Below are 131,000 nucleotides of genomic sequence, written 5' to 3' on the forward strand. Positions count from 1 at the left end.
GTCCAAGATGACCAGTCATGTACACGGTGCGTCAGCTGAATTGGCTATAAGGAATAGGGGCTCTTCAGGACTCTTTCTACAAACAGGCAGTCAGACATCGTCTTTATTTCTTTTTTTAGAGAAGTTGTTGGTTTTTCAGAAAAATCATGTATAAAATACAGGGCTCCTATATACCACCATATTATTAACACCTTGCATCAGTGTGGTAATGTGTTACAATTGATTACAGCACATTTCTATAATTGTACAATTAACCAGAGTCCTTAGGGTTCACTATTTTGTGTTGTATCATCCTATGGATTTAAAAGAAAAAAATTATTCTAGTAACATACATACAACCTAAAATTCCCCCTTTAACCACATTCAAATATATAATTCAGTGCTGTTTATTACTTTCACAACGTTGTGCCGCCATCACTACCAGTCAGTACCAAAACGTTTCCATCATCCCTAATAGAAACTGTGTGCAATTTAAGAATTAACTCCTTATTCTCTACCACTATCCCATTTCCCGGTAATCTATTTTCTAGCTTCTGATTCTAGAGTTTGATTACTCTAATAATTTCTTATCAGTGAGATCACTCAAGACTTGTCCTTTTGTGTCTAGCTTATTTCATGCAACTTGATGTCTTCAAGGTCCATCCATGTTGTCAGATAAATCAGAACATTCTTTTAATGGATGAATAATATTCCATTGCATGTATATACACATTTTGTTTATCCATTCATCAGTTGATGGGCACTTGGGTTTCTTCCATCTTTTGGCAATTGTGAATAATGCCACTATGACCACTGGTGTGCAGATATGTGTGCAAGTCCCTGCCTTCAATTCTTTTGGATATATAACTAGAAGTGGGATTGCCAGATTATATGAGTAATTCCATATTCAATTTTCTGAGGAACTGCCAAACTGTCTTCCATAGTGGCTGCATCATTTTACATTCCCACAAGCAGTGAATGAGTGTTCCTTTTTCTCCACATCCTCTCCAACATTTGTAATTTATTTATTTTTAATAGTAGCCATTCTACGGTGTGTGAGATAATATCTCGTGTTTTTGATTTGCATTTCTGTAATGGCTAATGATGATGAGCATATTTCCATGTGCTTATTGGTAGTTTGTATATCTTCTTTGGAGAGATGTCTATTTGTCTTTTGCGCCCCCCCCCCTTTTTTTTTTTGCATGGGCAGGTACCAGGAATCAAACCCGGGTCTCTGGTATGGCAGGCGAGAACTCTGCCTGCTGAGCCACCATGGCCTGTCCTTTTGCCCATTTTTTAATTGGGTTATTAGTCTTTCTGTTGTTGAGTTGTAAGATTTCTTTATGTATTCTGGATATTAAACCTTTAATGGATAAGTAGTTTCCAAATATTTTCTCCCATTGTGTAGGTTGTCATTTTACTTTTATGATAAAGTCCTTGATGCATATTTTTAATTTTTAGGAGATCCAATTTATCTATTGTTTTCTTTTGTCATTGGGTCTTTGGGCATAAGGTCTAAGAAAACATTTCCCAACACAAGGTCCTGAAGTTTGGTTATCTATGTTTTCTTCCAGGAGTGTTATAGTTCTGGTTCTTATATTTAGGGCTTTGATCCAGTTTGAGTTGATTTTTGTATATGGTTTGAGGTAAAGGTCCACTTTCATTCTTTGCCTATGGAGAGTCTGTTTTCCCAGTACCATGAGCTGAAGGGACTATTCTTCCCTAATGTAGGGGTCTTTGCCTCCTTGTTAAAAAATCAGTTGTTACATACCCCAGAAAAGCCATGTACTTTCAATCCTAATCTAATCTTGTGGGGGCAGACCTATCATTTGGGTAGGACCTTTATTTTTAACTAGGTTGTTTCCATGGAGATGTGACCCACCCAATTGTGGGGGGACATTTTTGATTAGATAGATGGGTGACCCCACTCATTCCAGGTGGGTCTTAATTAGTAATGTAGTCCTTAAAAGAGCTCACAGAGAGAGAGCACAGAGCTGATATGGAGAGCAGACACGTAGACATGGATGTTTGGAGATGGAGAAGGAAACTGCCCCAGGAGACACTAGGTGGCCTACAGGAGTGAGAGAGCTGTCTGAAACCAGAAGCCTCGAGAGGACAGCAGATGTCACCATGTGCCTTTCCATGAGACTGGAAACACCTGGCTTTTCTTGAGTGATGCATCTTCTTGTTGATGCCTTAACTTGGACATATTCATAACCTTAGAACTATAACTCGTAACTCAATAAATTCCCTTTGTAAAAGCCAATCCATTTCTCGCATATTGCATTCCAGCAGCATTAGCAAACCAAAACATCTCTCATAAAAATTTTTTACTTTAAATTTATTTTATCTGACACTACTATAGCTACCCCAGCTGTCTTTTGGATACTACTTGCATGGTATATTTTTTCCCATTCTTTCATGTTCAACCTCCTTTTATCTTTGAATTTAGCTCTGTAGATTCTAAAGTAGGTAAACCTTCGCCACAAATTGCCCAACTCAATTACTCTGCTTTTCCGTCTCAAACTATTTTGCCTGGAGGGCAAATTCTGGGAAGGAAAACACACTAGAGAGGGGTTTCCCTTTGCCAGCTGAAACAAGACCAGGGACTCAAGGCCATCCTCTGGGGAAGAAATGAGGGAGGGGCCAGGAAAGGCACCAGGAGCTTGCTCCATGACTCCCCAAAACTGCACTTTCTTTTCTCTGCACGTGCTCAGCAAATACAGTACTTCATCTATCCACTGAAGCTGTAACAGAGCATACCAACTTCAAGTTTTCCTCTGCCCTTTTTGTCCAATGAGGGTTGGAACAATGGATACCCTCAAAGCCAGTACCCCGGTGATGTGAAGTAGGTAATAAAGAGCAATGATCAGTACTCAGGCCACATATCTCTGGATCTTAGTTTTTATGTCTCACCTTGGCACCAGCTTGCTGTACTCATACCTATTGCTTCCTGCCTTGAGATTGGGGGATGGGTGATGGTTGTCCCCACGCTCAGAGTGCAAATCACTGGTATTTACTGTAAATTACCAGCCTCTCTCCTGCTCTTCCCTAGATGTTGCATTGGTCTACTGGACTCCAGAGTTTCAAAATAGGTGATCCAGACAGTTCTTGTGTGTTTAATAGTTGTTCTGATGGAGGGATTGATTCCTGGAGCATCCTACTTTGTCATCTTCCCACAATTTCTACCATGGGCAGTCAGATTTCTTACCTGGGGGCTTGAAGTTCCAAGAGAGATAAAATGGAAGCTGTAAGTTCTCTTAAGGGGCAGATTGAAACTGGCATAGCATCACTTAGCCTACATTCTATTGGTCAAAGCAAGTCAAAAGACCAACTCAGACTTAAGAAAGGGATACACACGGTGATAAATATACAACTATGTGAAAAAAAAAAAAAGAAAGGGATACAGACTTCATATTTTAATGAGGAGGACTGACATTTGCAGTAGTAGGCCACTGTAATATTTCAGATGAGAAATGATAGTAACTTGGGCTAAGGTGGTAACAGAATAGGAGAAGTGGCTGGATTCTGACTATATTTTGAAAGTAGACATGATTATACACATGCAGGATGCTCAATGAACTACAAACAGGAGAAATCCAAATCAACACATACAGCATACCACGTAATAATCAAACTCTTGAATGCCGAAGATAAAGAGAGGATTCTGAAAGCTGTAAGAGAGGAGCAATGTCACATATAAGGGAGCCTTAATAAGATTAAGTGATGATTTCTCATCGGAAACTGTGGAGAGAAGAAAGCAAGTGAGATGACATTTAAAGTGCTGAAAGCAAAGAAATTGCCAACCCAAATTTTTCTTTTTGGCAAAACAGCCTCCCAAAAATGAGGAGGGATTAAGACATTCCTAGAGAAACAAAAACTTAGGGACATCATCACCACTAGACTGACCCCACACGAACTGCTAAAAGGAATTCTACAGGTTGAAAGGAAAGGACTTTAGACAATTGACTGAAGCTATCTGAAGATCTCTGGTAAAGGTATGACACGGGTAAATATAAATACCAGTATACTTTTTTTTTATTTGTAACCTCTGCAAGATCTTACTTTCAGTTCCTACAGGATCTAAAAGGCAAATGCATAAAATGTAAGGATAAATCAATGGTTTTGAACTCATAATGTATAAATGTAATTTGTGACAAGAAAACATAAAGGTGGGGGACAGTGTGGTATCGGAACATAACTGATACATGCTATTAACATTTTTAAATTGGTGTCAAAGAAAACAAGATTGTTATAGATCTAGGATATTAAATTTAAGCCCATGGTAATCACAAAGAAAATATCAGAAAACAGGCAAACTCATATAGACAGAAGGTATAGTACAGGTTACCAGGGATGGGGGCAGATGCAATGAGGAGTTAACGCAAAACAAGTATAGGGTTTCTGCTTGGGGTGAATAGAAAGTACTAGTGAAAAAAGGGTGAAGTTACTGCAACATTGTGAAGGTGATTAATTTCACTGAATTAACCCCATTGGGATGGGAAGATTTATTTTGTATATGTTTCCACAATTAAAAAAAAAAGAAAGAGAAACTGAAGAGATAATGACAATTAAATGCAATACATGGGGTGGGTCATGGTGGCTCAGCGGGCAGGAGTGCTCGCCTGCCATGCTGGAGGACCCGGGTTCGATTCCTGATGCCTGCCTGCGTAAAAAAAATAAATAAATAATAAATGCAATACATGATACTGGATGGGATTTAAGAATGGTGGAGAAAAGCCTCAAAAGGACATTACTGGAAAATAAGAAAAAATTGGAATATAAACTGTGTTACATCAAAGTTAAATTTCTTGTACTTGATAACTGAACTTAAGGTGATTACATATGTGAATATTCTTGTTTATGGGAAATGTACATGGAAGTATCCATGTGTTCAAGGACTCTGATGTGTGCAACCTGCTTTCATATGTTCAGAAAATAGATGGCTGGATAGACAGATGGGTAGCTGAAGGATAGAATAATATGGGAAAGGTGGCAAAGTGCTAAAATTGGGGGATTTGGGTATGTGGGGGGTGGAGTGGAGGTATGTTGGGGCTCTCTGTATGGGGTTTGTATTATTTTTGCAATTATCCTATACGTCTGAAATTATTTCAATTTAAAAAGCTAATATATGTGTACGTGTGTTTTGCCAAATACCAAAACTATGTGTATGCAACTGAATCAATAAAACAACATAGTCAGGGTAGGAACGCTGTCTGCAGGTTGCCACAGAGATTGAAAGGTGTTTCCTGACAAAAGAGTTGCTGTAGTTGGGAAGCCTGGGGTGACTGCACATGCAAATTCATGCTGGGAAAGCGCTCTGGGGATTCACCTCCACAAGTACTTTGAGAAGTCATTACAGGTTATGAAACTTTGTGTTCTCAACATTACATTTATGGGAAGCAGTGAAAAGAAGTTCAGTATCATAGCTGCAATTGAGTAGGCTAGGGGAGTGGTGGCCAGAGAAAGAAAAGAAATACGGTTGTTGTTCTAAGGTTTAGGAAAATTGAGGCCTTGGGAGCTGCTATTCCAGTGGAGTTAGGGAAAAATTCCTGTTTCTAGGATATGTTAAAATAACCATTGACTCGAAAAATGTTCATAATTTATTGGTTTCTTTGGATCTCGAAAGGGTCACATTAAAATGACTACATTTCTATCATTTTGTGTCTGTGCATGTTGTAAAGTCAGTGGTAGACTGAGCGTACCATTGCCCACAATATGGAGATCAAACAGAGAAAAGTTAATAAAATATACTTGTGATTTCCCTACCAGGCCTAAACTATCCAATCTACCAAAGCTCTGCCTGACCTTATAACTACAGGGTGCTGAATTGCCACCTAGTGGAAATCTAATACTAATCCAGGTTACCAATCTTGATGATGTGAACCTCGTTGTTCAACAAATATACATGGCAGTTTATTAAGGGTCTGTGCCAAGAAGGCATGCGGGTGGGGAGAAGCGACACATAGTTTAATAAGGTACCTGCCCGCAATAAAAGGCTCACAATTTAGTGACGCACACCTACCATTATCATTATTAACCTCCCCTTTTTAAAAAAAGCGATGGTGGGAGAACACTAAAGCAGCTAATATTTAATTGAGCATTTGCTATATGAAAGACACTCTTCCGTGTGTTTTAAGAATTAACTCGTTTTAATCTTCAAACAATCTACACGGTGGGTACTATTTCGTCCCTACTTGCAGAGCGGGAAGAGAAAGTGAAAAGCAGGGGCAGAAGGAAGAACAGAAAGGCGGGTTTACCTTTGTCAGACAGAATACCAGTAACACCAACCGCTTACTAATTTGCATATTCCCAAGGCATAAAGCTCCTGGAGTCACGGCCAGAAATGAAAAGTCAAAAAAAATCTTAAGTTCGTTAGGTTCCGCAGATCCGGATAAGACCTTCCTTACGCTTAGAAGACCACAACGAACTCCTCCCCACAACCGGGTAGCGGGGCACTCAGCGAAGGCCCCTCCTGAGGAACCCCAACCCCACATTGCACCGCGCGGGAAGGGGCGGGGCACTACGCTGAGGGAAAATTAGGGTAGTTCTAAACGTGCCTTAAGAAAAAGTTACGCACTTTTCTCGCTGCTCACACGTCCACACAGATATCACTTCCAGGAGGATATACTGGTTTTATTTTTTTTTTTAACAGCGCAGGCTACGAGGTGTGTAGACTCGCTTCTGGCTTCAGGCACAGCAGAGGGCAGGCACGAAGGCGCGAAGGTACGAGGTCCTTCGGGCCCTGGCGGGGGCGGAGCCAGCGGGGCGGGGCGGAAGGGACGCAGGTCGGAAGTGTGTAAGGGCGAAGAAACGGGTCTGGGTCGGTGCCGGCGTGCGTTTCCGGCTAGCGCGGCGACATCGTCCTGGCTGCAGGCAGTTCCTCGCGAAGGAATCTTATTTCGGTGATTGGTTTGCCGCCAACGGCCGGCAACTTGAGTACTCAGCTGTCTCCAAGGCCGTTAGTCTCCGTTCATCTTACCGTAGGCTGAGACGACATGAGCAACAAAGAAGGTGGTGTCCTTAACAGCATTTGGGTGTTATTTTTTCAAAAGTGGGAGGACCTCCAGCTTTTTTTGTCGGATTTTCGACTTCTCATCCTTGAGGGCTGACCTCTTCCCTTGCAGGCTAGGGATGGGGTTGGCGACTGTGGTTCTTTCCTCGGCCTGATTGGCCTTACTTACGCCCCTCGTTTTCATAAATCCTCGCCCTTTTATTTTACCCCAGTTCAGTAACTGATGAAGGCTGAACGAGGCGATGCTGAGGACAGTGGGGGCAGGGCTTCTTATTCTCTGTCAGTGTATGGAGAAAGCCTCCTGGGCGAGGTCCCTGCGAGATTTGGAAGGAAAGGGGTTGCCCTTTTCTGTTTTGTCAACTCTCGGTAATGGAAGAGTCCTAGCCAACTCTTTTTTTTGTTCCCTATTTAAGGATCAGGAGGGTTCAGGAAAAGGAAGCATGAGAATTTCCCTCATAACCAAAGGAGAGAAGGGAAGGATGTTAATTCGTCTTCACCTGTGATGTTGGCCTTCAAATGTAAGTTTTCTGTAATCTGAGTTGACGTAGCAAGGAGAACAGAGAGGTTGTAACAGAATTTTTTCATCCTTGTCATGCACCGGAAAAACAGTCCCTAAGAAGCCAAGATGTGCAAACGCGAACCTTTTAATTTTCCGTGAGATTTTGCGATAGTGTTAGGTCTGCCCTGAATCTGCATTCAAAAGATCTTCACCTATTTTTCCATTACGATTGCACAGGTAAACACTCGTCAATCGACATTAGATGTGCCACATAGTTTAACTTTTTTTGTGCATCTGATAGGATTTTCTCATCTACTGTATACTGCCATATAACCATGGATCAGTTTATTTTACTTATTTATTTATTTATTTTGCATGGGCAGGCACCGGAAATCGAACCCGGGTCTCTTGCAGAGCAGGCGAGAGCTCTGCCACTCTTGCCACCATTGCCCACCTGGATTTATTTTTTAATGTGTTCTTTATTTTGTTTCCTCAGACTTTTTGAAGACAGGTACAGTATCTTTGTTTTGCCTGTACACAGAGTGGGAACTCATATTTATTAGTAAATCTCCTATGTTTACAGTCTCCTTTATCTCACTATTTAACTTGGCCAAGTTTTTTCCAATTTCAAAACAAAACAAACAAAATCCTCCTTCCTCTTGTCTGCCTCTGTCCATTACCCTAGAATTCAGGAATCAGAGAGGAACTTAGCTGGTTGGTTCAAGTTTGCAGCCATCTGAAGACTTATTTGGGGTTGGAGGATTCAGGGCTATTTGTAAGTTAAGCCTTCTGTCAACAGCCAACTCGCTTTTCCTACCTATGAGGACCCGTGTGCAGGGGTTCCCTATAGTGAATAATTCTAGAAGGAGAGCAAGGAGGAAACCATGATCTCCTTTACTTCCTAAGTTCGGAGGTCACACACAGTCACTTTTGCTACACTCTTTTGAAGAGATGAGTCGCTAAGTACAGCACATATCTAAGGGGAAGGGAATTAGGCTCTACTTTTTGAAGGCAGGAATATAAAATTATTTGTGGACATATTTTAAAACCACCACAGCACCAAGTTATATTTAGAAACATACAACAAATAGGTGTAATTGAATAGAGAGTGTATTTGTGGGTATATATTCCTGAAAGACTACAGTGGGTCATGTATCCCCACCTTTACACTCACACACCCTATACAGAACTGCGTGTTTCTGAATGTATCTTGCTGTTTTATACTTCGGCCTGCCTTTGCACACACAGTTCTTTCAACTTGGAATTCTTATAACTTTGTGCCCCCAGTACTTATTTGGAGTTCGGGGGAACTACAGTTTTCTTCAAGACCTATCTCAAGTAGCTTCTTCCCTTTGAAGCTTTTTTGATTTTTCTCTCAAGCAAATCAAGGACTTTGCTAGTAGCCAAAAAATATAGTTATGTCACAACTGGTTTCAGAGCCTCATAGAGATGCCTAGCTACATATTCTAAGAAATGATTGCAAACAATTTAGTAAGGACAAGATTGTTATCACAAAATTACCACATAAAGCTACTTAAAAAATTACTTTCAATGTCCTCCCTTGGTAACATTTTTTTTTAATACCTTACCACATACAATATAAATTATCTCCAAAACCAGAAATTGTAATTTTTTTTTTAAGTTTATAACTCCTAATTATATCAGCTTTCTGAATTTTTGAGTCCTATTGTTTCAAATACCCTTAAACCACTAAACTCTCTTAATAACTACTTTCAGAAGCATTTCACTCCAGATGACTTAGCAAGGTGTCTGGCCTGTAGAGAGCAACCAATTGATGTATTCTGCACAAATAAAAAAATTAGAAGTTGAATAAAATATTAACCAAATTAGTAGCTGACAAAGCCCTAACTATATCTTTTTGTTGTTGTTAACGAAGATAATATTTAGGTTAGGATTTTACCTATTTCATTTCAAGATAATCATCATGTATGCATGACTGCTATGAATTAAATACTATGAATACAAAAGTTAAATAAAACACAGTTCCTATGCTCAGGGAGCTCAGTCTAGTATGGGATACAATGATGTGATTAATAAATAAAATTTGACACTATAATGTATGTAAAAGTTTCAGGAAAGCAGGAACCACATTTTTATTTTCCACTACTAACACATGGTAGAACATAGTAGAAGCTCAATAAATAATTCTGCAGATTATTTTTCTTACAGGTGAGCTAATGCGTCTGCAGGCTCCCAGTGGTACTGTTTCATTAAATGTTATATACACACACATATACATGTGCATAATTAAAGACAATAGTTTTGTGTCCAGAAAAGGTAAATAATTTTCTTTCAGTTAAATGTATTTAATGCATCCTTTTGTTATAAGTATACTCATAGCAATCCAGATGGAGTCTTTTACATAATAGAATAAAGTAATTGTTTTGTTCTTTAAGAATTTTAGTAGGAAAAATATGTTGAGGATGACCATCAGGTTGTGGTTGTGATGTAGGTTTTTGACTGTTTTAAAAACTTAAAACACTGTTTTTGTGTTTGGTAGTCACAAATTAGGCTCTCTGTAAATAAAGCGAGTTAGGATAAAAATCTTTCATTCCCCATACTTGAGACTAAAACAAATTGAGCGTAATAGTTGGAAGTTAAGTTAGCTAAAAGGCAAGGACATGAGCAATTATATCTAATATATACAAATAGAAACAAGTATTCCATTCAGTAGTTTCTTGAGCATTAGGTAGGTAGACTTCTGAGTAGGAAAAACAGTAATTGAGGAATTATGATGGTGACATTTAAGGAAAAGAAAGTTTGTAATGCTTTAGTTTGATAGGCTTCAAGTATAGAATATGTATACTTACTGTCATAATAATGTATTCTCAGCATTTCAGCAGGAACTGGATGCAAGGCATGACAGATATGAGAGACTTGTGAAACTTAGTCGGGATATAACTGTTGAAAGTAAAAGGACAATTTTCCTTCTCCATAGGATTACAAGGTAGGTAAATATCTTTAGAATTTGTAACAGTTTGATATGGTTTATATTTTACTTTGTATACTCTGTATCTCAGTGGACATTATCAGCTGTTAGAATATTCTGTGACTTATTCTCTGTACATTGAGATCAGAGTAAGTTATCAGCAGGTACATTTAAGATTAGCCAGAGAAAATAGGAGGGAAAAATCTTTATGTTCAGAGTAGCATAAATTGAGCAAAATAGGTGAAAGTTACCTAAAGGGCAAGGAGATGAGATTTATATCTAATAAATACAAATAGAAATAAGTATTCCATTCAGTAGTTTCTTGAGCATTAAGTAAAACAAGGTCAGGAGGTAGACTTCTGACTAGGAAAAACAGTAACTGTTCGCAATCAAAGTGGTGACATTTAAGGAGAAGAATGTTTGTAATGGCTTGGTTTGATAGGCTTTGATATGTATACTTATGGTCATAATGTGTTCTTTTATGATCACTCATTAAGATAAAGCTATTGTTTGTGAGAATACATTAAGTTTTTGATGACTTATTAAATTTTATTACATTAATGCTTGGATGAAAAGTGTTAAAATTTTGTTATTAGATAAATGGTTAAAATTTGTATAACCTGTCTTCCCTTTTATTTTTCAACTCAGGGTAATCAAAATTGATCTTATCTTCATATTGCTAAATCTAGTGCACAACCTTTTACATTTTTGCATTATCTGATACTGTTGAATACTTACTTCTTCTTTGAAAGTTCCTATTCCTTCAGACTTCTTCAACTTTACTATCTTATTTTTCTATGCAGCCTCTGTATTTAATAGATTTTATGGTTGCAGGTAAAAGAAACCAGCTTAAACTAGCCTAAGAAATAAAGGAAAATGCATTATGGAGATTGAGGAATATTTTACAAACCCAAGGTTAGGAAGATAGCTGGCTGTCACCAGGTTTCATATTTGTTTCTCTGCTTCATGTTCCATTTGACCAGCTTCCGTTACTTTTTTGGTTCACATAGGGGTAGAAAGTACCCACTTTATAACTCCCAAGCTTAGGTGTTGCAGATCCACTTCCCAAAAAGAAATTCAGATGCCTCCAGAAGAGTAACCATGTTTGGCTTTACACTCTGTTTCCTGTAAAGTATTTAAACGAAACCAAATATAATTTATCTTGTTATTGTTAAAAAATGTTTCTGAAGTATTGCATTCACTAACTTAGATATTCTCTAATACTTTCACTTTTATTCTATTAGGTGGAAGTAAACTTGCCATAAATTTATTGGCATTACTTTTGGCTTGTTTTTCTTAACTGAGTCTCAATTAGTTTGTATAGTCGAGATTGTATTATGGAAATAACACAGTTCTGATTAATTATGAACACTTTTGTAAGTACAGGTTGTAGTTTTGAATCAATTGTGATCAATATCAGCAGTTTAAAGAAAAAAGTAATACAAATGAAATGAGAATTTAGTATTTTAGAGCCACAGTATTGTATAAAGTCATCAATATTTTCCCACCAAAAATAACAACAAATAAGCAAAAGATAGTAGACTTAGAAAATTATACTCTTTAGAAAACTAATAAAGGACAGAAAAGTGAAACTTCTAAACGAAAGAAGTCAGTCAGCCACAATGCCTGAAGATACCTGCTATCATTGAGCAGATTTTGTATTTTTTAAACATTTTTTATTATGAAATACAACATATATACAAAAAAGTAACACATTTCAAAGTACACTGTAACAAGTGATTATAGAACATATTTCAGTTTTGTATGATTTACAGTTTGACAATTCACAATTTCAGGTTTTTCCTTTTAGCTGCTTCAAGACCCTGGAGACTAAAAGAATATTGATATAATGATTCAGGACTTACATTTGTTAAATCTTATCTTCTATGTTGTAACTCCTCCTTCTCCTTTGATCCTTTTCCCAGGCTTTAGGAGTATTTGGGCTGTGCCCATTTTAAGTTTTTCATGTTGAAAAGGGGTGTCGATAATATAGGATGGGGGTGGGGCGTATGTTCTGGAGAGGCTGGCCCCTCTGCATTTCAGGACTTATTTAGTCTAGGGGCCCATCTGGAGGTTGAAGTTTCTGGAAAATTACCCTAGTGCATGGAACCTTTGAAGAATCTTATGTAACACCCTAGGTGTTCTATAGGATTGTAGGAATGGTTTTGGTTGGGGTTTGGCAAGCTGTGATAGGTAGCATTGTTTAACTGAAGAGATTTCTTATTTTATCCACCACTTTTTTTATTCATAGTTGTGTTCATAAATACATGGAAATTTGATTCATAAACTCAGAAAAACAGTAAAGTTCAGAAAAATTAGACTCCAGAAAATTAAATATATTTACTTTATGAAAGAAATCAGTCAGTCACAGTGTAAAGGTAACTACTATTAATGAGCAGATTTCATATTTTAACTAAAAATTCATTTTCTTTAAAAGATAGAGATACTGTTCTTATCCAGTGGACTTTGTAGTTTATGTCTTTCAAAGAATTGTTTGTTTCATCTTATTTCTTAGGTTTATTGGCAGAGAGCTATTCCTAATTTTCATTTATTATTCTTTTAATGTCTGTAGGAGCTGGGGATGTCCCCTCTCTTATTCCTGATATTGTTAACCTTTGTCTTCTCTCTTTTCCTGATCTATCTAGCTAGAGGTATATCCATTTTATTGATCTCAGAGAACGTTTGGTTTCATTGATATTCTCTGTTGTTTTTGGTTTATTTTTTGCATTGATTTATGTTCTTATTTTTTATTATTTCCTTTTTTTCTGCTTATTTGGGCTTATCCATTTTTCTTTTTCTGGCTTATTAAGTTGGAAGATGAGATAAAAAAAAGTGAAGGTCAGTTCTTCTTTTATAATGTAGGTGTTAAGTGCGTTAAATTTCCCTGTAAGTCTCTTTCTGCTTTAACTGCATCCCACAAATTTCTTTTTATTGTCTGTAGCATGGATTACTGAATATTTTAAGTCCGCTGTTGAGAACTACTGCTCAGAAAAAAAAAAGATTTCTTTCAAAATATTACTACGCATTGACAATATACCTGGTCATCCAAGAACTCTGACATACTGTTATGCATACTTAATAGATTATGGTATAGTATAAATATATATATATATACAGTTTTCTAAAACTTTATATAAAATTAGAATAACTTTTTTTTTGGCATGGGCAGGAACCAGAAATCGAACCCAGGTCTCCAGCCATGGCAGGCGAGAACTCTGCCTGCTGAGCCACCGTGGCCCGTCCCAGAATAACTTTTCATAGTGGTTGCAGCAATTTGAGCCACACATACTATTACTATATATTTTTTTATTTTTAAATTTTTTGTGTGTGCAAAAAGTAATGTATATACAAAAAACCCAATAAATTTCAAAGAACACTGCAACACATAGTTATAGAACACATTTCAGAGTTTGTTATGGGTTACAGTTCCACAATTTTAGTTTTTTCCTTCTGCCTGCTCCAAGATACTGGAAACTAAAAAAAAGTCAATATTTTGATTCAGCACTCATACACATTTGTTAAACCTTACCTTCTCTGTATAACCCCACCATCTCCTTTGATATTTCTCCCAATCTTTAGGGTTATTTGGTCTATGTCCATTCTAACTTTTTCATGTTGGAAGGGGCTGTTGATGAGATGGTATAGGGGAATGGAACTAGTTGATGTTCTGGAGAGGTTGGTCCCTCTGTGTTTCAGGACTTATCTGGCCTAGGAACCTATCAGTAGGTTGTAGGTTTCTGAAAGTAATCATAGTATATGGAACCTTTGTAGAATCTCAGATAAAGCGCTAGGTGTTCTCTTTGGTTGGCAGGAATGGTTTTGACTGGGGTTTGGTAAACCATGATAAATAACAACATCTAGGTGAAGCTTGAGTAGACTTCAGGATCATCTCTTGACTCTATTTGAACTCTCTCAGCCATTGATATCCTATTTGTTTCAAATTATTTTCCCAGTTTTGGTCAGGAAGACATTGTCGATCCCACAGTGACAGGGCCAGGCTCATCCCTGGGAGTCATAACCCGTGTTCCCAGGGAGACTTTCACCTCTGAATGTCATGTCCCACATAGTAGGGAGGGTAATTATTTCACTTGTGCAGTGTTGGGCTTAAAGAGAGAGAGGCCACAGCTGGACAACAAAAGAGGTTTTCTGAAAGTAACTCTTAGGCATAACTAGGTAGGCTTAGCTTCTCTGCTTCATAAATAAGCCTCACAAGGGTAAGCCTCAAAAATAAGGGCTTACCCTATTGTCCCTAATGTTTGAGACAGTGTATCAGGGGTTTCCCTGGTGGCAAAGTTTAATAGTTCCATATTTTTTCTACCATTCCTTAAGGGACATTGCCAGTACTTTTTAATTATGTGCTCAACATACTCAGAGATGTATCTGAGTACTGCATTAAACTATACAGAAATAAGCCCTCATTTCCATTCTGGGCTCCCTGTGTTTGGGTTGTTTAAATGAACTATCCAGACTTGTTGAGTTACATTATGTGGTACAGAAAATTTAGGTTTTGGATAAAATAAACTTCTCTTCCTTTGGTCTCATAGAGTAGATGAAGTTCTAAAATACTGACAATTTTTTTTTATGCTTGTATCTTATTTACCTTAGTCCCGACCCGATTAACTTCATTCTTATCTCTAATTGAAGCCTATCTCTAGATTCCCATGCCCATTTATTGAGAAGACTATTTTGTCCCAGTTAAGTAGATTTGGGGGCCTTGTCAAAGATCAGTTGACCATAGATTTGGTAGTCTGTTTCCACACTCTCGGTTTGATTCTACTGGTCAGTACTTCTGTCCTTGTGCCAGTATCATGCTGTTTTGACTATTGTGGCTATAAATTAAGCTTTAAAATCAGGAATGTTAATCTTTCCACTTTATTCTTCTTTTTAAGAATATTTTTAGGTATTTGAGTCTCTTTCCCTTCCAGATGAATTTGATAACCAGCTTTTCCAAGTCTTCAAAGTACATTGTTGGAATTTTGATTGTATTGCACTAAAATCTGTAGATCAATTTGGATAGAATTGACCTTTTAACTACATTTAATGTTCCTATCCACGAGTAAGGAATGTCTTTCTACCATTCAGATCATCTTTGATTTCTTTTAGCAATGTTATGTAGTTTTCTGTGCACAGGTCCTTTACATCCCTAGTTAAGTTTATTCCTAAATGCTAGATGCTTTTAGTTGTTGTTTTGAATGAAATTTTTCCTTAATTGTCTCCTCAGGTCATTGCTTATATAGAAACATTACTGATTTTTGCACATTAATCTTATATCCCGCCATGCTGAATTTCCTTATTAGCTCAAGAAGCTTTGTCCTAGATTTCTCAGGATTTTCCAAATATTGTATCTACAAATAATGTCATCTGCAAATAATGAAAGTTTTGCATCTTCCTTTCTGATTTGGAGGCTTTTTACATCTTCTCCTGCCTGACTGATCTGGTTAGAACTTCTAGTAAAATGTAGAATAATAGATAATAGTGGTGATAGAGATATCTTTGTCTCATTTCTGATCTCAGAGGGAAGGCTTTCAGTTGCTCACCATTGAGTATGATGCTGGCTATGGGTTTTTCATATATGCTGTTCGTTCATCATATTAAGGAGGTTACCTTTGTTTCCTACCCTATGAAGTGTTTTTATCAGAAAATGATGTTGAATTTTGTCAAGTGCTTCTTAGCATCAATCGAGATGATCGTGTGAATTTTCCCTTTCAATTCGTTAATGTGCTGTATTACACTGATTACTTTTCTTGTGTTGAACTACCCTTGCATTCCTGGTATAAACCCCACTTGGTTGTGGTGTATAATTCTTTTAATGTATCGTTGAATTCGATTTGTTAGTATTTTTTTTTGTATTTATTTTATTTTATTTTTTTAACTTTTTTATTAATTAAAAAAATTAACAAACAAAACATTAAGAGATCATTCCATTCTACATATACAATCGGTAATTCTTAATATCATCACATAGTTGCATATTCATCATTTCTTAGAACATTTGCATCAATTTAGAAAAAGAAATAAAAAGACAACAGAAAAAGAAATAAAACGATAACAGAGAAAAAAAAGATTATACATACCATACCCCTTACCCCTTGCTTTCATTTACCACTAGCATTTCAAACTAAATTTAGATTTGTTAGTATTTTGTTGAGCATTTTTGCATCTATGTTCATTAGCGAGATTAGCCTGTAGCTTTCCTTTCTTATAGCATTACAGAAGTCATATGGAAGTCATTGTTCTTCTGTTTGCTTTGGGCTTAGTTTGCTGTTCTTTCTCTAGTTTCTCCAGGTGAGCAGTTAAGTCTTCGATTTTTTCACTTTCTTGTTTATTAGCAAGACATTATAGACATTTAGGGCAATAGATTTCCCTCTCAGCACTGCCTTTGCTATATCCCATACATTTTGATATGTCATATTCTCAGTTTCTACATCCCCTAAGTTCCGATAGGTTGTATTCTCATCTCCATTCATCTCCAGATAGTTGCTGATTTCTCTTACAATTTCTTCTTTGACTCACTGGTTGTTTGAGTATGTTATTTAACCTCCATGTATTTGTGAAAGTTCTGGATCTTTGGTGGTTGTTGATTTCCATCTTTATTCCATTGTGATCAGAAGAAATGCTTTGAATAGTTTCCGTCTTTTAAAATTTGTAAAGACTGTTTTGTGCCCCAGCATATGATCTATCCTGGAAAATGTTCCATGAACACTAAAGAAGGATATATATCTTGGTGTTTTGGGGTGTAACAATCTATATAATGTCTTTAGGTTGAATTCATTTATCAAATTGTTTAAGTTCTAATTTTCTGGTTGATTCTCTTTCTGGAAGGGTGTGTGGGGCAAGGATGCGTGAGTTCTGGCGGGGTGGGGCGCAGGTACTTGGTGTGATGGGTGGTAGGGTGTGGTGGGGGAGGGAATGTGGAGTGTGGTTCATGGGGGGTGGCGTGCGTGAGTGCTGCACATTCAAGTAACACTGTTTGGGTTTCTTTCTCATCCCCGCTGGCCTGTCCATGCGCTCCTGAGGGCTCTGGTCCTCTGTTTGGAATGGGGCACATTAGATTCTTTGCACTAGCTGGATGATGTCTGGTTCTCTGCGTCTCAATTCCTGAGCTTTTTCAATCAGGACCTTCCTGTGTAGTGTAGAAGACCCTTCCAAATCATGTGAACCCTGGAATCACTTTCCCAGTCATTTTTCTGTCACTTCTCTAGCTGTTCATTTGAACAGGGGTGATCTTGGTCTATCCTATTCACCTATCTTTCTGGAACTCCTACAAATTTCGGTCTGTATTTTTTCATTTTATTCAGTTCCAAATGCTTTCTAATTTTTGTATTTATTTCCTCTTTGACTCATGGTTTAATTAGCAGTATGCTATTTTGTTTGCAAACATTGAGGAATTTTTCAGACTTTTAAAAAAATTTATTTATTTTTATGATACATAACCACATGCAAACACAAATATTCTTATATCATTCTGTTCTTGTTATATAATCAATAACTCACACTATCATCACATAGTTGTATATTCATCATCATGAATATACATGATCATTTCTTAGAATATATGCATTAATTCAGAAAAAGCAATAAAAAGAAAACAGAAAAAAATTCATACATACCATACCCCTTCACAGATCACCAGCATTTCAATCTATTAAATTTATTTTAACATTTGTTTCCCCTATTATTTATTTATTTTTAATCCCTGTGTTTTACTTGTCTGTTGATAAGGTAGACAAAGGGAGCATCAGAGGACACAAGGCTCTCACAACCACACAGTCACACTGTGACAGCCAAATCATCACACAGTTATCATCAAGAAACATGGCTACTGGAGCACAGCTCCACATTTTCAGGCAGTTCCCTCCAGCCTCTCCATTACACCTTAACTAAACAGGTGATATCTATTTAATGCGTAAGAATAACCTCCAGGATAACGTCTCGACTCTGGAATCTCTCAGCTGTTGACATTTAGTCTCATTTTACTCTTCCCCCTTTTGGTTGAGAAGAATTTCTCAGTTCCTTGATCTGAGTTCCAGCTCATTCTAGGATTTCTGTCCCACATTGTCAGGAAGGTCCACACCCCTGGGAGTCATGTCCCACGTAGAGAGGGGGTGGATAGTGAGTTTGCTTGCTGTGTCAGTTGAGACGAGAGAGGTCACATCTGAGCAACAGAAGAGGTTAAAAGAACATGTTTTTAAATTTATTGAGACTTGTTTTTCTGTTCAGAATATGATTTATCTGGGTAAGTGTTCTGTGTACACTTGAAAAGAAAATGCATTCTGCTCTTGTTGGGTATAATGTTCTACAAATGTCAAATTGTTGTTAACAGTGTTGTTCAGGTATTCTTTATCTTTACTGATTTTCTGTATATTTGCTCTAACAGTTAGTGTGAGAGAGGTGCTGAAATCTTTGACTATGATAATTGTGGTTTGTCTATTTCTCCTTGCAATTCTCAGTTTTTACTTCATGTATTAATTTATTTGGTGTATTAACTTTTAGAGCTATTATGTTTACTTGTTGAAGTGATTCTTTATCATACTGATTTTATCCCTGGAAATATTCTTTGCTCTCAGGTACATTTGATGTTAATTAGCCACTCGAGTTTTCTTTTGATTATTGTAAGATATGTTTTTTCTGTCCTTTTGTTTTTAATCTGTTTGTGTCTGTATTTAAAGTATATTTCTTGTCCTTTTTGCTTTTTTATCTAGTATGACAATCTGCCTTTAAATGGGGGATGTTTAGATCACTTACATTTAGTGTGGTTATTGATATGGTTGGATTTAAATCCACCGTCCATTTTCCTCTTATTCTGCTTTATTTTGTAACAATATTTTTTTACAGTTCCATTTTATCTTATTTGTGGGTATTAGCTATACCTTTGTTTTTGTAGTGGTTGTTTTATGGATACTGTATCTTTTATCACAGGTAATCATTTAAAAATGGTAGGCACTCCTTGTTTTTCCCAATACTGTGTTAACTGAAACTTGTGCATATCAGAACCATGTCTTTGCACTGTTCTGTAAAACAGTTTACACATTAAAGTCACAGATTATGTATGCTCAAGTTTCAATTAATACGATACAGTACAAAATTAGAACTGCTTATATATCACTGTATTTATTAAGACCCTTCTGTTAGTATACTTCCTTTTCCATTTCCCCTCTCCTGGCCTGAGCTTTGTGCTGCTATTGTAATATATATTGCTTCTAGATTTGTTATGAACGACATGAAAATTGTTAATTTTGCTTTAAACAGTATGATTTTAAAAATGAGAAAAAATATCTTATGTTTACATAGGTGTTTAGCATTTTGATGTTCTTTATTCCTTTGTGTAGGTCCAGATTTCCATCTACTATCATTTTCTTTTTACTTAAAGAACTTCTAATGTATAGTTGTAGTATTTTTAGTGGTTTGCTGGTGGTGAATCTTTCAGCCTTTATATATCTGGTGCCCTTTTTAAAAATTTTTTTATTGCCTTTGCTTTTTTCCTTTGCCTGGGCAGGCTGCCAGGAATCGAACCCAGGTCTCCGGCATGGCAGGCAGGAATTCTGCCACTGAGCCACAGTTGCACTGCCCTGCCTTTGTTTTTATTTTTTTTTTTACTGTTTTTTGCATGGCAGACACCAGGAATCGAATCCGGGTCTCCATGACGGCAGTTGAGAACTGTTCTAGTTTGCTAGCTGCCAGAATGCAACACACCAGAGACGGATTGGCTTTTAATAAAAGGGGATTTATTTTGTTAGTTCTTCAGAGGAAAAGCAGCTAACTTTCCACTGAGGCTCTTTCTTACGTGAAAGGCACAGGATGGTCTCTGCTGGTCTTCTCTCCAGACCCCTGGGTTCCAACAACTTTCCCCAGGGTGACTTCTTTCTGCATCTCCAAAGGCCTGGGCTGAGCTGCAAGTGCTGAGATGAGGAATGCTGAGCTGCTTAGCTGTGCTACATTGTGCTCTCTCATTTAAGCACCAGCCAATTAAGTCAAACTCACTCATTGCAGCAGACCCGCCTCCTAGCCAACTGCAGATGTAATTAGCGACAGATGAGGTTCACATACCATTGGCTCATGTCCACAGCAACAAAACTAGGTATGCTCACCTGGCCAAGTTGACAACTGAATCTAACTAACACAAGAACTCTGCCTGCTGTGCCACTTTAACTTCCCCACCCCCCACCCCGCGCGCCTTTGTTTTTAAACGATGTTTTCACTGTGTATAAAATTTTAAGTTGGCAGTTATTTCTTTTGGTATTTTAAAGATATTTTGCTGTTTTCTGGCTTGCATTGTTTCCACAGAGAAGTCTACTGTCTTCTTTGTGTATAGAGTGGTTTTTTGCCCCCTTGGCTGACTTTTTAAAAATGTTTTTTCTTTTATTGTAAAATATAGCATATATACAACATAAAGAAAGAAAAAAACAGTAATTTTCAACAAGTAGTTACAGAAAAGATTCCAGAGTTTGTCATGGGCTACCTATCCACCATCTCAGATTTCCCTTCTAGCTGCCCCAAAACGAAACAATAGAGGCTAAGATGACATATTAATATACTGATTCAGCAGTCCTACTGTTTGTTAAAATCCTGTTTACTCTGCTGTGTCTCCTACTCTTTTGATCCTTCTCCCAATCTATACCCCTCTGACTATTTTTAAGATTTTCTCCTTATCTCTGGTTTCAAAGAGCTTGTTTATGAAGAGCTTTGGTGTAGTTTTTTTGTGATTCTTGCGCTTGTGATTTGTTGAACTTCTTGAATCTGCAGGTTCATAATATTCACCACCGGGGCGGGCCACGGTGGCTCAGCAGGCAATGCTCTCCTGCCATGCCAGAGGACCCGGGTTCGATTCCCGGTGCCTGCCCATGTTAAAAAAAAAAAAAAAGACACAATGTTCACCAAATTTTGCGTATTCTCAGACATTATTTCTTGTTTTCTGTCCCCTCTTTTCTCTTTTGTAGATTCCAACTACATGTATATTAAGCTCCTTGAAGTTCTTCCAGAGCTCACTCATGCTTTTAAAAATTATTGTTATTTATTATTATATTATTATAAAAATTATTATGTTATAAATCATTTTGTTTCTCTGTTTCATTTTGGATAGTTTTTATACCTATGTCACTAATTGTTTCTTTTACATTGTCTAATGTGCTATTCATTCCACTGTATTTTTTAAACATTTTTTTACTGTGAAATATAACAGATGCAAAAAAGCAATAAATTTCAAAATATATTTGAACAAGTAGTTATAGAACAGATTTCAAAGTTTGGTATGGGTTACAGTTTCAGGTTTTTCCTATTAGCTGGTCCAAAACACTGGAGACTAAAAAGAAATATCAATAAAATTATTCAGTAGTCATACTAATTTGTTATATGCTAACTTCTCTGCTGTATCTACTCCTCCTTTGATCTGCTTTCCAATTTTAGGGATGTTTGGATTACACCCATTCTAACTTTTTTTATGTTGCAAAGGGGTGTCTACTATATAGGATAGGGGTATATAACTGGTTAATGTTCTTGAAGAGAATGGCACCTCTGGGTTTCAGGACTTATCTAGCCTAGGAATCATCTGAAGGTTTTAGGTGTCTAAAAAGTAAACTTAATGTGTGCAGCTTTTGTAGGATCTAAGATAGAACCCTGGGTATTATTTAGGGTTTACAGGAATGGTTTAGGTTGGGGGTTGGCAAACGATCGTAAATAGCAATATCTTGCTGAAGCCTCCAGAATAGCCTCTCGACTATTTGAGCTCTCTTAGCCACGGAGGCCTTATTTTGTTACATTTCTTTTCCCCCTTTTGATCAGGAAGTCATTGTTGATCCCGTGGTTCCAGGGCCAGATTCATCCCTGGGAGTCATGTCCCACATTGCCAGGGAAACTCAAACTCTTGGACATCATGTCCTATGGGGGAGAGTAATGATTTTACTTGCAGAGTTGGGCTTAGAGATAAAGAGGCCACATCTGAGCAACAAGAGGTTCTCTGGAAGTAACTATTAGGTATAATTACAGGTAGGCTAAGCTTCTCTGCTGCACAAATAAGTATCATAAGAGCAAGCCTCAAGATCAAGGGCATGGCCTATTAGCTTGAGAGTCCCTAGTGTTTGAAAGTATTTGAAACTTTCCCAGGTGGGAAAGTTTAATAGTTCCGTATTTTTTTCCCAGTCCCTAAAGGGACTTTGCCAATACTTTTTAATTACCTGCTCAATATACTCTTGGTATGTACCTTAAGCTATACAGAATTAACAAGCCCTCATTCCCATTCTAGGCTCCATGCATTTCGATTGTTAAAATGAACTATCCAGACAGGTTGAGTTAGATTGTGTGCTACAGAAAATTTAGGTTTTGTACAAAGTAAAGCCTTCTTCCTTTGGTCTCATGCAGTGGTGAAGTTCTAAAATACAGACACTGTCATTCTTTACCCTGTATTCTGATTTACCTTATTCTCAACCAAATCGCTTTGTTCTTACCTCTTAATTGAAGTCTGATATTGTTTTGCATTTCTTTAACAGTTTTATATGTAGGAACACTGACTTTCAGAACTACAGAACTCCAAGTCTGAGTCTTAGGTGTCATACAGGTACCCAAAGTTCCAGGGAAATATCAGGCTATACACATATAGCACAGCATTGCAGAATCTACAAATAACACTTAAAGTTCAGAAATAAATGTAACTGCTATAATAGCTTACAATCACAGCCTGGATCTTCTTGTAAGTATTTTCTACAAGAGACCATACAATGTTTGTCCTTTTGTTTCTGGCTTATGTTGCACAACATAGTTTCCTCACGGCTCATTCATCTTGTTGCATGCTTATGATTTCGTTCCTTTCTATAGCTGCATGATTTTCCATCATATATACACACCACACTTCACCTTTCTTCTTCACAGTCATTGTACCCTTTGCCACCTCCATCCATTGGGAATCATGGATAATGTCCAAAATAAACCATCTGTGTCTCACAGTATCTTCACTTAGTTTTACAATGATTATCACTCTTCATTTTAGACTATTTTATTTGCTCCAAAGAGAAAAGTAACAAATATACCCTCACGAAAGAGAAAATCTCAAACTTCTCTTAACTCCTCTCTCTCCCCGCAAATTATTAACCCCTAGTATTGCTATGGTACTGGTGATGTCTTCCTGTTAAATATAGACCATAGCATGCAATGGTACTTTTCCCCTTATAACCTTCTATTATTGACTCTTTGTACAAGGTTCATACCTTTGAAGTAGTTCATACAAAAACTTATTTATATTTGTACTGTTAATTGATGAGATACATGGCTCTATACAACCTTTTAAAATCATATTGACCTTCAGTATGGAAATATTACTTAATAAACCCATTACTGAACTACCATCACTTTCATTCATTCCCATACATTTAAATTCAGCCTCATTAGGTCACCATTCACCTATCTCTAGCTTCTGTGTAACTCTAGGTTCCCTATATTCTACATTATAAGGCTTTACCAGGTTCATATGAGAGAAATCATTCAGTGTCTATCCTTTTGTGTCTGGCTTATTTCACTCAGCATTATGTCCTCAAGGTTTATCCGTGTTGTCATATGCATCAGGACCTCGTTGCATCTTACTGCTGCATAATATTCCATCATATGTATATACCACTCGTTTTTTTTTTATGAGAAAGAGCTTCCACTTTTTATTTATTTAAATATATTGATAAGGATCCATATTGCATTATAATTTTTAAAAATTTTTTATTAATTTTAAATTTAAAAAATATGACAAGAAACACAAACATTTTTAATATATAATCATTGTTATACATATATAATCAGTAATTCACAATATCTTCACATAGTTGCATATTCGTCATCATGATCATTTCTTAGAACATTTGCATCAATTCAGAAAAAGAAATAAAAGACAACAGAAAAAGAAATAAAATGAAAACAGAAAAAAAACTTATGCATACCATACCCCTTAACCCTCCCCTACATTGATCACTAGCATTTCAAATAATTTATTTTAACATTTGTTCCCCTTATTATTTAATTTTATTCCATATGTTCTACTCATCTGTTGACAAGGTAGATAAAAGGAGCATCAGACACAAGGTTTTCTCAATCACGCAGTCACATTGTGAAAGCTATATCATTATACAATCATCATCAAAAAACATGGCTACTGGAACACAGCTCTACATTTTCAGGCAGTTCCCTCCAGCCTCTCCATTACATCTTGAATAACAAGGTGATATCTACTTAATGCATAAGAATAACCTCCAGGATAGCCTCTCGACTCTGAAATCTCTCAGCCAAGTGCTTTGTCTCCTTTCACTCTTCCCCCTTTTAGTCGAGAAGGTTTTCTCAATCCCTTGATGCTGAGTCTCCGCTCATTCTAGGATTTCTGTCCCACGTTGCCAGGAAGGTCCACACTCCTGGGAGTAATGTCCTATGTAGACGGGGGAGGGTGGTGAGTTTGCTTGTTGTGTTGGCTGGAGAGAGAGGCCACATCTGAGTAACAAAAGACACTCTCTTGGGGTTGACTCCTAGGCCTAATTTTAAGTAGGCTTGACCTATCCTTTGTGGGGTTAGTTTCATATGAACAAACCCCAAGACTGGGGCCTCAGCCTATAGTTTTGGTTGTCCACACTGCTTGTGAGAATATCAAGAATTCAACTTGGGGGGGTTGAGTTTTCCCCCATTCTCACCATTTCCCAAAGGGGACTTTGCAAATACTTTTCCACTCACTGATCAAATCACTCTGGAATTCATTGGGGCATCACTCGGGACAAACCAACAAAATCTCATGTCCTATTCAAGGTTCCATGTATTTATGTTGTTCAACCAACTGTCTACATAAGTTATATTAGGACATGTACTAGTCAAAATATAAATTTGGTACCAAATAAACATTTTTTGTTTTAGTCTCACATATAAGTTGAAATTTTAAAATATTAATTCCCACCAATTTTCAGCACCCTGCAGTAATGACATTCCTTTGTTCTTCCTCATGCAAAAACATTTTTTAAATTTGTACATTTAGTCACTATCATTATACACTCTAGGCATTCCTAGATGATACTATCTCAATCTTTATCATCTATTTTTCTTTGTGATTTCATTTATGCCCTCAGCCCTCCTCCCTCTATCATTCTCACATTCAGCTTCATTCAGGGTTTTAACGTAATTGTATTACAGTTAGGTAGTATTGTGCTGTCCATTTCTGAGTTTTTTATATTCAGTCCTGTTGCACAATCTGTATCCCTTCAGCTCCAATTACCCAATATCTTACCCTATTTCTATCTCCTGATGGTCTCTGTCACCAACGAAATATTCCAAGTTTATTCACTAATGTCAGTTCATATCAGTGAGACCATACAGTATTTGTCCTTTTGTTTTTGGCTAATCTCACTCAGCATAATGTCCTTAAGGTCCATCCATGTTGTTACACACTTCATAACTTTATTCTGTCTTACAGTTGCATAAATTCCATCGTATGTATATGCCACAGTTTGTTTAGCCACCCGTCTGTTGATGGAAATTTTGGCTGTTTCCATCTCTCGGTAATTGTAAATAATGCTGCTATAAACATTGGTGTGCAAATGTCCGTTTGTGTCCTTGCCCTCATGTCCTTTGAGTAGAGATAGCATATAGATGGGTCCTGTTTTTTAATTCATTCTGCCAGTGTATGTCTTTTGATTGGGGAGTTTAATCCATTAACATTTAGTGTTATTACTGCATGGGTAGTACTTTCTTCTACTATTTTGCCTTCTGGATTTTATATGTCATATCTAATTTTCCTTCTTTTTACCTTTACTCATAGTGTTCCTTTCTACACTCTTCTCCAAACCTCTCTCGTCTGTCTTTTCATATCTGTCTCTAGTGCTTCCTTTAGTATTTCTTGCAGAACTGGTCTCTTGGTCACAAATTCTCTCAGTGATTTTTTGTCTGAAAATGTTTTAATTTCTCCCTCATTTAAGGACAATTTTTCTGGACAATTCTTGGTTGGCAGTTTTTCTCTTTTAATAATTTAAATATATCATCCCACTGTCTTCTCACCCCATGGTTTCTGCTGAGAAATCTATGCATAGTCTTATTGGGCTTCCCTTGTATGTGATGGATTGCTTTTCTCTTGCTGCTTTCAAGATTCTTTCTCTTTGACCTCTGGCATTCTGATTAGTAAATGTCTTGTAGAGCGCCTATTTGGATCTATTCTCTTTGGGGTGCGCTGCAGTTCTTGGATCTGTAATTTTAAGTCTTTCCTAAGAGTTGGGAAATTTTCAGTGATAATTTCCTCCATTAGTTTTTCTCCTCCTTTTCCCTTCTCTTCTCCTTCTCGGACACCCACAACACGTATATTCGTGCGCTTCATATTGTCCTTCAGTTCTCTGAGTCCCTGCTCATATTTTTCCATGTTTTCCCCTATATTTTCTTTTTCTTGTCAGATTTCAGATGTTTGTCCTCCAGTTCACAAATCCTATGTTCTGCCTCTCAAAATCTACCATTGTAGGTTTCCATTGTTTTTTTCATCTCCTCTACTGTGCCTTTCATTCCCATAAGTTCTGTGATTTGTTTTTTTAGACTTTTGATTTCTTCTTTTTTTCATTCCTTGCCTTATTTATATCCTCCCTTAATTCATTGATTTGGTTTTTGATGAGGTTTTCCGTATCTGTTCGTATATTCTGAATTAATTGTTTCAGCTCCTGTAGCTCATTTGAATTGTTGGTTTGTTCCTTTGACTGGGCCATATTTTTGATTTTCCTAGTGTGATTTGTTATTTTTGCTGGCGTCTAGGCATTTAATTACCTTAATTAGTTTATTCTGGAGATTGTTTTCACTTCTTTTACCTAGGGTTTTCTTGGTGGATGAATTTGTTGTCTATCTGTTCTTTGACATTCAGTTCAGCTTTATCTGGACCTCTAGCTTAGGTTTTGTTTAACAGAGGAGAATTTTTCAGTTCTTGTTTTCTTGGCCGGCTTGTATGGTGCCTTTTTCCCCCCACATTTAGGAGGGTCTACTTAGGTATTAAAGTGGTGTTAGCTTCAAAAAATGAGATAGTAGTATTACTTTTTCCTCAATTTTGGGGAGGAATTTGAGCAAAATTCCTGTTGGTTCTTCTTATAATGTTTGGTAAAATTCCCCCATGAAGCCATCTGGGCCTGGGATTTTTTTTGTAGGAAGGTCTTTGATGACTGATTGAATCTTTGTACTTGTGATTGGTTTGTTGAGGTCTAACAATCTTGAGTCAGTGTAGTTTGTATGTGTCTAGGAATTTGTCCATTTCATTGAAGTTGTCTAATTTGTTGGCAGATAGTTCATAGTATTCTCATGATTTTTTTATTTTTTCAGGGTCCACCCTCTTACTTCTGTATTTATTTGCATCCTCTCTCTTATTTTCTTTGTCAGCCTACCTAGGGGTCCGTCAATTTTATTGATTTTCTCAAAGAACCAACTTTTGGTTTCATTGATTCTTTCTGTGGTTTTTGTGCTCTGATTCATTTATTTTTGTTTAATTTTTGTTATTTCTCTTCTATTTACTTTGGGGTTAGCTCCTTCAGGTAAGCAGTTAAGTCCTCGATTTTTTTCTTTTTCTTGTTTTTTAATATGGGCATTTAGTGCAAAAAATTTCCCTATCAACACTGCCTTTCCCACAACCCATAAGTTCTGATATGTTGTGTTCTCATTTTCATTCATCTCCAGATATTTACTGATTTCTCTTACAGTTTCTTCTTTGACACATCAAGTGTGTTATTTAATCTCCATATATTTGTGAAACTTCTAGTTATTTGCTGGTTATTGATTTCCAGCTTCCTTCCGTTGTGATAAGAGAAAATGCTTTGAATAATTTTAATCTTTTAGAATGTATTAAGACCTGTTTTGTGCCCCAGCATATGATCTATCATGGAGACTATTCCATGAGCACTGAGAAGAATGTATATCCTGGGTTTTTGGGGTAAATTGATCTATATATGTCTGTTAAGTCTAATCCATTTATTACATTGTTTAGGTTCTGTATTTCCTTATTGATACGCAGTAAGACAAACAACATTCATCTGTTTCCTATCTATAGAGAAGAGTCATGAAGTCTCCTACTTTTATTGTTGAAATGTCTGTTGAGTCACTTCAGTTTTACTAGTGTTTGCCTCATGTACCTTGAAGTTCCTTGACTGGGAACATAAATATTTTTTATTGTTTGTTTTTCTTGGTAAATTGTCCCTTTTATTAATATGTGGTATCTTTTCTTGTCTCTTATATCTTTACATTTAAAATCTGTTTTTTCTGGTATTAGCATAGCTATTCATGCTTTCTTTTGTTTACAGCTTGCATAGAACGTTTTTATCCATTCTCTCACTTTCAATATGTGTATCCTTGGGTCTAAGATAAGTCTCTTCTAAGCAGCATATAGATGGATCATACTTTAAAATCCATTCTGCCAATCTGTTTCTTATAATTGGTGAACTTAGTCTGTTAACATTCAGAGTTATTATTGTAAAGGCAGTTCTTGAATCTACCATCTTATTCTTTGGCTTTATTTGTCAGATCTGTATACTCTTTTCCATCTTTCTTTTTTTATCCTTTGAGTTACCCTGATACTCTTCAATTCTGTGCTCTCCTCTAGACATCCCTCTGATGTCAGCTGACAGGGCTCCCTTTAGTATTTCTTATAGGGCAGGTCTCTTGTTGACTACTTCTGTCAGTCTTTCTTTGTCTTTGAAGATTTTATTCTCTCCTTCACTTTTGAAAGACAGCTTTACTGGATAAAGAATTCTTCGCTCTAAGTCTTTTTTTTTCAGCATCTTAAATATATCATAACACTGCCTTTTTGCCTCCATGGTGCTGTTAAGTAGTCTGAATTTAGTCTATGTGGCTTCCCTTGCATCTGATGAATTGCTTTTCTCTTGCTGGTTTCCAGACTTTCTGCTTCTCTTCAGCATTTGAGAGTCTGATCAGTATGTGTCTTGGAGTGGGCCTATTTGGATTTATTCTATTTGGAGTTTGTTGGGCTTCTTTGATTTGTATATTTATGTCCTTTGTAAGGGTTGGGAAGTTTTCTCCCATTATCTGCTCATCAAATCTTTGTAGTCCTTTACTCTTCTCCTTCTGGGAGACTGATGATTCTTATATTTGTGTGCTTCATGTTGTCCAATTCCAGTTTTTCCATTTTTTTTTTTTGCTATTTGTTCTTTTGTGTGTTCGAATTCAGTTGCCCTGTCCTCTAGTTTGCTTATTCTTTCTTCTCCTTCTTTCAATCTACTGTTGCGTGTCTCTCCTATATTTTTAATTTTGTCTACACTCTTTCATCTCTGAGATTATCTGTTTTCCTTTCAAATTCTTGTTTATGCTCTTCTAGTGCTTTCTTGATATCCTTTATGTCATTAGCCAGTGTATTAAAGATTAGAAGATTTGCATGAACTGTTTGGTTGTTACCCCCTCGGGTTTTAATTTGGTCATTTGCTGGGCCATATATGTGTACATCTTCATGGGCTTTGTGATTTTTTGGTTGGCTTTGAGGCATTTGGTTATCTTTATAAGGTTGTTTTAAAAGTTGATTTCCCTTTCTTGTCTAAGGTTTTATATTTTCTTGGGTTTGTGTTGAAGGTCTCCTTTTGTTTTTGGTTTGTCACTGATTCCCTCCCAAACCAAGGCCCAGACCTTGTTGAAAGCTAGGCCAGTAGGCAGTTTGCCAGACTGTGCTTTTTGCATCTTCCTAGCAGATGGCACTCTTGTGCCACTACTTCCCTTACGCCCACCTCTCCCTGACTGCGGCAGCTGGCTGAGGAGGATGGAGACCCAGTGCAATTCTAGTCAAGGCTGCTTGTCTAGGTACACGTTGAAACGTACCAACCCCAGGGCTGGGGGCTAGGCAGTATACACTTTGGCAGAGAATCTGCTTGTGGACCCAGTTGGTATAGTGGTCACCAGGTTCCCGCTTGGAATGACCTTGTACTGTGGGACTGAGTATTTCAACTGCCTCTGCCCTCAGTCAACCCTAAAAAGCTTGGTGGTGTGGTGTGGCTTGGCTTGCTTCCTTGGCCACTCTTCTCTGCCCGTCTATGCCTGAGGGCCCCAGGTCTCCTTGTGGAAACGGACGTGGTAGCAAGATCAGTAGTCAGACCAGCTCCATTCTGTGTTTCCCCTTCCTTCATAAAGGAGGGCCCCCAGTCTCTGCCAAAAACCAGGTGCTCACAGTAGCCTCCCTTTTGTTGGGGGCAGACCCTGTGTACTTGCTGTAAGTTCTCTTTGTGCAGGCACACCATGTCTGCTAGCTTCTGGGTTGCCCTAGTAGCTTCTCACTGCAGAGCTGAGAGGGAAGGTCTCCCAGTCTAGCTGTGGAGGCCTGCAGGAGTATAGGAGCACCCTGCTCCTTTGGAACCTGAGTCTTCCTGTGCACTGTAGCTTGCCCCAGGGGAAGTCAGGACCAAGCACACTTACCCTGTTCTCTCCATCCCAATTTTTCCGCTTTTTCATCCAGGACCTCCCTATATAGTGTAGAAGTCCCTCTCTGGTCACTTGCACCCTAGAACTGCTGTCCTGGTCGTATTTCTGTCACTTCTCTAGTAGTTCCATGTAGCAGGGGTGAACTCAGCCTATCCTATTCTGCCATCTTCCCGGAGTCCCACTGTGTTTTTATCTCAGTGTTTTTTACCTGTCTACAAACTCAGTTTTGATCTTTTGTATTTTCTATGTCTATCTTTAAGGGGTTTATGTTTTCTTGTATGTTCTTTAGCATATGGAAATAGTTGTCACAATTTTACTTATATTCACACTTTAGTAAAAATTGGGCATCTGTATGTCCCTGGGACTTTATTCTGTTCCATGGTTTAATTTTGTATCCTGACACCAATACCATTCTGTCTTGGTAACTATAGCTTTATAATAAATCTCCAGGTTAGGTAGTATAAGTCCTCCAATTTGTTCTTTCTGGTAATTTTTTTTTTATTAGGAGATGCGCTAGTCAAAATATAAATTTTGTATCAAATAAACATTTTTTGCTTTAGTCTCACACATAGGTTAAAGTTTTAAAATATTAATTACCATCTATTTTCAACACCCTGCATTAATGACATTCCTTTGTTCTTCCTCATGTAGAAACATTTTAAACTTTTCATATTTAGTCACTATCATTATATACTCTAGGAATTCCTAGATTTTACCATCTCAGTCTTTATCTCTGTCTTTCCTTCTGATTTCATTTGTGCTCCCAGCCCTCCTCCCTCTATCGTTCTCACATTCAGCCTTATTCAGTGTTCTCACATTATTGTATTACAGTTAGATAGTATTGTGCTATTCATTTCTGAATTTTATGGTGGCCATGTAAGTTGGAACCCACTAAGGAGTGTGTAACAACTCACCTGCCGGATCATAGCCCTGAAAATGGATGGTGCTGGAGCGTCAGGCCCATACCCGGTCGTCGCCGGGAGTCGGGATGGGAACGGGACAGGTGGGGTGGGGTGGGGGGGCGTCCCCACTCTCGCCGCCTGGATCCCCCAGCACCCCGCGGACGCTATGCCGCGACGAGTAGGAGGGTCCCTGTGGTGAGCCTTGAAGCCTGGGGCACGGGCCCAGGTGGAGCCGCCGCAGATCTTGGTGGTAGTAGCAAATATTCGAAAACTTTGAAGGCCGAAGTGGAGAAGGGTTCCATGTGAACAGCAGTTGAACATGGGTCAGTCGGTCCTGAGAGATGGGCGAGCGCCGTTCCGAAGGGACGGGCCATGGCCTCTGTTGCCCTTGGCGGATGGAAAGGGAGTTGGGTTCAGATCCTCTAATCCAGAGTGGCGGAGACGGGCGCCGCGAGGCGTCCAGTGCGGTAACGCAACCGATCCCGGAGAAGCCGGCGGGAGCCCCGGGGAGAGTTCTCTTTTCTTTGTGAAGGGCAGGGCACCCTGGAATGGGTTCTTCCTGGTAATTTTTGATGCGATGCCGAACGTGTTGATTTTACCTTGTCTAATATTGGATGTTAACTGTATTTTTAAAAAATATTTTTTGTGTTTGTCTTATGTCTCAATTAAGCTACTTGGAAACTAATGTTTTAGTGGTGTACTTTAAAAGATTTGTTAGATGGGACTAAAACCCTTCTAGTTTGAGGTTGTTCCTTCTTACCTTTCCCCCTCACTGCAGGCAGTACTCTCTGACTACTTTACCTGATTCCTCATGTTTTTACAAGGTTTTTCCACTCAGATTGATGGAAACAGTCACTACTTCTGTCGTTTTGTGTGCTGTGGAAATTGTTTTGCCTTCCAGGCTTTAGGTGGAATTTTCCCCCAGCCTTGGGTAATTTCCTCGCATGCCTGCACTGATCAGGTCTTAGCTGAAGACTTGATCTCTGCAGATCTCTGGAGCTCTCTGTACAGCTTTTTCTTTGTTACTCTGCCCAGCAGTGTTTAGCTATCTTGACCTCTGTGATTTCCCAAATCCATCTCGATTCATGGAGATGGATGGAGACTCCTGGGCTCCACCTAGGTTCCCTGCCCCTGCATTGCCTCGTAGAAACTCTCTCCAGACAATAAGATGATATAATTCTAGGGTTTATGTCATTTTCTTCCCTCTCTCTCAGGTATCCCAGTCAATGTTGCCAGTTGTCAAATGTTTGAAAACCATTGTTTATTTTCTTTTTGATTGTTGAAGGCAGGAGAATAAACATGGTTCATGATTCCTAACTGAAAGCAGAAGTCCCGGGATGTCATTTTTTTTTTTAGCTTTCTTTTATTGTATATTATAACATATATACAAAGCAAAGAAATAAAGCAATAGCTTCCAAAGCACTCTTCAACAAGTAGTTATAGGATACCCCAGAGTTTGTCATGGTCTGCTGTGCGATCCTCTGAGTCTTTTTTCCTTCTAGCTGCTCCAGAATACAGGAGTCTAGAAGGCTTAAATATTTTTTTTATCATCACAGTAGGCTTTTTTTTTAATTCCTTTTTTATTTTGTGAAAGATAACATGTATACAAAAAACAATAAATTTCAAAGTGCAGCACCACAATTAGTTGTAGAACCTATTTCAGAATTTGAAATAGGTTATAGTTCCACAATTTTAGATTTTTACTTATAGCTGCTCTAAGATACTGGAGACTAAAAGAGATATCAGTTTAATGATTCAGCATTCAGATTCATTTGTTAAATCCTATCTTCACTGTATAACTCCACTATCACCTTTGATCTTAATCATCCCTCTCTTTAGGAGTGTTTGGACTATGGACATTCTAAATTTTTCGTATTAGAAGGGTCTGTCACTAATATGGGGTAGGGAGACAGAACTATCTGATGTTCTGGAAAGGCTGGGCGCAATAGGTTTCAGGACTTATCTGGACCAGGGACTCATCTGGAGATTGTAGATTTCTGGAAAGTTACTCTAGTGCATGGAACCCTTGTTGAATCTTATATATTGCCCTAAGATGTCATATTTTATGCATATATTTTTCTTATAGTTGTGATTGTATATTTATACAATTTTGTATACATTTTTCACATGATAATGGTACAGCAGTTTTAATGTTTTTACATATCCTTAATAAATGTAATTGTAGTTTTGAGTTAGAAGTATCCACATACATATAATATTTATTTAGTACTCTTAAGACTAATGTTATGATTATTTCAGAATTTAACTATCATAATGTCTGACTGATGGTGTCTTGATTATAGTGCTCCTGATATGGAAGAAATATTGACTGAATCAGAAATTAAGTTGGATGGTGTCAGACAAAAGATACTGCAGGTAGCTCAGGAGCTATCTGGAGAAGATATGCATCAGTTTCATCGAGCCATTACTACAGGTAAGAATAGGTTTGGTTTGCTTATAATGATTTATGTGTGACTTGGGTGAAATTTGACACCTGTTGAAATACCATATCACCTATTAGCTTTTTTTTTTTTTTTTTTTTTAAAGAGAGAGGGAGGAAAGGAAGGAAAGACAGAGAAGGAAGGAAGGGAGGAAGAAAGGGAAACATTTTTAAACATTTTCTTGTTTTTATTATATTTTGTTTGTTTGTTTGTTTGTTACATGGGCTGGGGCCGGGAATCGAACCGGGGTCCTCCGGCACGGCAGGCAAGCACTCTTGCCCGCTGAGCCACCGCGGCCCGCCACCTATTAGCTTTTAAAGCTTGAGAATTTTTAGTGGTAAAATGAAGATAGTCCAAAAATTATTCAGTTGACTTTATTTTTATAATAGTGTGCCATAATAGATACTGATCAATTTTAATAATGCAATTGAGAAAACAGACTTAATAAAATGAACTTTATTCTTGAATGTGTAGGGTGTGTTCAGACAGGGCATATCTAATTTCCATCTACAGGTTTATCTCATTGGTGGCTCCAAGTTTTAGTTTCAGGAGGTTCATGATAGAGAATGTATTACTTAAGCCAAGTGAATCCAAACCTCTTATAGTGTGACTTCATATCTGGAAGTTTTAGGATAATAATAGGTTTTATATGTTTATTTAAAAAGATTCAAGGGCATTGTATCTTAGTGGGCATCATTCATTGTCATATTTGTTGAATAAATGTTTAAAGTGCTTGGTTTTTTCTTCTTCATCCTTTTCTTAATGTAGTTCCTTCCACTCTATAATTCAGAAATGTTCTAAGAATTATTACAGAAAGACAAAGTAAAAGCTTGATTCATACTTATGGAACTATGTGAAAGTTTTGTGTTCATTTCTGTTAAATAGCCGATACCATTGAGCTCAGATAAGTTCAGCAGTGGGAAATGAGTTCATTTGGTATCTGCTCTCTATATATGTCTAGTTTTAGTTTAAACATTTATAATTTCAGAAATATTTTTGTTTCTTAGAAATGCCAAACTATAGTGTGTTGAAGTATCTTTTAATATCAGTTAGAGAAAATACGTACATCCATCAGTTAAAGCTGGGGATGTGTTCTTGGATACTGAATTGATAAACAGTTCTTTAAAGAGTCTTTATAGCGTATTTCCATAGGAGATACGTTCCCATCATCATAATTTGTTAGTTAATATTAGAGGTTTATTTGGCTTTTAAGTAATAGCAGACATAATAAAAATGATTTAATGAATTCAGTTTGTCAGATGGTACAATCTCATACGCAGCACATTTGACAGGTTGGGAAAGGTCAGAAATGTTGGTGGAAAGAAGAGCCAGGCAAAAGCTTAAACAACCCAAGTCTCTAGAAGAAAACGTTTGAGAATATCTTCATGACCTTGTGATAAAGGACTGTTCTAGTTTATTAGCTGCTGGAGTGCAATATACCAGAAATGGAAGGCTTTTAAAAAGGGGGATTTATTATGTTTTTAGGCCATGAAATGTCCCAAGTAAAGCAAGTCTGTAGAAAGATACCTTGATTCAAGAAGGCTGATGAAATTCAGGGTTTCTCTCTCAAGTGAAAAGGCACATGGTGAACACAGTCAGGGTTTCCCTCTTGGCTGGAAGAGCACATGGGGAGCATGGCGTCATCTGCTAGCTTCCTCTCCAGGTACCCAAGAGGTGTTGTCCTTCTTCATCTCCAAAAGTAGCTGCTGGTGGACTCTCTGCTTCATGGTGCTGCAGTATTCTCTGCTCTCTCAGATTCTCGTGGCTTTCTCTCTCATTGTTCTCTAGCCTTTTCCCAAGAGCTTCTTGTTTTAAAGGATTTCAGTAAAACCAATCAAGACCCACCTAGAATGGGTGGAGACGTCTCCACCTAACCCAGTTTAATAACCACTCTTGATTGAGTCACATCTCCAGGGAGATAATCTAATTAAAGTTTCAAGCATACAGTGCTGAATAGAAATTAGAAGAAACGGCTGCCTTTACAAAATGGGATTAGGATTAAAACATGGCTTTTCTAGTGTACATATATCAAGGACATACAGAAAAAATAACTGTTAAAGGAAAAGTTGATCAGTTGAATTTCATTTAAATTAAGAAATTCTGTTCCAGAAGACATTAAGAAAGTGAATAGGCAAGCTGAAATCTGAGAGAACACATTTAAATACATTAATGGATAAAGGACTCATATCTAAAATATATAAAGAACTGCTATAAACCAACAGGAAGACAAATAATTTTAAAAGTTTACAAAAAAACTATTAAAAATGTCACAGTAAAAATGTCCAAATGGTCAGTGGGCATATGAAAAGTTGCTCAATATCATTATTCACTAGAGTAATACAAAGTAAAGGCACAGTGAGATACTGTTCACATAACCCCAATATGGCTGAATTATAAAGACTGATAATACCACTTTAAAAAACTATTTGGTAGTATATTTCACCTAACCATGTGTGTACCGTATTTTCTAGCATTCCCATTCTAGGTATGTACCCAAGAGAAGTGAGACTTGTGTCCTCTAAAAAGCATTTGCAGGAAAGCTCCTAGCAGCTATGGTCATAATATCCTAAAGCTAAAAAAATGATTTAAATGTTCATCAACAGTAGGATGGATAAATTGTGGTGTAATTATACAATGAAATACTATATAGCAATAAAAAAACCAATGAGCATATGCAGCAGCAATATGAATCTCATTTATATTATATTGGACAAAATAAGTATAATTCTATTTTAGTAAAGTTCAAGAACAGGCAAAACTAACCTAAGGAGATAAAAGGCCCCAGCTTACCTCTTCCCCACTCCACCTCCACTGAAACAGGCATATAAAAATATCAAGAGATCGGGAAGGCCATGGTGGCTCAGCAGGCAGAGTTCTCACCTGCCATGCTGAAGACTTGGGTTCGAGTGCCAGTGCCTGCCCATGTTAAAAAAAAATAGACAGATAGATAGATAGACAGACAGATAGATAGATCAAGATGTCAAATAGAAGATAGAAGATGCCACTAACATCTGACTTGCAAGCCAAGTAGCAACAACAAGAGAAATTCTCACTAAAGAATTTTGACAGATTAATATGAATTAGTTAATGATATGAATGGTATATTAATGACATGAATAACATAGCTCTTTTCACTCAACATGACACCCATTTTCATCACAAAAACTGCCCTGAAGAAAAGTATTATTGATATGACCTCCTGACACAAAGAACTGCTCTGGAAAAAGGAACTAAGAACTCAACACTGTTATTTCTTGTTTTAAAAAGCCAGTTATATTCCCAGACCATGGACCCGCCTCAAAAAAAAAAAGCAAGTTACATAAATCTTTTTACATACAGAAAGTTACATAAATCTTTTAAGTGTACAGAGCTCAATGAAAGTTTACATATGTACACCCATGTAACCCAATAGAGAGAAAATATAAAACAGATACATCAATAGCTGGAAAATGTTTCAGTCACAAGTGTTGTTTTGGTTTGCTAATGCTGCCGAATGCAATATATCAGAAATGGATTGGCTTTTACAAGGGATTTGTTAGGTTACAGATTTACAGTTCTAAGGCCATGAAAATGTCCAAATTAAGGCATCATCAAGAGGATACCTTCACTCAAGAAAGGCCGATCATGTCCAGGGTTTCTCTTGTCACATGGGAAGGTATTTGGTGATGTCCTTCACTCCTGGCTGCTGATTCCTGTGACTTTCTCTCCAGGTTCTGGCTCTTTCAGTTACTGTGGGTCCTTGTGTAGCATCTCCCCGGGTGTTTCTGTCTGCATCTCCAAGCATCTGTGTCCTCTCTAAAATGTCCCTCTCTTAAAGGATTCCAGTAAGTGGATTAAGACCCACCTTGAAGGGGTGGGATCACCATCTGCATGTAACAGCCTAATCAAAAGGCCTCACCCACAGTTGGGTGGGTCACATCTCCATGGAAACAACCACATCAAAAGATCCCGCCCATATAATAAGTCTGCACCCACAATGTTGGACTAAAAGTGCATGGGGTCCAGTAGCAGTTTCAAATCAGCACAATGGTCCTGCTCTATAGAAATAGGTATGCATGAATAATCTTGAGGCATGCTGGGCAGTGGGATTGGCAGAGGAGCAAGTTGGGTTTCTCGGTTTCTAGAAGTCCTTGATCTGATGAAGCAGTACAATCTAAATGTCTTGCCGCAAGAAGGGAAACAAAAATTTCACTATACGACTTCTGAGTATCCACGTAACTCGGAAAATTAAAGGCACAAGTTTGAGTAACTTCCATAATCTTTATAATTTTCCATCCTGTCATGTAGTAAGCCTGTCTTACAAAGATATATGGCAATGTAATATAAAAGATGGCCACAATGATTTTCACATTTGGCTTCAATCTGTGCTTAAAACTTGTATTTTCCTCACAATGTTTGTGTTCCATCTGTGACATGTGTTGCCATGTTTTTTATGTTTATATTAAACTTCATAATTCACTATTAGTTCATGGTTAGGCCCTACTAATGCTAAAAGTTCTTCAATTTAAAGCTACCAGATGTCGGGAGGAACATATTAGATTGTTGTAATTGGCCCAGGAACTCTTATTTTGTAAGCCAGTTTTAGTTCATGAGAGTCAAGTATAAGGAAAGAGTTTTGAGTTGAGGGTGGGGACCATGTAGGTGGTGATACTCAGAGAAACCTGGGAAGCTGTGTCGGCTTATAGAGGGCACGGGTAGAGTGGGTAAAAGGACATTTCATGGAGTTAGGGTGGTGTCCCTTAAATCAGGGAAGCTCTGCTTTCTTGGAAAGAATTTTGATAAGACATTAATAAAATGGGAGTAATCTTTTTTCAGTTTTTCCCATTTCACTGTGTATCATTAAGGATTATTATAAGTATCATAATCTATTTTAGGTCTTTGTTTATGATTTGTGAGTTTTAAAAACGATCTCACTCTGCTGTAAGAAATCTTTTAAGATAAAATGTTCTTTAAATTGAAGCAGTAAAGATTATATGCATAAAGTGAATGGATAAAGCCTTCAAGTAAGGTTGTTTCTGGGACTTAAAATTTTGCTGACAGATATTTTATTTGATAACATAAGATTATTTATAATTAGAGAAGCAATAACAATATGATGCTTATGAATAGCGTGCTGCTTATAATTGTTAAATGCTTGTTTTGGTGTTACTCCAAATAGTTGTTCTTTTGACTTGAAGATAAAACAATTCTGGCAACGAATTAAAGGAGTTCTTTGCTTTTCCTCATTAAGAATAGTGCTAATGGCACGCAGAGCATTTCCCTTATGGATACTTGGTGTGAGTGCAAACATTGAGTAATCTGCTAATAATTGAATAACAACCAAAAGTTTGGTCTGTTTTCTGCACACTTCTTATCAGTGTAGATTGCAGATTGTCCCAAGGGGTGGTCGAACAAGGGAATGCATACATAGTTACTTGAAATGAGTCACTAAAAAAAAAAACAAAAAACTTTTGTGCCCTATCATGTATTTTTTTTTTTCCTTGTTTAAAGAATTAACAGTTGGGGGAGAGTAGCAGGATTCTATATCTCTGTCTCAAGGAAAAAATATGTATTTTTTTAGTTTACTTTTTATCATTGTTAATGATAAAAATTATCATTACTTTTTGAGGCATTTTGGTGTACAAAACTTAAATCCAAACCTAAATAATAGTTTAATTCTCTATGCAAGAATATCAATAAAGTTGGTGTTTGTATGACTCAAGATATTTTTTAGGCCACCTTTCTTTATATTCATGACCTCATTTGATCTTTTCAGTATCCCTAAATCATGGATATTATAATTAACTACTTCACAAGTGGGGAAATTGAGGCTCAGAGAAATTAAGCAGCTTGCCCAAGGTCATTAACTAGTAAGTGGTAGAACCAGTATGTACTATTGTATTCTTACCATATGGGTTTAATTAACCTTTTGGCTTTAGACACTAACCCCTCTGGGAAGCTTTTCCCTTGCCTTACCTCCATCCACACCCTTCGTTTGAATTCTGTTAACATGCACTGTACTAAGGTTTTCCTTAAAAAAACCTACAAGTACTAGCTTGTAGTAGTATGGCCTTTGCTCTGCTTTCCCCGTAATATCTAACACCTTCTAACATACTAAGTAGTTTTATATTTCTTCATTGTCTCCTTCTCCTCCCACTAGAATATAGGCTTTATAAATCTTTACTAGGCGTTTTTTTTCCCCTTTTATTGCTGTATCTCAAATATTTAATAGAGCTTCAATAAATGGTTGTTGAATTAAGAACAAAAGTATTTTTAAAGAGTGTTTCTTTTTTATTCAACCACATCCTTTGTCTGATAATTTGCTTTTGCAGGTTTTTATTTTACTGTTTTCAGATTCTTCCAAAAGAAAACATGTTTCCACAGGTTATTACTTATACATAATAGTAGGAATAAAATCAGTGTTAATTTTTAGGAAAGTTCTAAAGCTTATTTTATATCAGTAAGCTAGTATAGAGAGATTTGATAAAGATTCAGCATATTAGTAAAGCGGAGAAGGCTCAATGAAAAAATACTCTAGAATATGAAGATTTGTAAGCCTTTGGAGTAACAGTAAGAAGAATTTAGCAAAGGGAAAGATATAGCTGAAGAATTGAACTTATCTGTATATGACTGAGATTAGAAGAGAAGTACCAGAAATGTCATTAGGTAAAGATAAATGCTGAGACAAATGAATAAACCATGAAATCTCAGTGACTTAATGAAAGAGAAATCGTTTCTTTCTCACTTATAGTTTTGCATTGGTGATTTGAGTGTGTGTAGGCATGTGCCCTTGCTTTGCCTCATTTAGTATTTGAGTGGCTCAGTTATTATCAATACATGGTTTCCGTGATCAACGAGGGCATCAGCATCCTCCCGGCGTATTGTGAGAACAGAAAGTAGGTATTAATGGTCCAGCCCTGGAAGTGGCATAGGTCGTAACTTCTGCCCACACTTTATTATTGACCACATCTATTGCAAGAGGTAGTGGGAAACCTAGGCTCTGTGTGTGCCAGGGGGAGATGAAATGGGTTTGATGATGGTTAATTTTTCTCTGCCCAAAATGGTAATTTGATATCTTTTTAGGGTTGGTGGACGATCCAGGTATATACATGTTGATGGGTTTTAAAATTTTTTCTGAACAGATTTTAATTTTGCTGAAAGCACCAGTGGACTAACTTGAAAATCATTTTACAACTGAAAGAGTAGTTTGAGGACATTATAGTCCTATGTCTATTTTGTAAATTAGCTTGATGATGATATTGGAACTGGGAGCTGATTCATTTTATCTACTCTGACACTATTTTCTGCTAGATCATGCTTGCTTTCCAATAGCTAATATCTAGTGCTATATACTATAACTTTTCTCCAAAGCCAGAGGGTTTTTCTGAAAGATTATAGATCCTATATATGATTAAAGACTTTTATCCTTCCTTTATTTTTTTTTGTTTGTTTCTTCTTTTTATTTGTTTCCTTCCTTTAATTTTGTGTATAGATGAAAGTTAAATAGAAATAGTTTGCATTTGTATTTAAATGTGATGTGGTTCAGTAAACATTTTTCATGACTATTTTAACCGCAACCTAATAAGTATATCTTTCATATTGCAAACTTCTGCGGTAAATACTACAACCATGAGAAAAAAATCTCTGTATAGATATTTTCTGGGTTTTGAAAGCTCAGTTTGTGGGCATTCTGTCTAACATGTGATACACACTACTTAGATTACCCAAGTATATGCAGATTGTTTAGCCCAGTTTCTCTTTTATGTGGGCATTACTAGTGCTTTCCTAAAATCCTGTTGCAGAATATTACTCTTTGAGCTGAGGTCTGTCACTTGATAAAGATGGGACTAAATAGGCAACATGGGAGAGAAGAGACAGCTTCTAATTCAGTCTTGGAAATACTGCATCAAGTGAAAGAGGTCCTTATTCCTTGACAAATACCATTTTATTTTATCATGCTGTAATAGATAACAATAGTATTCCTTTAACATAGTTCACGATTACTTCTTAGCTAACTAAAAGGTATCTTAGAATCTTCCAGGTAGACATTTTAGAATAGTGGCTTCTTTCAATTGTGAACTAATCCACTGAAAAGCAAACAAAAAAAAGAACTTTTTTTAAAATGTTAAAAAATATTGTTTAACAAAAATTTATGATGGGTATTCTCATTTTAATTTTTCTCATCTCAGTTTAGTTACTGAGACTTGTATCAGAAGCTGCTATATTAGTCTATATAAATCATAGTGTAGGTGTAAATAGCTGTACTTTACAAATGAGGAAATTGAGATGCAGAAAAGTTAGTAAAATTATGTCAGTTCACACAGCTAGTAAGGGACTAAATTGGCTTTTGAACCTATAACATTTTTAATTTAAATCTCTGCTTTCCGTTACACCATTTCATTTTATTTGGAGGCAGGCTAGAGACAGGGAGGTGGGTAAGAAGATTCTGGTGGTCATTCTAAATGTGAAATAAATAGGGCCTAATGTGGTATTCGCAGTGGGGATGGAGAGGGAAGGGCATGCTTTCAGGAGTTTTTTTTTAAAGTATAGGGGAAGAAGAATAGTCTTAGGAAAATGTTTAGTTTTCTGGTTTGTCCACCTTGATGAGTGGGGATGTCATTTGTTGTGAAAAGAAAACAGAAAGTAGGAGTAGATTTGGATATGTGTCTAGAGAGCTCAGGATACAAGTCTAATCTAAAGTTACAGCCTTGCAGTCATCAACTTAAAAATTAAAGTTATAAAAAAAAAAAAAAATTAAAGTTATAGACGTGGATATGATTGTTCAAGGAGAGTGTAGAGTGAGTGTAGAGTGTGGAACCTTGACTAAGGGAAAAGAAGTTGAAGATATAGGAAAAAAGCATAGAATGTTTGATAGAATAGAATCCCTGAGGAAACAAGACAGGATGGGATCTAGAACTTAGCTGAGAAGCCTCATAGGAGAGGAGGATCACTTCTGAGAGGGAGGAAGGTAGTATGGAGGTGGGCAATGGAGGAACCTCACACTCACTAAGAATGGGGAATGAAGGGGAGAGGTCATTCGGGGTTGACAGAAGGCTGGAGATTCAAAAATGCATTGCTTATAGGTAGAGAACTTAATGAGGAACATTTAGTAGTATTGTTAAGCATCTTTGAAAGTTTACCTGATCAATAAATGTGATCTTTTCTGAACAGAAATAGAGATGAATGAGGTAGAATGTTGGGTTAATTCATGGTTAGGATTCCCTAGATATTGGCAGCAGGAAGACAATGGAAGAAGCAGAACAAGATTCTAAGCTTGATGTACTACCAGGACCATTTTGTTGTTAAACTAAAAATACATTTCTGTATCTACATACATTTTGGCTTGTGCAGTGAAGCTAGAGGTAGGCAATCTGCTGATGTTACTGTTTTTTTGGGGGGTGGGGGGCGGGAAGGGGAGCTGTGGTATTGGCTTTTGAGTTCTTAAGTCCAGGGGTAAGATGAGATGAGAAGCTTTAATTGCACATCTGAGCTGTAGAACTGTTCTGTAAACTTCCAGAAGAAAACCCTGTCCAGAAGAGAAGCAAATAGTTTCTGGACAGGCTACTTGAGGCCAGGGATGTAAGTGGATGTTTGATATAGAGCACACATTCCTTCTATTTGGAGTAGTAGTCTCTTGAGTGAGTTTCAGGGAGCTTTGCTATATTTGAAACATAACCCCTAATGGAGAGGGGAGTGGCTGTCTTTGCTTATTGGCAAGAGGTCTAGGGAATGGAATTCTACTCTTTGTCATGTCGAATGACCAAAGGATGGCACACAACCCCAACAAGTGACAGCACAAAACTCCTTTCCTTTTCCCCAGTTGGGGGAGAGAGGATGATGAGTGAGGAACAGAGATTTGAGGGAGGTGAGGAGAGTTGAAAACTGAGATGGGGCAGTCCTGTGAATTCCTTACATCAGCAAGATCCCCAGTTATCTGATGACTATCATTTCAATGGAGAGTGTCATGGGAAGAGTTTGATGTTGGTCCTAAAATCAAATCATGTCTCAGATAAGGGCATCATCATACAAAAGCTGTTCCAACAGTATTTAAAAGTCAAGGAATCTGCGTGCACGGGTAGTTGAGTGGTAGAATTCTACCTTTCATGCAGAATACCCCAGTTTGATTCCTGAACCATACGCATGCACGCACGCACGCACGCACACACACACAGAGTCAAGGAATGATTCAAGAATTAGCAGGAGTTGATGAATAATTTATGCTATACCTTGGTAAGCTAATTTATAATGTAGTTTACTATAGTAAGAGAATAAAATAATATATTTAAAAACTGGGTTTATGTTAATTTAAGTAATAATTTATAATCCTGTTAAGAATATTTTGAATGTCATCCTGAAGGACAAGGCAGTTGAAAGTGCTGACAAGGGTCGTTTAAGGAATTACTGTAGGGATTAAGCTGGATAGGGACAGAATGTGATCCTTTGGTATTAGAAGAGTCATCTCTCGTGGATTTAGAAGATCTGATTTTAACAGATAAAGTTTATTCAGTGAGATGTAGTAGAAAGAGGTTTTGTCATCAGATAGAACCGGGCTTATATGTTTGCTTAGGTAGTCTTTTATTGTAACCCTGGAACAAAATAACTGTTTGAATTTCGGCTTTAGTACAGTAATAACTACCTTATGGAATTGTTTTAAAAATTCAATGAAATAGGTTTATGGAAAGCATTTCTTATTTTGTTTGACACATAACAGTTAACATATTATTCCCATCTCTCTTGGAATTTAGCAGAATTAATCTCTAAATAGTGTTCTAAATTCTAAAGTTGATTTTCAATTTGGGGAAAAAATCAAGTAATATACTAATCAGCTCTACGTAGTCTTCAATGCCAGAGTAAAAGTCCTCAGACAAAATTCAGATTGGTTGAATTGCATGGAAATTTTACTATTGTTAGTATAATTGTACTTACTCACAAAGCTAAGGCATATAGATAATTTGTGATGTACACTTCATGTATTAAAACATATATATTTCATGTATTTGAAGGTAGATTTTTTATTTAGCAGAGTGGCCCAGGAATCAAAGGTAGATCTGATTTCAATGATCTGATGAAGATAACCTGTGGAAAAATTCAAGTGGTAGTATTTCAAATACAATTTTTTAATTGAAATATAATTCATGATGCCATAAAATTGACCTTTTTAAATTGGGCAATTTACTGGTTTTTAGTATATTCACAAGATTGTACAGCTATCACCATTATCTTTATTCCAGAACATTTTCATCACCATAAAAAGAAACTCTTACCTGTCAGCGGTTATACCATCTTTCCCTTAACCCCAGCACCTACTTTACTACCTTCTGACTCTGTGATTTTTGAGTATCCTAGACATCACATATAAATAGAATCATATAATATGTGATCTTTTGTGTATGGATTTTTTCACATAGCATAATGTTTTCAAGGTTCATTTATGTGTTCGCATGTGTCACTACTTCATTCCTTTTTATAGCTGAATAGGATGTGGATATACCACATTTAATTTTTCCACTCGTCAGTTGATGGATATTTGGATTCTTTACAGTTTTTGAGTATAATGAATAATCCTGCTGTGAACATTCATTTTCAAGTTTTTGTGTGGCCTTAAATTTTCAGTTCTCTTGTATATATAGCTAGCAGTGAAATTGCTGGGTCATATAGTAAACAAATTTTTTTTTTAAGCATTAAAAGCCTAGAGAGAAAATTGAGACATAAAAAAAAAATTGAAGTTTATAATGAAACCTGTTTTTTCTGTTTATCTTTGATTATGGTGTGTTTTTTAAAAATATAACAGCTTTATATACATGTAATTCATACATCATTCAGTTCACCCATTTAAAGGATACAATTTGATGGTTTTTAGCATATTTTCAGTTATGCAGTAATCACCACAATTAATTTTAGAATGTTTTCATCATCCAAAAAGCCCATACATTAGAAATTACTCCTCTTTTCACCCAAACCCCCTTTTCCACCATCTCTTGGTAACCACTAATTTTCTTTTTGTCTGTAGATTTGCCTGTTGTGGACATTTTATATAAATATACTTGCTTTCAAACACTGTACGTAATAAAAAGCAAACAGAAGTCCATTAAATGCCATATTCAAAATGCATTCCTAAATAATTTGTCTTAGCATAGGAGAGAAGAAAAGTTCATTGGGATTAGAGCCACATTATTTTAATTATGGTATGCTGAAAATTCCAGGACATCACAGATTAATTTTAACAAAGAATACTTCCTTACTATTTCATTGAATCACCATCAGTAACTGTATCAGAAGGCAGGTACCCTCATATATTTTAGGGATACAGTTCTGTTCAAATTTAGTACAATTCTGAAAGGAAAACAGCTCTGCCTCCTAGTCTTTTTATATATGGTATCTCATAGACTGTTGGATTGGAGATGCATTACTTAAATTAAAAATAGGTAAAAATAATCAGAAGCCTTTAGTTGGGTTTCTCTGTATATGTTCTAATAGGGGAACAAGAAGAAAAATAAAAATTACATAAAAGCAGCCTACAGACTTCTCTCTTACTGGCAGCTGATTTTGTAAATAGTTTTATTTGGATTTCATCCAAAGCAAAAGCAGAAGGGGAAGGCATTGTTTGATGGAATATGGCAGTAGGTTGGAATTTTTCACCTTGGGAATTATTCACTGAAAATAGCGGATGTCCTTTTCATCTAGTTGAAACATAACTTGTTTAAACATCCTTTTACCTACATGTGACCAAAAATGCTTTTCAGTGTTTTGGGCCAGATGTCCTTGAACTTTCTCTGCAGTATAGCATGAAACCTAATTTCCTTGAAACAGAAATGACCATCTCATTTTTGAAGTAACTTTAATTAAACACATCCCAAAGGTAACTTAAATAATGATCTTAGATACACTTGAAAATATAATGTCTGATAGCCACCGGCATTTTATAGATAGGCACCACAGGTGAACTTTTTGAGGGCTTTTGCTTCATACTCATTTTACTTTTCCCTATAAAAAGTAAGTTAGATAGCTATAAAACCTCTAATTCTGAAACTTCATCATACTGTATTCTAATTTTGTAAGACGACTTTGTAGGAAGATTTTTGATGACTGATTCAGTCTCTTTACTTGTGATTGGTTTGTTGAGATTTGTTTCTTTTCAAGTCAGTGTAGCTTGTTCATGTGTTTCTAGGAATTTGTCCATTTCATTTGAATTGTCTAGTTTGCTGGTGGATAGTTGCTCATAGTATTCTCGTAATTTTTTAAATTTCTTCAGGGCCTGTTTTAATGACTCTCCTCTCATTTCTGATTTTGTATCTTTGCATCCTCTCTTATTTTCTTTGTCAGCCTAGCTATGAGTACATCGATTTTATTGATTTTCTCAAAGAGCCAACTTTTGGTTTTATTGAGTCTGTTGTTCTTTTGTTCTCCAATTCATTTAATTCTGCTTTAATCTTTGTTATTTCTCTTCTTCTGTTTGCTTTGGGGTAGTTTGCTGTTCTTTCTCTAGTTCCTCTAGGTGAGCAGGTAAGTCCTTGATTTTTGCTCTTTCTTGTTCTGTAATATAGACATATAGGGCAATAAATTTCCCCCTCAGCACTGCCTTTGCCGCATCCCCTATGTTTTGATAGGTTGTATTCTCATTTTCATTCATCTCCAGATAGTTACTGATTTCTCTTAAAATTTCTTCTTTGACCCACTGGTCGTTTGAGTGCATTATTTAATCTCTATGTATTTGTTAAAGTTCTGGTTCTTTGGTGCTTATTGATTTCTGCCTTCATTCCACTGTGATCAGAGAAGGTGCTTTGAGTAATATCAATCTTTATAAATTTATAAAGACTTTTGTGTCCCAGCATATGTTCTATCCTGGAGAACATTCCATGAGCACTAGAGAAGAATGTATATCCTGGTGTTTTGGGGTGTAATGATCTATATAGGTCTGTTAGGTCTAATTCATTTATCAGATTAAGTTCTAATTTCCTTGCTCCTCTGTCTGGTTGTTCTGTCTATAGAGGAGAGTGGTGTATTGAAGTTTCCCACTATTATTGTTGATATGTCTATCACTCTCTTCAGTTTTACCAGTATTTGCCTCATGTACTTTGGAGCTTCCTTACTGGGAGCCTAAACATGATTGTTGCTTTTTCTTGGTAAATTGTCTTTTTTATTAATATGTAATGTCCCTCTTTGTCTCTTATGACTTCTTTACATTTAAAGTCTATTTTGTCTGATATTCGTATAGCTACCCCTGCTTTCTTTTAGTTACAGCTTTCCATCCTTTCCATCCTTTCACTTTTAGTCTATTTTTACCCTTGGTTCTAAGATGAGTCTCTTCTAAGCAGCATATAGATGGATTATAATTCTTAATCCACTTTGTTTATCTGTATCTTTTAATTGGTGAATTTAATTTGTTAACATTCCCAGTTATTATTGTAAAGGCATTTCTTGAATTTGACATCTAATCCTTTGGATTTTATTTGTCAGATCTATATATTATTTTCCCTCTTTCTCTTTTTGTCCTCTAAGTTACCCTTACTGGTACTCTTCAGTTCCATTCCCTCCTCCAGACCTCTTTCTCCTGTCTTCTTTTTTCAGCCAACAGAACTCCCTTTAGTATTTCTTGTAGGGCCAGTCTCTTGTTGGCAAATTTCTCTCAGCATTTGTTTGTTTGTTTGTTTGTTTTTAAACTTTTTTTATTAATTAAAAAAAATTAACAAACAAACCATTTAGATATCATTCCATTCTACATATACAATCAGTAATTCCTAATATCATCACATAGTTGCATATTCATCATTTCTTAGTACATTTGCATCGATTTAGAAAAAGAAATAAAAAGACAGCAGAAAAAGAAATAAAATGATACTAGAGAAAAAAAACTATACGTACCATACCCCTTACCCCTCGCTTTCATTTACCACTATTTCAAACTGAATTTATTTTAACATTTGTTCCCCCTATTATTTATTTTTATTCCATATGTTCTACTCTTCTGTTGATATAGTAGCTAAAAGAAGCATCAGACATAAGGTTTTCACATTCACAGACTCTCATTGTGAAAGCTATATCATTGTTCAATCATCATCAAGAAACATGGCTACTGGAACACAGCACTACATTTTCAGGCAATTCCCTCCAGCCTCTCCACTACATCTTGAACAACAAGGTGATATCTACTTAATGCGTAAGAATAACCTCCAGGATAACCTCTCGACTCTGTTTGGAATCTCTCAGCCATTGACACTTTGTCTCATTTTACTCTTCCCCCTTTTGGTCGAGAAGGTTCTCTCAATCCCTTGATGTTAATTCTCAGCTCATTCTAGGGTTTTTCTCAGTCCTTTGATGCTGAGTCTCAGCTCATTCCAGGATCTTTGTCCCACGTTGCCAGGAAGGTCCACACCCCTGGGAGTCATGTCCCATGCAGAGAGGGGGAGGGTGGTGAGACTGCTCATCATATTGGCTGGAGAGAGAGGCCACATCTGAGCAACAAAAGAGGATCTCTTGGGGGTGACTCTTAGGCCTAAATTTTAAGTAGACTTGACCTATCCTTTGTGGGGTTAAGTTTCATGTGAACAAACCCCAAGACTGAGGGCTCAGCCTATAGCTTTGGTTGTCCACACTTCAGCATTTGTTTGACTGTGAAAATTTTAATCTCTCCCTCAGTTTTGAAGGATCATTTGGCTGCGTACAGAATTCTTGGCTGGAAGTTCTTCTCTTTCAGTATCTGAAACATACCATACCAGTGCCTTCTTGCCTCCATAGTGCCAGTCGAGTAGTTGGAACTCAGCCTTATGTGGTTTCCCTTGTATGTAGTAGGTTGCTTTTCTCTTGCCACTTTCAGGATTTTCTGCTTCTTTTCAGCATTTGTCAGACTGATTATTATGTGTCTTGGAGTAGACTTGTTTTGGTTTTTATTCTATTTGGGGTTTGTTGGACTTCTTTGATTTAACGTAATTATGTATTTTACAAGGGTTGGGAAGTTTTCCCCCATTATCTCCTTAATGAATCTTCCTAGCCCTTTACTGTTTTCTTCTGGGATGCTGATGATTCTTATATTTGTGCTCTTTGTGTTGTCCATCCTTTCCATGAGAGCCAGTAAAAATATTTCCGTCTTTTTTGCCATTTGTTCTTTTGTGCATTCAAAATCAATTGTCCTGACCTCTAGTTTGCTTATTCTTCCTCTTCAGATCTGCTGCTATGTTTCTCTAGTATATTCTTTGTCTGCAGCATCTTTAATCTCATTGATATCTGCTGTTTTTCTTTTTATTCTTTCAAATTCTTAGTTTTGCTCTTCTGCTGTCTTCTCGATTTCCTTTATGCCATTAGCAGACCCATTGGATTTATTGAGTAGAACTGTATAAGCATCTTTGATTAGTTGTTCCATAGTCTGTGTCTCCTCAGGGGTTTCAATTTGGTCATTAGGCTGGGCTATATCTTCATATGCTGTGTGATCTTCTCTTGTCTTCAAGGCATGTAATTATCTTGATATGGTTACTTTGAAAGTTAGTTTCCCTTAGTAGTCTAAGGTTTTGTATTTACGAGATGGGCCTAGGGCAGTATGTGGGGCATGGGGCGGGGTGAGTTACATGGCTAGGTGCAGGGCCTGGGTGCTACACTGGTGCCCAGGAGCATGGGGTGCAGTAAGCGGGATTGTGGGGTGGCGGCGTCATGGGATGGTGGGGTGCAGCTCAGGAAGGCCTCAAAGTGCAGGAGCAGGGCACAACATGGGGACATGTAGGCAGGGCCCAGTAGGAGGTAGATTGGGGGCTTTGTGGAGGTGTGGAGATGTGTTCAGGGTGCGGGGTTGGGGCATGGAGGTAGAGGTGCAGGCTAGGAGATGGATGTGCACATGTGCTGCGGTGCAGGTCGGGGTGCGAACTTGTGCGGGGCGGGGGTTGAGGGTGCAGGAGTTGAGGGGGTGGGGGCAGATGGGACACAGGTGTGTGCATGCAGAGGATGGTAGGGTAGGGCAAGGATGTGCAGGAGTGGGAGTGTGGGCGGGGTGGTAGGGTAGGGCAGGGATGTGCAGGAGTGGGAGTGTAGGTGGGGTGCAGGGAAGGGCATGTGGGTGTGGTAGGTTCAAGGAATGAGGCTTGGCTTATTCCTAGTTCCACCTCCCTGTCTGTGCCTTCCTGAGGGCTCTGGGCCTCCATTTGAAAAGGGGCAGGTTAGGCTCTTTATACTAACTGGATGGTCTCCAGTTCTCTTAGTCTCATTTCCTCAGAATTTTCAACCAGTCACTTTCTGTGTAGTGTAGAAGCTCCTCTCAGGTCATTTGTACCCTTTAATCGCTATCGTGGTTTTTCTGTCACTTCTTTACCTGTTCCTTGGGGCAGGGGTGAATTCTTCCTATCTTTATCAAGACTACATTTTAATGGACTTAAATCCAAAGTATTTATAAGCGAAGCGTAATCAGATAGTTCTGAAAACCAGTTTTAAAATATTTTTGTCAAAGTGCTTAGAGTTTCATAAAACTAATGAGGAGGAACAGGGAGAGATTATTGGAAGCAATTGACTAAATATTTGAGTACTGTTTATATGAGTTAGTATCTTTGGGGTTAGGGAATGGGTGAAGTAAAGCTGTAAAGGCATGGTTCTTGCTTGAGGGTACAAAATAGGTGACTAAACAGCTGTTCATAATACAAAGCCAACTGAAAATTTTAATTGAAGTTCAGGTATTAAGTCGTGGAAATAAAGGAGTGCTGCTTTGATTAGGGTATATCAAAGCATTTAAGTTTTTTTTTTTTTAGGTAGAAAAAAATAGGTGGGAGAGAGACTTCAAAAGCACAGAATAGCCTGGAACCATGGAAGTATATAGTATATTTGAGAGACTAGAGAATAAGATTAAATAAAGCATGGAGGAAAACTGAACTGGGATTTAGTGGAAAAAAGTGAGAAAAGGCAAATAAATTTTTATGTGGAGTTTAATGAAGCAGGTAAATGTGGGAAAGGCATACATACGTAAGCTTTTTAATTGCAGAATCTTATTTTCATATGGGGATTTAATATTTCATATGTACTTGTTTATAAGATTACACTTTGCAACTAGATACTATTAACTTTTTAATTATTCAGTAGTGCCTTGTTACAGAAGCAAACGGTATCTCTACCATATAATTTAGCTTTATGAAGATGGATTTTTTTCCTGTTTTAGTAGTGGTGGTTTAGATAAAGATGGGATAATTGACCTGGAGAAGTGTGAATGGATGAATTCAAGAACTATTTACAAGGTAAAATTGGTAGGGTATATTAGTTGTCAGATATGATAAACAAAGGAGAGGGAAGTATCAAGGGTTTTTTTCAGGTTTCTGACTTGATAAGTGAATGAATGGTGGGGTCATTCACCAAGTTTGGAGGGAAGATTATAAATTCATTGTTGATTTGAGATTCTTCTGATGGGGATGTCAAGTAAGCATTTGGATATATGTGACTGTAAGTCAGATATAAATTTGAGGGGTTGACAGGGTTAATTGAAACCAAATGTAGATGAGCTTGAGAGAGCCAAAGAGAGGGAGAAGGGAATCCAGGAGATGATGCTATCAAAGGGACCTAAGGGAAACATGTTTAAAGGAGGAGGAAGTGACCGAAAGAATACCAAATGCTGTAAGAATTAAGACTGAACAATGCCCATTAGTCTTAATAAATATGGTAATCCTAGAGCTGTTTTGTTGTAGAGATCAGTGATCCGTTCAAGCTAGATTGAAGTAGGTTGAGAAGTATATGTGAGATGAGGTTATTGAGGAAATGTAACCAGCTACTTCAAGAAATTTAGCTCTGAAGGGGACAGAAAGAGATGGGGCTCAGTGTAGAGAAAGATCGGGTCGATGTATGGGAAAGAACATGTTTACATGTTTACATATTGTTAGTAAGGATCCAGTAGAGACCATAAAGCGATGTTAAACTTCTCATTGGGATGGGACCTCAGGTGGAGTGACTGGCCTCAGAAGATAGAATACCTCCCCTATGGTACTAGATGTGAAGGAAAAAAATGACACCTTATTTTAGTTTCCTAATTCCCTATTGTATTAGTCAAGATCCAAACAGGAGACAGAAACTACACAGTAATTTGAACAGGAAAAGTTTAATACAAGAATTACTAGCTATCTAAAGGATTACTTAATAAGAGGAAAAGAGAAATTCTAGTGAGTACAAGAATATCAGAAAGAGCAGATACTGCCTCCAGAGCTGAGGCAGAACACCCAAGGAAGAAACAAATCTGGATGATACCCCCCTAACCAAGTCCCACTCCCCTCCAACCCCAGGTTTGAGTTTCAGACCTCATTGGATAAGGTGTGGGCTTGGCCCACTTGTGCCAAAGAAATTTGCTGAGGTTTTGTGCTGATGGACCTCTTTGGGAAGCTGTACTTGGGAAGGTGCCATGCCATGGAACTTCCCACCCAAGGGAGTGACTCCCTGGGAAGCTGCTCTCTGGAGTATAAGGGGAAGCTACCCCCAGCGAGATTGCCATATGCTGCTGACCACCTTGAGCTGCTGATTGCTGTATGCTCGGGAGGTTGCTAAGAGGGGCATCCTAGAACCAGGAAGAGAAGCTCCTTCTGCACTGTCCTTCCAGATCACTCTACTAACAAAGCTTAATATCACACCAGCTGGCAAATGATAAATGTTTGAAGGATCCACCTATATTTTTTGAGATAATGGATCCGAGAAGCAATAAATTGATAGGTGGCACAAATACTATTGGCCTTTGAAGTTTCCCCATATTTTGATGTGGTGATTGTAATGATGAATATCCTTGTACAGAAATCTTTGTGCACTTACCCTCTTTCATAAGAGACTAACCACATTAGGGTATATTTAGGAATGTGATTATTGATCCTTATGTTATGCCCTTTGGTGTCTCTGCATTTGCTTTTGTATGCATGAAGTATCTCTGGAAGGAAATGAGAAACAGATGGTTTTTAGGAAAGTGAACTGGGTGACAGGACCACATGGTTGAGCAGAAGAGTGCTCACTGTTTACCATTTTATCCTTTAGAAGTTTTTATGAATGTGCTATCTATAAAATTAAAAATTTACAAAGATATTGTTAATTATAAATGTAGAAGATGTTATTTATTTTGTTAAATTTAATCTTGCTAATATTATTTCTCAGCATAGTATGGTTTATTAAATAAGTTGTCCTGTTCTGTCGACTGTCCTCTTCTGTCTGCTCAAAGTACCTATTTTCTGACCGATACTTTAGCATCATTTGATACTGTTTAAAATGAGTCAGGATATTTTCATTTAGTTAAGTTTCCTCTTTCACCACTATCACAGTCAAGTCATCCAGTTCCCTCTGTATTCTCGGTCCTTGCATGATATCTTATGTGCTGAAAGTATAATTGTCACCTTCCCCAGCACGGTTGCTGCCAAACCTGATTTTTAATATGAGCCAATGGGAGATTATGTAAATAGTAGCATTTTTTATGACAAAGTATTAGAGGGACAGCTTAAATACTGATGATTCTACTAAGTTAATTTCTGAGCTTTCTTTCCATAATCAGAAATTCTTCCTCTTCTTCCTATTTTTCTATCAAAGCCTTAAAAAAGAAGACTATTTATTAACCTGACAATAATGATAGAATTATTTTAAGAAATACCTTTTTTCTATATCACTTTATAGATTATAAGACATAATAAAAAATTGGAAGTTGTGGCTATAGAATTTTAACCACTTGTAAAAGTATGGTACTATTTAAATTTTTATCAAAATATACTTTCAATTTAGTGTGAATTTTTTTTAGAATTTACAGCTAGTTGTCATGTTATGAAATTGTCATAAAATGACCTGAGAAATGATGTATATTGGAAGCAGATTTGACACAGTTATAGTTTGGATCCTCTGTGCAATATATTTTTACTTAACTGCAAGCTGCCGACAAATCCAGTATGCATTAATCAGGTCAAGGGTACACAACACATTTAAAGGTGAAGGATACAGAGTCTAAAACGTCCATCAGCCTAAGGGTAGACACGAGGCAAATGGATAATTTAGCTAGGGAAACTCGGGAGCTGGTCTGATCCAGCCTCAGCTGAGAGTCCTTAGCTCTTGCTGGGAGGAAGTGCTTGGTTGTAGTGCTGTGAGGATGACAGCAAGCCTTGCAGCACAAGCATGGGCAATGAAACCAGAGTCAGAGCCACCGGGTGTCAGTCTTCCTCTGCCTGATACTCACTGAAGAGGCTTCAGCACTGGATTTTTATTTATGCCTCAGAGGTCCAGTCATCAGTCTTCTTAACGAAGGTGTATGCCTCTGTCAGGTATCAAGCCAATCCGTATCATGTCCTCCCAGAAATGTCTCGTTACCATTAGTTACAGAAATGTGTTTTCTCAATTTGTTTATGTTCTCCTGTGGTTGACATATTTACAGTGTCTTGGGCATTCATTCATTTCAATACATAACACGGGTACAAATTGTATTAGCTTAAAAAAAACTGAAACAGCTAAAGCAGATGCAGTTATTCTTCATCTTAGATTCAACTGTGGATATATAACCAGTGTTTTGGCACCTTTGTTTGCATTATTTAAAGAGTTTCTACCTGTTAAAATTTAATAAAAGATCCACATGATCCTTAATTTTATTTGGTTTAATCATTGTTCTGTTTTGCTGCTTAATGAAGTAAAAAAGTAATCTGATGGATAGTTCCTATTTATCAAAGCCTATCGAAATTTATGGAACACCCCTTTCTTAAATTCTAGGATTTTTAAATTCTTAAATTATTTTAAAATTTCTTTCTAAAATTCTTTGACATTTCTCTGTAGTAAAGAGAGTAGATTTTCAAGACAACTCATTAGTAGAAAGAAGAAAATGAGCACAATTATAGTAAGGCTGGTGATAAAGTTCAATCCTAGAAATGTTTGCTATTTTCACTTCTAGTCCCCACCTTCTGCCCTTCAAGTGATTCTTTATATTCTGAGTATCTAACATACTGTGGATATTGCAGTGGGCATCCATTAAGTTTTGTTGGGCTAGGTGTTAAGTTTGAAGCTTTTTTGTTGTGACATTCTTATCATTGATTTTAGTAATTTTCTTGGTTGATTTTTCAGGACTGCAGGAATATGTGGAGGCTGTCTCTTTTCAACACTTTATCAAAACACGATCATTAATTAGCATGGATGAAATTAATAAACAATTGATATTTACAAGAGAAGACAATGGGAAAGAAAATAAGACTGTAAGAATTTAAATCATATTTCACATTTATTGTATAATTAGTAATATAATATTTTAAGTCATTAAATCTCCTATAATCATAAAAACTAAGACAATTGAGTTGGGAATGTTTTTCTTAAAACTTGGTTTTATAGATTCTCAACTATGGAAATAGTCTTATCACATATTTTAGTTAATAGATAAAACAAGAACAGCTGTGGGAATGTTGGGGGAAATAGTACTCTTTTCTTAAAACATTACTGAGAAAAACATTGAGTGATTGCTGTAAATTAGGTCTTGGTTTTATTGTGTATGTACCATGTGTCTTTTATAAGTAATATCTCATTAATTCTTTTATTAACCTTATGAGGTAAAAATTATCACCTCTATTTTACAGAGAAGGAAACAGGCTGTTAGAGAGTTTAAGTAGCTTACCAAAAGCCATAGTAAGTGTGGCCGAGCTAAGATATGAGACTCATACCTTGAATCGAAACCTGTGCTCTTATCCACCCTCTCAGTGTTTTTCAGAGTGTGCCATGGGGATCACCTGCAACAGGTACCTACCTCAAAGGATTGTTTTAAAGGTTAATTAGTGCATAGCACTTGACATGTGAGTGCTTGATGGTTACTTATAAAAGTTGTTATCAAAGTGAGAGGGTATAAATCATGTATTGAGTTCATAATACTTGTATCTGAAATTCGTGTAGCTCTTCTGGATTGAGAAAAGAGAAACTTTTGCAATTCAACTTTTAAACAAATACTCTTTTTTTTCTGGGTTTCAAGATGAAATGTTTAGCAATGGAATGGTCTTTTTCTGAATATTTGATACCTCCTGAGATACCAGTACACTTGAAAATAAAATTAAACAGCCTTTTTCCTTTAATTTTCTTATTTTTTTCCTTTTAGTTTTTTTAAACACCATTCAAGGATTTTGGTTAGATAGGCAGGTGATGGAATTTGGGTAGATAGGCAGGTGATGGAAGAAGGTATAAAAATAATATTTTCTTGACTATTAATAAAATTGTAATGTTACAAAATGGTATTCTTTAATTTGGCATGATAGCCATAACTTTATGGAAGCCATGTATTTTCCCAATTTTTTAAATTACTTGAAGCTTCTTAAGAAGGAAATTTATTTTAAGAAGCAAAATTCCTTTAATAATTTTTATTCATCGAGTGAAGATTGAATTATGGAGAGAAGTAAGGTGAGCCTGTTTGACCCTCCTTCTTAAATAATATGAGGAAGGTTAACTTATTTTGGTATCTCTTACACACCTTCCTTTTGAGGTCTCTGTAGTTCAAAATGAAAATATCAGGGAGAAAAAGCAGAGTGAAACTGAGAGCAAAGCTCTCTTTTCAGGATGTAGGTAGTAAATTCTGAGATTATGGTGCTATAATACGCACACATACACTTCAAATGGTTAAGGCCACATACATACATAATTTTTCCTTTTAGTGCTAAAAATTCTTGATGCTGAAAATTCTGGGAATTTGATAGAGAAAGGTATTTTGCTTCTGATTTGCCTATTGGAAATACTGCCCAAACCATTTAATTATTTTTTTTTAAATATGCAAATGTTCAAATAAATGATCATGGTGATGCATACACAACTATATATGTGATGATATTGTGAGCCATGGATTTTAACCATGTCATGAATGTTTGTATGTCAAGAATGTTTGTATGTTTGTTGTTTATAATAAAAATATTTTTAAAAACTTATGCAAAATCTCACACACAGAAAAATAGAGAAAATAGTAACACTGTGAATGCCCATAAATCTACATCCTGTATTCAACAGTTTTTAACATTTTGCCATATTTGCTTTGTCTCAATATTTTTTGCTAGACCATTTTTTATTCACTTTTTATACTTGAAATTTATTTGTATCATACTTTGTATGGTACAAATTTAAATTAAAATGCAAGTTAGGAGAGATTTGTTTGTAAGCCGTGGGTAATTTGTAACAAAAAACTTACCACAGTTAGCTAAAAATTCATTTTGTGTTATATATAATACATTTTTTTAAAATACCAAAAAACATGTAACAAATGTAAACATTCCTCTTTTGATCATTCCGTTCTCTATATATAATCAGTAATTCACAGTATCATCACATAGTTGCATCTTCATCATTATGATCATTTCTTGGAACATTTGCATCTTATTCAGAAAAAAAAATAAAATGAAAAGAGAAAAAAAAAATTATACATACCATACCCCTTACCCCTTCCTTTCATTGATCACTAGCATTTCAAACTGAATTTATTTTAACATTTGTTCCCCCTATTATTTATTTTTATTCCATATGTTCTACTCGTCTGTTGACGAGGTAGATAAAAGGAGCATCAGACACAAGGTCCTCACACTCACAGAGTCTCATTGTGAAAGCTATATCATTGTTCAGTCATCATCAGGAAACATGGCTACTGGAACACAGCTCTACATTTTCAGGCAGTTCCCTCCAGCCTCTCCACTACATCTTGAACAACAAGGTGATATCTACTTAATGCGTAAGAATAACCTCCAGGATAACCTCTCGACTCTGTTTGGAATCTCTCAGCCATTGACACTTTGTCTCATTTCACTCTTCCCCCTTTTGGTCGAGAAGCTTTTCTCAATCCCTTGATGCTGAGTCTTAGCTCATTCTAGGATTTTTAATATATTTTTAATGCAATTTTATTGTGATATAGTCACATACCCTATAATCATCCGAAGTGTATAATCAGTGGTTCAAAGTATCATCATAGAGTTGTGCATTTGTCATCACAGTTAATTTCTGAATATTTTTATTACTCCAAAAAAATTTAAAATAGAATAAAAAATAAAAGTAAAAAAACACCCAGAACATCCCATACCTGTAATCCCCTCAATTTTTCTATTATTTTTGTCCTTATTTTTACTCATCTGCCCATACACTGGATAAAGGGAGTGTCAGCCACAGGGTTTTTGTAATTGCATGACCATACTATAAAAGCTATAAAGTTATACTGTCATCTTTAAGCACCAAGGTTACTAGATTACAGTTAAACAGTTTCATGTTTAACCTCATGACTCTATTTGAAATCTCTCAGCCACTGAAACTTTATTTTGTTTCATTTCTTTTCCCTCTTTTGGTCAACAAGACTTTTTCAATCCCACAGTGCTGGGACAGGCTCATCTCCAGAGTCATGTCCCACATTGCCAGGGAGATTTACATCCCTGGGAGTCGTGCCCCACATAGGGGGGAGGGCTGTGAGTATGTGCTGAGCTGGCTTAGAGAGGCTACATCTTAGTAACAAAGAGGTTCTCTGGGGGTGACACTTAGGTATATTTATAAGTAGATTTAGCTTTTCCTTTGCAGGAATAAATTTCATAAGGGCAAACCCCAAGATCAAGGGCTCAGCCTGTTAAATTGGTAGTCCCCAGTGCTTACAAGAATGTCTGGAATACTATTTCCACCTTTTCCCTCAGTCCCTCAAGGGGGCTCTGCAAATACTTGTTGTTCTCTGCCCAGATTACTCTTGAATGTATCAGGGCTTCACACTAACCTGTACAAGCCCACAGGATCTCACTCCCTATAAAAGGTTCCATGATATTATGGTGTTCAAATAAACTGACCATACAAGTTAAATTAGATAGTATGCTATAGAAAATAAAAATTTTGCACCAAATAAACATCTCTTCCTTTGGTCTCACACAGGAGTTGAAGTTTTAAGCAGTCAATATCATCCTTTACCTTTCAGTCTGATTTATCTTAGTCCTAACCAGATCTGCCTCATTCATATATCTAATTGAAGTCTAATCTCTTTCAGCTTCTTTAACAGTTGCTGTATGGGGTAATGCTGACTTTAATAACTGCAGAACTTTGACTCTGAGTCTCAGGTGACACACAGATCCCCGAAGTTCCAGGCAACAACCAAGTTATACACAAAGAGCTCAGCCTCTCAGAATTTAGAAATAGCCGTTATAATTCAGGAATAGATATGACTACTCTAAGAGCTTACGATCTAGAAACTCTTACAGTAGGCCTTCCCTACTTATGCTCTCAAATTCAGTTCCAGAGTTTGCACATTATAATTAGTCCATGTTAGTGAGGCGTAATAACATTTGTTTTTTCATTTCTGGTTTATTTCACTCAACATACTATCCTCAAGGTCCATTCACTTAGTTGTATGCCTCATGCTAGACCATTTTGAAGTAAATTATAGATATCATATTTAATCCCTAAGTACTTCAGCATGCCATCTTGAAAAACTGCATTTTTAATATTTCTCTTTTCCTTAGTCTATAAAATATTACCAAAACAGAATGTACTCTTGATGAAATTTGTTGAAATTTAATTTTAACATGCTTCTTCCCCCAAAATCAACTTCTTAATTATAATCACAGATTTTCTTCTAATGGTAGAAAGCAAAGAACATAAATATTTTCCTAAGAAAAGGATATTTTTATAAATGCCCGTGAAGTGCATCCCTCCATCACCATCTGTCCTTTCTAAAAAGATGCCAGTTCTCTAACAATTAGTGGAAACAGATAGAAACAAAGCATAGCAGGTACTTTTGTGTCGTGATGAAGTTTAAAAGGTATCAATATAATTAGGAAGCAGACTTTGGGAACTTACCCAATTCTGCCATTAGTTAGTTATATGTTTCTTGGATCTCATTATTTATTCTCTACAGTGAAAGGATTAGATCAGTTGGTCTCCAAAGAGCCCCAACAATATTAGGATTTATATATTAGATACAGAGCAAAAGAGTGATCTTAGTAAAGCTTAAATTTGACTCTGCCATTTCCTTGCTTACGTCTCATGAATCTTCATCACCCACAGGTAAAATACAAATTCCTTAATTGGTATTTACATCTGTCTGTCTTTCTAGTCTCATCTTGCACAACTCCTTACTTTAAATTTTATCCAAAAGATTTACCTAACTAGTTTCTCAAATACACAGCAGAATTCTCACCTTCACACTTTTGTAGTTCCCTCTGCCTAAAATTTCCTCTGATGTAATTTTAATTTCACCTGGCTAAGTCCCATACAGCTTTTTAAGTAATCAACTTAGGTACCACCTTTTCCAGAAAGAACATAATTTGGGGGGAGAACTTGACAAGGAGAGAAGAGATTGATATGATGACAGTAATGGTGATAATAGCTAACATTTATTGAGTAGTTACTTTGTATTGGGCAGTATGCCAAGAACTTGGTAAATGTTATCTCATTTAATCCTTAAAATAAACCTCTGAGGTAGGTACTGTTATCCCATTTTACAGATGAGGAAACTGAGGTTTAGAGAGATGAAATAACTTGCCCAAGGGCACACACCTTATGAAGCAAGGTCCTGGAAGAGGTGGGAGGAGATGGGTCAAGGTCATTTGGAAGAGTTAACCTCAAACAAGAGGAGGGACAACTCATCATCTGAGACTGGAGGATAGAAGGTAAAGATGGATGTGGATATAAGTAAGTTTTTTCATAGGGATAAAGATAATTGAGAGAGATTGTGGCAAATGACCTTGAAATTAGGCAAGATTATCTTCTGAGTAAAGAGGTTTGAGATTAAAAGCTATGAGGAAAGTAGTGAAGGTTTGGATTAGTGTTTGAAAGGACTGAAGAGAAGATCATCTAAGAATAAAATGATTGGTGGGTAATTTGTAGTGGTACACACTTTACATAGTTATGGGTGTTTTTGTTTTGTTTTTAACTCAGTGTATACAGCCATCTGAATAAAAGACTAGCAAGTGTCAATTTTAGTAATGATTCAAGGGTTGTGTTTTGTTGGGCAGGTGCAGTAGAAAAATAAGAAGGCTGAGGAAATTAAGGGGGATGCACTGAGAAAATAAGAAACCATGGCTGTCAGTGCTGTGTAGGGAAAGATGAGAGGCCAGAAAAGAACCCATTGACTTAGGAAAACATGAATGGACCAAAAACATAGAGGACTTTATGGTTTGTCATTTAAATACTTGATTGTTGTGCAGTGAAGTTACACAATTATTAGACCCTATTTTTAAATGTTTTAATTTTATATTGTGTGGCAAATGAAATTGGAAATGTAGTTGACTTTATAATGATACAATGTGAGACTTAAAGATCATCTTGAAGTCATATGGTTCAACTTTCTATTCAGGGTATGAATTTCTCTTGTTATATCCTAAATAGTCATTAAGCAAAATAGATTGTTTTATTTAGAGAAGATTAGTATGTCTGATCTGCTATGGATTTTTCACCTTATAATAAATGTGACACATGCTGTATTCACTCTTTTTCACAGTGTATTTTCTTTGTGTGTGTTTTTTACCAGCCTTCCTCTGATGCACAGGATAAGCAGTTTGATACGTGGAGCCTGAAAGTCACACCTGTTGATTACCTTCTGGGAGTGGCTGACTTAACTGGAGAATTGATGCGGATGTGTATTAACAGTGTGGGGAATGGGGACATTGATACTCCCTTTGAAGTGAGCCAGTTTTTACGTCAGGTTTACGATGGGTTTTCATTCATTGGCAACACTGGACCTTATGAGGTTTCTAAGAAGCTGTATACCTTGAAACAAAGTCTTGCCAAAGTGGAGAATGCTTGTTATGCTTTGAAAGTCAGAGGTTCAGAAATTCCAAAGCATATGTTGGCAGATGTGTTTTCGGTCAAAACAGAAATAATTGATCAAGAAGAGGGCATTTCTTAGAATAATTCTCTTAAGAACTCTTAAGAGAGACCAGTTTGTAAGACTGTTATTTAGTATTTGATTTTATTTTATTGTGGCTTTTACATAGAATTGTTTTCAGTTGTACTTATTTTAAATTGTATACAAGCTGTACATAAAATTATCTGATTGAATCGTTTCTTATATCTTATTCATAAAAGCTTGCATAAAAATGCATATGTTCCTATTTCATATTTTGCCGATTAGCCTTCATTTGTATTGTGGACATGCTTCAGAGTGCACTTACTGCCATACCTATTTTAATTTCCTTTGTGTGAATTTTAGAGTGCTCATATTTAGTGGAAGCCATTTATAATTTAAATTGGTGATTTTGTTATATACAGAAAAGATTTCTTAGATATAATCTTGACTTAAGCTTCCTGTTTAAATGTCTTGGTAATATTGCACCAAGTCTCCAAAATAGGCGTATTTCATGAAACAAAACTTATAAATTAATAATCAGTATACTTTGATTTAAGTACAGTTTATGAGGTATTGTAGTAAGAATTCACATTATATTCTGGTTAATTTGAGGTCACTTTGAACTCATAAGAAGCAGCCTTCCAGAAGAATTGACAGGTACCTAGATGTTAGTTCTTCCATTTATTTTTTTGTCCTTTATCACAGAAGATCTGATAGGGAATTGGAGCTAATATTGTAATATGTTCACTGGTGTTTGAGTTAAATTATATATTTGAACACAGAACTGAAAGTTCTAATCACTTTTAGTAGTGAGTATTTAGCAAGGTTTTTCTTGTCATTATATTACATTAGGCATGTTTGGAGGCTCTCCTAGTATCTCTTAGAAATTACATTTAAATAATTATAATGAAATTTTGGAAAATTTGAAATACCAAGTTAATCTAAACCTTTAGAGCTGTCCAGTTGTGTTAATTGATAGTATAAAAAGTTACCAAAGAAAATTTATCATGTACAATCAGCAATAAGACAATAGTCAAACACAGTTGAGAATAACAGTAGTGGTCTTTAGTAATATTTAGAATTGGAATTTGCCTACTAAAATTAGTTATAAATTATTCCCTGTGGTGTGAAACTGACTTGAACGTGGTACTTTTGGATGACAGCAGATGTTTAAGCCCATGTGGTTTTGTGGGGTTTTGAGAATCTAGATACTGGATTTTATTTTTTGAAAGATTCACTGTTTGCAAGGGCTGATTCTTTGAAAATGTAATTATCCAAAAATAAAATGACCTAAAGAGAAAATAAAATGTAGAAATATCTCATTAATTAGCTTAATGTTGTTATTTTAGCTTTTGTTTTGGTAGGGGTGGGATTTTTTTATTTTATTTTATTTTATTTTTTTGGTCTCTTTACAATCCCATTATGTTTTTTTTGTATCTTCTACCACTTGAAGTTAAATTTATAAATGTTAAAAGTAAAGTAATATTGGATTGATGAATATTTGACAGATGTTTTAAACTGAAGTCTTTTGAATAAAGTAATGTAGAACTTAAGCTTATTTTTTATCATATTAAGTACTTAATAAAAATGTTTTAGAATTTGAGGATGAAACAGGAAACCTAGTATAAACTCAGTATGGAGATTTATTACTGATTAAAACAAGTCCAGAGGTAGGGAGGGTTTCAGGTTTGGTTAATCAGCAACTCAATCGTGTTATAAAGGACTGAGAATCTTCACTTCTTTTCTACTCTCTATCTTCATCACATTCTCCTCAAACTAACTCCCCTTGGTAATGTAGGAAGTCCCTGCAGTTCCAGGCATCATGAAGACTTAGCGGAAGGGTAGACTGTTCCTTGTGCTTCTTTAAGAGTAAAGAAACCTTTTCTGTGAGCTCCCAGAGAATACCTCTCTTCCTATCTCATTGGCCTAAACTGGGTAACATTCCCATCCCTCTAAACCAGTCACTAGAAAGCAGAATGAGATCCCCTTCCTAGACCACTGATTCATTCCTGAGGAGAAAGGCAACACAGGACTCCTAATCAGGGTGTTGCCATCAGAGGAAAAGGGGAAAATGGTCATTGGGTTTGCAGTCAACAGACTGACTACGGCTAAATTGGTTCCACTGCTGTTGATGCCTTTCCACAAAGCAAGCCATACTAATAAAGTGGGTGTTAGATAAGTATGATGGAGTATCTCTGTATACATCTTGAATATCTGTGATTTTTATGCTTGCTCTTGTAGCATTTGTGGTAACATTTTCATCTTTACTATGAAAAGAAACTAGTTCTAAGTCACAAGGCAAATTGCTGACAGAACCCAGGAATAAAATTCGGTTATTTATTTTGTAAATGATTTTCTGCCTGTATTGAATCAGTGGTTTCTGAAGTACAATTTGCAGAACCCGAGGAATTTTTGTAGCTGGCTTAAAGAAAGATACCGTTTAAATGCCAGTGGTTATCCTGTGTTAATTTTTTTTAAGGTTTAAAATTTTTTAAAAATGTTTTTATTGTAAAATATAATATATATACCAGGCAAAGAAAAACAAAGCATTAATATTCAACCACACTTTAACAAATAGTCACGGAACAGATCCCAGAGGTTGTCATGGACTACCATCCCACCAATTCAGATTTTTCCTTTTCGCTACTTCAAAACCCTGGAAGCTAGAAGGAATATTAATACAGTGTTTCAGCAGTCACACTCATTTGTTAAATCTTGTTTTCTCTGTTATGCCTTCTCCTCGGATCCCTCTCCCAAACTACAGAGATCTTTAGGTAATACCCATTCTGACTTTTTCATGTTGAGAAGGCGTGTTGACACTAAAGGATAGGGGCATGGAATCAATTGATAATCTACTCCAGAGTCCAGTAGAACATTACTGCAGCTAGGGAAGTGTAAGGAAGAGGCTGATAGATTCCCATAATTTGCTCTCTCTGCATGGTGGTTCACATTGCCTACCTACCACTCTGGCAGCACGTGGCAGTGGAGTCCAATCTGTGGTATAGCTTACTCATGCCAGAAGGTTGCATAAAAATAAATTTTCCCAACATCAGAGGTGAAAACAGGCCAATTGCTGATCACAGCTTTTGATTAGCTACATTGGATTAGCAGCCTGCTCTAGACAAAGGCAGTGTAGAAGGTTTATAGATTTGGGAAACTCCTTGCTGGCATAGCCAGCCCCGTTGGAAAATTTGTCACCAGACAAAAGCAGTTGAGACAAGATAGTGTAAGAGGCAGGTGGCCTGGTATAAAAGCTTACCTATGTTAGGTCTGGCAGTGGAATATCTAAGAGAGGGAGAAGGTCTGCCTCCTAGGACATAGAAAAGGCATTCAAACTCTGTAAACAAGGGAACTCCTAAGGCCAAGAAAGCGCAAGCCCAGGAAAAGAAATAGGCCAGAAAAGTCAGGGAAGACCCTGGACTTTGCATTCGCCTTGGGTAGACCTTCCTGATAGGAAGGCTGATACTCAAGAAAATTTCTCATATTACCAGCTGTCTATGAACTCAAGAAACAGACATCTCAGGGAGTAAATCCCAGAGTTAACATTTTAAAATATTAAAATGTATAGTCTGCAGCAAAAGATAATGAGACAAAGAAACAGGAAATGATGGGACATCCAATTAAAAAGAAGATAAAGATGTAATCAACAGACAGCATCAAACTGGACATACCAGACAAAGACCTTTTAAAATGATTGTCAATATGCTCATGGAGATAAAAGAAAGTATAGAGAAAGAATTAAGGATATCAGGAAAACAAATAAACAGTATGAAAATCTCAATACAAAAATAGAAATGTTAAAAAGGACCCAAGCAGAATTACTGGAGTTGAAGACCATTGTAAGTGAAAAAAATTCCCATGATAATTTCAAGAGCAGATTGGATCTGGCAGAAGAAAGAATAATTGAACTCAAATGCAACACGCTTGAAGAGTCAGGCTGAGGAGTAGAAAGAAAAAAGAATTAGTAAAAGTAAAAATAGCTGAAGACACCTCTGGAATACCATCCAGCATACCAATAAGTGCATTATGAGGATCCTGGAAGGAGAAAGAGAAAGGAACAGGAGGAATATTCAAAGAAATAATGACAGAAAACTTGCCAGACTTCCCAAAAGATGTGCATATGCACATCCAAGAACTCCAGAGAACACTAAACAGGATAAACTTGAAGAGAAATACATCCTGCCACATTCTGATCAAACTGTTGAATACAAATAATAAGAACAGTGTTCTGAAAGCTTCAAGAAAAAATAATGTGCTATGTACAAGGGAGTCCCAATTACAGTAAGGACCTATTTCTCATTAGAAACCATGGTGGCATTGAAATACTTAGAGTGCTGAAAGAAAATTATTGCCAAACAAGAATTTTTATCTGGTGAGAGTTTCTTTCAAAAATGAGGGCGAGACTAAGCTATTCCCAGGTAAACAAAAGTTGATGCTTTCTTCATCATTTGAACTGTCCTACAAAGAATGTTAAAGGAAGTTCTTCAAACTGAAAGCAAAATACACTAGACAGTGGTTCAAACCAGCATAAGAAATAAAGATGTCCAGTGAAGGTAACTATTTGGGTAATGATAAATGCTGGTACAGTTGTATTTTTTTTTTTTTTTTTGGTATTTATCTCCACTTCTTACTTCTTACAGGTGCTAAAATGCACATACGTAAAAAGTAATGATAAATCTATGGTTTTAGGCATACAACTTAGATATAACTTGTAACTAGTACAAAAAAAGGTGGGGCGCAGGGGTATAGGTACAGTGAATATATATGTTATTAAAATCAAGATGATATAAAGTTAAATATGATCGTTATATATTTAAGATGTTAAATCTTAACTCCATGGTAACCACAAAGAAAATATATGAAAAATATATCCAGATAGATGAGAAGGGACTCATTATGGCACAATACAAAATATATATATATATATGAAAATAGGCTTTAGTGGAATTATTGAGGGACAAAGAAGGCCTAAGGCTTACAAAGACTGAATAGCAAAATGGCAGAAGTTAGTTCTGTACTGACAGTAGTGAATTTAGATGTAAATGGATTACATTCTCCAGTCAAGGCTTAGATTGGCAGAATGGATTTAAAAAAAAGCATGATCCAACTCTATGTGCTCTACAGGAGACCTAAAATTCAAAGACATAAGTAATAGGAAATCTGAACCTCCCCTTAACTCTTGTTCCTCCCACCATTATTTACCCCGGTGTTGCTGTGGTACTACTGATGTTTTCCTGTTAAACACATCCCGTAGCATGCAATAGTGTATATCCTATACGCTATATACCTGTACCCTGAACTCATGCACTCTTGGCACGAGAATCATACCTTTGAAGTAGTTCATACAAGAACTTATTTATCAGTGAGACCAATAGGTCTATTCAATCCTGTTCACCTTCAATATGGTAATATTACTTATAGACCCACTAGTCAACCACTTCCACTTCTATTTATTCCCTTACATTTGAGTTCAACCTCATTAGCTAACCATTCACCTATCTCTAGCTTCAATGTATCTCTAAATCCCCTATATTCTGTATTATAAGCCTCTGATTTTACCTTTACCATGATCATAAAAGTGGAGTCATACAGTATCTATCCTTCTGTGTCTGGCTTATTTCTCTCATCATTATATCCTCAGAGCTCATTCATCTTGCCATGTGCTTCAGGATGTCATTCTGTCTTATTGCTGATAATACTCCATCATATGTATATACCACATTTTGTTAATCTGTTCGTCTGTTGAGGGGCACTTGGATTGTTTCCATCTTGTGGCAATTGTGAATAATGTTGCTATGAACATTGGTGTGCAAATGTCTGTTTGTGTTAATGCTTTCAGCTATTCTGGGTATATACTGAGTAGTGCCATTGCCAGGTCATAGGGCAACTCGATTTAAGTTTCCTCGGGAACTGCCAAACTGTCTTCCAGAGCAGCTGTAACATTATATGATCCCACTAGTAGTGGATAAGTGTCCCAATTTCTCCACATCCTCACCAACATTTTTTGTTTCCTATTTGTTTAACAGCAGCCATTCTTATAGGTGTGAGGTGGTATCTCATTGTAGTCTTGATATGCATTTCCCTTATAGCTAATGAAAATGAGCATCTCTTCATGTGCTTTTGAGCCATCTCTATTTGCTCTTCATAGAAATGCCTATTTATATCTTTAGCCTATTTTATAGAGGAGAGTGGTATATTGAAGTCTCCTGCTATTATTGTTGAAACATCTATCACTCCCTTCAGTTTTGCCAATGTCTGTCTCATGTACTCTGGAGCTCCTTGATTGGAGCATAAACACTTGTCATTGCTAAATCTTGGTGAGTTGTCCCTTTTATTAATATATAGTGTCCTTCTTTGTCCCTTATGATGTCTTTACATTTAAAGTCTATTTTGTCCAATATTGGTATATCTACTCCTGCTTTCTTTTGGTTACAACTTGGATGGAACATCTTTTTCCATCCTTTTACTTTCAATCCATTTGTATCCATGTGTCTAAGATGAGTCTCTTATAAGCAGCATATATTTCTTAATCCATTCTGCCAATCTGTTTTTTAATAGGTAAGTTTAGTCTGTTAAAATTCAAAGTTTTTTTTTTTAATTACTGAAAAGGCGTTTCTTGAACCCACCATCTTTTGTTTTTCCTAGGCCATATCAAATTTTATTAGCAGTTCAAAGGACACAAGTGACTCAAAATGCAAGCAAAATGTGAAGGTTGTGACGAGTCCCCCAACCTTCTTTACCACTTTAAAAAAAAAATTTATTTTTAACATAATAACATACAGACACTAACATTCTTACCATATGATCATTCCATTCTTGGTATATAATCAATAACTCACAATATCATCACGTAGTTGTATATTCATCATCATAGTCATTTCTTAGGATAGTTGCATCAGTTCAGAAAAAGAAATAAAAAGAAAAAAAACTCATATATACCATACATCTTACACCTCCCTCTCATCAACTGCTAGTATTTCCATCTACCCAATATATTTTAGCCTTTGTTTCCCTTATTTTTTCCTATGCCCCTTACCACTCCTTTTCATTGATCACTAGCATTTCAGTCTCCTAAATTTATTCTAACATTTGTTCCCCCTAGTATTTGTTTATTTTTAATCTATATGTTTTACTCATCTGTCCATACCATAGGTGAAAGCATCAGACACAAGGTTTTCACAATCACACAGTCACACTGTGAAAGCTTTATCATTATACAATCAAGTTCAAGAAACATGGCTACTGGTACACAGCTCTACATTTTCAGGCACTTCCCTACAGCCTCTCCAATATACCTTAGCTAAAAAGGTGATATCTATATAATGTGTAAGAATAACTTCCAGGATAACCTCTTGACTCTGTTTGAAATCTCTCAGCTGTTGACACTTTATTTTTGTCTCATTTCTTGATTCCCCCTTTTGATCGAGAAGGTTTTCTCAATCCCTTGATGCTGATGATCCCAGCTCATTCTAGGATTTCTGTCCCATGTTGCCAGAAGTGAATCCACCATCTTATCTTTTGGATTTTATTTGTCAGATCTATATATTCTTTTCCCTCTTTCTCTTTTTATCCTTTAAGTTTCCGTTACTGGAACTCTTCAATTCTGTGCCCTCCTCTAGACCTTCCTCTTCCGTCTTTTTTTTTCGACTGGCAGAACTCCCTTTAGTATTTCTTGTAGGGCCAGTCTCTTGTTGACAAATTCTTTCAAGATTTGTTCATCTGTGAAAATTTTAATCTCTCCCTCAGTTTTGAAGGGCCATTTGGCTGGGCACAGAATTCTTGACTGGAAGTCTTTCTGTTTCAGAATCTTGAATATATCATATCACTGCCTTCTTGCCTCCATAGTGATAGTTGAGTAGTCTGAACTAGTCTTATGTGGTTACCCTTGTATGTAGTAGTTTTTTTTCTTTTGCCATTTTCAGGATTATCTGCTTCTCTTTAACATTTGACAGACTGATTAGTATGTATATGTCTTGGGGAAGGCCTATTTGGATTTATTCTATTTGGAGTTCATTGAGTTTCTTTGATCTGTGTTATTTATGTTGGTTGGGAAGTTTTCCCCAATTATATCCTCAACTAATCTTCCTAGCCCTTTACTCTTTTGTTCTCCTTCTGGGACACCAATGTGCTTTGCTTTGTCCATTTTTTCCCTATGATCCAATTCAAATTATTCTGTTTTTTGCCATTTGCTGCTTTGAGTATTCAAAATCTTGTCCTGTCCTCTGGTTTGCTTATTTTTTCTTCTGCCTCTTCAAATCTGCTGTTGTGTGACTCTGGTATGTTTTTTAATTGGTCTACAGCATCTTTAATCTCTGTGATATCTGTCATTTTTCTGTTTATTCTTTCAAATTCCTCTTTTATGTTCTTCTAGTGTCTTCTTGATCTCCTTTATGTTATTAGCCATCCACTTATTTTATTTAGTGATGTTATATGAACGTCTTTGATTAGTTGTTCCAACCTCTGAGTCTCCTCTGGTGTTTTAATTTGGTCGTTAGGCCTGGCTATCTATATCTGTCTGCATCCTGATATGCTTAGTGATCTTCTGTTGTCTTTTGGCACGTAAATATCTTATTGGTTTACTTTGGAAGTTGATTCCCTTCAGAATTCCAAAGCCATTTGCGGGATGGATGTGAAGCAGGATGCAGGGCACAAAGCAGGGCACAACAGTACAGGGGTAGGTTGCAGCACAGGTTTATATTGTCCAAAATCAGTGTTTCACAATATCATCATATAGCTGTGCATTTATCATCACAACCGACTTTTTTTTCTTTTTTGTGAAAAATAACATATATACAAAAAAGCAATAAATTTCAAAGCACATTGTAACAATTAGTTGTAAAACAGATTTCGGAGTTTTGTTTCCATATTTTGGCTATTAGGAATACTGCTATCATGTATCCTTGCCTTTCTAAACTTTCACTGCGGGACCCTGGAGACTATACTTTCTAGTCTCCCTTGCAAAGAGGGTTTAATTTGTGTTCCTTCATCATCAGAGGACAGGCATATAGGCTTATTCAGATGACGCATGTGTTTTGCAAGAGTTTCTGAATTCTGTTGGTTACTCGCTTCAGTGCTGTGGACAGCTAAGATTATCAGCTGTGGTTTCCTGCAATTCCTGTGACTTCATAATTGCTTGAACTCACTGGCAGCTTTCCCTGAACTTCCTTCCCCATCAGCCCCTCCAAAGGTTTGGAAGCACCTGTGTTGTATATATCCTTTCCTGAGTGAAATACTTGGAGTGCTTTGTTTTTCTAAATGAATGCTAACTGATCGAGACAGTTTTAGAAGTGATTTATATACATGGGTCTTAGTAATAGGAAAATATGCCAATTCTCCTTCATAAAAGAAGAAATGCAAAGTAAAACTACAAGTTACCACTTTTCACTTATCACATGGGCTGCAAATTGAAGTTTCATAACATTGTGTTGATGTGGAGGAAATGGGCACTCATGCTGCTGTGAAGAGTGCAAACTGATTTATACTCTGTGGGAAATATTTCAGCAATATCAAGTTTATTCACTTGTGAAATTATATTTTCAAAAGTATTCATTACAGCATTGTTAGGAATATCAAAACATTTGAAATATATGTATTCTTCCATGAAGGACAAGTTAAATACATTATAGTACCATCATACAATTATCATTAAAAAGAAGGATGTACTGTTAAGATGTCCTAAACTATTTTAACTTTAAAAATCAAAATGTATATATGCCACTATAGTGAGAAAAAAGTTAAAAGAGTATGTTATATGCTTTTTCAAATGTACAGAATATCTCTAGAAAAATACAAAATGGCAATTGAGCTGGCCATTGAGCTTGACTTTGGGGTGAGAAATTGGATGCTTGGGGAATAATACAAGAGGGGCCTTGTACTTTTGGGTGTTTTGACTATATATTATCCACTCAGAAAATTAAAAAGATCTTTACTTTTAGGGTAAAAGGAAAAATAAATTTTAAGTTCAATTTTATTTAGAGGGCCTCAGAATATCTAGGCAGACCTTTGGTAAAGGCTATTGTACTGAGAATGTGAAGAGCAGCATCAAATAAGAAAACTATCTAAAATTGTTAGTATTTCTTTCAACTGACCACACTATTTCCTCTACTTGATTAAGCCAGATTGGTGTCATAAAATTTATTTCAGCTTTTTTTCTGTAATGTTTTTCTTCTTTCTCAAATGTAAATCCGTGAACAATCTTAAAAATATAGGTGGCACATCTGCAGTCCTCTATGATGTAAAGAGCCCACAACCTAGGATAAAATTGGTATGTTAGTCTTGTTTCAGTCTTCTCTAATGGGGATTTGAGATGTAAACGGAGATAGGTTTGTGGAAAGTAGACCAAAGAAACCAAAACTTTGCCTTTAGTAAACAATATAGCTTCTATAAATATTTCTAGATGAGTTTGATAGACTACATATGGAGCCTTAGTCTCCTGATTATCCACAGCTAGTTGCTTTAAAATTTTAAAAACCACATTTGCTTGAGACTATTTTTAAAGAGTGATAATGTTATCAGGTCTCATTCCACCCCCACTATCCTGGAGGTAACTATCACCCTGAAGGTTGGAATACATTTTTTAACATATGGATGGATTCATAAACCATTTATGTTTTATTTGATTTTTTAATTTGTGTAGTCATACTGTACATAACTTTTTTTGAAATGAGTATCACTTTGTTGTTATTGATAAAGCTGATTAGAGAATCTGAGTTTATGTCTGTGGCCATGTCTTTTTCTTTTCCGAGTTTATTGAGATATAATCATTTGTCATATATTCCTTCCATATTATACAATTGGTATCTCACAGTATCATCCTCACTCTGTTGTGCAATCATCACCATACTCACTTTTAGACCATTTTTTGTTACTCTAAAAAGAAAATTATCAGACAGACACAAAAAAAGAAAACTCAAAACACCCCATATCCCTTATTTCCCCCTATTATTGACCCCTAGTATTAGTGTGGTATATCAGTTATTGTTCATGAAAGGATTTTAAGGTATTACTGTTAACCATAGTCCACAGCTTGCGATAGGTATTTTCCCCCCACATACCACTCTATTAACTCTTTGTATCTATGTCGTACATTTGTACAGATTCATGCAAGTACTTATTTAAATTTTTTTGTAGTGTTAATCAATGACATATGTGACTCTAAACAACCATTTTCAACCCAAATCTCCGACAACACAGCACTATTCCTTATATTCCCACTAATGAGTACTCTCACCCCATATCTGTTTCCAAACATCTAAAGTTCAACCTTGTGATACATTCTGACTATATTAGATTACCATTCCCCTGTATCAAACTTCTGTCTATTTCTAGGTATCCTGTATTTTACATTTTAAGGCTCTGGGTTTACATATTCTAACTAGTTCATATTAGTAAATCATGCAATATCTGTCCTTTTGTGTCTGATTTATTTCACTCAGCATTAGGTCCTCGAGATTCATCCAAGTTGTCATTTCTTCTTACTACTGCATAATATTCCATCATATGTATATACCACATTTTGTTTATCCATTCATCTGTTGATGGGCATCTCGATTTTTCCATCTTTTGGCAATTGTGAACAATGCTGCTGTGCACATCGACATGCAAATATCTGTGTCGCTGCTTTCAGCTCTTCTGGGTATATACTGAACAGTGAAATTGTCGGGGCATATAGCAACTCAATATTTAGTTTTCTGAGGAACTGCTAAATTGTCTTCCACAGCGGCTGAACCATTTTATACTCCCACCAGTAGTGAGTAAGTGTTCCTATCTCCTCACTACCTCTCCAACATTTTTAGTGTTTTGTTTTTTAAATAATGGTCATTCTCGTGGATGTGAAATTATATCTGACTCTAGTTTTGATTTACATTTCCCTAATAGCTAATGAAGATAACATCTTTTCATATGCTTTTTAGCCATTTGTATTTTCTTTTTGGAGAAATGTCTATTCATATCCTTTTCCCATTTTATAATTGGGTTGTTCTTTTATTGTTGAGTTGTTTTCTTTATATATGCTGGATATCAAATCCTTATCAGATATATGGTGTGCTGGTTTGAAACTATTATGTACCCCAGAAAAGCCATGTCCTTTAATCCTCGTTCAGTATTGCTGGGTGGAATCCTTTTTATTGTTTCCATGGAGATATGACCCACCCAATTATGAGTGGTAACTTTTGATTAAATGGTTTCCATGGAGATGTATCTTCATCCATTCAAGGTGGGGATGCTTATTGGAGCCCTTTAAAAGGGAACCATTTTGGAAAAAACTTTAGAGCCCATGTAGCCAGAGACCTTTGGAGATGAAGAAGGAAAACATCCCTGGGGGAGCTTCATGAAACAAGAAGCTGGAAAAAAAAGCTAGCAGACTTCACCATGTGCCCTTCCAGTTGAGAGAGAAACCCTGAACATCATCAGCGTTCTTGAACCATGGTATCTTTCCCTGTATGCCTTAGATTGGACATTTTCATAGCCTTGCCTTAATTTGGACATTTTCATGGCCTTAGAACTGTAAACTTACAACTTAATAAATTCCCCCTTTTAAAAGCCATTCTGTTTCTGGTATATTGCATTCTGGCAGTTTGCAAACTAGAACGTATGGCCATCAAATATTCTTTCCTATTGAGTTGGTTGCCTTTTCACTCTTTTGATAAAGTCCTTTGAAGCACAGAAATGTTCAGTCTTGAGGATTTCTCATTTATCCAGTTTTCCTTTCATTGCTTGCACTTTGGGTGTAGGTCTATGAAGCCACCACCTATAATAAGTCTTGAAGATGTTTCCCTACATTTTCTTCTAGGAGTTTTATGGTATTGGCTCTTATATTTAGGTCTTTGATCCACTTTGAGTTAATTTTTTTATAGTGTGTGAAGTAGGAGTCCTCTTTCACTCCTTTAAATATGGATATCCTGTTCTCTCAGCACCATTTATTGAAGAGATTATTCCATCCCACTTCAGTGGATTTGGGGGCCTCATCAAAAATTAAATGACCATAGATAGGAGGATCTGTTCCCCCCCCCTCTTTTTTTTCAGAAGAGAGCTTGATAGCTTTTTTTTTTAATTGACAAATCTTCACACACATACAGTCCACACATGGGGTACAATCCATGCTCACAATATCATCACATAGTTGTGTGTTCATCATCATGATCATTTTTAGAACATTTGCATCACTCCAGAAAAATAAATAAAATGAAAAAAGAAAAAACTCATAAATTCAATACCCCTTATCCCTTCCTCTCATGGACCACTAGTATTTTTATCTACCTAACTTGTTGTTACCTCTTACCCCCTGTTCTAGTTTGCTAGCTGCCAAAATGCAATATACCAGAAATGAGATGACTTTTAAAAAGGAGAATTTAATAAGTTGCTAGATTACAATTTTAAGGCTGAGAAAATGTCCCAGTTAAAGCAAAGCTATAAAAATGTCCAATCTAAGGCATCCAGGGAAAGAAAGGTACCTTGGCTCAAGAAGGCCGGTGAAGTTCAGGGTTTCTCTCTTGGCTAGAAGGGCACATTGTGAGGTCTGCTGGCTTCCTCTGTAGACCTCCTGCTTCATGAAGCTCCCCAGCAGCATTCTCCTTCTTCACCTACAAAGGTTGGCGGGTGATGGTTTCTGTGGTCCTCTCGCCATTCTGTCATGGTTCCGCAGCTCTCTCCTCTCTCACAAAAAAGGGAATGCTCTCAAAAATGTCTCGTCTTTTATAGGATTCCAGTAAACTAATCAAGACATAGAATGGCTGGAGACATGCCTCCATTTAATCAAGCTTAATAACCACAGTTGACTGAGTCATATCTCAGTGGAGATAACCTAATCAAGCTTCCCACCTATAGTACTGAATAGGGATTAGAAGAAACTGTTGCTCTCACAAGATTGATTAGGATTAAAACATGGCTTTTCTAGGGCACATAAATCCTTTCACACCAACACATTCCACCCTCTGGACCCTGAAAAAGACATGTTTTCTCCATATTCAAAATACATTTATTCCATAGCAATACCAGAGAACCTTAAAACATTTCAGGAACAATACAAATACAATACATGGTTAAAACCGTTACGGAGTCTCGTCAAAGTTAGTTACAGGCATGGTCTGTTCTAAGGCAAAATTCTCTGCTGGTTCTGGACCTGTAAAACTCAGGACAAGTTATTTGCTGCCCACATACAAAGTAGGAACAGTCATAAGATTTGTATACCCATTTCCAAAGGGAGGAAGGAACACAGGAGTCACAGGACCCAAGCAGTCTTGAAAACCTGCAGGGCAAACTCCATTAGATTTCAAAGCCTGATAGTCATTTATCTTTGGGCTTTAGAAAGCAGCAGTCCCACCCTTTCCAAGGGCCTACGCAGTGGCTTGCCTCTCTTGCCTCTCTCCTAATGCAACCTTGGGGGACACTGGGGAGACCACCTTTTTCTCGGCTCCACCCTCTTCAAGAATTGGGACTGCACTCGACCTCTCCGTCATCTCTGGGGCACATGCTCAACCCTTCTATGTGGTGGTGGCCCGGCTCTCCCCAGACCCCAAGGAATGTGTTTCATCCTCTCCTAGGCCTGAGGTAACATGACTCTTCCACTGCAATGAGGTGGAAAGCCCACCCTCTGCCTTCAGGGCAAACTCACCCTCTCCACATGCTTGGGTGGGTCCGCTCTCCTGGCCTAAGGCTTCTTGACTTCAGACCTCAGCCTCCATGGTTTTGCTTCTATGGTTATTTTTCCTCCAATGTGTCCCGTCTCTGTCCCTCTCAGTCCTGACTGGCAGTGGTTCTATTTATACAGATCCCACAACACCGTTGTTGACTTTCTCTGCAGTAGCTGCAGATCGTGCCCATCAGACATAAGGAGTTTCCACAAATCCGTCACTCAAGAAAAACCAATGAGTTCTGTGTTTCTCTCAACTGGGGAGGCATGTGGTGAACATGGCAATGTCCACTAGCCTTCTCTCTAGGCCTCTTGCTTCATGAAGCTCCCCGGGAGGCGTTTTCGTTCTTCACTTCTAAAGGTCTCTGGTTGCATGGGCTCTGGCTCTTCTTATTCTCAAAAAATGGACTCTCTACAAAATGCTTCCTCTTTTAAAGGATTGATGGGTGGAGTCACAACTCCATGGAAGTATCTGTTCAAAAGTTACCACCCACCACTGAGTAGATCACATCTCCATGGGAATGATCAGAATGCTCCCAGCCAGCAATATTGAATGAGGACTAAAGGACGTGGCTTTTCTGGGGTCCACCACAGATTCAGACCAGCGCACATGATAATATTTGTCTTTTTTTTCTGCCATCTCAACACACATTCAACACACAATCCTTAAGGTTCATTCCCCTAGTTGCATGCCTCACAACTTCATTTCTTCTTGAGCTGCTCAGTAGTCCATTGTATCTATGCAGAATAGTTCTCCCTTCCATTCTTCGGTTGGTGTGCCCTTACACCACCTCCATCCATTGTGAATTGCAAACACTGCTGCCATAAACACCAGTGCACAAATGTCCATTCATGTCCCCACACTCAGTTCCTCCAGGTATGTACTGAGCAACAGGGTTGCAGGATCATATGGCAACCCCACCCCTAGTCTTCTTTGGGGCCACCACACTGCCCTCTAAGGGGCTGCATGAGGATCTATTTCTGAACTCTTAATTCCATTCCATTGATCAGTATGTCTCATTGTGCCAGTACCATGCTGTTTTGACCACTGTGGCTTTATCATAAGATTTAAAGTCACGAAGTGTAAGACCTCCAACTTCATTCTTTTTCAGGATATTTTGGGCTATTTGTAACCCCCTTCCCTTCCAAATTTTGATAACTAACTTTTCCAGTTTTGCAAAGTAAGTTGTTGGAATTTTGATTCGTACTGCATTGAAACTGTAGATCAATTTGTAGAATTGATAGCTTAATGACATTTAGCTTTTCTATCCATAAACATGGAATATCTTTCTATTTATTTAGTCTTCTTTGATTTCTTTAAGTAATGTTTTGTAGTTTTCTGAGTACAGGTCATTTACATCCCTGGTTAAGTTTATTCCTAGGTACTTGATTTTTTTAGTTGCTATTTTGAGTGAAATTTATTTCTTAATTGCCTCCTCAGTTCATACTTAGTGTATAGAAACACTACTGATTTTTGCGCATTGATCTTATATCCCACCACTGTACATAACTTTGCAGCTAGCTTTTTTTTTCCATTCAGTATTAAGTTTTGAGATTTATCCACATTGATACATATAATTTTTGTTAATTCATTTTAACCACTACATAGTTTATGAATCCATTTCTCTTCTGCTGAAATGTTCTGTACCCAAGACCACTGTCTCTTAATTCTTGATGAGTTTAGCTTTTGGTTCACTGCCACTCTCTCCAACATTAGACCCATCTTAATTCAATGCCAAGTTCAAGATATATGAAAATATTCCTTCTAACACTATGGCTTCTCAGTTATTTGAACTTCTTTCCTTCAGTTGTATATTTTCCACTGTACATCTGCCACTCAGTCCCATGGTTGTATCCAAGACTTAACAATTACCCCATCATTACCAATTCAAATTCTCAGTTTTATGCCTCTCATTCTCTGGTTACTACCTTATATTTTTCCAGTTCAACCCTTTCTAGTATCCCAGCTTCAAAAGTTCTTAGATCCCACTGGGACCTTCAATCCATCACTCCTAATCCATTTCTACTTCTCATTAATCCTGTAATATCCTCTTTTCCTTTGTTTCCTAGCTTAAATTCCATGGCCAATCATTATTATTTCCTTGTATACACCTTCAGTTCTCTTGCTCCTCTATTGATCAAACTCATTGGCAAAACTACAACCCTGAATAAATCCCTGTCTTCGACTACTCCATACCTGCCTTTGTGACACTGAAGAAAATACAGGACAATTGTATCTCACTTTAAGTTTATAATCATGAATTTCAGTGTGGGTACTGCCTGGCAATCATATTATGTTTCCTTAGTCCATTAATCCATTCATTCTTCCCCTCTCACAGAGGACTATTTCACATTTGTCTCCTTTTTCCTTTAACTCTCATTACCTCCTTCTCCATCCTCCATTTTGACTAATGGCTAAAAAAATTGAAGCAATCAGAGGAGAATTCCCACAATCTCACATCTACTGACCTGCCAACATTTGCACTTATGCTTTCTGCCCTCCTGCCTCCTATTATCCATGCTTTTCTCTAAGGCCAACCTCTCCACTTGAATACTAGGTCCTATCCCCTCTCATCTGCTCAAGGACTACTCCAGTTAATTCTCACCTCCCTTCATTCATTAATCATTAAATGATTAATGTTTTCCTCTCTACTGAAGCTTCCCATTAGCATACAAACTTTCATTTTGCATATCTTAAAAAGCACTTTATCCCCACTTCTCTGCCAACTCTACTCTTACTTCTCTGCTTCCCTTTGCAACTAAACCTGAAAGAGATAATTATACTTTCTGAATCCAATTTTTCTCCTCTTGTTCTCTCTTGAACTCACACAAATTTTTGCCCCCATCATTTCACCAAAATCGTTCTTCTCAAGAAGTCCTTTATATTGTTTAGTCCAATATTTAACCTTCTGTCTTCTTCTTACTTAACCTGTCAGCAACATTTTACACAAGTGGCTATTCCCTACTCTTTGATACATTTTTTCCCATTTGCTTCCAGACATCACAGTCTTGCTTGTCTTCCTGTCTCACTAACTGCTCCTCAGTTTCCCTTGCTGGTTTCTTCTCATTGCCTTAACTTCTAACAGTGGAGTGCCCAAGGCTCAATCCTTGAACCTCTTTTGTAAATATATTTATCCCTTTAGTGGTCTATACAGTCTCATGGTTTTAAATGCTGTCTATATTCTGGCAGTTCCAGCCCAGACTTCTCAGCTCTAGATGTATTATTTCAAATTGGTTAAGTTGGATTTTAAATTTGGGTTTGGGTGAAGACCAGATATGTCATGATGGGAAACCAAGAAAATAATACAGGAAGAAAGATAGTTTATTATTCATAGGTGCCAAAGAAAGAGGCGAGCCATGAGGGGTCACTAGGAAGTTAGGCAGGGTGGCTCAACCAGTGGGTGGGGAGCACACAAGCAGAGCATGAGGGACCCATGGGCTTGTGCCTTTATTGTGGTCCAAGAGTGTAGGTTAGTGAGTTTCCCATGGGGATGAAAAAGTAAAGGGACTAAGGGTCTGAAGGCTTTGGGGGTAGTTAGCTTATTTAAGACCAGCTGTGAGTTTTGGGTAAGGTGTGTGGGGAGAAGGAATGGTGGTCATAGATGTGGGCTTGAGCTCTGAGGGAGTTTATGTTCTAGGGCTGGAAAGCTATTCATTAACTAGGCCAAAGGTCAGTGTGGAGGCAAGAGACTTAGCCAAAATGAGATGGATGCTGAGGCACCACACAAAAATTTTGGTGGCTATGACATTTATCTATCCAACTCCCAATTTGGCATCTCCATTTGCATGCCTAATATACATGTCAAACTTAACTTGTTGAAAGCTAAGTTTCTCTTCTTCCCTCAAACTGCTCCATATGCTATCTACCTCTTTTCAGTTGCTCACAACTTCATCCTTTCAGCTGAGCAAACAAAACAGTCATCTAGACCCCTCTCTTTGACTCACATTCCACATCAATCTATCAGAAATTCTATAGACTTTATCTTTAAAATATATCTAGAGTCCAACAATTTTTATCACCTTTGGACAGTCCATCACCATCTCTTACTTGGATTACTGCAATGGCTTCCTAACTGTTTTCTTGTTTTCATCCTTACTTCCATATACAGGTTGATCCTTTTAAAAAGCAGTAAAAAAGAAAAGAAAAGAAAAACTGCATTGAGAGGTAGATTGTGGGAAAATGGTGGAGTAGAGAGCTCCAGGAGTCAGTCCTTCCACCATAACAACTTTTAAACAGGCAGAAACTGTTTGAAACAACTATTTTGAAATTCCAGATGCCAAAAAACGCTGTACAATAGCCAGGGAAGAGTGGAAGGAAGAGGCTGATAAATTATGGTAAAGAACAGTAAGTTGATTTCTCCATGTAGGGGCTCTGACAGCCCGCCTCTCATTCCCAGCAGGCTACTATGGGGTCTAGCCCATGGCTAGCCTGCTGGTGACAGAAAGGGACATAAAAATTCTTTTCCCCAGGAAAAAAAGTGTAAAGTTGTCCTTCTGTGTCATGGGACAGAAAGAAACATGTCATTGTTTTATTTTTTAATTACTTAATATTTCCTGTGTTTAATACCTACTTAGTTAGTCCTATTTTATTTATGTTCTCCTTTTAAGTGTTCTTACATTAAAAAAAAGTTCTCGCATTTATGCGTTTTAAGAATACACAATAATAGAATCTGTAAAATGTAAATGTGCAATACAGAGTTTAAAAGGCTTTATATCAGGGAACATTGTTACATTATATTATTATAAATCATTGTCAGATATATTATATGTTTATTTTGCCAAGATTAACTACTCTTACTGTTGTTTTGTTTAAATAACAGCATTTCAGGAAAAGAAAATCAAATAACAGAATATATAATTTCAATCAACCAAACAAAAAAATCCTTTTCCCCAAGACCAGGGGTGGGCATGGTCATTCACTGATCATAGTTTTTGGTTAGTGACTTCAGATCACCGAGAGCATCCATTGTTTCAACCCACCTAGACAAGGGCAACAGCAGTGAAGACTTGAGGACACTGTGCTTGCTCTGGGGTGCTGGGGACTGTTAGTTGAAGGGCTGCATTCCTGGGCAGGCCAGGAAAGTTCAGATTTGGGCACCTGTTGGAGAAGCTCTTGGCACCCTTTCTGATTCCCTTCCTGGGGCGCTTTGGAGCCAGCCCACACCCCATTCCTGGGTCCCTGGCCCTATGTATGCTGGGTCCTCTCTGGTGTGCCCCTCCTCCCAGAATTTGCCTTCTAGGCAAAAGCAGCTTGAGACAATGAAAGTAGTGTAAGAAACTGTGCTGGTTTGAAAGGGTGTATGTCCCCTAGGAAAGCCATGTTTTAATCTAAATCCCATTTTGTAAAGGCAGAATAATCCCTATTCAATTCTGTATGTTTGAATCTGTAATCAGATCATCTGCCTGGAGATGTGTTTTAATCAAGAGTGGTTGTTAAACTGGATTAGGTGATGACATGTCTCCACCCATTTGGATGGGCCTTGATAAGTTTCTGGAGTCCTATAAAAGAGGAAACATTTTGGAGAATGGAGGAGATTCAGAGAGAGTAGAGAATGCTGCAGCAGTATGAAGGAGAGAGTCCATGAGCCAACTACCTTTGGAAAAGAAGAAGGAAAATGCCTCCCGGGGAGCTTCATGAAACAGGAAGCTAGGAGAGAAAGTAGCAGATGACACTGTGTTCACCATGTGCCCTTCCAGCTGAGAGAGAAGCACTGACTGTGTTCGCCATTTGCCTTCTCACTTGAGAGAGAAACCCTGAACTTCATCAGCCTTCTTGAACCAAGGTATATTTCCCTGGATGCCTTAGATTGAACAGTTCTATAGACTTGTTTTAATTGGGATTTTCTTGGCCTTAGAACTCTAAACTAGCAATTTATTAATTCCCTTTTTAAAAGCCATTCCATTTCTGGTATATTGCATTCTGGTAGCTAGCAAACTAGAACAGAAACTATTTCCTTCCTTCTTTCCTTCCTCCCTCCCTCCCTCCCTCCCTCCCTCCCTTCCTTCCTTCCTTCCTTCCTTCTTTCTTTCCTTCCTCCTTCCCTCCCTCCCTTCCTTTTTCTGGAGTGATGCAGATGTTCAAAAAAATGATCATGGTGATGAATACACAACTATGTAATGCTATTGTGAGCCAGTAATTGTACAGCATGTATGGAATGTTTGTATGCTAAGAATGTTTGTATGTTTGTTTTAGCAATAAAATATTTAAAAGAAAGAAAGAAAGAAACTATAGACGTGGACAGTCTGGGGCAAATGCTTGCTGGCTTCAAATACCCAGGAGAGGTAGGTCGGTGTACTGGGAAACAGAGGGGGCAACCAAACTCCTGTAGTCAGGGGAACTCTAAAACAGCTAACAAGCAAAAGCCCAGAACAAGATACATACCCAGAAAGGTATGGAAAACCCTGCACACTGCATTCACCTTGGGCACACCCTCCTGATAGGAGGGCTGAAGCTCAAGAAAATCTCTGTCATATCACTAGCTGGTTACAAAACCAAGTAAAGAACTTCTCAGAGAATAAATCCCATAGTTAGCATTTTAAAACTTTAAAACGTACAGTTTGCAACAAAAGAGCCCTAGAAAAACAGGAGATGATGGCTCCTCAAAAGGAAGAGGATAAAAATCCAGAAAACACCAATGAAGAAAACCAGACTGTGGGCATACTGAAAAAAAAATTTTTTTAATGATCTTAAGAATGCTCAAGGAGATGAAGAAAACTACAGAGAAAGAAATATTCCCAGGAGGGTTTCAAGAATAGATTTGAGAAGGCAGAAGAAAGAATCAGTGAACTCAAAGACAAGACACTTGAAATGAGTCAGGCTGAGGACCAAAAAGAAAAAATAATTATTAAAAGTGAAAATAGCTTATGATACCTCTGGGACACCATCAAGCATACCAATATATGCATTATGGGAGTCTCAGAAGGAAAAGAAAGAAAGGGGTAGAAAGAATATTCAAAGAAATAATGACAGTAAACTTATAAATGTCTCGAAAACTTCAAGATAAACAAAACTGAGGGAGTTCATCACCACTAGACCTGCCCTACAAGCAATCTAAAAGGAGTACTTCAGACCCAAAGGAAAAGACCTTAAATAATGGTTCAAAGTGGCATAAAGAAATAAATATATGTGGTAAAGGCGACCATTTGGGTAATTATAAATGTCAGTATAATTGTAGTGTATTTTTTGTTATGTAACTGCACTTCTTACTCCCCACAGATACAAACATGCAAATGCATAAAAAGTAATGATAAATCTATGGTTTGGGACATACACTGTAAAAAGAGATGAGGAACAAGTATTAAAAAAAATAGGTGGGGGGACAAAGGTGTGCAGGAAGAGTGTGTATAGATGCTATTGAAATTAAAGTGGGATTAAACCAAATATGATTGTTACATATTTAGGATGTTAAATTTTAACTCCATGGTAACCACCAGGAAAGTAGATGAAAATACAGGCAGATCACCTTCCTTCTCTAAGTCCCTGCAATGGTGACTAATTTCAGAGTAAGAGCCTGGCTCCTTACAATGACCCACAAAGCTCTACATAATCTGATTACCTTCATTTTTAATCTAATACTCTCCTTGTTCACTTGATTCCAGCCTTACCGGCCTCCTCCTTTAGGATCTTTACACTGTCTCCCTTCTGCCTCATTTGCTTTTTCCTCCTGATATCTGGAGATGGAAATTCTTACCTCTTTTAAGTTTGTGCTACTAGTCCACCTTTTTAATGAGGCCCACCTTGCTCTTTTGTTTTAAATTGTCACTTGCTACCTACTTCCCACCCCAATGCTGTGGCCTTACACAATTTCAGGGATGGTTATTGCACAGAATATAATATGAGTGGTGTCCTTGAAGTTACGGAAAGTAGCATTCTCTTATACCTAAGTAACATATAACTTATGTATTATGCTTATTGTTTGTTTTCCTTCACTAATATGCAAGCTCCCCAAGGAAAGGAGTGTTTATCTCTTTTACTCACTGGTATTTCTCAAGCATATTCAATGGTCCCTGGCACATAATGGATACTCAGCAAATATTTGTAGAATGAATAATTAGATTATTTCCAAGTTTCTGATACTATAAAAAATATGGTAGTAAATATTCTTAGCTTACCTCCTTCTAAGATTGTGTAAGAATTTCTCTAGGTAGGCCACCTAGGAATGAAATTGCTTGGTCTTACAGTATATTTTCAGATTGTTCATTTTTAGTGTATAGGAATACAAATAAGGTTTGTATGTTGATCTTATATTTTGCAGCCTTACAGAACTTACTAGTTTTTAAAGTTTTTTAGTGGATTCCTTAAGATATTCTGCATGCAAAATCTTGTTGTCTGCAAGTAGAGGCAGTTTTACCTCTTTATTTCCAATCTAGATGCTTTTATTTCCTTTTCTGGCTTAATTGCCCTGGCTAGAACTTCCAGTACAATGTTAAATAAATGTAGCAAAACACAAGCCATTGTCTTGTTCCTAATCTTAGGGATACAGCATTCAGTCTTTTACTATTAGATATGATATTAGCAATTCGTCTGTCATATGTGCCCTTCATCAGGCTGCGGACGTTTCATTCTAATCCTAGTTTATGAGTGTTTTTATCAAGAAAGAATGTAGGTTTTTATCAGATATTTTTCTACATCTTTAGGGATGAAGTGTGGTTTTGGTCCTGTCTTCTAATAATGTGGTTATTACATTAATTGATTTCAAGATGTTAAGCCAACTTTGCATCACTGGGATAAACTCACTTGGTCATGATGGATAATCCTTTTTAAATATTGCTAGATTTAGTTTGCTAGTATTTTGTTAAGGATTTTTTTGCAATCATATCCATAAGAGATACTAGTTTCTATTTTTTGTGTTATATGTGTTTGGTTTTGGAATCAATAAATGCTGGCCTCATGGAAAAAGTTGAAAAGGTTTCCAGCATGGCAGGCAAGAATTCTGCCACTGAGCCACCATCGCACTGCCCTCTTGTTTTTTAATATAGGCATTTAGGGCAATAAATCTCCCTCTCAGCACAGCCATTGCCACATCCCATAAATTTGGATAAGTTGTATTCTCCCTTTCATTCATCTCCAGATAGCTACTGATTTCTCTAGCAATTTCTTTGACCCACTGGTTGTTTAAGAATGTGTTATTTAATCTCCATATATTTGTGAATGTTCTCATTCTTTGGTGGTTATTGATATCCAGCTTCATTCTGCTGTGATCAGAGAAAGTGCTTTGAATAATTTCAATGTTTTTAAATATATACAGACCTGTTTTGTGCCCCAGCCTAGATCAACCCTGGAAAATATTCCATGAGTGCTAGAGAGAGAATTTATATGCTGGTGTTTTGGGATGTAATGACCTATATATGTGTTAGGCCTAATTCATTTATCAAGTTGTTTAACTTCCCTATTTCCTTGTTGATATTCTGTCTGGTTGTTCTATCTACAGAGGAGAATGGTGTATTGAAGTCTCCTACTATAATTGTTGAAATATCTATTGCTCCTTTCAGTTTTGCCAATGTCTTTCTCATGTATTTTGAAGCTCCTTGATTGGGAGCATAGACATTTATGGTTGTTATTTCTCCTTAGTTAATTGTCCCTTTAATTAATATATAGTGTCCTTCTTTGTCTCTTGTGATGTCTTTACATTTAAAGTCTGTTTTGTCTGATATTAGTATAGCTACTCTTGCTTCTTTTGGTTACAACTTGTGTGGAAAATCTTTTTCCATCCGTTTACTTTCAATCTATTTGTATCCTTGTGTCTAAAGTGAGTCTCTTGTAAGAAGCATATAGCTGGATTATACTTCTTAATCCATTCTACCAATCTGTATCTTTTTTTTTAAAGATACAGTACATTTTAATAATTGTACTATTAGTTATAGTTTATGGTTTAGCTTGCAGTTTTGCTGTGCTGTGCAGGTCTATTGAATGTTTTAAAAAACATTTATTCTACAAACATATATATAACTTAAAAATTTCCCTTTTAACCACATTCAAATACATAATCCATGCTATTAATTACATTCACAATGTTGTGCTAGCATCACCACCATCCATCACCCAAGGTTTTTAACATCCCAGATAGAAAGTCTGTATATTTTAAGCCTTACTCCCTATTCTCTTTACCCACCTCATCCCTGGTAAACTATATTCTAGATTCTGATTCTATGAGTTTTCTTATTCTAATTATTTTACATTAGTATGATCATACAAGATTTGTCCTTTTGTGTCTGGCTTATTTCATTCAACATTTCTTCCAGGTCCATACATGTTGTTGCATGTATCAGAACTTCATTCCCTTTATGGATGAATAATACTCCATTGTGAATATATACCATATTTTGCTTAACTATGCATCACTTGATGGACAGTTGGGTTCCTTTCCATCTTTTGGGGATTGTGAATAACACTGTTATGAACATTGGTGTGAAAATATCTGTTCAAATCCGTGCTTTCAATTATTTTGTGTATATACTTCTAAGTGGGATTGCTGGGTTATATGGTAATTCTATCCTTAACTTTTTGAGGAATTGCCAAACTGTCTTCCATAGTAGCTGCACCATTTTACATTCCCACCAACAATGATTGCATGTTCCTGTTTCTCTACATCCTCTCCAACACTTGTGTATTAGTTAGGGTTCTCTAGAGAAACAGAATCAACAGGGAACACTCGCAAATATAAAATTTATAAAAGTGTCTCACGTGACCACGGGAATGCAGAGTCCAAAATTCTCAGGGCAGGCTGTGAAGCTGATGATTCCAATGGAGGGTCTGGATGAACTCCACAGGAGAGGCTCACTAGCCAAAGCAAGAAGAGAGCCTGTCTCTTCTGAATCCTCCTTAAAAGGTTTCCAGTGATTAGATTGGGCATCACTCACTGCAGAAGACACTCCCCTTGGCTGATTACAAATGGAATCAGCTGTGGATGCAGCTGACATGATCATGATCTAATTCCATGAAATGTCCTCATTGCAACAGACAGGCCAGCACTTGTCCAAACAGACAAACAGGTACCACCACTTGGCCAAGTTGACACATGAACCTGACCATGACAACTTGTAATCTTCTTTTTTTTTTTTTACAGTAGCCATTCTACTGGGTGTGAGATGGTATCTCATTGTGGTTTTAATTTGCACTTCCCTAATAGTTAGTGATGTGGAGCATATTTTCATGTTTCTAGCCATTTGTATATTCTCTCTGGAGAAATGTCTGTTCAATTTCAATTGGGGAGTAATTACTCCTCTTCAATTTTTTGGAACAGTTTGAACAGTATTGGGAGTAACTGTTCTTGGAATATTTGGTAAAATTTTCCAGTGAAGTCATCTGGTCTTGCGCTTTTCTTTTTGGAAGATTTTTAATTACTGATTAAATCTCTTTACTGGTGTTATTGGTTTGTTGAGATCTTCTATTTCTTCTTGAGTCAGTGTTGATAGTTTGTATGTTTCTAGGAATTTGTCTATTTCGTCTAGGTTATCTAATTTCTTGCCATACAGTTGTTCACAATATTCTTTTACAGTCCTTATAGTCCTCTTTATTTCAGTGGAGTCCATAGTAATGTCATCCTTTTCATTTTTGATTTTAATCTCACTGTGTCTCTTTGTTTCATTATCAGTCTAGCGAAAGGTTTGCTAATATTATTGATCTTTTCAAAGAACCAATTTTAGTTTGGTTGATTCTCTCTATTTTTTTATTTTTTATTTTATTGATCTCCATTCTAATTTTTATTATTTCCTTCCTTCTGCTTGCTTTGGTTTAATTTGCTCTTCTTTTTTATTATTCTTCCTGTTTTGAGGTTAGGTCTCTGATTTGAAAACTTTCTTCTTTTTTAATGTGAGCACTTAGAGCTAGCTACACATTTCCCTTTCAGCAGTGCCTTTCTTGCATCCATAAGCTTTTATTTTTTGTGTTTTCTTTTACCTCAAGATATTTCCTAATTTCCCTTGTGATTTCCTCTTTAACCCATTGATTTTTTAAGAGTTCATTGTTTAATTTCCACATATTTATGAATTTTCCATTTCTCCCTCAGTTATTGATTTCTAACTTCGTTCCATTGTGGTTGAAGAAGATTCATTGTATGATTTCAATATTTTTTAGTTTATTGAGGCTTGTTTTGTGTTTTGGATATGGTCTATCCTGGGGAATGATCCATGGGCACTCGAGAAGAATGTGTATTTTATTGTTGTTGGATGAAGTGTTACGATATATCTCTGTTAAGTCTAGTTGGTTGAGTATTGGTCAAATCACATTTCCTTATTGACCGTCTGTCTAAATGTTATATCCATTATTGGAAATGGTGTTAAAGTCCCCTACTTTTATTTACCAGCCTCTTCCTCCTGCTCTCCCCTGGGTACTGTAGAGTGTTCTATTGGGTTCTGGAGTTATGAAATGTGGCACAGCTTTCTGGTGGAAGGACTGATTCATGGAACTTCCTACTTTGCGATCTTCCCACAATCCTGAATCTAAGCATATTTTCTTAAATTATTTCTTCTAGCTGATTCTTTCCTTCCTCTTCTATACATATGTTGGACCTTTTCTTTTTATCTATGAAGTCTCTTGGCCTTTTTTTCATATTTTCCATATTTTCTTTATCTCTCTGGACTCTTTCTGGTTAATTTTCTCAGTGTTGTGGTGCAGGTGTCTAATAAGCTCTTCAATGGTACTTAATTTGCTATTAAATTTTTGTGGAAAAGAATCTATGTACTGAGTTTTTATTTGAATGATAGATTTTAATTTCTATAACTTATTTGTATATATTTTAAATCCTTTTGTTCTTTTATCATAAAATCTTGTTCTTTCCTTATGGTTTCTCTTATTTCTTTTTAGAATTTCTTCAATAATTTTAAACATACTTAAATTATAATCTCTTTCAGACTGTTCTGCTACCCCAGGTTCTTGACAGGTATATTATATACCTTTGATAAATGAGGTATATTTTATTTTTTAGTTTGAATTTACCAGTTAGTCAAAAGTTTTTTTTTTTTTTCTCTTAGCCCCATGTGAACATTGAAATCTAAGCCTCTTGGGTGCATGGGTGGTTCAGTGGTAGAATGCTCGCCTTCCACCTAGGAAACCCAGTTTTGATTCCTGGATGATACACCTAAAAACAAAGGAAAACTAAACCTCTAGTGTTTACCTGTTGGGTCTTATCTCTACCGTGCCTTCAACCATGAACAGCTGCATTGTCAATTCATGTGCATTCCAGTCTGAATTTCAGATTCCTCCATGTTTCTGAGGGAATACTTTTCTGTTTTCACTTTATCTGTCATTTCTTTGTGTTTACAGTGGTATCCTACTTTAGGGAAGTCTTTCATATTGCCAGATGTGGTAATATAATTTTTAAAAGAGAAACATTTTCACCTGTTTAATATGTGCATTGTAAAAAAATCTAGAGGCAGAAAAAAAAATCATTTATATTTCCACTTCTAGAAATAGCCACTGTTAGCATTATAACTCTGTTTCTAATCTTGTTTCTAACTCTGTGTGTGTATATGTATGTGCATGTGTTCAAGTATGCTAGCTGCCAGAATGCAACACACCAGAGACAGATTGGCTTTCAGTAAGAGGAAATATATTTTGTTAGTTCTTCAGAGGAAAGACAGCTAACTTTCCACTGATGTTCTTACGTGGGAAGGCACAGGATTGTCTCTGCTGGCCTTCTCTCCAGGCCTCTGGGTTCCAACAACTTTCCCTGGGGCGATTTCTTTCTGCATCTCCAAAGGCCTGGGCTGAGCTGTGAGTGCTGAGATGAGGTATGCTGAGCTGCTTGGGCTGTGCTACGTTGCGCTCTCTCATTTAAGCCTGAGCCAATTAAGTCAAATGTCATTCATTGCAGCAGGCATGACTCCTAGCCAACTGCAGATCAGCAACAGATGAGGTTCACGTACCATTGGCTCATGTCCACAGCAACAGAACTAGGCATGTTCACCTGGGCAAGTTGACAGCTGAAACTAACTACCACAGCATGTGTGTATACATATATATATATAATTATGGTTAAAGAAGAATGTATTCTTTTTGCTACTTTATAACGTGTTTTTTTATAAAGAACATGTTAATCATTTACATATAATCAATATATTCCTACTAGGTGGTTCTTGGTGGCTACGTTGTATCCCATCATGGGCCTATAATGCAATTTACTCCATTTTTCTTCAGTTAAATTGCTAACAACAGAATATCTGGATAATATCAATGTTTTTGTTGTTTACTGACAAATTGAGTTGGTTTCTTCTTGAACAATTATCATCTAGTTGCCTTTTTCTAAATTCTTGTTCCCTAGACATTTAAGGTTCAAATGACATGAATATATGTCTATTTGTGTCTCTTCCCAGAACTATAGGCATCAAACTCTAATTTTCTCCCAATGTTTCTAGGAGGTAGTCTCTGGTCCAGCTTTTCTACCTAACTCCAGCCCTACCCTATTTAATATGAATTCCATGCATCACATCTGCTTTTAAGTATCAGTACGTGCACCGAAAGAGAAAGCTTTCTCTATGATTACTTTTCAACATGAAAAATTGTGTGCATGCTTCATATTTATCTGCTCCATTCACCAGCACCCACCCCAATCCTGCTTCGGTAAACTCAATGAGATTAACAGATGTTCTTTCTTTAGTCTTTATTAGAGGACTGGCGGGTAACAACATCATTCTGGGGTTCCTAGAACTGAAGCACAGAACAGTGATGTGATGGCCTAAAATTTATGAGAAAATATTCCTTAGGCCTTCCAGTGTCCAATTACAGTTTATCCATACTTTTCTAAAACTGTTTATGTAACAGAGTACTATATCATAAACCTCCAAATTGAATTATTTACTATTCAAATATTCTTTTTGCTAAGTTGTAAATTATATTAAATATTGCTATTTTCTTCCTTAAAAACATTAAAAAGAGATATTAGGATATGATTTTCCAATTCATTGTTAATTGTTAATTTTGATAAGTTTGATAATGTCCTTATGATTATGAAAGAATATGCCCATATTTTTAAGATATTCGTATTGATGTATATAGTGGTGTAACAACTTGAAGTCTTAGATTTTCTTTAAAATTTAGGGGGAAAGTAGGAAGGGAAGGAGATAAGCATGGATAGAAATATAAAGCAAGTATGGCAAAATTTGCTGAATTTATGTGATGGATTTAGAGGGTTTATGGTACTATTCTCATTATTAACAGTGTTTGACATTTTTCACAATTTAATAAAAAGGTGTTTTTTTAAAGTTAGAATGAGAGATAAAGAGAGAGAGATAGAGAGAGATTGGGAGAGAGAGGGAGGAAGATTCTCTTGAGTCTTGTATCAACAAGAAAAAACCAAAGAAAATCCTTCTGATAAAGGAAGAAACTTAGCTGAAGATAATTTTGTTAGGAATTTGCTTCCTACTGCCTCCTAATGCACATATATGGATATGGATATGTATGTGTATATACATAGGCACTCAATGTCCATTGCTGGGTTTAAATAAATTCTTACATTTCATTGCTTCTGGAATTTAATACTTTAAGGGATTCTAGAGTTCATACACTATCGACCATTTTCATTCTATTTGCTAAGAAATTGAGTAAAATATATATTTTCTCCCATATGCATCCTTTTGTCATCTTAGATTTTTGCCCTCACAACACTTACAGGAGATTTAAAAAAATTCAGATGTTGTTTTAGATTTTTTATGTGAAACTGAGCCGCAGAGGGGTAAATGGCTTTGCTGCTTTTAAAAAGCTACATCTGAAATGCCCTCTTTTCTTGAACCCAGGTCTTTTGCCATCCTTCCTGAACTGATCATGTTGTATTTCCTAGTTCTATCCTAATTTCTAGGCTATTTCCTAGTTCTTACAATGTAGAATGAAAAGTTATCAATACATTGAAATGAGAGTAGGAAAACTGATTTGAACTATCTCATTTAAAAAATTTTAGACCTAATTTTAATTCTGTTATCACAAATTTCATTTATTGACTATAAAATATGTAGTGAGTGTTCAAGTTCAAAATCAATAGTAAAACAATTAAAAACTAGATTCAGCATATCATTTCACACTTTGTATAAAAATTGAGATTTTATTTAGAGACATTCATAGTTGGGTCTTTGTACAGAATTACATAATATAGAATTTCATAATTCAGAATTTATGTTTTTGAACCTAGTTTACCCATCTCTGTGACAAATGACCTTTACCCTACCTCTCTAATCTTATCTCCTCTTGCTCACTTGCCCTTGCTAGGTTCTGAACTAATCTCAATTTCCTAAACACTCAGTATTTTTCTGCCTTCTATTTTTCCTAATGCTCTTTTCTTCTTCAAATGCTGTTTAAGGCTGTGCCTGAATTCTACCTTCCCTACTTTCAATGACACTTTCTTAATAGTCTCTATCGAGAAGAAATCTCTCTTTTGAAATTTCTGACTATTTTATTTGTATATTTATTTGTATTCATGGAATGTATCTCAGTCTTTATGGTTATCAGTCTTGCCTCCCCTTCAATCTCCTAAGCTCTTTTAAAGTCTCGTTCATCTTTATATAATATGTAGTGCCAAGCACAGAGTCATGGATGAATGTTTGTAAAGGGTCTGCATACTTTTCACTATGGTTACCTCTGGCACTCAGGTTAGGCTATAGCTCCAAATGGGAAAATGCTGGAATTTATTATAATGACGGCAAATTCCAACTTTTTCTATGTACATGTCTGCTTACAGATAAGTCTGTGTCCCATTGCTGGAGTCAGCACAGGGTGATTGGGATTTGAGGGTCAGGATGAGAATCCAGGGCCAGGACAGTTCACTTCATGTCATGCATATGAGAGGTGAGGAATGGATGAGAGAGGGGTAGAGATAAGAGAAGAGAGTGACAGAAATTGAGAGAGAGTTTGTGCATCCAAAAGCAAGGCAGCCCAAGTCAGTGACTGAATAAGCAAACATGATGTCAGAGAATCAGAAAGATGCCACCAGAGAAGTAAATTCAAGGGTAGAAAGAGCATTTCAAAACCTAATGCTAGAAGGCATGCCATGGTGGCTCAGCAGGCAGACTTCTTGCCTGCCATGCGGGAGACCCAGGTTTGATTCCTGTTGGCTGCCCGTGCGAAAAAAAAAAATTGAAAACAAGCAAACAAAAAACTTGTTACCAAATGCATGCTGTTTGAGAGAATGAACTATAAGCAAAGTGAAACTCAGTTCTCTAGAAGTGGGATTAATTTTTAAAAGATTCAGAGGAGATGGCAGAACACATAGCCTAGCAGGTTTGAAGAAGTGAAGGGGCTCTGGAAAATTACCAGCTGTATTGATGCAAATAATCCAAACCCAAAGCTGATGCTAAAGTGCAGGCTTGGGGACAGCACTTGGCCAAGCTTCCATTCTGTGCTCCCACCCTGCAGTGTACTCCTAGGCTTTGCCTCCTACTCTCTACTGTGGAGTACGGGGGCTGGAATAGGGAGGACCGCCATCCCACCACAAGTAACCTACCTGAGGCAGCTCTTGGAGGACGTGACCCTAGCCCAGATGTATTGTACCCTCTGGATGGGGTAACTGCAGAGGCTACCAAGGAAAACCAAGACAGGTTTGGGAGCATCCATTTCTTCTAAAAGCCCCTCATATTCATGAGTACATTGGCCAAGAGCAGTCCCAGGGGCAGAGGCAGAGTTTTGCCTCCAGGGAGGCTGGTCTACACCAGAGACAGTGGGAAGGAGCTCAGGGTACTGCGAGCTTGAGATAAGTTATTTTTCCTTCACACTGTCCAGTCCTTTGACCTTAAAAAGAAACATTCTTTATAATTTTAGATCTTTCTGGCCCTCTTCATTCAGCATCTGGTTGTGAAAAGCTAGAGTTCTTTAATTGGACTGGCTCAGGGTAGCAGCACTGGTCCTTTAATTCCAATATCAACTCTTACTCTTATAACCCTGCAGTGTAGGTGGCATCGTTCCCTGCTTACACGTGAGGAACACAAGGCTCAGAGAGTATTCTAGTTTGCTAGCTGCTGGAATGCAACACGCCAGAGACAGATTGGCTTTTAATAAAAGGGGATTTATTGTGTTGGTTCTTCAGAGGAAAGGCAGCTAACTTTCCACTGAGGTTCTTTCTTACATGGAAGGCACAAGATGGTCTCTGCTGGTCTTCTCTCCAGGCCCCTCGGTTCCAACAACTTTCCCCAGGGTGACTTCTTTCTGCATCTCCAAAGGCCTGGGCTGAGCTGCTAGTGCTGAGATGAGGAATGCTGAGCTGCTTAGCAGTGCTACATTGCAATCTCCCATTTAAGCACCAGCCAATTAAGTCAAACGTCAGTCATTGCAGCAGACATGCCTCCTAGCTGACTGCAGATGTAATTGGCAACAGATGAGGTTCACGCACCATTGGCTTATGTCCGCAGCAACAAGACTAGGTATGCTCACCTGGCCAAGCTGACAACTGAATCTAACTAACACAGAGAGGTTCACTGACTTGCCTGAAGCCGCCCATCTAGCAGTGGCACAGCCTGCATTCTGAAGAGGCTTTGCCTGGTGCCCAAGTCTCCCTCCATAGCACTCCCTATCTCCTCAAGCCTGATAGATTCTGACTCTATTCTGCTGTGCACACTTGGTGACGGCAGAAGCTGTGAGCAGCCCCTGGTGTGTTTCCCAGTTAACCAGGAACCAGTGGCTGATCATTTCTGCCATATTACACTTCTCCGTAAAGGTTAATTCCACAGCCAGCACAACTGCAAAAGTCACTTCAAAGCAAACAAAGGAAAAAACCCCAAAACCTCCACTGCTTATGAGCTTGGAGAAGTACCTATAATTTTAAGAGGCAGCAGGGGCTGAGATTGGTTGAGGGTCCAGCAGTCTCACCTCCAGTCTCAGGCACAGGCCACTGGCCACACTTAGATAATGGAAGGGGGCATGAACTGTCTGTGTCTTTTGAAATTCTTTCTTTCTTTTTTATTTTATTTTATTTTTTGTTTGTGAATCCTCAGTTGAATTTGCCACTATATAACTCTACAATATACAGAAATACTAATAAAAGTGGTGACTTTTGACCTGGATTAGATTCATAGCCCACGCATTTCCCAAAACAAACAAACAAATTCAACAAATGGGGCTGCAATAACTTACATGGGAAAAATGAAATGTGACCGTGCCATACAGCATATAAAAAAAAAATAGTGATAACCTTTGGATGCTGGGCTGATCATGTGAGGATTTTTTAAAAAACTGATTGATGCAGGTATAATTGACATACAGTAAATCACATATTTCAAGTGTATAAGTTTTGACATATGTATACATCTGTGAAACCATCATCACAATTTTAATGGTGGATGTACATCACCCCCAAACTGGACCTTTGTAATCATCCCTTGCCCCCTTCCCATTCTGATTAGTGTGCATTTTCTGGAGTTTTCTATAAAAGTTATCATATAGTATGTACCCTCTTTTTTGTCTGCCTTTTAAAACTCAGCATAATTATTTTGAGACTCATCTTTGTTGCGTGTAACAATAGTTCATTCATTTTTATTGTGAATACTATTCTATTGTATGGGTATGCCACAATTCATTTATCTATTCATCTGCTTATAGACATTTGGTTTGTTTCCAGTTTTGGGCTACTGCAAATGAAGGTGCTCTGAACATTCCTGTTCAAAACAAAACAAAAACTTAATGCTAGTGTTCAGGGTGCAGCAATCCCTCAGGAATGGAGTAAACGTGAAAACAAGGTCAAGCACCCGTGTCTAGGATATATGGCAGTAGGGGCCAAATATCTGTTCAAGGGTCAGTGCCCAGGCCAGGGGTCTGCACAACACAAGAGGATCAGAAGCAAGAAATTAATTTGATAAAGTGTTGGTCCATTGCCTTTTCCCAGGGAGCTCACATCTTTGGGAATGGCAGTTCCACAAGTCCTGCCAATCTAGAACCCACTTGGAGAGATGAATGGAAATACTTGGATGGAGTAGGGGATTGAAGATTTGTACAATCCTTGAAACTATTGACAGTGACCATAGCAAGTGAATCCTTGTCTAATAGAAGCTCAGTGTTCAGACTCATAGGTTCATTTACTATTCATTCAGTCAAAACATGGACAATTAGAAAAAAAGAAGTCATTGTCTTTGCCCTAAGATGCTCTATGAGGAAATAAAGGTCATTCAAGAGAAAGTAAGCAACAATACAAATGCCAGATAAATACTGGAAGGCTCAAAGACGAGTGACCCTTATGGGCAAGAGTAGGAAGGGAGGTCATTTTGGGGAGGGATATTATAATCTCTAAGGCAGTGCTGCTCAAAGTGTGGTCCTGTAACCGAGAAATCAGGATTTAAGGGATGATTTTGATATAAGTATTCCTTTTCACTTTCTAGCATGTTGGAGTAGACAGGGAAATACCTGAAATCTCTGAATTGTAATCCAGCTGCCCTGATCTCTGATAATGATTGTATAGCCCTTATCTTCTGCCCCTGTGACTGTAAAAACCTTGTGACTAACCTTCATCTGTACCTAGTTATCCAGTTTTTCAACCTTAGACTCTTGTAATCACTAGAGATAGCCCCTAATGGCTGCTAATGAAGGGTCTTGGGTCTGCCGGGAACCAACCCATCCCAAATCCCAAATTATCTTGATGACAGAGATGGGATTTAACCTAAGTGAGCCTGCCTGACATGCGCAGTAGCTTAGACTTTAACCTACAAGTCACCTAGACCTCACTCTACCGTTTTCTTTCACACATACTGTTTCTAAGCATGTATTCAATCTGCACGTGCTCAATAGTCAGAGCACTTCTAATTACATCATCTGGAGGCTCGGTGCTCATTATCCTAAACCTTGCCCACCATTTCTCTAATAAAACTAGCCAAATTACTGCAGTTTGGGGGGACAGATTTTGGGCTGCTAAGCCATCTGCTCTCCTACTATGAGCATAGTAATAAACTTTCTGTCTTTGAAACCCTGGTGTCTCAGGAATTGGTTATTGAGCACGTTGGGCAGAAGACTCCACGGCCTTTGTCTGGTAACAGTCCTTTTCAAAGTATGGCCTGGAAACATCAGCATTACCTGGGAGCTTACTAGAAATACAAATTTGCCAGCCCCACCACAAACTTACTAAATCAGAATATCTGAGGTGGAGCCAAGGTATGTGTTTTAACAAGCTCTCTGGGTGATTCTTCTGCATGTTAAAATTTAAGAGGCACTGACCTGAGGAGTAGAGAGGAAGGTGGGAATCAATACAGGAAGCAGGAAGGGAAAGGGGAATTTGCAAATAGTGAATGAGTGATGAAGGAAGCATCAATAAAGGAAAAGTAAGAGGTGATGTTGGAAAGATTGTTGACCAGATTATGAAACTTCTAATTTCAAAGCCTATAGCCAGACCTAGGTGCCTGCAGGAGCTGAGAACAGCAATAGGAAAGCAGCACATACAGCTGGAGTGCCGGGCAAAGGAACTTTAATAGATGACTTTATCATTTAGACTAGAATTCCTCAGAGGTGCTCTTTTGAAAAAGGGATTCTAAGAACAAATATGTTTAGGAAACATTGGATTCTGTTTATTCCTCTTAAGGATTTTACAATGTACATGAGCACATTAAAGGCATTTAAATAGCCATTTTTAATACACTTACTTAGCAAGGGTTAGCCTTGTATTAAAGTGTGGTCTGCCAAACAGGAGCATCAGCCTCACTGGGGAGCTTGATAGAAATGCAGAATCTAGGCACCACCCCAGAATCAGAATCTTCATTGTAACAAGACCCCAAGGTGAATCATTTGCACATTAAAGTCTGAGAACTGCTGGTTTAACCCATGGAACACCTTTTCACAGAATATAATACAGTAATTCTGTGGAACTCACTTTGGTAAATGCTGCTTTAAGCAACAGGGGGCCAATGAAATATTTTGAGCAGGGAGTGCCATAATGAAAGTGGACTTATCCTAACCACACTTCTCTACACAAAATATTCTTTGAAAAACCCTGTGAACTAACTTTCCTTGACTTATCTTCATGCTCCTAGAGAAAACTTCCAGTCCTTCCAATCGATTCCAGGAAATCTCATTCAACCAATAAACTCAACAGAGAAAAATATTCAAAATGCTGAGGTCAGAGCCTCAGCAGCAACCTGTAAATCACAAATTCTATCCACTCTTTTTTAACCTGGGTACAGAACCATTACTCATGCTGATGAATATATTCTAGAGCTTCCTCAAGATTCTCGTGGTATCTTCGGGCCTTGGTAAACTGAAGACCTAGTCACATAATGGTCTATATTTCTGTGCAGTTTTTAAACTAAGATTTACCAGAGTAGTCTCCTCTGGAAAGATGGTTGTTTAATTAGAATTTATTTGACTTTTAAAATAACTTAAAATTTATTGTCCTAAAATTTAATTCTGAATTTCTAGTTGCTCTCAGCATATGCTAGACTCATTTCCAAGACTATATTTTGAAAGTAAGAATCTTGCTTTATGCTTAACTGCCCCATCCAGCAGGGGGTTATTAATTAACAAAAAAATGATGGAAAGCAAAGGATTTCCTAGAGCTTTACAACATAAAGATTTGGGGATAGTTATTATTTCAGCTATTATATCCCAAAGGTATGACTGGTGCAAAACTTCATCTTAAAGGGGGTTCACTGGGAAGGGAAGAGTTGGACTGTGGAGAGATTTGGAAGACAGATACTGTGAGCAAGTACTGGTATTCTCAGGAGAGACTCTAGAAAGTGACTAAGGAGGGGCCACAACTGGGACTAGGAACTCTGCAGATGGGGACTCACCCAACAAAGAGCAAGGATCAAGTCAAAAGGGGAACACAGGTGTGGTGGTTCCTCAAAAAGCTGAATATAGAATTGCCATACGACCCAGCAATACCATTGCTAGGTATCTACTCAAAGGACTTAAGGGCAAAGACACAAACGGACATTTGCACACCAATGTTTATAGCAGCGTTATTTACAATTGCAAAGAGATGGAAACAGCCAAAATGTCCATCAATAGACGAGTGGCTAAACAAACTGTGGTATATACATACGATGGAATATTATGCAGCTTTAAGACAGAATAAACTTATGAAGCATGTAATAACATGGATGGACCTAGAGAACATTATGCTGAGTGAGTCTAGCCAAAAACTAAAGGACAAATACTGTATGATCCCACTGATGTGAACTGACATTAGAGAATAAACTTGGAATATGTCATTGGTAACAGAGTCCAGCAGGAGTTAGAAACAGGGTAAGATAATGGGTAATTGGAGCTGAAGGGATACAGACTGTGCAACAGGACTAGATACAAAAACTGAAAAATGGACAGCACAATAATACCTAATTGTAAAGTAATCATGTTAAAACACTGAATGAAGCTGCATCTGAGCTATAGGGTTTTTTTTTGTTTGTCTGTTTGTTTGTGTCTTTTTTTTTACTATTATTTTTTTTTTTAATTTTTTTCTCTATATTAACATTCTATATCTTTTTCTGTTGTTTTGCTAGTTCTTTTCCTAAATCGATGCAAATGTACTAAGAAATGATGATCATGCATCTATGTGATGATGTTAAGAATTACTGATTGCATATGTAGAATGGAATGATTTCTAAATGTTGTGTTAATTTCTTTTTTTTCTTTAATTAGTAAAAAAAAAAAAAAAAAAAAGGGGAACGCAGGAGGTGGTTTGAAGAATTCTGATAGAGGCGACCTGGAGTTCAACCTGAAACCAGGAAGTTGAAGACCTCTGTGCATCCCCTACAACATCTGCCAACAACGCCTGCCTTTGTGCTAAAAGGAGGCCGGAACGGGGCGCAAGCTAAAGAATGGGGACCAGTTTCCTCTCTTTGTGCCCCAGTTCCCCCTCCCTTGTATACACCCTCCATCCTGAATAAATTCTGGTTCTCAGAGCTAAAATACACAGCCTTTATCCTGTGGAGAAACGTATACTGTCCATAGCCAAAGGATAACAAAGGTGACAGGGGAATCAAGTCTATGTTCATTAACCTCCGTGATGTTAGCCTAATGAGACCAGCATTGAATCAAACAAACATTTTTTGTCGATGGAGAACTTTGATAGAAAAGTAACTCAGTGATGCGGTCTTAGACACTTAAGCCACAGTGGCCAAAACCTGCTGTGTTGCTCTCCTCGGGCAGTCACAGAATGAGGGCCTGATTCAAAAGATTTCCTGGGAGTTTCTGCCATCTAGTTTCCAGCCTGAATAGTGTCCAGCTTGAGAGAGTTCGCCACATCTGCTTTTTTCCTTCTTTCATATATTTATAGATATTGATTCAACGTGAGAAAATTACAATGTTGGCAGGATGGAACTGAATCTAGGAGATACATGGCAAATTCCATAAAGATGCATGCAAGAGAAATTCAAAGGATATAGCTAAGTAGACTCAAAAGTATATACATACTAGGCTATTTCCCTTTCCCTCCCTCTCCTCCCCTTGTTTATTCCCTTCAGCTCCCAACCTTCCCTCAAAGAAATCCAAAGCCATCCTTCCCCTCCTCCCTTCCCTGGTCAAACCCTTCCTTTCCTTCGTTTTCTACAGTTGTTTTCTCCAGGTAGAGAACTTCAGCCACACTGTGGGAGCAAAGCAGATCTGATTGAAATTCACTACTGAATCCACTAGAAATCATCCGTTAATATAGATAACTCTATATTCATGATTAATCTTTTCAAACAGATTTTTTTCGATGATTAAAATAATACATGCGCATTGTAGAAACTTTGGAAAGTACAGAAATGTGAAAAGGCCCCACTTGTCTCCACACCCAGATTATTTTAGGGGATACCAGTGGAGGAATGGGTTATGGTAAGAAATTCTGGAATAGGGAAGCAAAATTCTTGGAGAAAAAGGTAAAGGAGCTTCTAAAAGAGTTCAGTTGGGGGCTTGCACCTAGGCCCTGCTGTCTCTCCACCTCCAGGGCTCTCCTCCAAAGGTTGCACCTTTAAGTGCTTAAACATTGCTTCCTTCCTTGAAATTTTCTCTAAAGTCACATGCACATTCTCACAGCTAATTCAGCCTCCGTTTTATAATGGCTTGGGGATTTGGACACTAAGGATTGGACTGGGATGACCTGAGCGTGCTGGGCTGGACGACTGCTCTGGGACCTCTGCTGCTGTGGCCGCTGCCAGGTCCTGAACTGGAAGAACAGCTGCGTGGCCAGGTTGGGACGCTACGTGCTACAGCAGCACCCCCTGCGCATCTGGGATCCTGCTTTGACTGCATCTGGCATCTCTGCAAGGAGAGGTCAAGTGAGAAAAATAATAACCTGTTTAAATAACAGGTCCATTAGGTTATTTTTAAATAGACAAAAGTAAAAAATAAGGAAACAAAAATGATTCATAATCCCACCTCCTAGTTAGTCTCTTTTGATATTAAAAATATTATAGACGCAGGCTTAAACTATCCAAAGCAACAAAGAACAGTTCAAAATGAAAAGTAAATAGCCTCCCTCCCCAGCAGTCCCTCTTTCCAAAGATAAGCATTATGTCATGGAAAAATATGTATATATTAATATGTATACTTATCCTTTAAAAATTTATACAAAATGGAATTTTACTATTCATTCTTCTGCTCTTTGCATTTTTTCACTATATATTTCTTTAAGATATTTCCACATCAGTATATAGAGAGCTAATAATATATAAGGGTTGTATAGGATTCCATTTGTAAAGTACCATTACTTATTTAGCTTATTTCCTACTGATGGACATTTAGATTTCCATCTAATATTTCAGTATTACTTTACAATGAACACATATAATATTTTTGCTGGTTAATTTATAGGGTAAATTCCCAGGATTGGAAGTGCCATATCATATAATATATACTGCTCTTTAAAAAGGCAATGGCGAATTTTGACAAATTGCCCTTTAAAAGATTGCACAAATTTATACTTTGACCACAAAACGAATGAGGCTGATCATCTTTTTGTATGCAAAATCGCAATTAATATTCCCTTTTCTGTGAATTGCTGCTTCTTCATATTATTTGCTCATTTTTCTGTTCAATTCAACCTTATTTCTTACTGATTTGGCTGTGCTCTATAAATAAACTAATCTTTTGTCTGTCATTATGTTTTGCAGATGTTATTCCCAATTTATCCTTTGTGTTTTAACTTTGTGTTCATTACTGTTTTTATTTTGCCTTGTTTTGGTTTTTGCCTCAGAGAATTTTAGCATTCTATTTAGACAAATTTGGCAGAGTGCCTTTTAGACTTGTGGGTTTTGCGTCTTATTTTTAAATTCCTTCCCCACTGCAAGATTATAAATAATTTCAAGCATGCTTCAGAAAAAAGCAAATGACTTTTGTTATTAGGAAAGTCATATGTTCAGTGAAGAATGTTTATAAAATACATATAAGCAAAAAAGAAAAACTATCCTAAGGTTTTATGGCCAGAGATAGTCATTATGGATATTTTGTCATAGAAAGTTTCAGCCTTTAATTCTATGCAATATATAAACAAATAAAAATTGATGTCTTTTAAAAAATTTATTGTGGTAAAATATGCATAACATAGAAATCATTTTAACTATTTTTAAGTGTACAGTTCTGTGACCTTGAGTACATTGACAGTGTTGTATAACTTTCAGCAGTCTATTTCCAGAATGTTTTCATCATTCCAAATGAACTTGTACCCATTAAGCAATAACACCCCATCCCCCAACCGTTTAGAAACCACTATTCTGCTTTCTGTTTCTATGCATTTATTTATTCTAAATATTTATATGAAAGAAATCATACAACATTTGTCCTTATGTGAAAAGGTTTTGTTTTGCTTATGTCACAATTGTGCTTGTTAAATGTTAGCATTATATACTTTAAAAACAGCTTTATTGAGGTGCACAGGTGGTTCAATAGTAGAATGCTTGCCTGCCATGTGGAAGACCCAGGGGTTTGATTCCCAGTCCATGCACCAACCAAACAAACAAGCAAAAAACAGCTTCATTAAGTAATTTACATACCATAAAATTCAGTGCTTTTTAGTAAATTTACAGAATTGTGCAATCATCACCACAATCTAAATTTAGAACGTTTCTATCACCCTAGAAAGAAACATTTTGCCGATTTGTAGTCACTCTCCATTCCCACCTCCAGCCTTAGACAACCACTAATCTATTTTCTGTCTCTATAGATTTGCCTTTTCTAGACATGTCACATAAATGGAGTCATACATCATGTGCGCTTTTGTGTTTGGTTTCTTTCACCTAGGATAATGTTTCTGAGGTTCATTCACATCGTAGCCTTTACCAACACTTCATTTTCATCACTGAATAAATATTCCATTGCAGATATACTACATGTTGTTTACGCATTCATCACTTGAGCATTTGTTTCCACCTTTTGTTTTTTATGAATAATGCTGCCAGGAACATTTTCCTACTTTTCTACAAGTCTCTGTGTGAGCCTGTGTTTTCGTTTCTCTTGGGTTGCTACATAGGAGTGGAATTACTAGAATATGTGGCAACTCTATATTTTACATTTGGATTGCATTTTTGAGGAACTGACTGGGGAGATAATTACTGAAAACCTCTACTAGAAAATGGAGTTAGAAGCCTCCAGAGGGGAACCTCCATTGAGAACCAGGAACTGTTTGATTTAGCATTTAGTTACAGGTCTTTGGACAGAGTTTTGGATTACCTTTGGGTGTTATTCTGGAATGTTATGATGGGTTTCTTCCTGCCTGAATTTTAACTCAAGCACTGATATAATGGACATCAAATACCAAAATTAAGGTCAAACTGAGCCCCATGTGGGAAACATTTAGAAAAGCTCAAAATTCACAAAAGGGAATCAGAGTATAGCAAGAGGAGAGGCATTATGCCATACCTTAAATCTCTACTTAACCACCCACTTGGAGAAAGGGCCTTCAGTGTGATCACTCTGAGAGCGTGGTGTGCTGGCTGCAGTTGTGGCACAGTTTGGAATAGGGACTGACACCTCCCCAGAAAATGCAGAGGGTGAGAGGCAGGCTTACTAACCAGTGTGGACCAGGAGCATGCTACTGCATTGAGAACTTCAAGGCCAAGGATCCTTGAGTATTTACTCGCAGGGAGACAATTGGCAGGAGACATTTATAATTCCTGCCCAAGACAATTCCCTGGAAAAGCAAGGGGCCTGCGACAGCATAAAACTGTGAAGAGTAGACAACAGGGAGCACCCTCCTGGGGAATGGAATGCATTCCTCGAAGCATGAGAATTAGGTGAGAGGCCGCTGTTAATTGAGCAATTTTAAAAACCTGAAAAACAAAATGAACTTGCTTCCTGGAAGAGTTTGCTGTTACTATCTGTCAGGCCCAGCCAAGTAAAATCCGTCCTTCCAGCCCAGGCAGGGGCCCCAACTGCAGCAAGTGAGTGGGTGGCTGGGGAAGATGACCTCAGCTTTTTCCCCAAAGTCTGCACTTAGTGAGCAAAGGAAAAGGACAGGAGAAGTTTTGTCTTTCTCAAAGTTCTTTTTCAAAGTACTGAAGTGTTTGTTAATATCTTGAACTGGACACAATAAATACTAAACCGATACTGGTTTTCTGATATAAAGGGACTGTAGAACCACCTATTATTAAGAGTGAACAGCCGAGTTCTGGGGCCTGCCCAAGTTTACATCCAGAGACAGGAGAAGTTACCTCCATCAATACATTTTGGGGACAAAATAAATAAAAACAAAATAAGGGTGTATGTTGATTTGCCATGGATTCTGTTTAATTTATGTGTTGGTTATAATTCCAGGTTTTTTTTTTAAACATATCTTTTTATTTTAAACTTTTTTATTGTTTAATATAACATATATTCAAAGCAAAGAAAGAGAAAAAGCAATAGTTTTCTAAGCACTCTTCAACAGGTAGTTACAGGACAGATCCCAGAGTTTGTCATGGGCTACCATACAATCCTCTTAGATTTTTCCTTCTAGCTGCTCCAGAATATAGGAGGCTGGAAGGCATAAATATTTTTTTATCATTACATTGGAGGGGTAGGGAGATGGAACTATCTGATGTTCTGGAGAGGCTGGGCCCTCTAGGTTTCAAAACTTATCTGGTCCAGGAACCCATCTGGAGGTTGTAGGTTTCTGGAAAGTTACTCTAGTGCATGGAACCCTTGTGGAATCTTACATATTGCCCTAGGTGTTCTTTAGGATTAGCTGGAATGGTCCTGGTTGGACCATTGGCAAGTTATAATAAGTAGCAATGTCTAACTGAAGCTTGTGTAAGAACAACCTTCAGGGTAGCCTCTCGATTATTTGAACTCTCTCTGCCACTGATATTTTATTAGTTACACTTCTTTTCTCCCTTTTGGTCATGATGGAATTGTTCATCTCACGGTGCCAGGACTGGACTCATCCCTGGGAGTAATCTCCCATGCCGTTAGGGAAACTTTCACCCCTGGATGTCGTGTCCTACATAGGGGGAGGGCAATGATTAACACTAAAAGTATAAATTAGTTCCTGCAATACTTCAAAGGTATGATTCATGTACAAAGAGTGTTTAGTCAGGGTAGAGGGGGAAAACTGCTATTGCATGCTATGGGCTATGTTTACAAGGAAACCATCAGCACTACCACAGCAACAGCACAGGTAAATAACGGGGGGAGGGATAAGAGTTAAGAGGAGGTTTAGAGACTGAGGCCACATCTGAACAACAAAAGAGGTCCTCCAGAAGTAGCTCTTAGGCATACCTATGGTAGGCTAAGCTTCTCCGCTACCTACATAAGCTTCACAAGAGTAAGCCTCAAGATCAAGGGCTTTGCTTATTGATTTGGGTGTCCCTAAAGTTTTACATGTATCAGGGGACTCCCTGATGGTAAAGTTTAATAGTTCCGTATTTTTTCTCCCATCCCTCAAGGGACTTTGCCAATACTTTTTGATTATCTATTTAATAAACTCTAGGATATATTCAGGCATTACATTAAGCTATACAGGATTAAAGGACCTCTTTCTTATTCTGGGCTCCCTGTGTTTCAGTTGTTCAAATGAGCTAAACAGATAAGTTGAGTTAGATTATGTGCTACAGAAAACGTAGGTTCCAGACCAAATAAACTTTCTTCCTTTGGTCTTAAGAGTATGTGTGGCTCTAAAATATAGACAATGTCTTCCTTACCCCTCTGTTCTGAATTACTTTAACCCTGACCTGATCAGTTTTGTTCTTATCTCTAAAAAATTTTTATAAATATATATAAATAACATCCTCTCAAAATCCAGAAATAATAATTACCGCTCCAGACTAAATGTGTCTGCTATAAAAGCTTACAGTCTAGTCCCCTGTTTTCTTATAAGCATTTTCTAAAGAAGACCATACCATAATTATTTTTTCATTTCTGACTTACACATTCATTCACATCGTTGCATGCCTCACGTCTTCGTTCCTTTTTGTAGCAGCACAGCATTCGATCATATGTATACACCACTGTCGCCAATTTACTTCTCAGTCAGTGCATCTTTCAGCCACCTGCATCTATCAGGCATCATGTAGAGTGCCCAAAGTTCACAGTCCATCAACACTCTCAATTTTAGATAATTTCATTGTTCCTAAGAGAAAGATAATAAGCACACCATCACCAATTAGGAAATCTAAACCTCCTCTTAACTCTTATCCCTCCCCCCGTTATTTACCTGTGCTGTTGCTGTGGTAGTGCTGATGTCTTCCTTGTAAACATAGCCCATAGCATGCAATAGCAGTTTTCCCCCTCTACCTTGACTAAACACTCTTTGTACATGAATCATACCTTTGAAGTATTGCAGGAACTAATTTATACTTTTAGTGTTAATCAGTGGGACATGTAGGTCTATACAACCCCTTTCCATCTTGTTCATCTTCAATATGGTTAATATTACTTATAGACCCACTAGAGAACCGCCTTCACTTCTATCTATTCCCTTACATTGGAGTTCAACCTCATTAGCTAACCGTTCACCCATCTCTAGCTTCTAAGTATCCTTAAGTCCCCTATATTCTGTATTATAAGCCTCTGATTTTACCTTTACCATGGTTGTAAAACTGGAAACATACAGTGTATAGCCTTTTGTGTCTGGTCAAACACATCTTTATATTTGTTTTCCCTGTCTGACCATATGTTGTGATGTTCTTGGGAAGACTTGATTATAGTAGTCCACATGCTGTGATGTGAAATCTCGGATTCTAAGACTAGTCTTAGTTTTATCATAAGAGAGGGAAAAAGGCGTAAGAATATATCTCCTGCTGTGTTACAAGATGGACTATTTTTGGATGGGGGAGAAGGAAAAAATGCTATGTCCAAATCTTTAAAAATTGTTAAATACTCTTCTATGAACGCTTGAACCCTCTTGTCTTTGTTTATTTGCACTGTATATGAAATAGCTCTAACAAAATGAATCAATATAATGGCTCAAGTATAGTTTTTCATAGTCAGTGTCCTTTTGGTTGCAAATATGGAAACTGTTTGGATTTATTTTAAACAAGAAAAAGGGTATTATGAAAAGAATGCTAAGGAGGGATTGATAGCTGGATTCCCAAAGACTGGGACCGAAGGAACATAAGGCTATTGGGAACTACGAAGTCCTCCATATCCCGGGCCTTATGTGTTTCATTCACCCATGTCATTCTTCCCCTCTGAGATTCTATCACCTTAGTTCCAGCTATGCACTAAAGATGACCGTCTCTGAATCACAGTTCCATATTCTCAAAGAGAAAACTGTGGTCAGGGAGGTAGTTCTCTTAACATATCAGGGCTTCCAGGAGCTCAGCCTAAGGATGGGTGGGGATGGATCCCAGAGAAAGGAGGTTATTGTGAACTGGATTGGCACACTAAAAATATCTGCTGCGTACTTGCTTTGCTCAGGGGTAGACATGCGTCCCGTTGGAGCAGCAATTCGGAGTTTTGAATAAACAGAGCTATGCAGCTAAGGGAAAGGTGTAGAGTAGGAGAAAGAAAGCAAAAGGAGAACCAGTAAGCCATGCAAAGAACAGAGCAGAAAGAGAGAGCAATGGACTTCTGTGGAGGTGGAGCGCTAGAGGGGAAATGGGTAAGGTTTTGCTGATGGGGCCCCCAAGGAGGACCAAAGGAAGGTTCCAGGCTCTATGAAGCTGGGTCTTGCTGAGGTAGATTTTTATTTGTTTATTTTTATTTATTTATTGTTTCAGGTAAATCTACTTGGAATGCTATGTAGATTCCTATGAGGGGACTGAGAACTGGATCCCCACCCCCCCAAAACCTATGTGACTCGAATCTCCAAGTCAAATCTATGAAGTACCAAATTCATCCTCTGAGGGAGACACTCAGAAGCCTAACTTGTTTCATAAGGAAGGGTCTATGTAAATAAACCTGCCGGTACAAATGTTTTAGTAAGAGACTTATCCTTCAGTGTCCTTACGGTGTACCTCATTTAAATTCTTGACTAAGGAGAGTTCTAGAATCTGTTTTTATTCTGTTTCTTCTCTTTCCTTCCACTTCACAACTCCTCAAGGACCAAGATCTCTAAATTTTCCATTTATTTTAGGGCCCTAAATCAAACTATTGACCGAGGCTCTTAGTTGCATAAAGATTTTTGTTCTCATGCATTTGTTTGGTTGTCATGGAGTTTAAACTTAATTTTGTAGTAACCAAAAGAAAAACATAAGTTCAGGATCCTAAAGAAATTAGGCAGAGGTGACTAAAAAACTTGGCTATAGCTTGCTTATCATTTTATTTTATTTTTTTGCTGTGTTTTCACTGACATCTGTGTAGGGGAAACATAGTAATATTTTCCTCTTCTTGTATTCTCATGGCCAAGTATTAAGTAGCCAAAAACCCATGATTTGACAGGAAAGAGATGGTGTGTTAAATGGGGGTAGGCCTGATGCCAATGTAAAAGATCTGATGTAATTTGTATGGTCCCTGAAATTTTTGGAAATCTTTCACAGAACTGCTTTCTAACTTCTTGTAAGAGCAGCCAAAGGCAACTGCAGTAAGGACATCTGAGGTAGTCATGAAAATGCGTTTTGGCCTAGAAAGAATCCAGAATGTGAATTCTGAGAACGTGGTACCTGTCATTCCATTTGACATTGAATGTCAAATCAGAAATAGAGTAAATGCCGCAAAATCCATTTCATCTAATGTGTTTGGACCTCTGCCAAATCACAGTTTCAACAGCGACACATAAATATATAATGTACATACACAAATGACCAGTAAACTTCAACATCTGGTTTTAATCTTAAGTGCGTTCCTTTGTCTTGTCACTATGGAAAAAACCCCGGAAAAGTCTTGAAAGCTAATTAGCTCCAAATTTACTTTAGGAAAGAAGGGCCAAAGAGTTTTGATGACGATTTTTTGCTTTGTTCCAGCTGCCAAGCTGGTCTTTGACCCCTCAATTTAAGTGGGGGTGATTATTTATTTGCACATAGGTCCTTTGTTTTTTCAATACAGAAGTCCTTTTCCCAGAATTGGTACCTGGCTTCTGATTTACATTTGCAAAGAATTTGGCATCTCAAATAAGCTTTAAAATGCTAGTACTAAATATCTCTTTCAATACACAATATAAGTAATTTCCTTTAATTAAACTTATTTCTAGGCTTTTTAAAAGGAAATGAGTTATAATAATATGTATTCTTCTTTGAGTTTACATTTTCCTCCAAATTTTCTTTAAAATCTCTAATTTCCTGCCTGTTTACATAGTCTCATTGCATACACATACACCCACACCTACATTTTTTTACACTCTTGTCTTTTTCATTGTAATTAATATGTTATTTTGGTATGGGTGAAAATTAAAATGAGGTTTTAAGATTATTAATGATTGCCTGTTATCCTAGAAGACCAAAATTTGGCTCAATTCTATCTCATTCTATCATACTTATACAGCTTCTGATGGACAACCTGTTTTTTCTTTTTTTTTTTTTAACTTTTTTTATTGTATAGTATAAGATATATACAAAGCAAAGAAATAAAAAAGCAATAGTTTTCAAAGCACTCTTCAATAAGTAATTTACAGGACAGATCCTATACGATCCTCCCATATTTTTCCTTTTAGCTACTCCAGAATATAGGAGACTAGAGGGCTTAAATACTTTTTTTTTTATCATCACAATTGACTCTTTTTCCTTCTTTTTTTTTTTTGTGAAAAATAACGTGTATACAAAAAAGCTATAAATTTCAAAGCACAGCACCACAATTAGTTGTAGAACATATTTCAAACTTTGACATGGGTTACAATTTCACAATTTTAGGTTTTTGCTTCTAGCTGCTCTAATATACTGGAGACTAAAAGAGGTATCAATGTAATGATTCAGCAATCACATTCGTTTGTTAAATCCTATCTTCTATGTATAATTCCACCATCACCTTTGATCTTTCCATACCGCTCTTTAGGATTGTTTGGGCTATGGAAATTCCAAATTGTTGATATTGAAAGAGTCTGTCACTAATATGGGGTAGGGAGATGGAACCATCTGATATTCTGGAGAGGCTGGGTTAGCTTTCAGGACTTATCTGGACCAGGGGCCCATCTGGAGGTTGTAGGTTTCTGGAAAGTTACTCTAGTACATGGAACCCTTGTGGAATCTTATAAATTACCCTAGGTGTTCTTTAGAATTGGCTGGAAGGGTCTCGGTTGGGGGTTGGCAGGTTATAATAGGTAGCAAGGTCTAACTGAAGCTTGCATAAGAGCAACCTGCAGAGTAGCCTCTCGACTCTATTTGAACTCTCTCTGTCACTGATATTTTATTAATCACACTTCTTTTCCCCCTTTTGGTCAGGATGGAATTGTTGATCCCATGGTGCCAGGTCTGGATTCATCCCTGGGAGTCATCTCTCACATTGCCAGGGAGACTTTCACCCCTGGATGTCATATCTCACGTAAGGGGGAGGGCAAAAATTTCGCTTGCAGACAACCTCTTTTTTTTTTTTTCAGACAACCTCTTTTTAAAAAGCAAATATCATCTTTAAAATATACACTGAGAAATATATATATACATAATTTATTTTCTTATATATGTATGTGTATACACACAAATATACGAAAAGATCCACTGGGCCACACCCTTCTAATCTTTTACATATACAGCAAAAGACATTTAGGGGGAAATGAACAAAGTCAAGAGAAAGACTTGGGATCTAAGTGGTCCATTAAAGTTCCTGATCTAATGATGACCCGTGTTCATCCTCTAGCCTATTGGGGGAGGTAGATAAACTCTTAGGATTGACTTCTTCTAAACAGCAAAACTTTTCTAATCCTTCTACTCCCTGCATATTGTGAGACTTTTGTAGGACTTAGAGGGAGGTGTCTATGAGTCAGGGACAGCTCGCATGCAGTCAGGAAATGTGGTTCTCTGTGCTGTGCTTAATCAACCTCTGCTGCCCTTTGGTCTTTGTGGAGGTCCTGGGATTTCAGGTTCTGGATCCAGTCCAGAAAAGCTCTGTTTCCTTGCCAGAATCCATGTGACTAACAACTATAAGAGGATCACGTTTCCCTCTTTTTTTTTTTTAAAGTATGATTTTGAGTGTCACTTATTCTTCCATATAAACATTGGCATAGATAACTTATTTTATCTTTAGGAAGAGGCATGTTCTATCCTATGACTAGGTTTCCAAAGAAACTGGACTCTTCTGTTGATAAGCAAACAAGACATCTTGCCCAAGAAAGACATTTATATATTTATAGACATTTTATCATAGACTTAAAATTTGTAGCAAAATGTAAACATTGTGGTAGCATAGTGGAGAAGAATAAATTTACGTCTCTATGTTTTCAAACAAAAATAAACTTTAATTGGTAAAGGGAAATTAGTAAATTTACTTACAAAATAAATTTTACTCTATGAAAATAAATTTTACTGTAAAGCTGTAAAGCACAAAGGTAGTAAATAACAGATAAACGTAGTGTAACACCATATCATGCTGGTAGGTGATGTGTGGGCTGAGAGATTGAATTCTTAATAATTGTTATGAAAACAACGCTTCAGCTAAATTCTAGGTCTTACTATTGGATACCGTTATGAAGAAACATTATTTTTGCTTAGCTGCTTTGCCTTTTAGTAAGCCTAAAAATATTCATATAAAAAAACCTGTACACTTGTTATGCACAACTTTCTCATTTTTTCATAGTCTTCAAAAAGATTTTCACTATAGATAATGATCTAGTGAATAGATATGAAATAATCATAACTCAATCATTGAATATTTAGGTTTGCATCTCTACCTTATTTTTGTAGTGGTTTTTTTTTGCCTCTGTCAAAATATTTTCTTAGAAAACATTTCTAGGAGTAAAATTCTTAGATTAAAGAGTTTTTAATATTTATTTATTTTTTCTTATTTAAACATTTTTCCCTTACTTGCTTGTTTGTTCCTGTTCTTGATTTTTTTTTTAACTCATGAGATATTTTAATCATAAGTATCATATGGAGAATGCTCTCACTTCATTTTATTTATTTACTTTTCTTTTTCATCTGGGTTCCTTCATTCAACATTATGGTTTTTTCATTTGTTTTTAATTTTTAATGTTTTTTATTAGAGCAGTGTAGGTTTAGAGAAAAATCATGGCAAAGATACACATGCAATTTTCCCCGTTAATACTTTGAGTTAGTGTGGTAACTTTGTTACCATTGGTGAAAGAATATTATTATAATTGTACTATTAACTATATAGTACATAGTTTACAGCATTTCACTTATTTATTTATTTTTTCATTTCACTCATTAATTTTATTCTAAAATTATTTTTATTGTACACAACAAAGAAGCATACAAACATTCTTGGCATATAAATGTTCCATACATGGTGTACAATCAGTGGCTCACAATATCATCACATAGCTGTGCATTCATCACTGTGATCATTTTTTTGAACAATTGCATCACTCCAGCAAAAGAAAGAAAAAAGAAAAAAGAAAAAACTCATGCATGCCATACCCCTTACTCTACCCTCTCACTGACCACTAGTACTTCAATCTACTCAATTTATTTTAACTTCTGTTCCCCCTATTATTTGTTTATTTTTTATCCATATTTTTTTACTCATCTCTCTGAATACAGATTATTCAATGTTAGGTGAATTTTACTGGCAACTGAAAATGGGACATATCCATATCAGAAGCTGTGTAAATTTCTAAATAACAAGTCACTAGCACAAATGAGGGGGGCGGTCCTTAAGAGGTCCTTCTTGAAGATGCATTGAAGGAGTGTGAAGATATGGTTTACCAACTTTTATATTTTGCTATAAGCACTGTAATATGTTTATTGCAATAGGCTAATTATTTTTTAAACATTAATTTAAGATTTTTCAAAGGGATAACTGAAAACTACTATTTTATCTTCTTAAATTTACTAATCTTACTTCTAATAGAGCTGAAGAAGAGAAACTGTCTTAAGATGCTCTTGTTTTTATTGAATGATTATCATAATCTGCTAGTATCCTTTTTATTTGACTGTGGTGAGGACAGTATTCATATATATACTTATAGACAAAAAAATTTTGACTCTTTATATGAGAGCAACCAGAAACTCTTTTTAAGGATTAATTGTTTTCAGTAGCTATGTATGAATTTCACTGTGTTCTGCATTTTTTTTTCTTTCTTTCGGTTAACTTCTACCACCTGGTGGCTGTTTCTGAGAAGTGCACACCAGTATATATATATATATTTTAAGTAAATGTCTTTGAAACTTCTTGGAGGAATATGATATATGCTAGACTTTTGATCCTCACCATTCACTCTCTCCTTGACTCCTTAAACCTTTGGTCCTGCCTCTTGTTCTACACGAACAGAGCCACCCTTCTTTTCTGTCTTCACACTTGCTATGTGTCTCTGCACTTTTCCTCATTGCCCACTGTCTGGGTTGAACCCTGACTCTCATAAGGGTAGGTACTTCAGAATGTGACCCTATTTAAACAGGCTCATGCAGGTGCAATGAATTAAATTACAGTGAGGTCTAGTGGGATAGGGTGGGCCCTTCATCCAATGTGACCAGTGTCACAAGAAGGGGAGAGGAGACTCAGAGACACTGGGAAGGAGGCTGCGTGATGACAGCCACGAGCCGTGGAATGCCAAGGTTTGCTGGCTACCATCAAGAGCCAGGAGAGAGGTTTGGACACACACTTCTCCCAAGTTGGCAGAGGGAGCATGACCGCTGACACCTGGATCTTGGACTTCTAGCCTCCGGAACTGTGAGACAATGAATTTCTTTTGCTTTAAGCCTTATAATTTGTGGCATTTTGTTATGGCAGCCATGGGAAACTAAGACACTCACTGTCTCCTTTTTTTGTAACTCTTTCTCTGGTTTCCTTAACTTTGCTGTAGATTCTCAACAGGTCAAATAAAATTGCTTCAGCTGTTTATGGAGATAGTCTTCAACCTGACACTCTGCCCCTTGGGGTGCGGTGGGTACTGGGGACTTCACCCAGCTTAGATGCGGGGTTGAAAATCGATGTTAAGGGAGTGATTGGCATGATGGGGCTGGTGTGTGTGCGTGGGCGGATCTGATTGGGAAGCCTTCCTGGAGGGGATGACTTTACACTGTCCTCTTTCTCTTCCCATCTCCTGTCTTTTTCTTGCTCTACTTCCAGATCTCACTCTTTAAATGTGATAGAACCCAAGTTTTAATTTTCTGTTCTTATTCTTCCTTCTCTTCTTTTCCAGCGATGTCCACATCCAACCCCAAATTAATGTCACTGGCACCATTATTTCTTTGTAAGTTCTCTTGCTTTGGTTCTTTCTTCTTATTTCCTACCACAACCCCATCTCTGTGACTTGATCCGCAACCCCCTCGCCACCCCCTCCACCCCCTTTCTGGGCTCCTCTCCCTGCCTCCTCTCTTCCCTCCGATCCATTCAATGGGCCGCTACTGGATCTGTTTCCCCGCCCCCGCAAATATGCTGTGTACACATCACTCTCTGCTCCAAATTCTTTAATGGCTCCTTTTTGCCAAAGGGAAAAAAATTAAAAGGACTTAGTCTGGCATTCAAGTCCTTTCACAGTCTGGCCTTAACCCCCAACCCCAAACTTGCCCCCCTCTGAATCCCTACCAAGATAAGCTCTCAGCTCCCTGTGGGTGGTTCCATCTGACAAGTTGTCCAGCTTTGTTCCCATTATTCCCTCTTCCTGGAGAGTCCTCCTCTCCTCTCTCCCCTTCTTTTACAACAACTTCCCCAGCCACCTGAGTCCAATATGCCTTTCTACACCCCCCCGCCCCAACTCCTAAATGGCTTATTATATATGTGATTCACTTAATTTCTAACATGCTTTGGGGTATGTTTTTATATGTCTTTGTGATAGTCCCTGTTCTTGTTTACAACCTGCTGGAATGCGATATAACAGAAACCCCTGATACTGTGTCAAACATTAAGGACACCGAAATCAATAAGCCAAGCCCTTGATCTTGAGGCTTGCTTTTGTGAAGCTCTCTCTAAGCCCAACTCTGCAAGTTAAATCATTGCCCTCCCCGCTATGTGGGACATGACATCCAGGGGTGAAAGTCTCCCTGGTGATGTGGAAGATGACTCCCAGGGATGAATCCTGACCTGGCCCCGTGGGATCAAAAAAAGTGTAACTAATAATGTATCAGTGACGAGAGAGTTCAGAGTCAAGAGGCTACACTGGAGGTCACTCTTACACAAGCTTCAGTTAGACCTTGCTACCTATCATAACTTGCCAAACCCCAGCCAAAACCATTCCAGCCAATCCTAAAGAACACCTAGGGCAACATATAAGATCCTACAAAGGTTCCATGTACTAGGGTAACTTTACAGAAACTTACAACCTCCAGATGAGTCCTGAATCAGATAAGTCCTGAAAACTAGAGGGGCCACCCTCTCCAGAACATCAGAGAGTTTCATCTCTGTACCCCATATTATTGAAAGCCCCTTGCAACATGAAAAAGTTAGAATGGGCATAGCCCAAATACCCCTAAAGAGTGGGAGAAAGATCAAAGGTGATGGTGGAGTCATACAGAGAGAAGTAGGGCTTAACAAACGAGTATGATTGTTGAATCATTATATTGATATTTCTTTTAGCTTCCAGTATCTTAGAGCAGTTAGAAGTAAAAACCTAAAATTGTGGAATTGTAACCCATCCAAATCTAAAATCTGTTCTACAACTAATTGTAGTGCTGTGCTATGAAATTTCTTGCTTTTTTGTATATATGTTATTTTTCATAAAAATTTTTAAAAAGTGATGTTAAAAATGTATTTATTCCTTCTAGTCTCCAATGTTCTGGGGCAGCTAGTAGGAAAGATCTGAGATGATGGTATGGTAGCCCATGACAAACTCTGGGATCTTTTCTGTAACTTCTTGTTGAACAGTGCTTTAAAAACTATTGCTTTTGGGTGGTGTGATGGTGGCTCAGTGGCAGAATTCTCACCAGCCATGCCAGAGACCCAGGTTTGTTTCCCGGTGCCTGCCCATGATAAAAAAACAAAAACTATTGCTTTTTTCTTTCTTTGCTTCATATATATGTCATATTATACAATAAAAAAGTTAAAAGATAAAAAAGTTCCCACCCAGCAATATTGAATGAGGATTAAAGGACATGGCTTTTCTGGGAACCAAAATAGATTCAAACTGACATGGTCCCCAAAGAGCTAAGATCCCTGCAGGCAGAAATTGTATCTTATCTGGGTACAGAAAGTGCACCAGGCGATCCAGACTTCTGGATATATTGCCACTTCCTAACCACACGTGGCCAACTCTCTGCACCTCAATTTGTTTTATAATATTGGAATTATTTCTTCCTGCTTTCAATATGTTCATTGTAATAATCAAAGGATCCGAAATATGAGAGAATACTTTGAAACTCTAAGGATATTCAAATGTCAACGTTTATGGATTATCATTTCAGATCACCTGATTTTCCCTTATTTGTTCATCCATCCATGTCTTTCTTTTTTGCTATAAACAATCATGTCTAAATGAGACTTCCCAGTTTTAAGCTTTGCTTAGGAAGAACAATTGCAAAGGGCTATCATTCTGTAAGCCCCAGGACATAAGAAGATTACCAGTTGGTTACACGGAGCTGCTCCAATGGCTGGGTGCCGAGGGAGGCAGGAGGTTCTCGCCATCTGTCAAGGCATCTGGCTAGCGCTCACTGCACAGCCCAGTTTCTCAGCTGACAGGACATACCTGCTGCAGGGTGTGAACTTCGGCATCTCTGACATGTGCGACACGGAATAATTCTCTTTCTGCATATGATCCAGCTTATGTTTCTGTGGATCGCTGTCCCAGTTTTGCTGACATTGGTGGGGCTTTTCTATGACATGTTTTCTATTACTATGATAGCTACTGGTGGAAGGCAGATGCTTCAGCTCTGCTTATGCAATTTGCCAGTGCTGCCAAATGTAAGATTCTGTTGAGGTCTGTTCTCACATTGGCAGACGTGGTCTCCTCATCACCTCTGTCTTATTTCCCTCATTTCCTGCTCTCTGTTTCCCCCAAGCTAAAATTAAAAGTAACGTCAATTTAATTTCACATTAGATATTTATAATACTTGACAGTTTGCGAACCTCTCTCATAGGCTTATTATTAGTTTGTCCTCATAAATGTAAAGTACATAGACTTAAAATTTAAAATGGGAGGAATGGAAAGAAGTGGAAGAAATAATTGCACCTGGAACCTGCACCTTGTACCTGAATACCTTTATACCTGCTGCCTCATTGCATGTCCAATTTGTCTCATGTATGCCAATCTTGTCTACTCAATAGTCCGTTAATTTCTGGGTCCTTCAGAATGTTTGGCATTGGGTTGTGTACCTAGGAGGTGCTAAATTACATACATGTTGGTGTGTTGAGGGCAACACTGATCAGAGGGATAAAGCTGTGGATTTGATTTCTACAGGGAGAGCAACACATATCCTGGTGTGCTCAGGCCCTGCTTATCTGAATAAAAAAGCAAAGAAACAAAAACCCAGGTCTCCAAGGATGGAAGGATCATTTCAGAGTCCATAATCTCTAGCAAATCTTGGGATATCCTAAGTCTGCTTTTCACGAGCAGGAAGGTGGGATGTCTTTGGCTTAGGACAAAATCTTTGTAATGAGTCAAGTGCTTGAGTCAGCGTCTCCTGGGAAGCCCTACAGTTTGATTACTGTGTACCGCCTTGCTGTTTCAAGGACCCTGTGAGGAAACCAGCCAGTGATTGTGTGTGTGTTGGGGTGGAGGCAGCAGCTGGAGCTGTCAATGAGCGTGCACTTCAGTAAATGCTTTAGCAAGCACCCAGGGGCTCTGGGGTAACTCCTGGCAGAGGTTGCAGGAGTGAAATGAAGCCCCTTTCCAAAGCAACAGTGAGCTGGAGGAACAGCTCCTCAAAAGTGCTAGATTATTCAGCATCATTTATTGATGCTCATTAGAGAAAACAGATGATTTTGAGTTTTAGGGATAATGACTTCCTTTGAAGAATACATAGATGGGAATGTCTTCCTAATAAGGTGGGAAAGTCTCTTTATAATACTTCACGCAATTTTTATTGATTCATCTCATTTCTCAGTTGAGATAGTGAAATGAATAACAGCAGAATAGGGAAACGGGAGGTAGAAGCTAGCTATGATTGAGGGCTGCTCCACTGTCAAACATTTCAAATTATTCCACTTAGTTTTGCATACATGCAAGAATAGAAGGAATCTTTCATGCAGATAATTCTTAAAAATAATAAGTGGCCTTGGAATCTCCACATTCAGTTGTTTGAATAGAGGGAGGACAGCAGCAGACTGACCTTTCACATCCATTTGAATTAGACTGATAATAAGGTCAGTTGTCCATTCCTAAGCGAACCCTAGTGTGTTGGTGGTGAACATGATTCAGAGGTAGGGAAATCTTTGGTGAAATGCAAGCTATCCACAAGCAGTTATTAATAGATCCTTGGTCTCCTTTCTCCCCCTGGGCACTTTGTCCACTTTGCAGGTACCCAGAACACTCGTGTTTGGTAACTCGCCATCAGAGCCTCTCTTTCTTCTTATCTTCTCCACCATATATCTATGGTGTATCCGTTACGGGATCCTCCTGTCTTCTGTAGTGGTTGGGATGGTATAATTACCGATCAGATGATATCTCTAAGAGTTAACAGCCCGATGGCTAAATAGGTCTGGACAGATTAAAGCAGGAAGTTACTTAGAATTTCTTCTAGGTTTTATTAATTTAACAAGGGCTATTTGCAGTCCTCTAAGTTTTCTTAGGTATTACATAAATACACTTCAGTTTAAACTCTGGATGTCTGGAAGGTGTTCTGAACTTTAACGACTAATTGATCTTTGAGAAAACATAAAAAGCTAACTGGTGTCAGAGTGAGGAAAGCAGAGGTTGCATTTTCTCAATCTGCTCTGGATGAAAGAAAGTGGAAATCATCCTTTGAGAGGTTTCAGTCCAGAGACTTTGAGATGCCAGTGTACTGAGAAAAGAGGACCTCAACTCCTCAAAATGCTATGAAGATGATCAAAGTGAAAGCTTATTCGTCACCCCGACCCCTACTCTGTGCATCAGAGAGCTGAGCCTCCGATACAGAAGACCACTGCGGAATTTAGGCAGCTCCTTGCGTTCAATTCCCCACGTCAGTGGGCTTTAAGCGCTGATTGTTTATACTATTAATAAAAATAATGTCTCCTTAAAAAATGCACATTTCTTTTTTTAGCAAATTGTATACATTATTTTTATAATCATAAACATACTAAAAACAGAAATTTAGGAATGATATACACTGTATTTAAAAATAATTAAAAAATTTTTTTGCCACATAATAGATTTGGTTTCAAATAATAGAAAAAGCAAAATAACAGTGGCATTAAAAAGATAACAGTTTTTCCTCTATCACGTAAAGGAATCTCAAAGTAAGCAACCTGGAGTCACATGGCAGCTCCATGAAGTCATCAGGGAGTCAAATTAATTCCAGTTCTCTGCTTTGCCATTCCTAGGCTGTAGCTTTTTTCTTCATAGCCTAAGATGGCATCAAGAGCTTTAGCCATCAAATCCATAATCCAGGATGCTGGACGGATGAAAGAAGAACGGGCATCCTACTTCCCTTTTAAGAGATTTACTTGAAGATCCATAGAACACTATGCTGACATATTAGAAATTCTCTAACCTTCTCATTCCAATACAGAAGGAGATACTCCAAGGGAGCCTCTGCCCTGTGAAACACTCCCCCCTAATACTGTCATGATGCCATTCTTGTGTGCTGTTGATATTGCCAAGAACTAGCTTTTCTTTTTATTAATTAAAAAAAAATTGACAACAAACAAAACATTACGATATCATGCAACTATGTGATGATGTTAAGAATTACTGATTGTATATGTAGAATGGAATGATATCTTAAGAACTAGCTTTTATTCTTGATGTATGCCTTGGTGAATATTAGAACAAGCTTCATTAGGATTTGGGAGAATCAGCACCACCCAAGAATGGGAGGGTATTGGTGACAGTCTAAAGGTAGCTTCTAGTTTCAAATTTTATGATCTGAGACATCACATTGCCCTTTATGAATCAGTCTTCAGAATCTGAGGGACTTTAGCATACTAGACAGGTTGGGATAAGCTATCCTGTGACAACAAATAACACTCAAATCTCGATAGCTTAATTCAATTTAAGTCTTCTTACATGCTACATGTTCTATGGAAGTTTTCAGAGAGGAAACTAAGAAATAAAGTGACATCAAAAACACACATACATTTAATTGGAGACAGGATCCCCTTAACTGATTTTTGGACTGAGATTTCAAATTGGCTAACTGGTGTGAATCTTTCTTCCCCTAGAATAGCCTTACAGGGGACTGCCTGCTAATAATATCTGCCAGAGAAGAATAAACACGTTTGCTTTACCCAGTATAAAACACCTGGGGAGAGGGACTAGCTGAAAAAATATTCTGTGGGTGGTTAACCTGTGGAAACTTTATTAATAAGCCTGTCCATTGGATTTGGGCAATTGTCCACTTAAAGATCTTGTCTTGGGAGCCACTGGCATGGCTTCCTGAAGTCAGGTAAGCTGTGACTATTGAAGGAGGATATTTACAAGCCTGGTGATTACAGGGGCCATCAGTTTGGAGTTCCCTTTCTCCCATTAAGAAGAAGTGAGCCAGGAATTTATGCTAATCACACAAAGTAGAAATCAGCTGTTAGGGAATTAGGGAGGTAAAGCCATGGATGGGGTTGGCCACAGTTCTCTTCATCTCTGGGAGGGAAGATTAAAAATCAGAAAAGGAGGCTTGAGGTTGCTGTGTTTTTAAATAACAATAAGATTGCCACTTATTATCATGGTGATTGATGTATCCTATGTATGTATACAAACTGTGAGAGTAATAAAGTGTTATCTCTCAAGGACCATATGAGATAATCAACATGAAAAAGAAAAGAGGGGGTAATTCCCATTTCACGACAGGTGACTGAGGGTTTAAACTAAAAAATGAATCGGGAACAATGAGAAGTGAACGGGAGTCTCTTTCTTGGTGGAAATTGGAGTAAGTGTAGACACTGAATTTCTGATAGAGAATAAAAATCTATTTATCCCAAGCAGAGCATGGCAATGGTAGGGGCACTCTTTCGCTCTCCCACAATGAACTATTTAATTATGAGTGAATCTCTGACTGGAGAAAGATTCATAGTCAGTGGTATTAGCTATTCCCAGATTACAGAAGGATAAACAAAGGCAAGAAGAAGTTAAAAAAAAAAAAAGAATAAAATTAAGGCAGTTGTGGTGGCTTGGCACTACATACTCTAGAAAAAGCATGTTCTTAAACTTAATCCATTCCTGTTGGTGTGAACCCATTGTAAATAGGACTTTTGATGAGGTGGCCTCAGTTCAGGTGTTGCTCAACTGAATGAGGATGGGTCTTAATCCTATTACTTGAGTCCTTTATAAGCAGAATGAAATTCAGACACATGGAGAGAAAACCATGGGAAGGCACCAGAAGTCAACAGTACCGAAAGAAGCCAAGAGAAGCCACCATGTGCATTGACATGTGACAGGGGACCAAGGATCAATGGCAGCCAACCCCACAATGCCACAATTTTCATGGAGAAAGCACTGGCTTGATGATGCCCTGATTTTGGATTTCTCCTAGCCTCAAACCCATGAGCCAATAAATTCCCATTGCTTGATCCAACCCATTTTATGGTATTTGATTTAGAAGCCAGGAAACCAAGACAGCACTTTTACTTAATGGCTTTAGCCATTTGATCATCTAAACCTATTTTGAATGTCAAATCTCTAGCAGGAATTAATCACTGGAAGATAAAAACATGCCACAATCCCAGGATCACATGTCTGGAATGCGAGCCCACAGCCTCTCTGTCAGCTTCCCATGTATTATCTATTATGGCTTGTACTGCAAAAGGAAGGCTATTTATATTATATATTTAGCCTAAAACTATGATAGCATCCTTTGGTATTGCCATTATCTGATGGTATTTGAAACTGAACCAAATTCCTATTTCCAGGCATTAACAAATGGAGAGTCTTCATGTTGTCTAATGTTATTTTCTGAATTTAAGACAGATTTCTTTTCTCCGGCTCATTCAAGTTTATTTTCTTTAAGAAAAGATCTTTAGACAACTACATTTCCCAGAATTGTTTAAGCATTGTTATTGTTTTCGATAAGAATATTTCCTTTATAACTCTAGCTATGCAACTTGATGGGAATTCTCTGAAATAGCTGTCAATGCCATACTCAAGAGAATTTCCAGGAGACTTGAGAAATAAATCAACTAGCCTCCCAATAATCAGAATCTCAATTTAGAACATTCATTCGAACAAGTCTTTAGCCTGAGGATGCAAAGATGACTAAGGTATGATATTTTTCCCTCAAGGAACTTACATGTGAGGGGGAGATGAAAAAGGTACATTAACATTATGTAAAGCTAATTTTTATATCCTACCTTCTCTCCTCTTCCACACTTCTAGGAATGAAACTAAGGGAAAGGAGGAGGGAAATATGCTTGTATGAAAATGCATCAGGTATGAATGACTTATTGCCTACTACCGAGTCTCATTATGTAAAAGGAGAGTACAAACTTATACTCAGGCATCAGAAAGCATCATTTGTGTCTAGGGAGAGTGGTTAGGAGGATGGACTCTGTAGTCAGATTGTCTGGGTTCAAATCCCTACCCTTTCACTGTGTTTGTGATCAAGTTGTTTAACCTCTCTGTTACCTAATCTGAAAATGGATGAATTAATAGAGTCATTGTAAAGATGAAATAAATTTAACAGGGGTAAATTTCCAAGAACAGTATGAGGCATGTAGGAAGTGCCCCATACATATTATTATTATTAAACTTTTCAGAGATTCTCATATTAACACTTTTTTTTTCCATAAAGGCTTAGGACAAAGAGATATGCAGGACTGGCTTCTGAGTTTCCAGCTGGGTGGGGATAAGAGGAGAGTGAAGTTATCTTGGAACAATATTAATACAAGAAAAGCACAAATTTGAGGATTGTGCAGAACAAGACAGCAAGAATTTTTTTTGAGAAACTGAATTTGAGAGAATAGCAGTCTAAGTTGGAAACATGAATAGGGAGTTTGCCAGAGAGGTTGCAGCCAGAGATACAGATTTAGGTTGCACTGGGGTGGTAGAAACCTCAGAAGTAGATGAGATAGCAAGAACAAGTATGAGGGACATTTGAGAAGAGGGCCATGGATGCAGTTCTGGCAAAGACCAAATGTTGATGTAGATGTAATGGTTAAGGGATGGGGAGAAGAGGAGAAGCCAACAGATGAGATGCAGAGGAAGTAGCCAAGTGGGTGAGGGCCAGAGTGAGTGTGGCTATGGAAACCAAGGAGGAGATGGTCAAAGAAATCCTTTCAGGAGCCTTGGGGACCACACAAACAATGACAGCTTCCCAGAAACCCATTTTACAGTAGCTGCTTCCAGAAACACACTTCTGAAAAAGCACACTTCAGTGCTTCTTGGCAACCTCTAAAGGACATTGATGGAGGAAAAGCTGGGTTGTCTGGGAACGTGTGTGTCAGAGCCTGTGTGACTGGCATTAAAATTTAAATGGTAGGCCATTGTATAATTCTCTCCAGAGAAACAGAAATAAGTATCAAGAGATTTATTATAGGAATTGGCTCATGTGACCATGGGGATTGGCAAATTCAATTTCTGTAGAGCAAGCTGCAAGTTGGGAATTCTGATGGTTTCAGTGAATTCCCCAGAGAAGCTGGCTGGCTCAAGTACAGATAGAAATTCTTTCTTTTTTTGACTGTTGAAATGATCAGTTCTTCCTTTAAGACCTTCAACTAACTGGATGAAACTTCTCTCATTGCTGAAGGCAAGCTTCTTTGTTGATTGTAGATGTAATCAGCCATAGATGCAATCAACTGATGACTTAAATCCATGAAATATCCTCACATTAACAATTGGGCCAGTGCTTGCTTGACCAAACAACTGGACATCATAAGTTAGCCAAACCGACACATGAACTTAACCATCGTACATATAAATGTTTGCCACCAGGCAAACATTTAAGAAACCTCCCGTATTTTTAGCAAAGTGTTTGCAGAATAATAGCTAAATCTCCACTGAAGAATGGAACCTTTCTATTTTTAGCCTTCTCGTGGCAAGATGACAGTGGTCTATAGATATACGGCAAAAACCACTGGGTGTCTGCATTCCTCATGCATATTAGTGGGAAACTCTTCCAAATCTTTTAATTTGGCTAGTTTCATTACACAGTGTCACCTAGCTGAAGACTAATTTTCCTCATTATAACCACAAAACGCTAATTATTAATTATTCTGAATCCAACTATAACTATATGGCTAAACAATACAATAATACTTCCTTTACCTTTTTCTCTGACTATGAAGTTATCCCATGAAAGTAAAAACATTCAGATTGTTGAAGACTTAGCACTATTAAGTGCCCAATCCCTTGATTTTAACCATTTGATGGACTTCCTTCTTAGAATTTATTACACACTGTCTTCCTTTCTTAAACAGAATGTTTTGAATAGGATTATCTTTATGAGAATGAATTACTTTGCGAGGCGTTATTACATTCATATCCTTAGTAACGGACGATAGATGTAAGCCTGTTCGTGTACATACATGGACACCTCTTCAAACTTTATATACATGGACGCATCTTCAAACTTTATCTTATACTCCTTTGTATGCCCAGAGCTCAAACTGATCTATTACTAAGAATATGTGTCAATAAGTGTTTGTCATTTTTAGTGATGGTGATGTTACTCCTCTGCTCCAAAACTTTCCAAAGCCTCTTACTGTCTATAAGAATGGGTCTTAACTTTTTTTAGGTCACATGCCTCTTTGACAAGTTGATTAAGATTATTAAAAAACAAAACAAAACAAAACAAAATGCTCAAACGTATGAAACAAAATTTTGAACTTAATTTCAAGGGCTTCGTGAACCATTTAAACCCATCCTGGGCCTCTAGGGGTCTGTGGACCTTAAATTAAGAATCAGTCATCTACAAGTGAGAAGTCCAAATTCTTCACCATTCTCTCTCCTACCTCCCAAATTCACCAACATTTTTTTGTGCCTACCGGCTGGCCCCTGCAATACTGCAGATTATGTTGGCATTTAATTTTACATGTACGTGTTTTACCTTAAGGGTAAGAAGCATTTCTAGCACTTTTTGTACCCACTATCCTATAGCAGATATCAGCGATGCTCCAAAAGCCTCTTTAAGTGAATCAAAGCCAAGCGAATGAAGAAAGTAAGCAAGGCGGGCCGAGAAGCTCAGCATGTCTCAGCAATGGTAGCGGGACCCGCCCATCATCGGGCGAGGGCTCTGGGACCAGTCCTGCGCTGCCTTAAAAAGATTTAAAAATTAGATTCACTTTTCACTTTTAAATTCATTTTGAATAACTGCTACCACATATCTTTCCCATCCCGTCTTCGTTTTTTCCCCTCCCTCCCTAGTATAAACTAATCCCTCTCACCTTCTCTAGCTCCTCCATTAACCCTGGATCACTTCCTAAATTGCCCATCTTCAATGCTATACCGAAAGCCTCACAGCTTCTCCTTCCCCGTTACACCCGTTTCCTTCCTTGCACTTCCCCCATTTGTCTTCCCCCAGACAATGAGAAAGAGTAAAAAGTCAACTTACAAAGGTAGCGAGAGAATGGCTGTGGACCTGACCCGCCCAGCCCTCCCCCAACCCGGGTGCATGTGTGCATAGGGGCTGCGTGTTTAAGTGGACTAGGGTTGTAAAGGAAACCGCCAGCCTTGCAGAAGAAGGAAGAAGTCTCCCCCTTTCTCGCCAGCCCCTTCCCCACTTCCCTTCCAGCTCTGGTTTCTCGCTTCCCCCGCGCCGGCTCTCTCGGGAAGCAGACCCAGCCCGCCGACAGCTGGAGAGGAGGAGGAGGAGGAGCCCGGAGGGTCGGAGCCCACCCTCCCTCAGCCGGCCGGCTGGGATATGCGAGGCTGGGGGCCCCAGGGCGCCCCGGCAGGCTGGAGCGGGAGCGCAGAGCGGCGGCGCGCGGAGAGCGGCAGCGCGGCGAGCCGCGGGGACCACAGCGCAGGTAGGGGAGCTGACTGACATCTGCGGCCCCGCCTGGTTGGTCAGGCCCGGAGCGGCTCCCGCAGGGGTCGGCGCAGACGCGGTCCGCCACTCCGCAGCCCAGTTCTTCATCCTTGAGACCTGAGAAGGCGGGGAGATTTGGGGGAGGGTGCATTAGGACTTTCCAGGAAGTCTTGTAGTTTTGGTTTCTGCCCAGACTCGGATTCAATTCATCCTTTTCGAAGGAAGGGAAACTGAGGCACGGAGCGGGGCGCTCCATGGCTCAAGTCCCGGCTGGGAGAACTTGGTGTCCGGCCTGGTCAGGTCGGGCCAGAGTTCCCTTCCCTTATGAGTTGGTGCTGCAGAGGAACAACTGCTGGGCAGTTTGTAAACTAGCGCCCATCGGAAAGGTTCTTCCTGCCTTGGAGTTTCCAGTGTGGCTGAGGAAGACCAAACGGGTTTATTTTGTATTTGGATCAGTCACGGGAAACCGACGCTGCCAGGGCGCCCACGTTGGTGGTGGGTTGCACACTCGCAGCTGGTTGGCTGGCGGCGCGCAGGACGCGCGGGACTGGCACGGACGCGCCCTCCCCAGCGGCGACTTGTTGTGGGCTCCCCTCCCCGCACCTCGTCGGTCCCCAAGGACGATCTTGGGTCGAACCTCCCCCAAGGTTGCTCCGCAGATAATTTCATTTCTCACTTAAGATTTCGAGACAGTACCGCGGAGTGCCTGAGCCCCCAGAGACTTTCATACCCACCGCAGACGGTTCGTATAATGCTGCCCACTCCACCGCTAACACGGAAGTGTTAAGGTGGATGGTTGCTTTTCAGGAATGGCAAAACTAGTCGTCTCTTAAAATACGTGCAAAGGGTTATGAGGATTTCCGGAGAGAATGAGATTTGATATCAGCACGAGTTACGTTGTATTCTTCCTTGCTGAGCCAGGAGAGTGCCGGGTAGCTTTAAACAAGTCACTTTACATCTTAAGTTTCCTTAAATGTCAAAGAACACTAAAACCAGTAAGTCACTTAACATCTTAAGTTTCCTTAAATGTCAAAGAACACTGAAACCAGTCCTCCCTAGCTCGTGGGTTTGTCGTATGTGAAAGTACTTTGCAAATGTGTCACTGTTTCGCAAATCTCCATTTGGTCAACACCAAACTCATAAAATCTGGGGTTTGTAGACAGCCTGTTTGTGTTCCAATTTTACGCTTAGTTGTGCCTCAGTTTCCCGATTTTACAAATGGGGATGATGATGATACCTCACGGAATTGTTACAAGTTTTAAATGAAATGTGACAGTGGATAGGGCAAATATAAGACATCACCGTTACTAATAGGGAATAATATCTGCATTTTTAAAGAATTTACATTGTGCTAGGCACTCTATTATGAATTACTTTGGTGAACTCTTCCCCTAACCTGTATTCGATAGGCATTATAAATCCTCGTTTTCCCTATGACAAAATTGAGGGCCAAAGTCACCCTGATTCTCTCTCAACATCACATACCTGTAGAGCCAGGATTCGAACCAGTGCTGTGTTCTCAAACCCTAACTGAACTGAAGTTCTTGAAAAGTGCCATGGACTAAAGCAGACCTGTCAGATTATAGATAATAATGCAACCTACACTTGTAATACCTTAAAATCTTCATCAATTTTTAACCCCGGCAGAAGGGACTTCAAAATCATCTTATCAGCCACAACTCTGGCCTTGTGGCTCTAAAATGCCTTCGCCTCACCCCAGTATCTCTTCTGAACTCCCAAACCATTCTTCCATCCACCAGCCACACTGCCACTCACATCCCTACCAGCATCTCAGCCTTAAGTCCACAGAACCAAACTTATTCTTCACTACCCCACCTTCCTCTCCTAAACTGTGTCCTCAGGGCACCATACAGGACCCTCTTCAAGATTCTCTTAAAAGGGAATCTCTTTAAGATTCAGTTTCTGCGTATGGAATCAAGATGAATAATAGGGGAAACAAATGTTAAAATAAATTTAGAGTGAAATGTTGGTGATTGGTGAAGGGAGGGGTAAGGGGTATGGTATGCATGAATTTTTTTCTGTTTTCCTTTTATTTCTTTTTCTGAATGATGCAAATGTTGCAAGAAATGATCACGATGATGAATATGCAACTGTGTGATGACATTGTGAATTACTGATTATATATGTAGAACGGAATGATCAACAGTTATGAATGTTTGCATTTGTTTGGTGTTTTTTGGTATTTAAAAAAATTTTAAAAAAAGATTCAGTTTCTGTACTTGTAAAAGGGGAGTAATCCCTGGTGTGCCAGTTGGAAAGGCTGTATGTACCCTAGAAAAGCCATATTTTAATCCTAATCCCATTTTGTAAAGGCAGCCGTTTCTTCTAATCCTTATTCAGTACTGTATGTTTGAAACTGTAATTAGGTCATCTCCCTGGAGATTTGACTCAATCAAGGGTGGTTGTCAAGCTGGATTAGGTGGAGACATGTCTCCACCCATTCAGGTGGGTCTTGATTAGTTTACTGGAATCCTGTAAAAGAGGAAACATTTTGGAGAAAGAGAGATTCAGAGAGAGCAGAGAAGAATGACACAGCCATGAGAAGCAGAGAGGCCATCAGCCAGCGACTTTGGGAGATGAAGAGGGAAAATGCCTCCCGGAGAGCTTCATGAAACAGGAAGCCAGGAGAGAAGCTCGCAGATGATGCTGTGTTCACCATGTGCCCTTCCAGCCAAGAGAGAAACCCTGACTGTGTTCGCCATGTGCCTTCTCACTTGAGATAGAAATCCTGAACTTCATCAGCCTTCCTGAACCAAGGTATCTTTCCCTGGATGCCTTAGATTGGACATTTGTATAGACTTGTTTAATTGAGACATTTTCTTGGCCTTAGAACTGTTAACTTGCAACTTATTAAATCCCCCTTTTTAAAAGCCAAAAAAAAAATCATCTTAATTTCTTTCATCCTTATCATATACATTCCCATTTTAGCTAATCTTTTGGTAAAAATAAATGGTGAACAGTTGATACTGAAAAGGCATTTGACAAAATAGAGCACCCTTCTTGCTCAAAACATTTCGAAAACTAGCAATAGAAGGAAACTTCCTCAACATGATAGAGGGCATATTTGAAAAACCCACAACTAACATCATACTTAATGGTGAAAGACTGAAAGCTTTTCTTCTAAGATCAGGAATAAAATAAGGATGCCTACTGTCCCCACTGTTATTCAGCTTTGTACTGGAAGTTCA

The 131,000-nt window shown here is 37.6% G+C and overlaps 1 protein-coding gene across 1 annotated transcript; it reads left to right on the top strand.

Moving 5' to 3' along the window:
* The first annotated feature begins 6,747 nt into the window (after positions 1–6,747).
* TSNAX (translin associated factor X) lies at positions 6,748–64,387 on the top strand. The gene is made up of 6 exons (XM_077168343.1): positions 6,748–6,993; positions 7,408–7,512; positions 10,347–10,461; positions 34,031–34,161; positions 56,165–56,292; positions 62,547–64,387. Exons 1-6 carry the CDS (start codon positions 6,978–6,980, stop codon positions 62,922–62,924), a joined length of 873 nt encoding a protein of 290 aa, XP_077024458.1. The 5' UTR covers positions 6,748–6,977; the 3' UTR covers positions 62,925–64,387.
* Positions 64,388–131,000: the final 66,613 nt, after the last annotated feature.

Source organism: Tamandua tetradactyla, chromosome 7, assembly GCF_023851605.1.
Source record: "Tamandua tetradactyla isolate mTamTet1 chromosome 7, mTamTet1.pri, whole genome shotgun sequence".
NCBI lineage: Eukaryota > Metazoa > Chordata > Mammalia > Pilosa > Myrmecophagidae > Tamandua > Tamandua tetradactyla.

What these genes read in the sequence shown, in the direction of transcription:
- TSNAX (XM_077168343.1), top strand. An exon ending in TGTGATGTTGGCCTTCAAAT is followed by an intron (nt 7,513 to 10,346) that starts GTAAGTTTTCTG and finishes ATGTATTCTCAG; the next exon opens with CATTTCAGCAGGAACTGGAT. An exon ending in ATGGGAAAGAAAATAAGACT is followed by an intron (nt 56,293 to 62,546) that starts GTAAGAATTTAA and finishes GTTTTTTACCAG; the next exon opens with CCTTCCTCTGATGCACAGGA.